The sequence below is a fragment of the Astatotilapia calliptera genome, chromosome 7, assembly GCF_964374335.1.
Source record: "Astatotilapia calliptera chromosome 7, fAstCal68.1, whole genome shotgun sequence".
In the NCBI taxonomy this organism is placed as follows: Eukaryota; Metazoa; Chordata; class Actinopteri; order Cichliformes; family Cichlidae; genus Astatotilapia; species Astatotilapia calliptera.
The window spans coordinates 3,891,864-3,995,957 of NC_137428.1; the positions used below are offsets into that span (position 1 = coordinate 3,891,864).

Here is a 104,094-nt window from a genome sequence, read left to right on the forward strand (position 1 = left end):
GCTCAAAGTGGATGACTAAAGGCATTTCTCTCAGTCAGTCTCCTGCTGGTGTTCAGGGAAAAAAGCACCTAATACATAGTTTCACCTCTCATCCCAGAAGCTTCTTCAGTTCTAAGGTCAAATGGTGGAGAGAGACATGGACCCCCTGATGGTCTGTTTACCTAATCACATGAGCCAAGGTGTGAAAATGTGTGTAGGTCACAATCAGCCAAGGTTTTGGGGGAAACCTTCTGTGTGACCTAGATCCACCCGATCATGTGATTTCCTGAGGTCAAAAGGCTCAGAATGTGAGTGGCACCTGGGAAGGCATCTCAAAACTGGATTGTAGATGGCAGACAGTTGGTGTGGTAAACCACCATCTCTGTCCAAAGATTGTGTTCACAGTGGACATAGATGGCTTCTTTCACTCCTCTTTCATACCATCTGTCTTCTTTGTCCAAATAGGAGTCCCCAATCCCAGTCTACAAGGGCCAGTGTCCCTGCAGGTTTTAGATGTGTCCCACCACAGCTGATTTAAATGGATAAATTACCTTCTCAACATGTCTTGCAGTTCTCCAGAGGCCTGGTAATGAGCTAATCATGTGATTCAGGTGTATTGACCCAGGGTGAGAGCTAAAACCTGCAGGGACATCGGCCCTCGTGGACTGGGATTGGGGACCCCTGCTCTACAACGTGGTCTCTGCAGATAACCACACATCTTAAAACATCTTTATCTTATCTTATGTGTGTAATGAAACTGCATTAAAGGACTCCATTCAAAAGCTCTGCTCATCAAGGTCCTTAGTATTCATTGTTTTTGTCTGTTACATCGGTAAGACAAAGAATGTTTTCAACCCCCGTTATGTGAATCAAGCTGAACCTGTTGTTTACTACAAGCCACACCTCAGTGTGGGGGAAACCCTGGTCCCATTTTTCAGCAAGCAGCCCAAGTCTTTTATAAATATATTTATAAAAACATACTATAACTATAAACTTTAACAATACTCTGGAAAGGGTAGGGCAAAATGCAACTCCATAAAATCAGAACATAATGTCTTTGAAACACAGATGACAATAAGATAAACAATCATCTCGCTGTATTACTACAGTATCGGCAGCAGGGGAGTGTGTGAAGGAATATTTTCAAATATCTCGGTGACTCAAAAGCCCCGAGGCAACACAGGGTTTTAATTCTCATTTGTTTTTACATCAACAAGAAAAAGAATGTGAAGTTTTCACCCCTATTCTGTGAATTAGAGGAACCTCCCTGGATCCTTACAGTTTAAACAGATCTTTCAGGATGTAAGTCATGACTCAGAAGTCAAAAAACAAGGAGTGTGTATTTTTCATGTATCTTCCTTAATTTTCATGTCTTTCCGTAAAGGAAATCATGTCACACACCGAAAAACTTTTGGTCTTTGCAAACAATAGCCCATGTTAGAGAGTGTTCAAAGAGCCAGGAAAGTCATTTTTAAGTTGATGGTATGTGAAACAGAGTCAAATTGTCAAAAAACGGATTAAAAGCATACCACTACTCAGATTTTGAATAAATCCGTGACTTGTTTTGTTTTTGTCTTTTTGGTAGTTATGTTTGGTGCCCGGTACAGCTTTAATAAAAGTATCCATAAGAACATTTTATTCTGCATATGCATACAAATCATTTTTACCAGCCATGAGTAAAATTCATATTTATGTACAATTCAAAGAATCCATTATTAAATGAAACTACATATTCCTCATACACTCAAGTGATATAAAACCTGATGATGACTAGATAGATCTACATTTCTGAAAAGAAAAGAAAAACATCAGGTTGAGTGCAAGATTCTCTGGAGGAAAAAAAAAAAGAAGTAATGTCTTCTGTACCAATGTCTGAGAGCCAGCGGATCTCGACTGGGTTGCCAAAACTCTGGACAAATAGCACTTAAAAAAGTCTGCGGTCCCTTGAATCTCCAGCCCCAGGAACCAACTTTTCAGCGCCACGACGAGACAGACAGCCTGTTGCACACAGCAATTTTGGAGCTTATCAAACTCACCTCCGTTCTAAATGCAATTATCCAATGCACCACCAAGATATTTGCGTAAGGTGTAAAATGAAACATTCATGCCGTTCTCCACTTGAAAAATATTACTTTTTCATAGCTGACAAAAAGACTGGAATGGGTGTTTTTATACCTGCAGCACAGAAGATTCTGCATTTGGAGGGCTTCACCCCAGAGGAGTGGCAGAAGTCTACCTGTTTGAGTTAAAAGACACTGTCAATGTTGAACAAAGTCTTAGAAATTTGCAAGATAGTGTGACCACTGTGAAAGCGCACAAAGTACATAAAGTTGTAGATGACACATACAGACTGTGGTAGGAAAAGTAGAGTTCTCTAATGCAAGTTCATGCACTAACGGGTACGAGAACGCCTGAGGGGTGACTGGGGTGATACGCTTAAGTATCCTTCTTATTTCAAAGATTGAAACTGGTATCGAGCTAAAAATCTAAAAAGATCTTTATTAAATGCAAAACACTCAGGAGTGAACTAAATAAAAGTTTTAAACACGGCTTAAAATATCATTGCTGCTAAATATTTAGAAAGAGTGAGCATTAATAGACATGCTTACTGTTTGAAGGGACTGCAGGTGTCTTGGGTCAGAAAAACACATTACAAATCTTGTGTGCCTGAAGGCCCGGCTTTGACAAACTGCAGGACTGAGCAGCTCCGAGTACATCAACATCCGCGTGACATGAAAAAAAACAAATAACTATTGCTTTTTGTCACTAAAAGTAATACTAAGTTACTTTTTTTTAGTAATTCGTCTGCGAGTCCCGTTATATAACTTATCAAAGGTCAAAATATTTTCTGTATTTAAAAAGGTGCATTTTTTTAAAACTGTCTGTAAATGATGATGAGAACTTTCACCACTAGGTGGGAGCATTTTACCAAAACTTTTAGTGTAGAAGTGCAGCTGAATCAGAATCAGAAAGGCTTTATTTCCAGATGTTTAACAGACTTACAACATTAAGAAATTGCTGCGGTACCTTGTGTGAAACATACTACAAGACAAACACTTAAATAAAAAAAAATGCTAAGCAGATTGATACGTACATGAATGCAGGTGGTGATCAGTGCAAAAATGGAACAGATGCAGAGAACACAGTATAGGGTCATGTGTTTGTGGTGGGAACAGTCTTATGGTTATTGTTCATCAGTCCAACAGCAGAGGGGAAGAAATTGTTCTTATGACGAGAGGTTCTGGTCCGAATGGACTGGACCCTCCTGCCTGAGGGGAGCAGGTCAGACTGTGTCTACGGTGAGAAGGGTCAGCTGTGAAGCTGCACGCCCCAGTGTCCTAGAGGTATACAGGTCCTGCACAGATGGGAGTCTGGAGCCAATCACCTTCTCAGCAGAGCGCACAACATGCTGCAGTCTCTCCATTGTCGTCTGGGCGTTCAACACCAAGTTGTTGTGGCTGCACCAGGACAACAGACGTTATGTCAAATGACGGCATCTACTGCACTCAGCCCGACTGCCATGGTCCTTAAATCTGGGGATTGGGCGATGCGGTCGAGCAGGCTCACCATCCGCTTCATCTCAGCGTTGTACTCCGAGGTGAAAATGTCTGCGGGGGTCCATGTTCTGGTCGCGATCTTCTGTCAACCAAGGCTGGACTGGGACAAAAAATCGGCCCGGGCATTTTGACTAGAGACCGGCCCACCAGGATAAAGATTGAAAATGTGACGTCATTCAGGGATAAAACCGCAAAGGATTCTGGGAACTTGTGGCAAGAGGTACTAGCGCACGCAGGCTTTCAATTGAACTCAGTTACACAGCGATAAAAAGAAACCCAAAAAATGGCAAGAAGTTGTTGTATTATTAACTGCAATAGCCGGTCGCATGACAGCCACAGGAAGCCGACGGCTAAAGAGATCGTTTTTTTTTATCGGATTACGTCGTTGAAGTGAAATTTTTTAAGCCATGTTTCCGAAGTAAGAGCCGATGGATGGTCTGGATATACCAAATATAACGTCCCAGAACACTCCAGCTCACATGTTAGTCTGCTCCAAGCATTCCCACAAAGGTCAGAGTTTTGTAGTAGTTAATACGTCATTTTTCTTAACATAATTGGTGATATAGGTTACAAGCAAGTCTGGCGCTGAACAGAAATTGTCGCGCTATGCTCCTTTGTTTATTGTGCATAAATAGTGAATTGTCCTGACACAATATTGCGTTTCACTCCTGTTATTACCATGGTACACTGACAAAAACATATACTTTTATTCACAGGATAAAACAGTTGTTTTGTATCACTTATTGTCCATTGCGATTACAATATACAATATTATTGTCACTGCTACATTTCTGTAATGCTACTGTAACCGGTTTCTGCTTCATCCCGCTGCAACAGTTCGGCCCAAACAGACTCCTCGACTCTGCGTTGTGTAGTGTTTTTAAAAAGACAAGGAGTCTCTGATCGATCGTTGCCACTTTATTTCCTAAATGGAAACAACTGTGTATTATCAGTGCACAGGCTCGCCATACACCACTCCGCACAGCACACTCTCGTATGGCTACGGCAGACTGGCAGCGATTACTGCAGCAATATTACAATTTCTAATATACAATAAAATAACAGCAACAACAAATGATGTACCTGAATGGAAACAACGGTGTATTATCAGTGCACAGGCTCGCCACACACCACTCCGCACAGCACACTACGGCAGAACATCTCATTAGCATTCCGCTTTAGCATACAGTTTCACACATTAATAAACAAATGAAAAGTACATAAAACTGGTGTTGGACATGTGTCCACTAAGCACTTATTACACTCGGTGCTCGTCAGCTAATCAAACATGTTTTATGTGTCTGTACTACTTAGCTATATTGTGTGCGGAACAATACAACTCACCTCTCGTATAGCTACGGCAGACTGGCAGCGATTACTGCAGCCAGCCACACCGAGAGGGGGGGGCGCTGTTTCCCCATTACACTGATATTTGTGGCAAGTGGAATAATACCACATAAACACTGTTACACTACCAGAAATTATTTCCACTACTAATTAATTACCGTTGAGCTCAAAGGTCCTATTAATAAACGGTTAACGAATGTGTATTTATGAAGACGATTTGTGAGACTGGTAACTTTCACAAGAACCAGACGGTTGGGGTCTCAGTTTGTCCGTTTATTCGGCACATAAGCCAGCGGGTTGTTAACTCAAGGGGAGCGCTCTCGAACTACCCCTCTCTTCAGCCTGGCACACACACAGAACTACCAGGTCCCCCCACCCCTTCCTGTACACCACCCTCACTACTTCCTGCAGCCCAACCAAACATGAATCTTAAAGGAACAACAACAGTGTGCAGAGAAAACCAACATGTCACTGTCCAGTAACACTTAACCATCGTTACACTGCCCCCCCAGCAATAAGTTCCTCGTCCCCGAGTGAACGACACAGTCTCTGAGGCGGGGCGGTAGCCTACGTTCCCTCCTTGACCTCCTGAGCCCCTGAGGAGGACGCGGAGCTTCGGGGCTTTGGGGTGAAGAGTCCGAGGGGGGGGAACGCAGCCCCGGTCGGGGGCCCCTCTGAGCAGGGTCATGGACGCTCTGTACACGTCCCTCTGGAAAGGAGGGGAGGGACTGTCCTCTGTAGGGGGCCATCCGGTCTCTGTGCAGCGCTACTATCCTCCCCCTAGGAGGCAACTGCACCCTGTAAACAACCTCCCCCACTCGCTCTAGGACGCTGCAAGGCCCCACCCAGCTGCTATCCAGTTTAGGACACCGTCCCTTCTTCCTCTTTGGGCTGTAGACCCACACCAGCTCCCCAGCACGGAAGTGCCTCCCTTTAGTGGTGATGTCGTAATTCCTCTTTTGGCGCAGGCCTGCCTTCGCCAGCTGCTCTCGGGCGTAGGAATGTGCAGAATCCAGCCGGTCCTGCAGCTTCCTTGCGTAGTCCCGGCCCGGTGGTGCCTCTGGCGCGTCCGGGGGTTTCCCAAAAGCCAACTCTGCAGGAGTTCTCAGCTCTCTCCCTAACATGAGCAGGGCAGGCGTACATTGGGTGGAGTCCTGCACTGCCGACCTGTAGGCCATGAGGGTAAGGGGAAGATGGTAATCCCAGTCCCGTTGGTGTTCTGAGGTAAGGATGGCTAGCTGCTGGGCCAGCGTCCTGTTAAACCTTTCCACCAGCCCATCGCTTTGGGGGTGAAGTGGGGTGGTGCGGGTCTTCTTAATCCCAAGGCGTTCACACATGGCAGCAAATACCTTGGACTCAAAGTTACGCCCCTGGTCACTGTGGAGGGTCTCTGCTGTCCCAAAGCGGCTGAACATCCCCTCCACTAATACATCAGCGACAGTCTCAGCCTCCTGATCTGGGATGGCGTATGCTTCCGGCCACTTGGTAAAATAGTCCATGGCCACAAGAACATAGCGGTTTCCTCTGTCTGTGCGAGGAAATGGGCCCATGACGTCCACAGCTACTCGCTCCATTGGAGCTCCTGCTGGTTGCTGCTGAAGCTGAGCCCGGGACTGGTCTTGTGGCCCTTTGTGTGAGGAACATGCATCACAGCTGCGGCAAAAGTCCTCCACATCCCTCCGCTGTTGACCCCAGTAATAGCCCTGGCGGAGGCGGCGAAGAGTCTTGGAGACCCCAAAGTGGCCAGAGCCAGTGCTCCCATGGCAGGCTCCCAGCACAGCTGACCTCAGCGACCTTGGCACCACAACCTGCCACCTCTCCTCCCCCGTGGCAGGATCCTTCCAGGCACGCTCCAACACCCCCTCCTTCAGCCTGAGAGCTGCAAACTTGGCCCACAGCCCCCTGGTACAGATGGAAAACCCAGTGACCTCATCCCAAAGGGGTTGCTCCCCCTTCTCCAGCCACTGCAGGACCGGCAGCAGGTCTGTGTCTTGTTCCTGCCGTGCCCTCCACTCCGCTGCATCCACCACCAGAAGAACCCTGCAGGCGAGCTGTGCTGCTCCGTCTATTGTCGTGAGTTCCCGCTCTATTTCCTCTCGCTTCTCACAGTAACGGCAGCCAGCTGCAGCACATGGGCGGCGAGAGAGGGCGTCTGCGTTAGAATGGTGCGTCCCTGCTCTGTGCTCCACAGTGAAATTGAAGGCTTGGAGCTCCTCCAGCCAGCGAGCCACCTGTCCCTCTGGCTCCCTGAAAGACATCAGCCACTGAAGGGCAGCATGATCAGTTCTGACAACAAATGCTGTGCCGCACAGGTAGTATTTAAAGTGTCTCACCCCCGCCACCACAGCCAACAGCTCTCGTCGTGTGACACAGTAGCGCCGCTCGCTCCTGTTCAGGACCCGGCTGAAGTATGCCACCACCTTCTCCCCTTCCGGTCCAACCTGCGACAACACCGCTCCCAGCCCCACATTACTTGCGTCAGTGTCCAGGACAAAAGGCAGGGCGGGGTCAGGGGGGGCAAGGACTGGGGACTCTGTCAGCGATCTGCGGAGGGTGTCGAACGCCTGCTGACAGTCCTGGGTCCAGATGAAGTCACGGTCCTTCTGCAGCAGGTGGAAGAGTGGTGCGGCTATGGAGGAAAAGCCCTTCACAAACCTCCTGTAATAAGACGCCAGTCCTAGGAAGCTTTTGAGCTGTTTCTGGTCTGCTGGTGTGGGCCACTCGGTAATGGTGTGAATTTTTTCCTCCAAAGTGCTGATGCCCTCACGACCCAGCTTGTGGCCCAGAAACTCCACCTCCCTCCTCATGAAGTGGCACTTGTCGGGATGCAGCTTCAGGCCTGCAGCCGCCACCCTCTCCAACACTTGTCTCAGGGCATCCAGGGCAGCATCAAAGGAGCTCCCGTGCACTAGAAGATCATCCAGGTAAACCAGACACCGTTGCCGTGGGACGCCAGCCAGCACACTGTCCATGAGCCTCTCGAAGGTCGCAGGAGCGTTGCAAAGGCCAAAACTCAGGACTTTGAACTGCCATAGTCCCCTGTTAGTGCAGAAGGCTGTCTTCGGTCTGGATTCCGGGGACAGTGGCACCTGCCAGTAGCCACTCCGCAGGTCCAGGGTGGAAAACCAGGAGGACCCCGCTACTAAGTCGAGGGACTCATCAATCCTGGGAAGGGGGTAAGAGTCTTTCTTCGTCACTTTGTTGAGTGGTCTGTAGTCCACACAGAAACGCATCCTAGGACTTTTTTTCTTAGGCACCATCACCACCGCGGAGGCCCACGGGCTATCAGATGGTTCTATGATGCCCGCCTTCATCATTTCACACAGCTCCCTGTCTGCAGCCTCCTGAAGAGCCAGGGGCAGGCGGCGGGGGCGCACTTTAATAGGCTGGGCATCCCCGGTCTCAATGACGTGCTCTACCAAGTGTGTCAAGCCAACATCACTTTCTTTCAGGGCAAAAATGTCACTAAACTCTTTTAGTACCTGCCATAGACTCTCTTGCTGCTGTGGAGTCAGCCCCTCACAGTTCTTTGACCAGATACTCCTCACTGCTGAGAGCCTCTCCTCCTCCTCCTCCTCCGCTCGCTGTTCTGCTGGCGGGTCTGCAGGGGTCTCTGCGGTGGAGGTGGACGCCGCGGCAGATGCTGTGCAGACCGGGGGAGGAATAAGCGGCACCTTCTTCCCATCAGGGAGTACGAGGAGGCCTTTGCCTAAGTCCAGTACACCACCAATGGCTCGTAAAAAATCCAGCCCAAGGATGCAGGCGTCCTGCACGTCAGCCACCCAGGCAGCATAAGACACACCGAGGTCCCCCACCTTGAACTGGAACACTCCCTTCCCTCTCATTGGGGCCAGATCACCGGTCACAGTCTTAAGTTGCACGTTAGTCGGTTGTACAGCAGCTCCGGTTGGGACAATATCGGGTCGGACCAGCGTTGCATTGGATCCCGTGTCCAGCAGGGCCGTACAGGACACCCCCGCAATCGTCACTGGAACATGGCAAAAGCCGCCAACCTGGGTCCAGCCCACAGTGATGGCCGCACCGGGTGGAGGTGGCGGTGGTGTGGGGATGTCGTTCTCCCAGGCCCGTGTACTCCCGCCTACACGGGCCCGTGGGCGTTTCCCTGAACCGCTGCAAGCTTGGGGCACTGCCTGATGAGGTGTCCGACTTGTCCACATCCCCAGCAGCTCTGAGGTCGGCGGTGTGGGCCAGCCCGAGGGGAAGGCGACTGCAGCGAAGCTGTCTGCACCAAACTGCACAGGCCCGCTGGTGTCTCCATCTGTTCCACAGGTGCTGACACAGCCCTCACCACGTGTGCGTCGTCAGCGCCCCCAGAGGATCCTGCAAGCATCTCCCTCTCCAACGCTAGCTCCAGGGCTGCACTGAGTGTGGCCGGCCGAGCAAGCTGAGTTTGCATGCGGAGCTCTTTAGGGCTCAGGGCCTGCAGGAACTGGTCCCGAGCTAACTCCGCCTGCACTGATGGTGGCATGCTGTCATACGCCCTCCGGCAAAGGCACTCGATTTCATGGGCCAAAATGCAGAGGGGCTCACCTGGCAATCTGCGTCTGTTGTGGAACTCCGACCTCAGCAGCACTGGTTGGTTATACTGCCCGAAGCGCCTCTGAAGTGCTCCGACCAGAGCATTATAATCTCCCCTCTGCTCCTCGGTCAGCAGCAGCAGGCATGCAGCTGCATCCTCACACAGGCACAAAGCCAATTGGAGAGCTTTATGTTCCTCAGACCAGCCAGCTGCAACAGCTAACAGCTCGAACTGTGCGATAAACACCTCCCATGGCGTCTTGACGCTGAACTTAGGCGTTTTTATATTCGCTGCAGCTTGCTGGGCGCCGCCATGTTTGTTTACATCACGTGACGGCGCGCCGAGCGAGGTCGACTCCTTCCCGCCGGAATCGCGGCCGCTGTGCGAACAGTTCCCGAGCCTAGTCAAACCTGGAGAAAATCCAGCCTCGGCAGACAGCCACAGCGCCGTTTCCCTCACTCCATGGGCGGGCGAGCGCGGACGAACCTCCCTCTCCTCCCTCTCCTCCGTCTCCTTCTTAATCCTGCCCGGCAACATCCTCGTCTCGTAACGGCAAGCGTCGCCGGCAACAGGGTCTCGGGCGTTCTGGGGTTCTTTTTTCTTTCTTCACTTCTGACACCAATGTAACGTTCACAAGAACCAGACGGTTGGGGTCTCAGTTTGTCCGTTTATTCGGCACATAAGCCAGCGGGTTGTTAACTCAAGGGGAGCGCTCTCGAACTACCCCTCTCTTCAGCCTGGCACACACACAGAACTACCAGGTCCCCCCACCCCTTCCTGTACACCACCCTCACTACTTCCTGCAGCCCAACCAAACATGAATCTTAAAGGAACAACAACAGTGTGCAGAGAAAACCAACATGTCACTGTCCAGTAACACTTAACCATCGTTACATTATGTTACGTACAATAGTCTTTCGTTCTACACGGTGCATTTCAAGGTCCTGTACCCATCCGTCGGTAAACTGTACCTGGGCTTGTTGCAGTGACCTGAAGTTACTAAAGTTCATGAGTGTATGCACTCACTCCAAGAAGCGTATAATTATAAATCTGAGCGTGGTGAAAGTTGGGCAGCACGCTGACGTCTTTTGTCCACTCTTTCACTCCTTTGATTTTTTCCTCGTATCTTTTCTTTGTCTTTTCGTCGAGTCTGTCTTTGTACGGACCGGCATTGTTCTCCTTTTGTTTTGTACATTCCTTTTTTGTGCGGCAAAGAAAAAAACAAAGAAGGTATTGGAACCGGAGAATGAATGTTTTGCGGTGCTGCAAATGTTTGCATTTGATGCGGTACTTGGATTGTTTTGCCACGAGTTCCCGGCATGCAATGCGCGAAAATCACGTGATTGCTAAAGAAGGGGGAGGGTGCAGCCAGCCTCCTCGGCTGTAATTGGTCCAGCCCAGAGTCGATCATGACCAATTGGCCAATCCAACACCTTTCATTATATATACCCTTCCTAAAAAAATAAAATAAAATAAATAAATAAATCCATCCGCCCATAAAAACAAAAAATCGCCAGCGGCCCACCGGGCAAATGCCCGGTATGCCCGATGGCCAGTCCAGCTATGCTGTCAACTGAAGGCTGTGTGCAGGCAGGAGTGGTGGTAAGGAGGACCCAGTGCACAGACACTCAGAGGCAGAAAGTAAACTCAAACTCAGATTTATTGCTACATGGCAAACAGAGAACTAGCAAAACTGAGAATACAAATACTAAACTGAAAATAACAATAACCTAGTGATGGGTCTAGCAACACTGACACACCGACGCTTGTATCAAGCTCACAGAGCAAACCTGTATCGGTGCGCGCGTCACTTTAAGAAAAAGTCACGTGATCGATACAGCTGCTGTATCGCTCATTGCCAACTCGCCAAAATGTGTTTAAAAGGTACCGCATCCGCATCTGCCAACGGAATGAGTCGCCAACAAAAAACCCCACAAAATTACTCTCGCAAGGGTAAAAAACAACAACAACAACAACATATCTCTCCATAAAAAAACGGAGCCCGAAAGAAAAAGAAATGTTTCTGCTGTGTGGGGTCATTTTGATCTTTTAACTGCAAATAACTGTTTGTCTGTCTTTGTTTCAGTGTAATCTATCAGAACAGGAAAAACAGCAATGTGACCTGCAGTGTAAAATATTTACTTCATTTTATGCAGGTTAAATGTCGCATCTGTTCTGCGGAGCTTCTTACACAAACAAAAGCACCTCCTCAATGTTTAGGCATTACAGAGCCAAACATGAAAATGAGGAGACAAACACACCGAGAATGAACACAGGTTGTCCTATATAGACATTGAGCAGCATTATCATCATATATATATATTTTTTAAATATGTGTTTTATTATTTTGAAATCAAGCATCTAGGAAGACTGTTTTTGACCAGGCAGTCCTGAATTTTATTATAAAGGACAGCCAACCCCTTAGTATTGTGGAGAATGTTGGAGAGGAACATTCCAAGATCAGAGGATCCTTTAACGTACTGGGGGACTAGGAGGACATCTTATCTGAACCTTTTCCACCTGGCTTTACAGTTTTTGTGTACCCCAGCTTTATCTGTGCCCTGTGAGCGTGTTTTTCCAAAGCTAGGGAGATGGTGTCCAAAAAACGCAATAGACTGAATGCAAAAACATTGGATAAACTTATTTTTCTGAATAGTCAATTTTCTGAAGAGTCAATTACATTTAAATGGGTAACATTACATTCATAATACTTTCGTTTTAATTTTCGCTTAATGTGATTCACAATATATTTAAAGATGTCTACAATATTTGCAATGTAAAAGATATAAAATGATTCCATGGACAGTGTATACAAATATGACTAGGTCATTGAATCAGTGTCTGTTGTGAGTCTCAAGTAAGTTGCCTGCAATGATATTTAAGGTCCAGCAGGTGTCAGTATGGAGCAAAATAGCAACACTGTGTCGACACAGTATCGATACAGTTTGGGGAATGTGCTGAAACACTTCACAAGGCCTCATCTACCCATCACTACGCTAGCTCGAGCGAGCAGACGGACGGAACACACAGCATGAAACGAGGGTAGATCGCAACCCGGACAAAGAGAAACACAGGGCTTAAATACACAGAGGGAGCAATCAGGGAATGGGAAACAGAAAGGAAACACAGCTGGGGCAAATCAGGCCTAACGAGACAAAGGAAGCAAAACCAGACACATTAACATGAGACACAGACTTTCAAAGTAAAACAGGAAACACAGACTGAACTTACAGACACAGACTCACAAGCAGGCACTGCAACAGAGGGAACAGAGACGTGGGATCAGGGCAGACACAGAGCCTGACTGGACACAGAATAGAGGGAATAAGGAAGCCAAAACTTGAGAACCACATAAACACACACCAAGAAGAACTGGGGAAAAAATAGAAATGCAAAACAAAAACCAAAATTTTCACAAAAATAAACTAAGATGAGAACACTAATAAAAAGGTACAAAACTGAAATCACTGTGTCAACGACCCAGGTACCCTAAAGGTAGAATATAAATACAATTTAGTGGCCCACAAGTTAAAGTCCAGTTTTATTCAAAGCTGCATTTCCTCCCCTGAGGATGAGCCTGGCCAGCAGAAAGGCAGATGAAGAGTTTCATTGGTTCTCTAACTGTGCCACCACACTGCGCAGTCTATCCACCAGTACTACAGAAGACAAAATATTGTTAGAAATTTAGTAAACTGAACCCCGACAGTCACAGAAAGATAACTGAACATACTGATGGAGTCATTATTATTATTATCACCTCCAGCTGAAGGCCTCTGGAAGCTATCGAAGTCTCGGCACTCGTTTATTAGCTGGCCCAGTTCTGGAGGACAGTCATCGGGAAGCGGCTCTTTGCACTTCTCTTCTAACACCTTCCTATAAATTTCTTCATCTGAAAAACCTGGAAAACATGTACAGACAACTTGGTACGGATGCCTGACTGCACAAGTTCTCAGTGATTCAGGTTCATGGTAGTGTTAGGCACTCAAAATGAAGTCGATGGGATTTCATTTTGGTTTGCGAAGACATTTCACTTCTGTATGCATGTGAGTCATTAAACTTCACATGAACCAAGGTATGAATCAAGGCCTGGGCCACTGCTGTCACATGTGCCAAGGTGTGACAGCTCTGTGAGACATTACCATGCCGTGCCATTATTTATTCAATTCGATTCAATTAAATTTTATTTATATAGCTCCAAATTACCACAGCAATCACCTTCACCTTGTATATTTTTAAGTAAAGCCCTTACAGTAATACAGAGACATTAAGATAGTAGCTCAATCAGCTTTTAGAGCAGAATAAGCATCTTGGAATACAGTTCAAATGTCTTCCCAAAAGAAAATGAAGTCCACCTGCCTTATTTGAAGTGTTTAATACCAGGATAATACAAGTTGATTTTCAGCAGATACAAACCTTCAAAGGGTTTCTTACGGGTTGCGACTTCCCACAGGACGATTCCAAAGCTGAAAGACAACAATGAAAATAGGAACGTTTTAGAAGGAACGTTTTCTAAAGCATTTGGGCATGATCAGTTCATGCCCTAAAACTCACCCAGGTTATGCAGCAGGATGATGTTGTAGAAACACACCAGCAGGTCCACCTTGTAAATCAGGGATATTATAGTTTTTCTATTTGGTTTCTATTTAGTTCAGTTTAATTTCATTTAGTTTCCAGAGTGAGTTTGCTTGTTTCAGTTTAGTTTCAAATTTTTATGTTTAGTTTCAGTTTAGTTTCTATCATCCATCCATCCCCTTTCGCTTATCTGAGGCTGGGTTGCAGGGGCAGCAGCCTAAGCAGAGAAGCCCAGACCTCCTTCTCCCCAACCGCTTCCACCAGCTCTTCCAGGGGAACACCAAGCTGTTCCCAGGCCAGCCGAGAGATATAAGCTCTCCAGCTTTTCCTGGGTCTGCCATGGGGCCTCCTCCCCATGAGACATGCCCGGAACACCTCACCGACAAGCAGTGATGGGAATAACGGCGTTACAAGTAACGGCGTTACTTTTTTCAATAACGAGTAATCTAACTAATTACTATTCCTATCGTTACAACGCCGTTACAGTTACTAACAAGAAAATGCGGTCTGTTACTATTTTTCAACAAACAGACGGTTGAAGCTGTGTTCAGCTCACCACATCTTATATCAGTTGCACGGAAGTAGCTGTAAGTAATCTGGGCGCTACAGCTTTAAGCAGCTGCGCGCTCCCGCGGACGGTAATCACGATCACTGTCTAGCACAACAGCTGGACATAAGGGGGCAAAACAATCGCATGAATGCTGCTGTTTGACTGAGGAAGAATAAAGTAGTCGTGGTGAGCCAATCACATGACCACTTAAAGACAAAGCAACAAGGTGATTTATACCAGTTTATAAATTGATCGGCCACGTAAAACCAGAGTCATGATAAACAAGATATACGCGGCGCTTTTTCCTCCATAGTTTCGTCACGTTTACTGTCTAAGGACAGCGCGGCGAGACCTCTCTGCTTATGAGCAAAAATTAAAAAACAAAAAAACGGGAAGTTTTAGGAGTGACGGAGAGAGAGAGAGAGGCAGCAGAAAAAGAGAGAGAGCGAGTTTTGAGATGTGAGAAATCTGTGACGTTTAGCGTGTTTGGGGTGTGTAGTTAATGTGTTGTCTTGTGTAGTTAGTGTGTAGTGTTGTGGATAGTTTTGTGTTGTGTGTCAGAACAATGAGGCGACTGCTGTCTCCAGGTAGAAACAGGAGTGATACACCTGCTGCTGTCAGACCTGCAGGTATCAGGCTGTGATGTTCTCCTTTATAGTGGACACAAATTTTTGGAGTGGCACAAATAATTTGTGGCATCTTATTGAAGAACAGCTGATTGTTCTGTAAATAGTTTGAAATGGTTATTTAAAAAATCAAGGTAAAAGGTAAATGGATGCAAATAACTTTGTTTGCAAAACTTGTGCATAGGATTTTAAAATTGACATTTATGTTTGCATTTAAAGTTATGAAATATGATCATTAAACATGTTTGTGGTTGTAACAGTAAAAATATAACTTTTTCTACTCTGAGTTTATGTTTTTTGTCTGATTTTAGATCAATTGTGTTAATACAGTATGTCACAATGAAAACATAACTGTAAATTCAGACACGTGAGGTTGTGCTGAAAACAATGATACCAAACAAAGTAAAATGTGGAGGGAAAAGTAGTTAAAAATGGCCAATTATACCCTGGGCCCCAGAGGGTTAAACGTTTTTTAAAGTAACGCAATAGTTACTTTTCAAGTAATTAATTACTTTTAGAATATTGCAACTCAGTTACTTTTTTTGAAGAAGTAACTTGTAACTATAATTAATTACTTTTTATGAGTAACTTGCCCAACACTGCCGACGAGCCACACGGGAGGCATCTGTGTCAGATGCCTGAACCACCTCAACTGGCTCTATTTAATGTGGAGGAGCAGCAGCTCCACTCTGAGCCCCTCCCAGATGGCTGAACTTCTCACCCAATCTCTCAGGGAGAGGCCAGACACCCTTCAGAGGAAGCCCATTTCTGCTGCTTGTATCCAGTTACTACAGTTTTTTCGGTCACTACCCACAGCTTGTGACCATAGGTGAGGGAAGGGACGTAGATCAACCGGTAAATTGAGAGCTTCGCTTTTATACTCAGCTCTTTCTTCACCACGACAGACCGGTACAGTGTCTGCCTCACTGCAGCCGTAACACCAAACCGTCTGTCGATCTCCCGCTCCCTTCTTCCGTCATTCGTAACCAAGACCGTGACATACTTAAACACCATTTTGGATTTGCTCAACTTATCTTTGTCTAATATAAAATTTTAAACATGCCATTGTGACAAATATTCCAAAAATAATAAATCAGTAAGTGTGCTAAAACTTTTTCACATCATTTCAGCTGAACAAAAACTCATTTAATGCTGGTGTGAGTGGAAGTATATCCCAGGCTGGTGCTCACCTGTACATCTCACACTCTTTGCTGTAAGGATGGTTGATGTTGTTGAGCCTCTCGGGAGAGTAGTAGCACAGGGACCTGATTGCGTCGTCATTGGTAGATTTCTTCACCTTTTTCAGAGACGTCTCTGTTTTTGCCAGCTCAAAACCTCCGAGCTAAAAAGAACAACAACATAATCAGTGCTGCTGCTGTTCAATTTGGACTGCAAGGAATTCCAGCATGCACTGCCCTCAGTACCTTGACGGTGTAGCCTTCAGCCACCAAGAACTTGCTGCTGTTGATGCACCCGTGCACCTTAGATTTTTCTTCTGTATTGTGTAGTCTAAAATATGACAGTTAAAAACATTAGTGCATAAACTACACATTCTCATCTCAGGCTCAGCGACTCACCTGCTGTTTGGTTTGGACTTTTTTAAATGTGCTTTCTAAGATAAAAAAAAAAGCAATTATAATAATTATTTATAATATAATAATTTGTCAATAAAGCAGAAACACTGACCGATAGAGTCCTTGTGCTGCATCGAAACACATACGAGCTTTCCTGATCCAGGACAGCCTGCAGTCAGAGTCCAGAACCTGACGAAGACTTCCTTTCTCACAGTACTCCATGATGATGAAGAACTGAGGGTTGGGTCCTACAGGTAGTCACAAGGACAAGTTATTACAAGTTCATAGCAAACTTTTCCCCATCTTTTGTTGTAATCTCTAATTTTCACTTCCTTCATAATTTTGAAAAATTGCTTCATTTTACTTCCTGTTTTACTTCCTGTTTTATTTTTACAGAAAGTCTTTATAGGACTGCACAGAGTTCTGTGAAAACTTGTTTTTTAAGGGGACTGTAGCTTCTCATGTGACTTTCTTTGTTTTTACTTCTCTTTTTTGTTCTCCCCCAAAAGGGAGGGGGTATGTAATCAGTCCCATTGGCTTATTTCCTTATTTGTTTGCCTGTCTGTCTATTTGTTTAGATGAAAATCGAGTCAAGGCCACACCAAATGCAAAAATCAGCAAAAACTTTACCTTACCCAGATATCACAACAATATACAGGGACATGAAAACTGACATCAGCATGCTATAATAAAAACATTATAACATAAGATAACTTTAGTATAGCCACTGACCGTCCAATGTCTTAACATGCTACAAGGAACTATGGCATATTAGGAAATTGGACGGTCCAATTGTTCCTTGTCTCTTGTTGTTGTTTTTTTAAACAGACACAGGACCACAAGAACGATTCAGTCTTTATCATATGCTCTGCCAAACAAGCACAATGTCTTGATTGAGTTTACGAATGCCTTGTTATCCCTGTTCCTGTATATAGTCTGCGTCTTCTCCCTGAGTCCTTGTCAGATAGTTGTCTCTTCACCTCAGGTTCCTGCAAACAGTGACCGACTGTGTAAATAAAGTTAATGCTAAAAAGCACGCAAACATCATCGGGTCTGCTGTGGTTTTGTTACAAAGTGCTTGTGCAAGCTCCATGGCACTGTTCCCTGCAGGAGACTCATCAGCTCTGACAGATAGCAATGACATGGGTACCTACTGGCACCAAATGACCTAGAGGATGCCACCAGAATCCTTCAATAAGAACATTTGTATGAGACCATATATTCCCAAACATCAGCTGGGACAAAGTAAAGACTTAGACTCTAAGTTTTACCACCTCTGTCTGTCTGCAACGTTACTGACAGGCTACATTCAACTCACCATTCTCACCCAGGATACTGATACCAAACATTCGCAGGATGTTGGGCGACTCAAATCTCTTCATGGTGTCGACTTCTTTGTTGAAAATGGACTGCACCTTTCTGCAAATGGTAAAAAAAAAACCCTTTATGGTGTCAATGAATACATACTGATGTAAATACACGTAAACAGTATTCTAATGTTTGAGCTCAAATTTAAGTTTAGTTTAAACTCCTTCATATCAAATTATTCTTTAATCCTTGTTTCTAGGAGACAGATTTCTCTTCTAGCCAATGTTTTAATGTATTTCTGAATAAACAAAGTCTGCAAATGAATTTAAGTTCATTGGTGGCTTCTGACTATATAGAACTGCTTATTTTATGTAAAAAAAAAAAAATCATTTTTTTTCTCAGTATGCAGCTGAACTGTGGCACAGACCCTAGGTTGGTGTTCACAGGGTCGATATATCTCTTGATGGCAACTGTGAATCCACGATATTCTCCTTTGTAGACCTCTGAGGTTGCTGTTTCCATGAAGGGCTTTTTGGGATGTTTGTACTTTAGCTCCTGTGGTTTAATCATTCGGATGTCCACACTAGTGATGCTGGGCTTATTCACTGTACAAAGAAGAAAAAAAACTTGTCAGTAAATTATATAAATAATGCATTTTTTTTATTTATGTAGCACCTTTCTAGACAGATTCACAAAGTGCTACACATAACAAATAATAAAAAGGTAAAACAGACAATATAAAACAGGCAAAAAAACCAAAACATAAACCATTCACAGTTCAGCAGTTTGTTTATTTTGTTTATTTTGTTTGCCCAAATTCATGGTGGTATGAGCCTTTTGGGAGTTTCCTCCAGTGATTAAAAATCCAGATTCCCAGTCGTTGTTTTTGTTTCTCTGCATCACAGACATTAAACTGCTGCAGTTTAGTCAGACACTGATAGAGCCCAATGGCCAAAGTTAGTTATGGAAAAATTGTCCTGAATACAGGACAAGTTGTTAATTTGTGACATGGATGTGAAGTTTTTAATCACTCTTTTTAAAAGAGCTTAAATGGCTTTTTCATCTGAATATTTAATTTACTTATGAAGTAAATTAAATACTTCATAAGTATTCGTATTACTAGGAGTAAGGTGAACGGCAACTGCAAGATATTATATCGCAGATCTACATTCGGTCAGTCAGCTTTTTCTATAAAGGCTCGCCATCTGTGGAGCACACTTCCAACCGATATCAAATTGATTACAGACATTAGATCTTTTACATTGAAGGTTAAAGTGTGGTTAAAGGGAAATCAAAGATGTAGTCATTTTAACTAATGATTTTAATTTCATTTAAAATTATTGTCGAGTAACTGTAATTGTATTTATGATGTAATTTGGTTTTATGAAAATGTATGTTTTATTGTAAAATGTATCTATTTAGATTGTAAGCCCAACAAGGGACAATTGTTGAAAATTAGCAGTAGCTATAAACCTGTGCGGCACATCAGTTTCATGGCTTGCACTTGAACTATGTTAAACTGCGCTGTCCCTTTTAAATAAATAAATTCACGTTACCCTATGAGGCTGACCCATCCCTATATACTCTAAGGGTCTGTAGATGTGAAATTCATCTGATTTTGACGGGGTCAGGTGGGCCTTTGTTTTTTCAGATTTAGTTGTTTCTATCTATGTGCTGCACTCACACATCTCCACGACTTTTTCCACGTTGACTTTAAGATGCTCAAACTGTTTCAGCATGGTGTTGGTTTTCTCTTGCTGATCCGTCATGTAGTCCAGGAGCACTGAAGAGCAAACAGAGAAAGCCATACTCTGATTCCCCATCCAAACTCTAGGATCTAATTTGACAACATTACTGATATCGTTACTCCTGCTTTACCTCAAATATTGTGAAAATGTTTTTTCTTGAAAGAAAAAAACAACTTCCTGTTCTCAACATTTTATCTGTGTCTTTGTTGAAAAATGTCTTTCAGGCTAGTGGTCCCTGAGTGCTCACTATAATCAGCACCTCACTGCTCTCTGGCCAAATCCCTCCTTATTTTAAGAATGCTGTCATCCACAGATAAAAAAAAAAACCCCAAAACAAACAAGCTTGGTCCTTCACTTCTTGGCAGATAAAGACCAATCTCAAAATTACAGTTTATTGCTAAGATTTTATAAAAAGGCTGTAGCTAAGCAGCTTACAGCCGTTTTGGACAAATGCAGTATAACTGACACATGCCAATTTGAATTATAACCATCTAAAAGGCTCAACTTTGTTCATATAACTTCTTCTTTACACAGTAAGGTTAATTATAGATGACCTCTAATTTGTTGCCTCTGATTTCAGATAAAACTGAGGTTATTTTACTTGGCCCAGAAAGTCTTAGAAATATGGTATCTAAGCAGATTCTTGCTCTGGATGGCATTACCTTGGCCTCCAGTAACACTGTGAGGAACCTTGGAGTCATTTTTGACCAGGACATGTCCTTCAATGCACATATTAAACAAACATGTAAGACTGCTTTCTTCCATTTGCGCAACATCTCTAAAATGAGAAATATCCTGTCTCAGAGTGACGCTGAAAAACTAGTTCATGCATTTATTACTTCCAGGCTGGACTTTTTAGTCCTGACAGGGACTAGAAAGAGAGAGCAGATTTCCCCTTCATTGGCTCCCTGTTAAATCCAGAATTCAAAATCCTGCTCCTCACTTACAAGGTCTTAAATAATCAGGCCCCATCTTATCTTAATGACCTCGTAGTACCATATCACCCTATTAGAGCACTTCGCTCTCACACTGCAGGCCTACTTGTTGTTCCTAGAGTATTTAAAAGTAGAATGGGAGGCAGAGCCTTCAGTTTTCAGGCCCCTCTTCTGTGGAACCAGCTTCCAGTTTGGATTCGGGAGACAGACACTATCTCTACTTTCAAGATTAGGCTTCAAACTTTCCTTTTTGCTAAAGCATATAGTTAGGGCTGGACCAGGTGACCCTGAATCCTCCCTTAGTTATGCTGCAATAGGTGTGGACTGCTGGGAGATTCCCATGATGCATTGAGTGTTTCTTCTTCAGTCACTTTTTTTCACTCACTAAATGTTTATACACCTCTCTGCATTTAATTATTAGTAATTATAAATCCCCAGCTCTCTTTATAAATCTTTGGTTCACTCTTGTTTATATCATGTAAGAAATATTGCAATGTTAAGTCCCATTATATCACTCTAGAATGGGGAAATGTTAGTAATGCACTTATTTCATCACGTTTGGATTATTGTAATTCACTGTTTACTTGTCTAAGCAAAAGCTCCCTGGATTGTCTGCAGGTTGTTCAGATCTCTGCTGAAAGGCTTCTGACCAAATCTGTTGCTGCTCCAGCTGCACTGGCTCCCAATTCACTCAAGAACTCATTTTAAGATTGTGGGTCTGACTTTCAGTCCTCTTCATAGACACACACTTGTTAGCTGTAAACAAAATTAGGAAACTTTCTGGTAAAGATCCTGCTCTCTTGGTCCACTTATCCCTGCATAACAATGGACAAGTATCACATTTGAGACCAAGTAGTTAATTGTTTCTGCTCAAATCTCTCTACAAAAGCAAATCCATAATCAGTTTCCCCTCACATGTCTTCAGTTCTGCGTCGTCCTCCCTCCCATCCAACTGATCTTCTTTCTCTCTGGTCGTCTGTTTAAATACCTCATACAGCATGTTCCCCTGCTCCACCTGCAAAGCTCCAGACAGCACCTGGAAGGCATCGTTGAGCCGTTCGTTCACACTGTTGAACTCGTCTCCATGGTTGCTGGAGTTTAGGATGCGCTCCACCAAATTGGCTGAGGCATATTTTCTGATAAGTTCCTGTGCTGATTGAAGAGTGACGGACAGTTCTCTCAGAGGTTTCTCTACCCCTGGAGGCGTCCGTTTGATGGACTTCACCAGCTTCTCCAAGGCTTTGACTCGGTTACAAACACGTCGGCAGCGCTTTTTATTGGCCTTCACATTCTCAACCAGGTCATAGATCTGTGAGGCGATGGACAGGATGGGATCTACAAAGTCCATGACAAGCTAAAGAGACAGAGAGGATGGACAGTTTATACAGAATAAACTGAAACTGAAAAAAAAATCTGAGTACAATATTATTTATTTTTAATGAGTTGAAGTAACAAGAAAAAATCAAACAAGTCTAACTTCGATCTAGAATCATAGCTCTTTTCCTTAAGCATTAGTATCGTTTTTGTAGAGAAATGTGATGCATCGATTTCCAGAGTCTGGAATGAATTAAAACTAAATTGAAATGAAGAAACCAACCATCATTTTAAAAATGGCTAATGAAAACTATTAAAGAGCTGAAATAATTTAGACTTTTTCAGACTTAACCACAGATGCGCCTGTAAATATAGTCCCTCTGGATTTCTCTAACTTCTCTGTTTTGACCGCTCTTACACAATACCCAATGATTTTTGTTTACCTGAACCGTGATGTTTATTCTTAAACTGATCCAGTCTCAAACAGAAATCTGAAAGTAACAGGTGTCCAACACTTTGATGTACTCCCCCCTCATTCTTCCTCTGTGAAAGAGTTAAAACTGTGCTGCAGCAGACACTCAGAGAAGATTTCCCTCAAATTCTCACTGAGGGTTCAGTTTAAACAAAATCAAAGAACAAGAAAAAACGACCCTGGAGTACGCACACATCCTGACGTACACACAACAGAATCACTACACAGCAGGAAGTGCAGCTTTTCTGTAAATGTTTAAACTTGTTTCTTCACAGAGTCATCAAATGGGAAAAGACCTGCTGTGAGAGCAAGATAAGAAGAAAGCAGAAAGCTAGTTTACCTGTCTTCCTGTCTTTGTGCAGGTGTGTGCCGAGTTTAAATGCTATAAGAAAATGAAACCGCCTCTATCGCCTTGAACTGTGGCACTGCTCCTCGTTGCTTCCTGTTTCTGTCTGACAGATAAACACGCCTTTCCTGGTCCCCTGTGCTCCTCTGACAGGCCTGGATTACTCTGCTTTATCCTGGAAGCAGAAGTAGAAATCACTGTGGGGGATGGAGGCTTCCTGATTAATAACGATTTCAGTCTCTCAGCAAGTGTAGCAAAAGTGGTCAGCTGTGTTTTAGCCACACACTAAAACAATAAAAGGTCTGTGTCTGTACAAGTATTTCCTTTAAGCTAAATACCGAGGCTTCAGACTGCTCTAAGCACTCAATTTAATATTTAATTTCACATAAAATTAATATGGATTCTAACTGTCTCTTTGTCTCATACACACGCAGACACACCAAGAAAAGGATTTCCATTGAAAGTTTGGCAGTTATTTAGAAAGTCCCTATTGTTTCTGGACACCATCTATGATAGCGAGCAGCTGATACATGTTATGTTTGGTCACACAGGAGGAGGAGACCCCAGAAATGTCCTCAGAAGAGCTACTTTTTAATTTTCTGTACTTACATTACAGAACCTGTACTAAAATTAAAGGATCTGTTTAACACAAGTGTCTGCTAGAGTGAAAAATATCTGTACGTAAGTGCTGGATCGTTTTCATTTAATATCTCAGTGAATTTAAATACGGTCTAAGATATTAGGATACTTAAACACAGACGAATGGTGGTATATTTTAAATGTGTAACACTGACATTTATCATGTTGTGAATGTGTGTGTGAATGGGTGAATGACTGAATGTAGTGTAAAGCGCTTTGGGGTCCTATGGACTAGAAAAGCGCTATACAAATGCAGGCCATTTACCATTTACCATGTTCCGTTTCCGCACTGTGTCTTTATTTGATTATCAGTCTGTTTTACTTCACTTTAGCAACGTTTTTCTCCTTTAAACATAAACCCAAATCTTTGCCTCCTCACTAAATAAAGCATAATAAACTGTTTTTGTTTTACTGTATGAAACAAAGCACATCCTTAATAAACAAACTAGCCTGACTCAGATTTGGCCCATGTAGAGATTTCATCTTTTCCTTTTTCTTCTGAACAACACTGTCATGGCTACCGGACGGACTCGACAGAGTTCTTTGCAAACAAAAGAAGACAGTTTATTTACAACGGGGAACATCTCAGTGCTATAGATATGTACAGTTAGTTGGGTGGGGGTCCAGGGCTCCAGGGAGAGGGGGGAATCAACATACACGCTTTCTCTTCAGCACAATGACCGCCGCAGCTCCTCCGCACAAACGCCACAACACACCGGAAACTCAGGAAAGGACCGTAACCTGGTCAGGAAGGGGGGGTTCAGGGTAATTAAATCAATGCTATTTAATCATTAAATAGCAACTGAGAGAATCAGCCAGATCCAGCAACAGGTGGTGACAATCACACAGGTGCGTGGGCCAAGAGCAAGAGCCTGTAACAAGCTCCGCCCAGGCAGACAGGAGCGAGGGAGAGAGAGAGAGAAAAACCTGTCGCCAGCTTGAGCCAGCCAGAGAGACACGGGGACCATGACAAGCATACTTTGGGGAATTTTCAAAGAGCACTGAAGTTTGTTGAAAATATCAGACTACATTGAATTACACTGACACACACACATGAACATAAATTTACTTTGTCACTATTTACTAATCTATTTGTATATTTAACCCCCGCTTAAAAGTGCTTTACTCCAAACATTGTGTTGCTCATGGATTTTTGTATAAGTAGATGGGTTCTTTGGCCAACTGAATGACCATGAACCTAAAAGTATTTCATGTATTTAATTGTAAACATTGTTTTGTCTTTGTTGCTGTTGTGTCATTTTTCCTTTCACATATTTTCCTATAAAAGCAACGCGGTGGTGATGTCAGGAGGATTGGTTATCCACAGGAACACCACACACTTGACCATCAGTTGATCAAAAGGAAGAAGACGTTCAATGAACGCAAAGGTGTGCCAAAGACTCACAGGATTTATCTGTACAGTGAACTTGAGATGACCACCAACACTGGCATACACATTCACAGTGTGTATCAGTGTTGTTGAAGTGTGAAAATGTGGTTCAAGGGTCAATATTTACCAATTATGTTAGGATGCCTGGGTCGTCGACCCAGGGTTTTTGAGTTAATGTTATTATTTATAAATTCTAGTTTTTGGTTTCTTTGAGTTCTGTCTTATGGCTTATGTCTCTGTCTTCTTTAGTTGCTCTGTCTCCCCTATCACCTGCATCCCCTTGTCTAGTTTGCGTCTCTGTGTATCCTTAGTTCCTATATCCCCGTGTTCAGTCAGTGTTTGTGTCTGCCCTGGTCCCACGTCTCTGTTCCCTCTGTAGTGCCTGCATGTGAGTCTATGTTATGTTTCCTGTTTTACTTTGAAGGTCTCTGTCTTAGTGTGTTCAGTTTACGCTTCCTTTTGTCTCGTCAGTTCTGATTTGCCCCAGCTGTATTTCCCTCCTGTTATTCATTCCCTGATTACTCCCTCTGTGTATTTAAGCCCTGTGTTTCTCTGTGTCCGTGTCGCGATCTACCGTTTTCCTAGCTGTGTGTTCTGTCATTCCTCCGGTGTAAGTTTATTTTGATTTTTCCAGTTATGTTATATTTGAGTTTAACATTAAAGTTGTTTTGAGTTCACATCTGTCTCCGGAGTCTGCACCTTGGGTCCTATTCCTGCCTGCACACAGCCACACCTAACAAATAACCGTAAACAATGAATTTTAATCAAAGAATCAGATTGTCATAAAACCTTGAGATATTTGTAAGGAGAAAGGATTTCTTCATGTTTTGAGGAAGTGCTGAAGACTGAAGTGACACAACTTCAACTTTATGAATGACACTGATTGATTTTATTATTTTGATATGATGTTGCATTTATTAATGATGGCTGCTGCTCCTGTCTCTTCCATCAGGTGAAGAATGCTGCTCATGCTCGTCCGGTGTTCCAGATCTACTGGCGTTTAGATCAACTGGCGTTGGTCGAACAGATGTGTCAGTCTTGCGTTTCAGGAGCTGCTACCGACAAACCAGCAAAAAAACGCCAAATGTGTCATCTGTGACATTTGTGAGGTTGTCTCAAACACACTCCGTCAGTCTTGATGCTGTTGAACAACAAAATGCTTAAAAATGTGGCGAGTTTACCTGGTGATATCCTCATGCGCGACGCGATCGCGAAAACAGCAAACAAGTAACACCACGCCGTTGTTGTTCACAGGACAGCAAGAGTAAACGATCGGGAGACTCTTGTCGTCGTTATCGTTCCCCTCGCACGGTTTATTTCTCCGAATTCAGCGTTTTTGCTTCACAACTACAGCGTGCTGTTTACTTTGTGCACTAACATGGAGTCGAGTCAACCAGCGCCACCTCTGGCCAAGTGCCACAGCCTACAGCCAGATCAACCTGTGACACACATCTGCACCACGTTTGAATTCGTGTCATGCACATTTGTACCTTTCAATTGTGTCTGTTTGTGCGTCATGCAAATAAACCTTTGGAAAGAATGAAATGATGTCATGTATTTATTATCAGCCTACATTTGTACAAAATGCCAAATTATATACACAAAGTCATAGAAATCACCACTCCAATTGGTCATCATGATTTTGATATTCTCTTTTTCCATAACAATGAAATACGCCTTGGACAAATATGACACATCAATATTTCATTAGTGTTGTCACATCACATCCTGTAAGCATCGTCTGTCTGTGTCTTTTCCCTGAAAATGAATATTTCCAGCCAATATAGGCAATTCATCAACATGGCTGGAGTTATATACAGTCTGTATAAGTGTGGTTAATCTAATGAACATTTGTAAGGAGACGGCAGTTACTGTGAATTCACAGCAGTTACACAGTGATTAGTAATAAACAGCCAGTGAGAGTGAGTGGATATGACTGTTCCCACCACTAACACATGACCATAGCCTACTACTAGATTAACTTGTGACACATCTGCACCTGCTGCTATGATCACAGTGAGTAGAGGCTGAGTGGCTGCACTTACCCCTGGTACATCCAAATCTGCCCACAAACATGTTGAAAGATGCAATCCCAGCAATGTGGATTGTCAACACTGAAAACAATCAGTAAGCAAAGACAACAGGGATCATTTGTTTCTGTTTATTTAGCACCCACAACATTTGTAGTCGCCTTCTGCACAAGGGAAGTCCACACACACCGTGTGGTACCACTTTCCACAGAAGGTGCAATCTGCAAGATTGAATGAGATTGTCAGAGTCATTGTCTGACTGTTTATTACTAATCACCTGCTGTACATTCACAGTAACTGCCATCTCCTTACAAATGTTTATTAGATTGACCACACTTATGCAGACTGTATATCACAACCAACTCTAACATGTTTGTTTGCAGAGGGAAGACACAGACAGACTACGCTAACGACATGTGATGTTACAACACTGGTGAAATATTAGTGTGTTCACGACATTTTTCGTATGGGCAAAAGTATTGATATCAGGATGGTGATTCTTATGTGTATGTCATTTGGAATTTTGTACAAATGTAGGCTGATAATAAATATATGATATCATTTCATTCATTTCAAAGGTTTGTTTGCATGACGCACAAACAGACACAATTGAAAGGTACAAATGTGCATGACACGAATTCAAACGTGGTGCAGATGTGTGTCACAGGTTGATCTGGCTGTAGGCTGTGGCACTTGGCCAGAGGTGGCGCTGGTTGACTCGACTCCATGTTAGTGCACAAAGTAAACAGCACGCTGTAGTTGTGAAGCAAAAACGCTGAATTCGGTGAAATAAACCGTGCGAGTGGAACGATAACGACGACAAGTCTCCCGATCGTTTACTCTTGCTGTCCTGTGAACAACATCGGCGTGGTGTTACTTGTTTGCTGTTTTCGCGATCGCGTCGCGCATGAGGATATCACCAGGTAAACTCGCCACATTTTTAAACATTTTGTTGTTCAACAGCATCAAGACTGACGGAGTGTGTTTGAGACAACCTCACAAGTGTCACAGATGACACATTTGGCGTTTTTTTGCTGGTTTGTCGGTAGCAGCTCCTGAAACGCAAGACTGCCACACATCTGTTCGACCAACGCCAGTTGATCTAAACGCCAGTAGATCTGGAACACCGGCAGGTCCTGCTTCTCCGGTCGCTTCTCCAGCCGCTCCTGCTCCTCCTTTAGTTCCTGTTGCTCCCGCAGGGACAGGAAAAACGCGTGGGAGCAGCGCCCTCTCGCTAATGTGCGAAAGGGCGCTGCTCCCACATAAAATCCAGGTGCACAAGATTACCCACTCTGAGCCTCTCCTGCGCGTGCGAGAGGGTTCCACACCCAGCCACCACTCAATCCGGACCACCTCTCGCATGCACACAAGATTACGCCACCCCGAGCCCCTTTACACGCGCGCGAGAAGGCACCACAACCAGCCACCACTCAATCCAGGACACCTCTCGCACGCGCACTCAGGAACGTATGCGCGAAAAGGGCGCTGCTCCCACGCCATGATATACAATTCAAGCTCATCCTCGCAGGCATACGAGATTACCCACTCGGAGCCCCTCCTGCGCGTGCGAGAGGGTGCCACACCCAGCCACCACTCAATCCGGACCACCTCTCGCATGCACACAAGATTACGCCACCCAGAGCCCCTTTACACGCGCGCGAGAGGGTGCCACAACCAGTCACCACTCAATCCGGACCACCTCTCGCACGCGCACCAGATTACCCACTCCGAGCCCCTCCACACTGTGTTTAGAAAAGTTTAACATTAACGTGAACACTGCATGTTCCCTTAATAATTCCACCTTAGCAAATGTCACTTGTCGAGCGGTCCTTACCTTAAAAAATAATCTTTTTTTCTTTCCTCTCTTTTTCTCCTCTGTAATCCAAAGTACATGTACCAGCTCTGCCAGCATTCTTCAAAATGTGTTTGTTTCCATAAATGCTAACATTCATTTGAACAAAACGCATTCTAAATGCGTCTGACGCATTTGCTAAGCTCCACCCCCGGCTACTGTTGAGCAGCAATAATAATAATAATAATAATAATATCCTGGTTTCTATATTTCTCGATGTAGCACAGTGTCTTGTTAATTTATTAGGTTGAGTCATTTAAATGCTATTAAACTGCTGTTTTATTAGGCCCCGAACTCTGACCAATAAGGGAATAACATCAGTCGAGTTATTTGTGTTGGAAATTCCCGGTGAGTCAAATCCTTCCGTTAGCTTCCTGTTAAGCTTATTTTACTAACCGATTAAGCTCAGAAACCTTTGGAAAACAAACAATCGGGAGCTTTGTGTCGTTTTATTTGTCTCGTTGATTATGTAACGGAGCGGAAAGGGAGTGTAATTTACAGAGTGCTGAGTGACACATAAGAGGGTTGGAGCTTGGCGTTCGAGGGAGAACGGACAGTACCAGCGCACAGGGCACCAGCGCACAGGGCACCAGCGCACAGGGCACCAGCGCACAGGGCACCAGCGCACAGGGCACCAGTGCAGAGAGTGACAGTACCAGCGGGGAGAGCGGAGACAGCACCAGCGGAAGGCACGGGACGGCTGTGTGGCTTTGCAGTTTTTAAGAAGCGGCGGGCGGAGTTGAGAGCTCTGCCCACCCGGGGTAAGTCTTTGACTTATCCCCTTTTATTGAATAAAAACTGCCGGAAGAATAGTGACTGCCGCTCCTCCCTTTCTCTAGCATATCAAGACGCGAATGCGGAAAGGAAGGAGAGGACTCCGCTGGGTTTCCCTTTTACTTCGCTGGATTTCTTAACTCCCTGGGACTTTTATGCTGTGGTGGATTCCACTGGACTTTTAATGTTGTGTTTTATTGATTTTTATTGTGTTATCCCTTGGCCAAGGTTGTTTTAATTTATCTTACATTTTTAACTATTTAAATATAATAAATTATATTTTTAATCTTACAGTTTAAATTGTGTGTTTCCCTTGGCGGCTCCACTGCTCTGCCCGTTTTTAGGAAGGTCTCCTTCCTTTTAAAAACACAAAACATCTTGGAAATAAATCAGCCTTTCCGCTCCGTTACATTTATACAGTGTGGTGTAAGTGTTGAACGTTTTAAGCTACTGATGTTACTGCCGATGCTAGGTGTGGTGCTAGCTGCTATTTGCCCCCCAAGCCATATCACAATCAGGGAGGTATTCAACTATAAGTACTTGCTCTGTCTGTATTAAAATGGTTCAGTTTTAATAGAAACAGCACATTTCAAGTGTTTGTACTGTAAATTAAGTTGCATTTGCTTGTTAAGATGTAAGATTGATAAATGTCACTTTCATTGTAAACAGTGGTTATTACTGTTTAAGCTGCTTATGTTCTTTACTGTGACATAATTGTGATAAAATAATTTGTGACTGTAACTGTGGTTACTTGTTAAAGCTAAAAGAAATACCATTTGTTATTAATACATTTGGAATCCAAGTAGATTCTTAAGTATGTGGATAATATTTGATAATATCCTTTTGGAGGAAAAGAGGTTAATGAGCACAAAATGCAATGGAAATTCATTGGCGTGCACTATTTGTGTTGATTGTATTTTTGAACTGCTAGAGAGGATTCTGGAGAACCACTGAGCCCAGTCCAAAAGAGATCCTGGATGTTGGTGAAATGGTGTGACCAGCCATGTGATCGGATTATGGGGATTGCCTGAAGAACTGATTCAAGCCCTACCTTGAATTTCAGATAAGCCGATGCACTGTTAGTCCTTCCTGGGCAGTAGGTAATAGGTTCTGCACAGGGACATTTCCCTTACAGTACACCTGTTTGGGTTTCAACAAACTTTAAAGGACAATTCAGTCAGTCTTTTTGTTTCAGTGTCTTATTTTATTTTGTTTTGATTTCCATCTATTCACCCATAAAAAGCACTATTAGTGTGCAATTTGGTTGACTGTGATTGTATGTGTTTATGAGTTGTACTGAGGCAATGAAGGTGCCAGTTGTTCATTTTCAAGCCAGCTCCTTTTGTGAGTCCCAAATCAAAACCTCTTTCTGAACCTAGTTAGATGTCGAGGGTCTCTATTTGAATTGATATTAAACTGGTCCTGAGTAGAGGTGCCACAATAGCAGGTCCCTGAGGAGAGGACTGCCTTCATGATTGGCTAGTTGTAGGTAACAGCAGCAGATTCCCCAGATGCTCTTTAGAGTCTGCTGACAATTCAGTGCAAATCTGTGAGCGAGTATCTCAGGCATGACACTTAACTCTGAACATCTAAAAGTGTTTTACACAGAAAAATGCAGACATATTTTAGAAAACAGTGGAAGGATATGGCTTCCTCAATCAATATGCAGTAAAATAAAAGTTTCTAATTTTGTCAGTCGCATTGTTTAATGTCCAAATCAGACTGCAGGTGAAGTGTTTGTGCCTTCATAGATCGACCTTGATCTGTAAATTGATTGTGATGTAAAAGTCAGTAGATGTAATAAATGTGGAAAACCTTTCCTGTTATTTTCCTTAAGACATCTTGGGCTGCTCATCTTTTTGTGAATGTGTTGCTCATTAAATGTGGTTGGTTTAACAGATAATTAAATATTATGTTAATATTTACAATAAAAAGGCTCATATTTTTACTTCATATTCAGTTCTACTCACTGTCACAATTCTGCTAGGTTGCTAAAGTACTCAAAGTTTTCCCAAGTATTATGCTGATGATATTTATAAAGTATAAAATAATAAAGATAAATATAATAATCATGAAAAACTTTTACTTAATTAGAATTTTAAATGTCAGCTTCTTACTTGTAATGTATTATCTTAATGTCATATTAATAATTTTACTGAAGTAACTATATTCTCCTGTCATCTTATTAAGAATGTGCAGTCATGCAGGAATAAACAACAAGGTTGTTGTGTGTTGGGAAAGTACAGCTGGAGTGGTGACGGAAACTGCCAAGAAGGTGTTTATTGTATTCTCTGGACAGAGGAGAGAAGGCAAGGAAACTTGGTGGTGGAAGTAAAGTATTTAAAGGAAGAGGCTGAAAAAGAAGGACGTAGACAGCACTACTGGGAGACTTGGCAATGAGAGTGATGGCAAAGGAAAATCCTTATAGTGAATGTGATGTGCATGTGAGGTTGGACAGTAAGGAAGGACATGCATCAACCGGCTATGCAGAAAGCCTGAGTCTGAATGGATGTGCAACAGATTAGAGTCATTAAATACAGAGATATGCTAACTGTTCACTTAGTATATTTGTTCAGTTAGTATATAGTGTTGGAAAGAGTACTTTGTCTTTTTACAAAAAAACAGCTAAACATGAGAGGTTTTTGGACAAAGTTTGTGTTCTCTATTCTTTAAGCACCGGTTCGAGCACCATTTAAGCACCGGCACCGTTTCAAAAGTACCGGTTTGGTACTGGTATCGGATAAAACCTAAACGATACCCATCCCTAGTGACACCGTCTTGTTTGTTTGATTTGATTTTATTGATTAGCATTCAAATATCTCAGTGAAGACAGAACAAAGATCTACCGCAAAGCAAGAAAGCACGAGACAAGGCTAATCAAAAGGTATCGGCTGAAGCATTTGCTTAATACGCCAACCCTTTTAACAAAAGATCTTTTTGCATGGAGCTCCTGTACACAGGGCTCGAAGCAAATAATAAATCAAAGCAAAAACAAACAAGAAAAACAAAAAACTTTCCACCTTAGTTAAGTAACTACATCAAAGCAAAAGAATCAAGAGTTGTTGTTTTTTTGGGGGGGGGGGGGGGGGGGGTTTGGTTTTTTTGCTCTTTTCATTCTTGATTTATATATTTTTCTAATACTCTATTTTTAAACATATTTTTAAACAAGGAAAATGAATTACACCTTTTTAAATCGCTGTCATAACTATTCCACAGGTTAACTCCTCTAACAGAAACACATCTCTGCTTTATATTTGTCCTTATCTTGTTTTTTTAAAAGAAATCTGTTCCCCTTAAGTCATATTGACTCTCTCTGACTTTGAACAGCTTCTGAGTACTCGGGCAAAGCAAGTTATTTTGTGCTTTATACATTATCTGTGCCATTTTATATTCAACTAAATCATAAAATTTCAGGGTATTCAGATTAATAAACAAAATGTTAGTTGGTTCTATATAGTTTGATTGGTTTATAATTCTTATAGCTCTTTTTTGTAACTTGAAAATAGGAAGAGTGTTCGTTTTATATGCATTAGCCCATTACCTTCTGTGTTATACATTTCATTATGTTCTTTGTGCTAACTGTTCTGACCTGTTTCCCCATTGTGATGTTTGTGTATTATATGTATAAAGAGATCTAATTTTGCTGGCAGGCAACTGCAATAAATTCTTCAATCCATCAATCAATTAAAGAAAAAGAAAACTATATTTTATTACTTAATTTGCTTAAGTGATATCAGCAAAATCTGCTTTTCTGATATGGAAAGTGAAACTAGTTTTCTTCACCTGCGTTTGTGATGGACACTAAGAGCTCCCTTGAAGACATGATCTGCAGGCCTCGCAGGCCCATTTAATGCAGGGACATGAAGAGTTATTTGTTGGTCATAGGGCAGTTTTTGGGAGATACCCTCTTGGTGTCTGATGTGAGACTGTCTGTGTCTGATTGTTAGAGCTATATGTGCATTAGGAGGGGGTAATCAGGAGGGGCTGTTTAAATATAGATTACATCGATAAACTTGGAACATTTAAATGTTGAACTAGTATAAAACTAAGCAGGATACGTCACAGTGCTGCATGCACATTTGTACCTTTAAACTCTTTACAGTGAGTTTGTTTTCCGAAAAGAATGCCTTCACGGAAATGATATTTACCTTCGAGCCTAGAAATACCACCCATTTCTCCTAAATGCAAGCATACAGGAAGCATTCATGTTGGGAAATGTCAAAGAGTTTTAAATGACAAGATTGATTTATGAAAATGACAAGTATATGCATAATTATGCCGTCTGTCTTGTCAGAGTCAAATGTGGTGTAAAGACAAAAACATCCATAGTTTTCTTCATTATTCAGGATATATTACACCAGACACATCAGGCATTTCACTGACAGTTTGGTTCACGTAAAGTTCTCAACAGATAATCAAAAAGAGTATTAACTTTAATAACAAATGTTGAAGCAAAAATAATGTATTCTAGCATCCAGTTCACAACAACCTGTAACTCGCTACTGCAGGTGAGGCAATTCAACAAAACAGGTCGACTTACTGTGCAGGAAGTTTCATTTTAAAAAACTGGTTTGGTCTGTCATTAATTTCATTCTTCATGAAACCATGAAACTGGCTGCACATAAAGAAACAGCCTTTTGAGCTGTAGCTGTTTTCTGTAGCCTCCATTCTCTGCTTCTTACTCTGTATTTCTGCTGCTGTCTTTCTGCCACCCTGTTAGCATTTTAACCACTTATGTTGCTGTTATTTTCAGAAGTGACCTTAATTGGATGAGATGTGAGAGGATGTTCAGCTGAAGTGTTCAGATAAAACAGACAGCTTGAAGCTTTTGAGAACGATATGGAGATTTCTTGATTTATTATAGACTCACCAGCAAAACAAGTTGTAAACTACATAAAAATAATAAAGCAAAATATATCTAATGGCAAAACAAATGCATCAGAAAAGAAGAGAAGCTACTTCCATCCACTCACTTATTTACAGCGGGTAGCTCCACATATTTGGTTTGGCAGATTTTTGGCAGCAGATGCCATATGTGACAACGGGGTTTATAATCCTCCCAGGCTTTAATAACGAGTCCTTTGCTTGTCTGGCAAACCTGCAAACTATCCTATGGGGCCACCAGAATAAATGCAACAGAAAAACAAACACTACAAATGTAACAAACATTATTATCAAAAAGAAACTATTGTTAATAGTGAAAAATTTAAAACAAAGAGGCTAGGATGTCACCAGTTGGTGAAACCCAGTCACCAAGCATAACTATGCTACACGCTGAAGACCTTCCAGGAGAGACTACAGAAGTGATTTTTTTTTTCTCCAAAATCCAAGAAGATATTTTCCCCAAAAAGTCAGTAATCTTTGTTTATTATGAAGTTGCTACTAGTCTTCCTGAATATCTCAAAATACATCATAAAAATACACAAGGTCATATAAAATAATCGTATTAAGTTGTAACCATAGACTGTATATAAACGATGGATGTGGACACCATGATGTCAGCTAGAGCCTCAGTGATTGTATTTGGGCTGCTTGTATATTTGTTTTTTGCAGTCAGATGTGACCACTGGATGATCCAGTGAATGAGAGGGTGGAGGGCACAATAATCACCTCATGCTAGCTAGCTTAATTAGCAAGCTGTGTCCAAAGAGCGTGCAGGTTTTCTGTCATATCAAACATGTCCAAACTTTCAAATGTTGATCTGGGTATGTACAAGTAATCCCTGTAAGTCCAAAGCTCAATTAAACACTCAGTTTCACACAGTTTTTTTTCTATTCTTTGCTGCATAGGATACCAGTGAGAGAGAATAACCATAATATAAAAAACATAATATGTTCATGTCAGGCACAGAAGCCCCGGCTGCCAGCTACACAAACTTTGTGTTCACAAGGGCAGCCAACCAGGAAACGTGGTTGATGTGAAGATGAGCAAGATGGTCCTAAGTTGAGCCTGACTGCACTCTTGAAAGCAGTATCTTAACTGTATTCAATGTAAGCAAATTCCATTAGCAAAACGTTTGTCTTGTTTTAATGTAAAAAAGCATTCTTGACCACATAAGCTGACACAATGGGCATGTTTTGGGCTGGAAGAGTGATTGGAGCAAGAGTTCTGATGCCAGTGACTGACCCCTGAGAAATGGCTTGCATGACAGGTCTGGAGGCTATGTTGTTGGTGACGATAAAGCGGGATGTTGTAGTATTGTAGACAGGCTGTCTCACATAAGGTGTAGGCACCGACATAGGGGACATAACGTAGGTGACAGGCATGGCAGCTGTAGGGTTAGACATTGGTATGGATGAAAATATAGGACCTGTAGGGCTAGAAATAGGTGTAGGAGGAAGCTGAGGATGTTGGGGATGTGACACTGGAGCAGGCTGAAACATAGGAACTGAAGGACTTGACATCGGGGCAAAGGGAAGCATAGGAACTGTAGGACTTGACACTTGTGCAGGCTGAGGCATAGGAACTGTAGGACTTGACATCGGGGCAAAGGGAAGCATAGGAACTGTAGGACTTGACACCAGGGCAGGGGGAAACATAGGGGTTGTGAGACTAGTATTAGCCATCATACTGCAAACCTCTTCCTCAGTATTTTGTCTCGAAACAGCTTCATACACCTTTTGCAGCATGGTGGTGTGCTCAATCTGCAGAGCACCAGAAAGGACCTGGAAGTTCTCTGTGAGCCTTTGGTTCACCTCGCTGAACTTTTCCTCAATGCTGCTAGACTTAAAGAAACCCTTAACAGTCTTGGTTTGAGAGAATTTTGCCATCAGATTCTTGGCAGAGTTCAAGATGACGTAGAGTTCCCTCAGAGCTCCATCGACAGTATCAGAGATTTGGCTTGGATCCCTCTGTCTGATGTTTAAAACCAGTCCTTCAACAGCTTTGACTCTGTCTGCAATCCGACTGCAGTACTCCTTATTGGACTTCATAGTGTCAACCATCTTTTTGATGGTTGTGGTAAGCGTCAAGATACGTTCAGCGTAGTCCATGATCAGCTGCACAGAAAGTAAAACAGTTAACGTGATTGTAGTGGTGCTACGGTGAAGTAAACTCAAACAGACTGAGCTAAACTGAGCTGAACCTGAAATTTTCCAAAAGGATAAAGTTTGTATGTGCACACAACAAAAAGGGTTAAAATCTCATTTCAGCACTCATGATAAGCTGGGATGTGCCTATGTTAAGCCAATTAACGCCATAAACCTTCCAGTCAGACGTATTACGGTGTGTTCAGACTGAAAGTGACTGGAAGGATATGTTTTGTTTTTGCCACTGCAACCCTTTCCCCTTTCACCTTCTTGGAAAAATACAATGTGTGAATACAAAATGGGAACTACCAATACAAATAAAAACCTTTTTTTTTTTTTTTTTTTAAGATTTGATTTCTCTTCAAAGTTGTCTCCTTGTGCACCTCCTCCTCCTCCAGAAATCTTTCAGTTGGACGTATGAAGGTGTGTTCAGACTGAATGTGACAGCTTATATGCAAAGTAACTGGAAGGATATGTGACGTTTTCCACTTTTGTCTGGGAAATCCCCCAAATTTCTTAGAAAAATACAATGTGTGGTCATGAAGTGGGAAACTGCCTATACAAACAAAAAATCCTACCTTTTTAAAATTTGATTTATCTTCAAGGTTGTCTCCTTGTGCACTTCTGCACTCCTAGTCTGCTGTTTTTAGATCCCTCTGTAGAAGTCCAAGCCCAGAAACCTGGTGGATCATAAGAAGATAAGTTATTTATTTCCTAACCGCCCAGAGCTCATGAGCAAAGGCAAAGGTCAGAGTTGGTCAGAGATGGAAATACTTTTTTTCCAGTTTCAACCACAGCAGTCTTTCATTTATTTATTTTGTATGTGTGATATAGGCCACATCTATGTGGAGATGCTACTCATCTGCTGGACTTGTGGGCCAAAATCACATTTTGAGCCCGCCTGTATTCTTTGAAAAAAATTAGTTCTTCAGGACAAAGTGTACACAACGTTTCAAGTTATGGGGTGGTTTTGGCTCAGTTGGTAGAGCAGATCATATACTGATCGGAAGGTTGGTGGTTCGATCTTTGTCTTCCCAGTCTGCATGTCAAGTATCCTTGGGCAAGATACTAACCCCAAATTGCCCTCTGATGCGTTCATCGGAGTGTGAATGTAGATTAGTTTGCACTTGTGTTTAGAAGTGCTTGAATGGGTGAATGAGGCATGTTGTATAGAGTGCTTTGAGCACTCTGGGAGAGTAGAAAAGCGCTATATAAGAATCAGTCCATTTACCATTCAAGCATTCTCTTTCTCTTTTCCTTTAAAACCAACAGTTGTCACTCCACCCTTCTACTATATTCTCGCTTTAATTATTATGAGGAACTGGTAAGTTATCCAAGGTATTCAAAGCTCAACCCTGAGTCTGGTTTTGGAGGCATTCCTGGCATCGTATTAATTCTCTTTTGGGTGTCTTCATATTTTGTTTCACATGTTTTCTTGTATTTGTTCTCGCAGTTTTTCTTGCTCATCAGTTTAATCATCTGTCCTTGTTTTTTGATAACAACTTCGTTTGTACGCCTCCAATGTTTTTGCTTCCTTCGTCACTGTTCTTTATGATTGTCTGCAATGCTGTATACAGTCTTAACTCTTTCCTTGTCGGCTCTCAGTTCATCAGTTTGCTTTTTTACCTGTTTTGTTTTAGCCATTTGTACTTTGTGCAACTCAGGTGTTTTCATATTAGCCATTGAAAGTTCACTTTTTGTTCTTTAAGCGCTTCTGTGTGCTGCATTTGCGCAAACTTTCTGCAAATACTCGACTGCCTTTCGAATACTTTTTAAAGTTCTTGTCTGGCAAATGTGTGTTGAATGTTTTTTTGTTCTCAGATCTCTCTTTAAAGAGATTTTTACCTTCCTGCGGTTGCTTCAGCAAAGTCAGATTATATATTTTTTTGTCATTCTTTGGAGCAAATTGAATTCAACAACTGATGGGATTTTTCCCATCTTATGAACAATCAGCATCACAAGCTTTGATCTCAGACACATCATTTAAGTAGTCTTCACCAGAATCGGCTCTTCGGTCTGTCTGTGAGGACTGCCTTTAAGATAAGGTGGGTTTTTTTTAGCATGAAAACCACAACAGCCTCCTGTCAACAGCTTATTTTTCATACTGGGGATAAAACGGTTTTGTTTAGATTAAAAACAGACCCAAACCAGAACCCAAATTTTGAAAAAAGCTAAAACAATAAACCACAGTGTAAGACATCTTATTCCACAACAACAACATGAGATGTCACAGGAAAATTGGGTGCAGTTTCAGTCATAAATTATATTTTTTACTTTCATTTCAGCAGATTACAGAAGTACGAAACGTTTACTTGCACATCCTTTCATAATTGACCAGCACACCTGTTCTTTGTCTTTAGAATTCAAACAGCACATCTAGAGCTAGAGAGAAATTTCCATCCTGTGCAACAGCATCGTGCATTCAAAAAAAGACTTCAAGGCTTAGTTCAAATGAAAAGTGAAACTATGTTGTGAAAGGTTTGCTGGCCTCATACTGTCAATACGTGATCCATTTTCCCCACTTCATGAGTGGACATAAAGAGAGAATTTGGTGGTAAAAAGACAAACTTCAGAAGACACCTTCTCGATTTGTTTCTGTCTCTGATTGTTTAAGTGGGATTAGGACGGGCCTTTTGGATATAGATGGAAAAACTGAGTCAGTCCTTTAACAGTGTAGAAACTCTACCCGTTTCTTTAAAAAATGCAAGCATTAAGAAAGCATTCATGGCAGGACATGATGAAGAGTTTTAAATTACAAGACTGATTTTATTTTATTTTTTTAATGACAGCTACTCGATTATGCTATTTGCCTTGTCAGGGCCAAGACTGGTGTAAGAGTAAAAGGAATACATTAGCGATTATTGAAGCATTAAAGCTTCAAATCTGTGGAAGAAGATGACACAGTAAATAAAAATGTGAAGAATTTAATGGCAAGTTTTAGAAAATAACAGCTAGAATTGGGACTGTAAAGCTGTATCCACAATCAGATAGTTTAAAACGGGGGTGTCACCTTCAGTTTCACTGGGAAATGAGATTCTCATTGAGGTCCAGGCATGTATGCTTTATTGAAATGCTCCGATTTAATGCAAAATGTGTCTCATGCAGCTTTTTCCTCTCACAGTATTTCCCGTGTAATTCCCTGAAACAGTCAACAAACAGTGAGTCTCTACAGCCTCTGATCTCTGCAAAACTCTGCTTTTTGCTGCTGGGTGTATTAAAACAGAAAAAAAAATAAAGACAAAAATATGTTCCCTGAAAAGAAAAATTGTCTCAAGGCAAATACATACACCTTTCTCTTTGCCCATTATAGTCTCATCTCTCAGTCTGCCTAGTGCACTGCCTCAGTACACCCGGCTAGAACCTGGCAGGCCAAAACTGATTAAAAATGGACAATATTAAAGTTACTGAAGGGCAGGATTTAGCTTCTTTAATAAAAATAAATACAATATAAAATCTAATGACATACAGGAGAAGATTAATACCATGCAGAAGATTAAAGATTGTGTTTGGTTCTTTACCGGTCAGTGTGTGTCATCAGCCTTCCTGCTCAGGTGTTGAGGAAAATGAAGCTCAATTTAATTTTTGCAGGTTTTAAAGTGATGTCTCAAACATTTCTGGCATCTGTGTTATGTCTGTCTACAGCGACAAACTTGACTGTAATAAACCTGTTTATCCTGTAAAAACCAACATGCGTAACCTTGTGTTCAGCATTCACAGGTAACGTGAGCAACAGCATTACTGCAAACAAACACAACTTACCAAAGGAGTATGCAGTAAATAGGTTTTGCACTGACTATGAGGTTGAACCATCTGTATTTAAATAATCTCTGCTGGGAGGATGAATTTTATGTGTGCAAGCTGTTAAGTTTGGGAACAGCTGCCACAAACTGTATATAAAAGACAGATCATCATCTAGTGGTTTTAGACACTGTATTAGCAGCCACCTTGTTGGTTTTTTGAATTTGGATGGGGCCATATTTACTTGAAAGGAGATCAAAAAGGTGCTCCATAAAGAAAGGAACAGAAAAAGATCTAGTATGACGCTAACATACTTCAGATATCCAAAATACCAAAGTGCATTACTGCATCACTCATCATGTTTTATGATGTTAGGCTGATATACACAGTAGGAAACACAGGGAGACTTCAAAACACGAGGAACAATGTAACACAGGTCAAAGACACACACACAAACACACACACACACACACACACACACACACACACACACACACACACACACACACACACACACACACACACACACACACACACAATGACAAGACTGGAGGAACAGAATAGGAATATAAAAGGAGATTAACTAAATACTATATAGACGAGACACACAGAGGCCATAGCCAAACATAACCTAAGAAGCAGGACTTGGAAGGCAAAAGACAAACAGAGAGTGGTGGAGGACATAACAAATGACATCAGGATAAATAGAAACAATACAACCTATATTACAAACAAAACGAAGCTTAAACACAAATGATCCTTATAAACAAAAAGAATGACAAACCCACTAAAAAAACAACAACTATACAATGAAAAGAATGGGGAGAGACCAAGGGCACAAATAAACAGCATGGACAGACGGCAGGGGTACACACACACTCACAAAAAAATACACTTTTATGTGTTTGTTACTTTCCAGAGTTGAACCTCGTGCTGACAAAGGCCTGCAAAGTCAACATGCCAGAGTTCTGTCAGTCCATCCTTAACAAGGGGACACTTGAAAGTGAGCTGGAGGGTCAGGTCATCCCTGCCTCAAACTTAAATACGAGCCACGGCTGACTTTGCTTTTCCAGAGTCCCACCTCACGTCCAAGTTTTTCACTTGGCAATCAGGACCAGTTTTACTGAGCATTTCTTGTTATGTTTCATCTGTCAGGTGTAGGTTATACGTTTACAGCTAAAAATATTGGAGTTGGGGTTATTCTGCTCATTTCCAGGTCTGTATTTTTATTAGTCGAATCTACTATAGTAGCTTTGCATGGATAAGAGCTCAAGATCAACTTTTTTCTTATACTGGGCCTTGATGCAGCTGCTCAGTCCATCACCTAGCTGAGCTGACATGTTTTAGCTCCTCCCCTCTTTAAAGCAACATTCTCATTGGTTGCCCATTATAAACAGAGGGTTAAATAACTAGTTGGGGGGGGGGGGGGCTTCTGTGCCTGTGGCATTGTGGATATCACTGATACTGTTTCTCTGTGACATCATTAAGATCCCAGAGAAGACAAAAGACAGACAATGAGAGTTTTTTGACCTGAAATTTGACCTTTTGACTTTTGACTGCTGCACATCCGATGTACAGAAGCTCTCCACTTTCACTGTGACGCACACGCAAACAGTTTTGAGCACATCAATGATTTATTTAGCTGGTTTGTTCGTCCAGTCACAACATCCTAACGCAGGTTTTCTCTTTCTGTCAGAGCAAACGTGTTTCTGTTATGTCAGCAGTTTATTTTGAAACTGGAATCAACTGATTTTCATTTGTTCTTGTGTCCAGCAGGAGGCCCCAGAACTGATCTTAGTGTCTAGGTTTTAACTACCACTTGGTTTTGCTGAAGCAAGAAGTCTTTATTGTTACATTTTGGATGATTTAGAAAGGAGAAAAATGTGACCTCCATTCCCACCTTAAAATATTGTCTCAGATTTCAATAGCCCCTCTATACATCATATATACAGTATATGAAAAAAAAAACACATCTTGATTGCTTAGGTTAGAATCCACTGTGGTGGTGTACAGAAGCAAAGATGGTATACAGATGTCCAAATACTTATACTTACTAACTCCACACTATTTAGAAACAATTACAGTTAATATCCAAACTGAGATGTTATAAGATGTGTGCTTTTTGTGAATCACAGAAAGTATATGTTGATTTGCTTTGACTTTTCAGTCAGGCAACATCGGTGTTTCGAGAACATGGTGTGGGTGTACACTGACGTTTTCGACAGCTGTGAATGACACTGAAAGCTCTTAGCCTCATATCATCACTGACACACCTCATTGTTTTTGCATCATTCACTCTCTGCATGTGCAAACAGGATACCTCCCTCATCTTATAGACGTTTCCTGACTCAACTTTCTATTTCTCTGAAGTTCTTATGCGAAAGAAAAAGAAAGTCCTCTCATCCAGCCTTATGTGATTAAGAAAACAGAGCTTCTCCTTATTTCCTAATAATAAAGCATTTTTATTATTTATTCTTTGATCAGTATATAAATGAGAAATCTAGTTTTACTAGAAAAACTGAATGTTCACATGTCTGAATATTGTGTGTGCGCATGATCCAACTTCAACTTTGGTAGATTAGTGGGTGACAGTGTGAATGTGAGAAGATAACTCAAACCATCAAGCTGCATGATTTGAAAGTAGGGATATTGATGGTTGAACACAGAACCATAATTCCATAATGGTGTCAGTTATTTGTATGTGATTTTGCTGATAGTAAATTGTGTTTAACACTGATCAGAATATCTCATTAACTTTTTGACAGCCAGCCAGGTGAGAGCAAAAATACACTGAAATACCAACAAGTCACATTCTACTTGGCCAAGATGTGTCTGTTAAACACAGTGAGTACCAAATGTTTCAGGAAAATGGTCACCAAAATATGTGTTATCCGCCATGCAGTGATTTTTCTAAAGTAGTAATACCTGTGATGTTTGCAAAACATTGCAATGAAAATCTCACAGCTGTAAGTGGTGTGCATAACCATCATGCAGGTACACTGAATGGAGTAAAAGATTACATTTAGCTTCTAAGAGATGTACTGAAAGATAACTGTAAAATCACTCCATGTAGAACAGAGTGCTTAACGTATTTAGACAGTATTTTTATTTATTGCAAAACTTTCTGTCGCTATAAACTTGAATGAATGATTGAATATAGGTTTGATTCATTCTGAAGCCTCAGTGTTAGTGTTTTAGCAAACTGGAATGTTGCTGTTATTTTGGCAGCAGAAGTGACTGTAACTGGATGAGAGGTGAGAGGATGGCCAGCTGAATCCATAAAGTCTTCAGATAAAACGCTCAGACAGCTTGAATTTGATTGGATGAACGTACAAATGATTTATTATAGGTTCACCAGCAAAAGAAGTTGTAAATTACTTAAGAATAATAAAGCAAAATATATCAAACTGAAAAGAAATGCAACAGAAAGCAACAGAAGCTACTTGCACTAGTTTCTTACACGAAACAATTTTCCAAGACATTACATTCACTATTTCCCAGTCACCAAGCATAACTATTGTACAGGCTGAAGACGTTTCAGGAGAGATTACAGAAGTGATTCCCCCCAATCTAAGAAGATATTTTCCCAAAACAAAGTACTCACAACTCTTTTTATTATTATCTATTAGCTGCTAGCCTTTCTGGATTTTTTAAAATCATAAAATTGCCTTATTAAGTCGTAACCACAGACTGTATATAAAAGATGTAAAGACACACCATGCTGTCACTTAGAGCATCAATATTTGCATTTTAGCTGCTTGTATATTTGTTTTTTTGCAATCAGATGTGACCACTTATATATCGCGTTTCGATGGTGGATGCTCATTTTAAACTTTTAAACCAAAGTTTCAAATGATGATCTGGGTAAGTACAAGTAATCTCTGTGAGCACAAAGCTCAGCCTTCATGATGCTTCACATGGTGTTTTTTCTATTCTTTGCTGCATGTGACACCAGTGAGAGGGTATAACCCTAATAAGGTCATGTCGGGCAGAAGTCCCAGCCACCAGCTGCACCAACTTTGTTCACAATGGCAGCCAATCAGGAGAAACACAGACAAATACAAATGAGTGATAATGGGTCCGCTTTAAAGATTAAAATGACCAAATAGTCACAAAACTCAGCATAACTGTGTAGCTGACATCGAAAAGAAGGCTTCGCTCATGATGTGGTTGATGTGAACCCATTGCAAGATGGTCCCAAATTGACCTTGACTGCAGTCTTATGTTTAGTTTCATTCTTAACTGTAAACAAGTTTAACAAACTTCCTTAGAAAAACCTTTGTGGGTTTTTTTTAGTTTAACATAGCTTCTTGACCACATGAGCTGGTGGGTTTTGAGCGAACAGTTCTGAAGACAGGCATGGTGTTCGCGTTGTCAGTGACTGACCCCTGGGAAATGGCTTGAATGACAGGGGTGGAGGCTATGTTGTTGTTAACGATAAAGTGAGATGTTGTAGTATTGTAGAGAGGCTGGGCTGCAAAAGGTGCAGACACTGGCATGGAGGGAAGTATAAGATTTGTAGGGCTAGACACTGGTGTGGGAGGAAGCTGAGGATATAGAGACCCTGACAACGGAGCAGGCTGACTCATAGAAGCTGTAGGACTGGACAATGGAGCAGGTGGAAGTATAAAACCTATAGGACTGGGCACTGGAAGAGGCGGAAGCACAGAAGCTGTAGGACTGGACACAGGTGTGGGAGGAAGCTCAGGATATAGCGGGCGTGACACTGGAGAAGGGGGAAATATAGAAGCTGTGGGACTTGACACTGGAGAAGAGGGAAGCATCAGGGGTGTGAGACTAGTATTAGCCATCATACTGCAAACCTCTTCCTCAGTACTTTGTTTTGAAACAGCTTCATACACCTTTTGCAGCATGGTGGTGTGCTCAATCTGCAGAGCACCAGAAAGGACCTGGAAGTTCTCTGTGAGCCTTTGGTTCACCTCGCTGAACTTTTCTTCAATGTTTCCAGCCTTGAAGAAGGTCTTAACAGACTTGGTTTGTGAGAATTTTGCTATCAGATCCTTGGCAGAATTCAAGATGACGTAGAGTTCCCTCAGAGCTCCATCAACAGTATCAGATATTTGGCTTGGATCACTCTGTGTGATGTTTAAAACCAGCCTTTCCACAGCTTTGACTCTTTCTGTAATCCTTCTGCAGCGCTCCTTATTGGATTTCATAGTGTCAGCCATCTTTTTGATGGTTGTGGTAAGTGACAAGATACCTTCAGCGTAGTCCATGATCAGCTGCAGAGAAAGTAAAACAGTTAACGTGACTGTAATGGTGCTACGGTGAAGTAAACTCAAACAGACTGAACTAAACTGAGCTGAACCTGATACAAACTTTATCCTTTTGGAAAGTATGTGTGTAAGGGGCTATTAGCCCCGCTATGTAGGGCTGAAGAAGTGCACAGGCTGCCCTGAACGACTAAAGGGTGGTGGGATCTGAGTCCACGACCCCCACCCCAGTACAGTTGACCCCGATACTTACTTCTATAAGAATGGTTTTAGCTGTCTGGCTGCTACAGGCACAGAAGAAGGGCTCCAGGGCCCAAACCTGCGAAACAGCGACTGCCTGGAGTGCACTGTACTGTCGAATATTCTCAATATGTCACTTCCTCTTCGCTTATTCATACAGCCTGCTAAAGGCCCTACATGGCAGTTTTCCACAAGTTATATGTATGTGCCCTCACATGTGCACACAACAAAAAGGTTTAAAATCTCATGTCAGCTCTCGTGACACTACTAGCAGAGGCATGGCTGTGTCAAGCTAGTTAGGCAAACTAAAGTCATAAATCTTCCAGTCAGACGTATGAAAGTGTGTTCAGACTGAATGTGAGAGATATAATGCAAAGTGACTTAAGGATATATTTTACAATATCTTTGGTAACCTTTTCCAACTTCTCCTGCCCAAGACATTCTTAGAAAAAATAGAATGTGTGGTTACAAAGTGGAAAACTGCCCGTACAAGTAAAAAAAATCATACCTATTTTTTAGACTTGATTTCCCTTCAAGGTGGTCTCTTTGTGCACCTCTGCACTGCTTCCAGTCTGCCTCTTTTAGATCGCTCTGTGGAAGTCCAGGTGCAGCAGCCTGGTGGAGTACAAGAGCATCACAGTTATTTCCTTTATTACCACCCAGAGCTCACGAGCAAATGCAAAGGTCAGCTTTAGATAAGGGGGGTCTCGACAATAATAGCAATACAATGCTATAAGTATCCAAGTACTGCATACTTTTATGTATGTATGATATATACTACACTGATGAGGGAGTTCATTTCAATTCAATTCAATTCAATTCAATGTACTTTATATTGTGAGGTAAAGACCCTACAGCAGGGGTAGGGAACGTTGGTCCTTGAGAGCCAGTGTCCTGCAGGTTTTAGATCTCACCCTGGGTCACCACACATGAATCAATTGATTAGTTCGTTACCAGGCCTCTGGAGAACTTCAAGACATGTTGAGGAGGTAGTTTAACATTTAAATCAGCTGTGTTGGATCAAGGATACATCTAACACCTGCAGGACACCGGCTCTCGAGGCCTGGAGTTCCCTACCCCCGCCCTACAGTAACATATAGTGGAGCTTCCACTCGGGCCCTTTGTGATTGTCTGCCCCACCCATTCCACACATGTGTATAGAGTCCTGCGTCCTCCTTGTCAGCTGTCAGTTCATCTGTTTGTTTCTTGTGCTCACCTTTTGTTCTTGCACCTCTGCGTGCTGCATTTCATCATGCTCAGGGGGTTGGATGGGCTTTTCCCCGTCTTGTATACAATCAATTTCATAAGTACTGATCTCAGACATATTCTTTAACTCAAGTATTCACCAGAGCCTTTCATCACTGTGTCTGTGAAGATTACCTTTAAGGCTGTTTTTGCATCATGCAAACAACGAAATCTCGCCTATGAACAGCTGAACATTTTTCATTTTTCAAGTTGTAGATAAAACACAACATTTTTGTCTTTCGTTAAAAGTCAAAACAGACCTAAGTTAAAAAAGCTTAAACAATTATCCACAGTATGAGATGTCTTATGTGTGACGTCAGAAGAACATTTGAAATAAAATAAATTTCCACTGCTTCCATTACAGTTTGCAGATCACAGTGGTTTACTTGTGCAGTATTTTATGACTAACCAGCACCATTATTTGTCTTTAGGATTCAAACAATGTATCAAGAGCTATAAATACGTCTCCATCCTTTGCTATGGCATGCTGCAGGCTAAACTGGAACCACTGGTGGTTCTGGCTCACAGGATGCACATTTATAATCCCTGTGTTAAAAACAAGTCTTCAACACTTAGTTTCACTTTTCATTTAAACTATTTTTCTTCATTAATGTTTGTGATGGACATCAAAAACTCCCCTTGCACTGGAGGATGTGATCTGCCGGCCTCACACTGCTATTTCATGATCTATTTTCCTACTTCATGTGCCGACATTAAGAGAGGAGTTGGTGGTAAAAAGACAAACTTCAGAAGACACCATCTTGATTTGTTTCGGTTGTTCTTTTGTGCTTTAGGAGCAAAATTATTAGGAGAGGCTGCTTGGATATAGATGATCTGGAAAAACTTTGAATCGATCATTTTAATGTTCAGATAGTGTGAAACTAATTAAGATGAGACACAGTGGTTCACTGTGAGTTTCTTTGTCTAAAAGAAGAATGCCTTGTAGGAAATTGTATTTGCTTTTGGGCGTAGACACTCCACTTGTTTCTCATAAACGTGAGCTTTCATGCCAATGACACGTTCTTAATTATGCTGCTTGCCTTTTCAGAACAGAAACTGGTGTAAAAATAAAGTGATATTGAAAAAAAACTCCTCATTTTCTTTCTTATTGCAGTTACTGCAGTACATTATAGACTTTGGAGACATTAGCACTTCAATCTGTGGATGTAGACGGCACAGTAAACAGAAATCTAATGAACTCATTGACAAACTTTAATAAATAACAGCTATGACCAGAACAGTAAAACCTGACATTGTTTACACATTCAGTTTCACTGGTAAATGAGATTCTCATCCAGGGCCAGGCATTTATGCTTTACCGACATGTTCTGATTTAATGTCAAATGTGCATCTCGCACAGCTTTTTCCTCTCGCAGTTGCTCCCATGTAATTCCCTTAAACAGTCAACAAACAGGAGATTTAGCTCAAAGAAACAGCCTGCTTTTAGCTTTGAGATGCAGTAAAGAAGAAAAATAAATAAAATTCTTTAACAAAAGTAAATACAATACAAAATGTAATGTCACACAGGAACACAGGATTAAAGATTGAGTTTGGTTATTTACCAGTCAGTAGATGTCATCAGCCTCCCTGCTGAGGTGTTGAGGAAAATGAAAGTCATTTTCATTCTCGGTTTTAAAGTGATGTCTCTGAAACATCTGTGGCATCTGTGTTATGTCCGTCTACAGCGACACACTTGACTGTAATAAACCTGTTTATCCTGTAAAAACCAACATGCGTAACCTTGTGTTCAGCATTCACAGGTAACGTGAGCAACAGCACTACTGCAAATAAACACAACTTACCAAAGGAGTATGCAGTAAATAGGTTTTGCACTGACTATGAGGTTGAACCATCTGTATTTAAATAATCTCTGCTGGGAGGATGAATTTTATGTGTGCAAGCTGTTAAGTTTGGGAACAGCTGCCACAAACTGTATATAAAAGACAGATCATCATCTAGTGGTTTTAGACACTGTATTAGCAGCCACCTTGTTGGTTTTTTGAATTTGGATGGGGCCATATTTACTTGAAAGGAGATCAAAAAGGTGCTCCATAAAGAAAGGAACAGAAAAAGATCTAGTATGACGCTAACATACTTCAGATATCCAAAATACCAAAGTGCATTACTGCATCACTCATCATGTTTTATGATGTTAGGCTGATATACACAGTAGTAAAATGAAAGTCATTTTCATTCCCGGTTTTAAAGTGATGTCTCTGAAACATCTGTGGTATCTGTGTTTGTCAGTGTACAGCTACAGACTTGACTGTAATAAACCTGTTTATCCTGTAAAAACCTACATGCGTAAACTTGTGTTCAGCATCTAACGCGTTCACGTGAGAGATGTTACTACTGTAAATAACACGGGGCTGGAAACTAGAAGCTGGGAGTCAAATGTTGTGTTTTCATCAGAATGGTGCTTTGGCAATATAACAGAAGTTTAAATTGTCTCGAAGTTTTGACTAACAACACATTCCAACAAAAAAAAGAAAAATCTGAACTAAAACTGAAACTTTGAAAAGCTTAAAATAAACCCTGAATAATTTATTTTATTTCCTTTTTTCCTCAGCTAATAAAAGTTTCCTATGGCCATTAGTTGTAATTTGAATATGACTGAACTGCTGCGTTTTGATGTGTTTAATATTTGACTCGTTTTTAGTGATTTTTCAGCAGTGTTGGGCAAGTTACTTTGAAAAAGTAATTAATTATAGTTACTAGTTACTTCTTCAAGAAAGTAACTGAGTTAGTAACTGATATTCTAAAAGTATGCTTTCTTCCATTTGTGCAACATCTCTAAAATTAGAAATATCCTGTCTCAGAGTGACGCTGAAAAACTAGTTCATGCATTTATTACTTCCAGGCTGGACGACTGTGATTCATTATTATCAGGAAGTCCTAAAAACTCGCTGAAAAGCCTTCAGCTAATCCAAAATGCTGCAGCAAGAGTCCTGACAGGGACTAGAAAGAGAGAGCAGATTTCTCCTGTTTTGGCCTCCCTTCATTGGCTTCCTGTTAAATCCAGAATTGAATTCAAAATCCTGCTCCTCACATACAAGGTCTTAAATAATCAGGCCCCATCTTATCTTAATGACCTTGTAGTACCAGATCACCCTATTAGAGCACTTCGCTCTCGCTCTGCAGGTCTACTTGTTGTTCCTAGAGTATTTAAAAGTAGAATGGGAGGCAGAGCCTTCAGTTTTCAGGCCCCTCTTCTGTGGAACCAGCTTCCAGTTTGGATTCAGGAGACAGACACTATCTCTACTTTTAAGATTAGGCTTCAAACTTTCCTTTTTGCTAAAGCATATAGTCAGGTCTGGACCAGGTGACCCTGAATCCTCCCTTAGTTATGCTGCAATAGACGTAGGCTGCCGGGGGATTCCCATGATGCATTGAGTTTTTCCTTTCCAGTCACCTTTCTCACTCACTATGTGTTAATAGACCTCTCTGCATTGAATCATATCTGTTATTAACCTCTGTCTCTCTTCCACAGCATGTCTTTATCCTGTCTTCCTTCTCTCACCCCAACCGGTCGCAGCAGATGGCCGCCCCTCCCTGAGCCTGGTTCTGCCGGAGGTTTCTTCCTGTTAAAAGGGAGTTTTTCCTTCCCACTGTCGCCAAAGTGCTTGCTCATAGGGGGTCATATGATTGTTGGGTTTTTCTCTGTATCTATGAAGCGCCTTGAGGCGACTTTTGTTGTGATTTGGCGCTATATAAATAAAATTGAATTGAATTGAATTGAAGTAATTAATTACTTGAAAAGTAACTATTGCGTTACTTTAAAAAACGTTTAACCCTCTGGGGTCCAGGGTATAATTGGCCATTTTTAACTACTTTTGATTTTCCCTCCACATTTTACTTTGTTTGGTATCATCCTTTTCAGCACAACCTCACGTGTCTGAATTTACAGTTATGTTTTCATTTTGACATACTGTATTAACACAATTGATCTAAAATCAGACAAAAAACATAAAATCAGAGTAGAAAAAGTTATATTTTTACTGTAACAACCACAAACATGTTTAATGATCATATTTCATAACTTTAAATGCAAATATAAATGTCAATTTTAAAATCCTATGCACAAGTTTTGCAAACAAAGTTATTTGCATCCATTTACCTTTTACCTTGATTTTTTTAATAACCATTTCAAACTATTTACAGAACAATCAGCTGTTCTGCATTCAATAAGATGCACACAAATTATTTGTGCCACTCCAAAAAAATAATTTCTGTCCACTATAAAGAAGAACATCACAGCCTGATACCTGCAGGTCTGACAGCAGCAGGTGTATCACTCCTGTTTCTACCTGGAGACAGCAGTCGCCTCAAATCTCTCACATCTCAAAACTCGCTCTCTCTCTCTTTCTGCTCTCTCTCTCTCTCTCTCTCCGTCACTCCTAAAACTTCCCATTTTTTTGTTTTTTAATTTTTGCTCATAAGCAGAGAGCGCTCGCTGCGCTGTCTTTAGACAGTAAACGTGACGGAACTATTGAGGAAAAAGCGCCGCGTATATCTTGTTTATCATGACTCTGGTTTTACGTGGCCGATCAACACAATTTATAAACTGGTATATGTCACCTTGTTGCTTTTTCTTTAAGTGGTCATGTGATTGGCTCACCACGACTACTTTATTCTTCATTTCTGTGCTGAACAGTCATTTTAAGATTAGCTAGTAAATAACAATTAGCTAATGTTGTTCATGAGACTAAAGTCATCTCACTGTGGTAATGTAAATATAATATGGCCAATATTATAGTTATTATATTAGTCATTATTAGCTATTACAGCAGTGAGTTTGAACTCTGTGTCAAACACTGAGCTTCAGTAAAGATTCAAGTTGCAGTTATTTACATGTCTTATCACCTTAAATCTTCACTCAAAGACAAGTATCTTTGACAGTGTATATATATATGTATCATATATAAGAGACAAATATTTTTCTTTTAATATGTTGGCATTACTAAATTTGGCTCATTGCTTACATATATGTGTAAAAAGCAAATGTACGAGCTGTGATAACTGTGTCTGATAGAATGAAGAGTAGACTGATATATGAAATATTCCTTTATTGGGTGAGAAAATCAGACCATGTCATAACTGCTTTAAGTCATACAGAATAGATATCAGAGCCTTAAACAGGCTGACGTCTGCTAAATGGGTCAAACTGGGCAGAAAGTCTACAAACACATAACATCCTTATAGAATATGATGTAACACTATAGATCAACTTAGCTCAGAATACATAAAGCAAATAAACAGTCACAGCAATATGATGCAACAAACACAGCAGTGCTACTGATCCAAAATACTCAAAGCTTCATAGAACTGAAACAAACATTTATTTTTAGCTCCATTCTGCTGCTGATACAGACTTTAGGTTTCTGAATGTTAAACTTTGATTATGGCAAAGCTGTGAAAACGTGTGACCTTAAATGACTGGATTTACACCTGAGCTTGGAAAATTCTTCCTTTTTTTGTTTTTGTCAGACACTGAATGTGATCATAAGTTTATATTTTACTGAGTAGTAACAGAAGTCTGCTTTTTAAATAAAATTTATGAGAGCTTGTTTGTACACAGTATGTTTTTTCTTTGTTTGTTTTTTTGTCTTTTGTTTTTTGGATTTTGATATTTTTCTCCCACACTGAAAACACTGATATAATTATATTAATATTACTTAATGAGACTGATTCAGCACAGACAGTTCTGTTAAACTTTCCTAGCAGTCCTTCACAAACAGGGAACAGTCTGTCTATTCTCTCCATCTGTCAGCTGCTGCTGGCTCTTCCTCCTCCTCTTCCTCACACACTGCTGAGTTTGTCCTGGTGGATCATCAGGAGTGCAAAGCCTCACAGATGATGTGCAGCAGTGGGTCCCTCAGTCTGTCCTCACTCTGGACACTTGCAGTTGTCACACATGGAAATCAAATGTGTGATAAGCTGCAGGATTCAAACACAAGTGTAACTTATAAACACATGTTCATACTTTTATTCCACAATCAGAGAGAAAGAAACAGAGAGAGAGTGCAGGACAGACAGACAGGTGACAGTCTCAGGTGTACACACTGCTACAAAACAGGACAAGAGAAGCAGGATTTAGTGTTTGTGTTATTACGAGTGTAAACAAGAAGAGTTCCCAGATGGTGCAGTGGACACATGTGTGACTCCTGTGATTAAAGCATCTTTCTTTCAGCTTAACGAGTGAACCGTCAGCTCGTTCAAACACACGTTAAAGTCCGTTTGGCTCGACACCACCGAACAGAGGCAGCAATATAACACAGCTAACGTTAACAGTGCAGTGAATCCTGCTTGTGCCGTGATATTCATGACTGCAAACCGAGCAGCATCACTGACTTTCAGCTTGTTGTATTTGACCTGTATCCTGACCTGTTCCACTGTGACACTGGGAGATGATTGGAGGTGAGGGTGGGTGGGTGGGGGTGGGGTGGGGGGGGGGGGGGTGGGGGGGTTGTGGGCTGGTCAAACCTGTTGAAGAAGTTAACAGTTAGTTTATGTTATATATTTTATGCTTTTTGTTGACTTTTGAGAGCTTAAGTTGATATTTTAAAGCAATCAATTCACTGCATTTCATTTATGACATTATTGTAGAGTCTATAAAGCTATAAAATGCACAGCTCCTTCCGGCATGGCCGAAAGAGAGCTGGCAGCAGTCACACAACACAGCTCATGGTTCTTTGTATTTGTAATATGGTAGACTAATGTGCCTGTGTTAATTCAGCTCCATATTGTTGTGTGAAGTTGCACTGGGTTGGGAGTGGTTGTGTGTGTGTGTCACATTTTTGGTGAGCCAATGGCTGTAATGGGGTTGGACTAATTAGAGGCAGGTGTACTTGACTGCACTGATACACTGGTCTACTTATAGCCCACACTACAAACACTGCTGTGCTTTGTCTCTCTGTGCAGGTATGTAATGTGATGAAATCTGATATGTTTGGGCTGGATGGGTTTTCTGTAGTGAATGTGTCATTTTGTCTCTCTGTGCAGGCCAGGGCCTATTATATGCCACACAGAGGCTGGAGTGACCACTGGCTATATACTTGCAGGGTGGTGGGTCTCAGAAGACAACTTCTAACCCTGTTGAGGTTCAACACGTGGAGTGCAACTGGCAGTGTGGCATAGCTGGCTCTGGCCTTGGGACTGTGCGTTTTACTTGATTCATAAATGGGACACTGGACTGTTTTATCTTTTATCTTTTGATTATTTGTCAATAAATTATCTTTTAGAATTTTATTGACTGTCATCTTTTTGCCCACAGCTAAGACGGTTGGACAAAAGGACCCCCTGATGATCCTCTAATCGCTAAGAGGATCATCAGGTGGTCCTTTTGTCCCTCTGCTTGGGGATACTCCCACTAGGTTTATATCTGGGACTCTCCACCATTTGACCTTAGAACTGAAGAAGCTTCTCGGATGAGAGGTGAAACGTCTTCAAGTAACTTAAAGAAGTCCAGACGCTTTTCTTTGCAAGCTCCTTTGACTTCATCCATGGGCAGCAAAATTCCAAACTAATCAATACACATGCACCTCAGCAAATTGTAAAAGGGCAAAGCAATTTAAAACTTACAGTTTTTTGACTAATGTAGGTTTCCTGCAAATGGAGCCTTAGCTTGATGCTCCGCTCCTTGATAGTTTCTCAATATTTACTTCAAAAGTCCAAACAGGTAAACAGCAACAGAATTCCAAATTATGAAAACTTATAAAGCTCAATTCAAAATGGACAAAGAGAGATTGCCAGGTCCACTCTCCCATAAAACGATTCAGCTGACTTTATTATTGTTTTCTGATTATTATTATTTGATTTTGAGTTTTCTTTGCCCTTACTAAGTTGCTCTAATAAAATATCCTGAAATTAAAGTCTAAATTGTGGACATTGTGGACTTCTGTGAAATAGGACAAGAAATCTGAGTAGTAATCTTTATTTATATAAATAACTCTTACCGATTACACCAGCCTTTTAAGTATAAGAGTCACTTGAGGCCTACTGTCCAGACCCCTCATTAACCCGTTTGATTAGTAAATGCACCGATATATGGAAGAGCTATCGTTAACAGGTGTGACTGGTAAGATTTGACTTGTAAGGATGCACAGGTTTTTGATTATGTTATCAGTGGATCCAAGGAACACACCTAAACACCAAGTTTGTTAAAGCTGGGCTATTCCCTTCACCCACACTGGCTCCATCTGAGCTCTGCATTACCTCAGAGAGCCAAACAGATGTGTATAGGTTGCTGGTCCTGAAGATCGACAGGCTCAGCTGATTTATTCCTCTGTTGTTACACCAACAACAGACTGTACACCCACTTTGTCTTTGCTAAACTCTTACTTTAAATTCTTCCCTATATATTTTCATTTTACCACCAGTATTTTAGAATATACTTTGGCTAGGCCTCTCCAAATCCTTTGTTTGTCTGTTTTTTAATTGTATTTTTTTTTATTAATGTATTTATTTATGTTTTGTTTTGTTGAGGTAATTCAGAAGTGGACTCGAATCATTGCCCTGCTGCATACCTTGAGTGTGTTTGAACTTATATATTATATGTAGTGGCTTGCAAAAGTATTCGGCCCCCTTGAACTTTAACACATTTTGTCACATTACAGCCACAAACATCAATCAATTTTATTGGAATTCCACGTGAAAGACCAACACAAAGTGGTGCACACGTGAGAAGTGGAATGAAAATCATACATGATTCCAAACATTTTTTACAAATACATAACTGCAAAGTGGGGTGAACTTTCTGTTAATGGTACTCATGGCCATTGATCAGTGATTGTTGATCAATGGTCACGAGAATTTGCATAATTAAGATGAAGGAACTGACCTCCCAGCCCATTGTTCCTTCAGTGGGCTGGTTTCAGTCATTATGCAAATGTAGTGTTTATAAGATTTGGGAAACCTGCAGTCAGCTGAGACTGAAGAAGTCACTTGGATGAGTGACGAAATGTTTCTCCCACTGAAAACACTGCGTCCAGATGAACAGAATTATCTTTTGGAGATTTACTTAGCTGTATGATTAAGAATGCATGAAGACGTCTGGCAATGTTCACATTCTGTTTAACTTTAAGTGGCGCAGACTAATGAAGTAGTCTAGTGACAAAAATTACAAATAGTTTTTTGAAATGAAAGTTGTTTATTGAAAACAAAAATTAGTGAAGGAATTATTGTGAATAAGTTTATTATCTAAATAAAGTTGCTGCTAGCCTTTTCTGTCATTGTTTTGTTTAGATGGGGAGTGAAAATATTTCTTTCTGACATGTGGGGAATGATGTAAAAAGTTTGAGAACAATTGATGTGGTCTCGTGTCCAACAGGAGGCACCAGCTGCTTTGTAATAAATTGCTAGTATGGGGTAGTTTAGAATGAATAAGTTGCCCTAACTTAGTCATTTTAAGTAAGCCTTAGTTTTTTTGAGGCAGCGAGTTTGCATAATTTTTTTGAGTTCTGGGAACTAATTCGATTTGACAGCACTGATGCTGGGTTTGTCTTATACCTTTATTGTGAAATGTAACTATATAACATTTGGAAGGTTTTTATTATTGTGAGCTCAAAAATTGAACTTTGCAGGAGTGCTGGACTTTTTTCATAATTAACAAGCTAATTTTTATAAGTTACAAATTCATTAATGTATCTGTTACTAGCAGATTTGTTGTTTTACTGGAATTTGGATTTTTGTTTGGTTTTAAAACCTGTTCCCTTTGAAATGTTCACCTTTACTAAATTTAGTTTGGTTTGTGGTTGTGGCTCACATCTTTGACACAGAGAACAAGAACACATGGATTTAAATGCAGACTCAGACAAGCGACAAAAGTTTCAATGATTTTTATTATAAGTAAAAGATGGCACAGAGCCAGAGGATCCAGTCCAGCACACACACCAGGAAGGAACTGAGAAGGAGACAAGAATCCAAATTAAGGACACTAGGAGAGTTTCCTTCTACAGAGAGGTGATGTAATCCTGATTTACTGCTTCTGGAGTGTAAAACATCGTGCAGGATGGAGGAGAAACCGATGTTTGAGCACACTGCTGGTTGTTGAGAGCAGGTGTGTTGACTGAACTCCACCAGCTGATGGAGCTGTGCTCACTGGACTGGAGAATCCTGCCACTCACTAACACACAAACCAACAGGAGGAGGCAGCAAGACAGAGAACAAAGATGAGATTTTTCTGTTCCAAGCTACAAGATATTGTTACAGTTTATAACTCATCAACCCACCTTTGGTGTGAGCAGCCTCGGCCATTAATGATCAGCGCATCAGCTCTGCTACCTCGTAGGAGTCCTCGTTGAACACCTCCAGTCTCAGCTCCAGATTCATCCACAGATCCACGTGAGCCCCTCGGCACGCTACAGTCACCAGGCTGTTTGCTCTCAGAGTTCAGCTCCCCTGGATTACTGACTACCTGACAGGCGGCAAACTGCAGTCTACGGCTGTTACTCTGGACGTATATAAATATCTATTAAATTATATATCTTATGATATATAATTTAATATTTTTAAAAAAATGTTTTTAATTTTTTTCATTTATTTAGAATAAATGAATATACATTATTTATTATACATCCAATTCTAGATTTATAGATATATAATTTCATAAATTAGAGGGACTATTGTTCCCACAACTATTATGAAATTGGAATTCATGTGTTTTTTCTCTAATGTTTCACTGTCGTTCACCAGTTCACACCAGTCCCTTAAAAGACTGTCTCTACATTCATCTTGGATCATTGGGGGAAATATGAAAGAGAAATTGTGTTTTCTCCACGTTGTAAATGTGTTTCATGTGGACAAAAGGATAATTTTTGCATTATTTTCAGCACAGACACATAAAATTCTTTTAATTATAATTGATTTAGAGTCGTCTCAATCATTGCAGATTCAGAGGGATGTGGCAAAGCTTTAGAGGTCTGTTGTTCCCACAAGAGGACTTAAGATTTTGGTTAATAATTTCAACTAACCCAACATTAAAATTCAGGGTTATTTTTTCTCTCATGTTTGACATGGCATTGTCGTTCACCAGTACTAACCAGTCCCTTAAAAGACTGTCTCTACATGCATCTTGGATCACTGGGGGAAATACGAAAGAATAAATTGTGTTTTCTCCACGTTGTAAATGTGTTTCACGTGAACAAAAGGAATTTTTTGCCAGTGTTTCCAGCACAGACACATAACATTCAATTTTCTTACGGCAGCTGTCTTTTTCTTCTTTTTCACTAAGTTTCCTGATATTTTGGAAGATTTTACTGCTGACTGTGAAAGACTTCAGTTTGAAGTGATCACGCTTACATCTTTGACTGTCTTCATAAAACACACCGCATGGACCTAACATGTTGGTAGATGAGTAGGTGAGAGTTTGGAAACAATTTTGTCCACTTAATCCGTAAAATTGTGTGAATGCTACAGTTGTGGAAAATCCATATTTACAGTGCCAGAGATAAGCTTTTTCGAGAAGTAGAGAAGTACAACCTAAACATGGACTATTGAATGTATAAATCAGAATAGTCTCCACTAAATTTCCATTTTGTTGTAAAAAAGGTTCAAAAGCTTCACATAAACGAGGCTCGCTGTGCTTTCTTTTTCCAGGAATTTCCTTTTTTTCATAATCTGGCTTAAATGCTGGAGAAACAATGATATTTTTACTATGTTTCATGACAACAATAACAAATGCATACTGCTTATGTTTGTGAATCTGAAGGTACTCTTTGAGGAATGGAAAAAATCTGTTTGCATCAACACTTGGAATTTTTTCTGGAATTGTTTTCTGCATTTCTTTGATTGAATGATAAAATTTCTCTTCATTTTTATTCTGTTGACAAATCGATTCACTTTCATCCTTAAACAGCTTCAATTTTTGCTGCTCTTCCGTACTACAAGTATTACATTTGTTGTGGTGTAAATTTGGTAGAATTTTATTTTGATGTTTTGCTTCGGCTGCTGTCAACGTCTCGGAAAAATTGTGTGTATTGAAAATTTCGGATAAAAAAAAAATTTGATTACCAGATATGTGGAGAATCTTTGAACGGAAAGGATTGATAGAGTTTGGATAGGCAGGATTTCTTTTTGGTTTAACAGCAAGATCATCCGGAAATGACAACTTTCTTTTGAGAAAGTGACTATTTTTGGATACAAGAAGATTATTATGGCCATTTTTATCGGTAGAGTTTCCAGCTTCTTTAATTTTGAATTCAAACTTTTTGCCATTTGCAAATGATTTTTGTAAAAGATTTCCAAAATATAATTGTTGCGCTTTTTTGCTAGCAAAGGTGCTGATCTGGGTTGATTTTTTAAATTTATATAACTTGTATTTGAAAGTGAATTTGAACTTATCTTCTATTTTCTGGTGCCAGGGTGCAGATCTCTTCACTAAAGAAAGAGAGGACAAAAAAGGCGTGATGAGAACATTCACAGCTGCTAGAAACTGGAATTCAAAGGTTGATTTGTCCAAATGACAAAAGAGATGTCACAATGCAGCAACGACCACGTTAAGCAACATTTCCCGAAAGGTTAAAACACTTTGGAAATAAATAAAAACACAATCCAATGATATTAAACTGAAAAACAAAATCTATTTTTACTATGTTTGTACTATTACAAAACAAAACAAAGCTTCTCATTGGACAAGAAAAAAACAAGCTGCTTGAGTGCAGACACAATAATTTGCTGGAGTCAAATTCAAAATAAGATTTGGCTTAATTTTCAAAATAATTTGTCTCTCTATGTAATTAAATGTTGCTCACAACTTCAAAATGTAAAAACAAAATGATTCTGGTCCCACAGAGACACTTTCAGTGTCAGGGGTTCGGTTTCTCTGCTCTCTGTGTCTGGTGTTTTGCCCCGGGTCCTTGGGCTCGTCTCTCATCCCGCCTTTGATTGTGCGCACCTGTGAGGCTCCACCTGTTCCTGACCACCTGGCTGATAAGACCACTATTAAGCTGAGGTTGAATCCTGTCTTCGCTGGATCGTTGAACTGCAACCCTGACTATCGTTTCTCTGTGTTTGTGTGACATCGTCCCTCGTTGTGCTTTGCCTGACCTCCCAGTATCTCTGTGCACAGGTTTTGGACCCCACCAGTGGTGTGGTTGAGAGCACTGTAAATATTGGACAGGTTGGACCCCCTTGGACCACTAACTCCCTGGCACATTTGCTCACTCACTGTAAACGAACTGAACTGCCAAACCGAGTCTGCGACTGAGTCGCCTGTCTCTTTCTACGTGACATTCAGAAGCAGTTTGTTAACCAGAACCTGTGATATATATTATATATAAAACTAGGGCTGCATGTAACATGTAAATCATGTAATAATACGCTCCACTAGAACACCCAAACACCCAGAAAAACTTTGACTTTACGGTTGTTTTTTAAAATAGTACACTACATTAGATTTTTCACTTCCAACCCACCTTTGGTGCGAACAGCCTCGCAGCTGTAACGTGCCAGCTTTCTCATCTTTCTCATTTGCCTTTTCGGCCTGAAAAAAGACAAAGATTTGAGATTATTTTCAACTTGATTTGAGGAAATGCAGTCTATGAAAACAGATCAAAAAGTAAGAAAAAACTATGTAATTTTATAACAAAGTGTAAAAAATGACTGCAATTCTGGTTATGCAATACTTCTGTTAAACACCTTAAATTAATGCTAAACGTCTGAACTTCAACCACATCTTGATTGCTTTAATTCACTGTGGTGGTATACAGAGGAAAAACTCTCCCAATACCTATGATCTTATCACCTGAACCAGGAGACAATAATGTACAACACTCTCACTTTCAGTTTTGTTTCTCTGAAATCCCTGACATCATCACGAGAAAAACCTGTGTGGGTGTGCTTTAATGCTTTGCCAGTTATTTGAATAGATAAAGCTAAATGTGTTCCAAAAGGAAGAAGAAGGATATTTTAACTTGAACTGCGAACTGCAGTGTAGAAAAGTGCGAGAACCTCAAATTTGTAATGAGGCACAGCCGAGTACTTGAACAAATCGGTGAGGCTGAATATTTAACCTCAGTTTTAATGGTCTGCTGTAAGTCCATCAAAGTCCATCAAAGAAAGTTTTGCATTCTTCCTGACAGACACCTCAGAGTCTGCCTGACCTTCTCCTCATTCTTCCAGGTAACGACTTCCACAAAGCAGCAGGCTGGAAGAACCATCAGGTTTTGTGTTCTTACAGCCTGGTCAACATGACATGTGAAATTAAATATATTAAAGATGAGCCCACCTGGCTTGTCTTGGGTTTAGCTTCTTGGCAAGTGAAGGAACTTGAGGTTCTTACAGTTAGTTCAATCTAGGAAAAGCCTCTCTGCTCCCTCTGGGTGGATCTATTCCTCCAGAGCCACCGTGAGTAGGTTATAGTCACCCACCCAAAGAGGACTTCATACAATTTTCCATCTTTTTGACAAACATTCAGGCTTTTGTTTTACTATAGATTTTTCATACCCATTCTCTTTGCAATTTTTGCAATACCTATGATCTGCATACTATTTAGAAACAGTTATAGTTAATATCCAAACTGTTATAAGATTCTTGCCTTTTGTGGATCCCAAGGGTACATGCTGAATTGACTTTGAGGTCAAGCAACATCAGTTTCATTAACTTGGTGTTGGTATAGATGGTATACACTGAGATACACAGTTGATTGACTGTGCATTCAGTGGACGCTGATGTGATGACTTCAACCTGAGAAAAAACAATATTACATGTTACAATATTACAGTCTTACAGCACTTTGAATGACGCTGAAAGCTGCTAGCCCCATATCATGACAGACACACCTCGTTGTTTTGCATCATTCACTGTTGTTTGCATGTCCAAGCAGGTTACCGCCCTGCAGTTTTACAGAAGTTTCCTGACTCAACTTCCTGTTCCTCTTAAGGTCTTACACAAAAGAAACTGAATGCCGTGAGATGACTTGTTGGGAATATAAATGACGCAGTCATGTTGTGCCATTCATATTCAAAATGTAATGTAGTTTTACCCAAATACTGAGTAGTCCGTACATCTATATGAGAGAGGGTGTCAGGAGCATCCTGAGCTTATTGCATGTTGCTCTTTGTATCATATTTGTATTGAGATTTTTGGTTTTTCCTTTATTATGATTTATTCCCTGAGGTTTCTCTTGTGTGTTTGTCTCCTCCCCGTGTGTTTGCATTTGTCTCTCGCCCCTCCGTGTGTCTTGTGTCTCCATGTTTTCATCTCTTTTTGCCCGCTCTGTGTCTTAGTCGTGTCACCGTGTTTAGTCTCACCTGTCTTGCCCTGCTCCTCTCCTCGTGTTTCATCTTTTCCCTCCCTGTTCATGCCGGCCGCTGTGTCAAGCCTGTGTGTTTCCTGTTTTATTTTGACAGTCTTGCGTCCCATGTTCAATGTGTTCTGCTTTGCGTCGCTCTGTCTCGTCACCTTTAATTTGTCCCAGCTTTCCCCCCATGTGTTTCCACTTCCCCGATCACCCTCTTGTGTGTATTTATTGTGTCAGTTTTGCCTTGGTCTTCGTCGGTGTGTTGTGTTCCTCCCGGGAGTTGTCTGTGTTTCTTCCAGTGAATCCCTCCTCGTGTTTCCGTGTTGCCTCCAAGATTTTTCTAGTGTTCCAAGTTTTGTGTTTACTTATTTAGTTCTCACAGTTTAGGTGTTTCTCGGTTTAGTTTTTTGTTATTTTGGATTTTTCCTGTCTGAGTTCACATTTTGAAAATCTGCCTAAATAAACAGCACGCCCTTAGTTAACCACTACCTTGTCTCCTGCGGTCTATGTTTGGGTCCTCGTACAAACCTCACACGATCTGCACTCACCAAGAGATCGTGACAGAGGGACAGAGCTCTGTATTCATATAGACATATAGAGAGATTTATAGATGTATGAAAAACTAACACATTTACATTAATAGTTTGGCTTCTTTTTGTCTAATAGCTTTAACCCTGAGTGTTTTGTGCTGATTCAGCCACGGTTTTTTTTTTTTCATCCGACTGTCTGAGCTGCCCCACAAACTCTTATTTGTATCTTTAACCCTTGTGACATTTCTCTAGTAATTATAGTCACAAGAAGGAATAAGTCAGATTATTCCTTCTTGTGACTGGATTATAATTCAAAGAAAAGATTCAAATAAACAAAGAAACTTACCTTCGAGGTAGCAGAGCTGATGCGCTGATCAATTAGGGCAGTTTTGGGAGGTCGGACAGAATTTATGAGGATTCCTGATCATGTGGTCAGCCTAACTCCTCCCCTCCTTCCTGGTTTTTTCACAACTCTCACAGCTTTCTAAACAGCGCTGTGTGTGTTATGTGATCACTTCTGCTAACCACTGAAGGCGTATCTACTATGTAGGACTTCATTTCAGTAAAAAAAAAACAGACATTACATGTTTACAAGCTCTCAGCCCTCAAACCAGGAAACCTTAATGTACAACACTCTGACTTTCAGTTTTGTTTCTCTGAAATCACTGTCGTCATTGCAGGAACACTCTGGACATTCTTAAGTGCTTTGTGGGCAAACTGAAAAGTGTTATATTGCCTTCATAAGGTCTACTTTAGAGCTGGGGTGAGTCAATATTAGTGTACACTCTGCAAAACACCATTGTAATGTTCTGGGTGAACCACAATGAGTCTGAAAAAAAGAGTTTAAATGTTACTTTTAAGCTGCCATCAGCAGGTTTAAACAGAACGCAGCATGACAGTGATGCTCACACACTCTTTGTAGTGTTGTAGTTCTGTATAGATCTCAGAAGCAGTTTGACTGAACGACCAGCAGAATTGAGAGCTACGACTGTCAGTTAAGCAAACGAGCTGCAGCTCATGAATTAATATTTTAAAACAAAATGAGAGCAGCACACTGTGCACACACAATGCACACACAGTGAAGTGCACTAACACCAACACTACATTAAAGCTTTGGAGATGAGGTCGAGGCCTTTTTCAGGTTCAAAAAGTCATCTTTGATTCATCACCTTCTCTTATTCTGTCCAAATGATCACGTTACACAGATTTAATTTAGTGAAGCTGAAACTTTAGTTAATCTTAGCGCTCTGTAACACTTCAACTGCTGAAGAGATTAAAGGGAACAGGTACCTGTGCTTAATTGAAGTAAATGAAACAGTAAAGAAATTTGTCCTTTGTCAATGGAAAATTGTACTTAGTAGTCAGTATAAGCTTTTAATGATATAAGTTTACATGTGATAGAATACTGCATGATGACCTTTTATGACTTAGACTGTTGTCCACTACAAGACTTGTTCTGTTTTATAAACTCTTTCCCACAGCGATAATAGCGGAACAAGCAGTTTCAATCCCTACCAGGAGGAGGAGAGCTGGACACTTTTATCTGCACTCCCTAACAAGAAGAGGGGCCGCGTCCTTCAGAATCACACATACACCTACATATGCACTAACATTCCTGTGTCTATCAATAGACGTATTCACTGTTGTATTGTTTTTGTATATAAATAAAGACAAGTGCAAGAACAGAGCGCACATCGCAGGGCCCCCACTCTGGTGTGAGAGCTCTGTGACCGCCCTTGCAAGTAAAAACTGCAGCGTGTGTGTTTCTACTCTCTGACTCTCAGCTGAAGAAGTGTCTTTAGAATAAATCTCTTGACATCCTTATATACTACAAAGAAGAATCAGCTGCTGAGGAGGATTAATGAATGATGCCAGGGACACGTTGCTGTACTTGGTCTCCATGGTCTCCGGTTCATCAGCTGACAGGAAGTAAAGATGCTCTGTGTGGTGAAGTATCTGGTTCTGTAAAGGTTCTGTAGCACCAGCTGGAAACCTTCGACCAGTCGATATGAGGACAGTGTTGTGCAAAAGTCTTGACCTGCTCCTCATTTCTTTATATATATTTTTTCCCAAACAGCTGTTCTTGTAAATTTTTTAAGTGGTCTTGAGTAATAGTTCATCAGGCTTTCTGAAGGTCTTTCAATTTTTTTTTATTTTTTGGGTCATTGGCTGCTTTTTCACTCATTCTCAATCCAGTCCTTTTTCTATTTTCAGATTAATTTGTTTAAGCCACTCAGCATTAAACTTTGAATCATTTAAGCATTCAAAAACTCACCAAATATTATATCTTGATTAGCCCTCAGTGAACCAGGAAACTATAATGTACAATACTCTCACTTTCAGTTTTGTTTCTCTGAAATCCCTGACATCATCACGAGAAAAATACTGTGTGGGTGTGCTTTAATGCTTTGCCAGTTATTTGAAGATATAAAGCTAAATGTGTTCCAAAATGAAGAAGAAGAATATTTTAACTTGAACTGCAGTGTAGAAAAGTGCAAGAACCTCAAATTTGTAATGAGGCACAGCTGAGTACTTGAACAAATCGGTGAGGCTGAGTATTTAACCTCAGTTTTAATGGTCTGCTGTAAGTCCATCAAAGCAGCAGATGTTGGTGTGCTCCCAGTTTAGAAAATAAAAATGCCTTCAACAGTAGAAACTCATCGAGGTTTAACAAACGGGGCAAACTCCACCATAACAGTGGTGCTCACACACTTTTTGACATCAGGCTGCAAAGATCAGAGAACAGAGCTATGACTGTCATGAATGAATGAACATTTGAAGCTTCGTGATGATGTCGGGCACTCACACTGAACTCCCACTCCTGAAGACCTTCTATGACTCTGTGGTGGCTTCTGCTATCTTTTATGGTGTGGTCTGCTGGGGCGACAGCATCTCTGCCGGGGACAGGAAGAGACTGAACAGGCTGATCCGAATGGCTAGCTCTGTTCTAGGATGCCCTCTGGACCCAGTGGAGGTAAATGGTAAATGGCCTGTATTTATATAGCGCTTCCAAAGCGCTTTACATATCCAGTCATCCACCCATTCACACACTGGTGATGGCAAGCTACAGTGGAGGTGGTGAGTGACAGGAGAACGGCGGCTAAGCTGTCATCCTTGTTGGACAACGTCTCCCACCCCATGCAGCAGACTGTGACAGCACTGAGCAGCTCCTTCAGTGGGAGACTGCGGCACCCACGGTGTGGGACGGAGAGATTTCGCAGGTCTTTCCTCCCCACTGATGTCTGACTCCACAATAAAGACTTTAACTGATCAAACACACACATCCACACATGTGCAATAATACTAAGTGCAATCATCTTTTCTGGCATCGTTGTATTTTTACTCAGTTGTATATAGCATTTGTTTTCTATTTTTATCTTATTGTATATTTTATTCTATTTTATTTTTATTTTTTTGCCTGTCCCATTTGGTTCTTTAGCCATCAGAATTGTTGTCTGAAGACCAACAAGGATACCCAATGGATTTACTTTGCCAAATGGATCATCGTGGCATTGCCGTATTGGTCCATTTGATCGACCTTTGTTTTTATTATTTATTATATTTTATTTTCAGATGTTACAGACGGGACAGACATGAGTGAGGGATAGGAAAGGGAGAGAGAAAGAGGAAGGAAAAGAAAAACAGAAGGGGAGAGGGACAGTGAGAAAGGGGGGGAGGAAAAAAAAATCTCCTGGATCACCTGTTGAGAGAAAAAGAATAGAAAACAAGCAAAAAAAAAAAAAACCAAAGCAACATACTAAACACAACACCATCGCATTAATCTAGCTAAGTGTAAACAGCAGTAAATACTAAATATTCAATGTTGTTGTGCAGCACGCAGGACAGACAGCGCACAATGTGCTTTGAAGTAGCAGCCAAGAAAGGTGTACTTTAAGTCTACGAGCAGTGAACATCCGTGTGCACACCTGTGTGGATCAGCGCGCTTGTATTCAAATGGTTTCCACATGTAATGGTCTGCAAGAGGATGTAGCGAGCCATAGCCCCGTCCCCCAGGGCATGAAGCAGGCATGGAGGAGATCCAGGCCCCAGACATCCAGAGGCCTCAGAGTGCAAGAGCCCAAGGAGGACCACCGGAGGGGCATCCATGCCACCCTCATGGGAAGGGCTGAGGATCCCCAGTTGAGGCGTCACCCAGTAGCCACCGAGCAGAAGCTAGAGGGGGCTGCACCGGCGTGCCCGCCGGCTCTGCCGGCAGCCAGCTGCGCCAGAGTGAATCGAGCTGCAGGCCCAGAGGCCGGAGGCCCTCGAAATAGAATAGAATGTTCTATTTTATTCTACTGTATATAGTAATTTATTTTATTTGTGTAGTTGTGTACTGTATTTATTCTTATTGTATTCTAATTTTTACTTCATAACTTTTGCACTGTCCACTTCCTGCTGCGACAAAACAAATTTCCCATGTGTGGGACTAATAAAGGTCATCTTATCTTATCTTATCTTATCTTAAATGAAAGCTTTGCATTCTTCCTGACAGACACCTCAAAGTCTGCCTGACCTTCTCCTCATTCTTCCAGGTAACGACTTCCACAAAGCTGCAGGCTGGAAGAACCGTGGTCAAAGGTTCAGTGGAAGAATCTGACTCATAGGTGAGAGAGTGCATCAGGTTTTGTGTTCTTACAGCCTGGTCAATATGACATGTGAAATTAAATATATTAAAGATGAGCCCACCTGGCTTGTCTTGGGTTTAGCTTCTTGGCAAGTGAAGGAACTTGAGGTTCTTACAGTTAGTTCAATCTAGGAAAAGCCTCTCTGCTCCCTCTGGGTGGATCTATTCCTCCAGAGCCACCTTGAGTAGGTTATAGTCACCCACCCAAAGAGAACCTCATGCAATTTTCCATCTTTTTGACAAACATTCAGGCTGTTTTTGCAATTTTTGCCTTTATGGACTAAATTTAGTTTGGTTTGTGGTTGTGGCTCACATCTTTGACACAGAGAACAAGAACACATGGATTTAAATGCAGACTCAGACGAGTGACACAAGTTTCAATGATTTTTATTATAAGTAAAAGATGGCACAGAGCCAGAGGATCCAGTCCAGCACACACACCAGGAAGGAACTGAGAAGGAGACAAGAATCCAAATTAAGGACACTTGGAAAGTTTCCTTCTACAGAGAGGTGATGTAATCCTGATTTACTGCTTCTGGAGTGTAAAACATCGTGCAGGATGGAGGAGAAACCGATGTTTGAGCACACTGCTGGTTGTTGAGAGCAGGTCTGTTGACTGAACTCCACCAGCTGATGGAGCTGTGCTCACTGGACTGGAGAATCCTGCCACTCACTAACACACAAACCAACAGGAGGAGGCAGCAAGACAGAGAACAAAGATGAGATTTTTCTGTTCCAAGCTACAAGATATTATTACAGTTTATAACTCATTAACCCACCTTTGGTGTGAGCAGCCTCGGCCATTAATGATCAGCGCATCAGCTCTGCTGCCTCGTAGGAGTCCTCGTTGAACACCTCCAGTCTCAGCTCCAGAGTCAGCCACAGATCCACGTGAGCCCCTCGGCACGCTACAGTCACCAGGCTGTTTGCTCTCAGAGTTCAGCTCCCCTGGATTACTGACTACCTAACAGGCGGCAAACTGCAGTCTACGGCTGTTACTCTGGACGTATATAAATATCTATTAAATTATATATCTTATGATATATAATTTAATATACGTTTTTAAAAAGGGTTTATTATTAATTATTAATTAACTCTAGAACAACGCCGGATGATTTTCACTTGAGCAAATATATTTAAATGATTTTGAATATGTTGCGTTTGTCTGAGTGTCATGGGTCCTTGGGTAGCTTCAGCATTGTCTTTGATGTCTTTGAAGGTACAGCCTGCTTTTTTCTCTTTTCTTTTCTTTTTTGTTCTTTTTTTTTTTTTTTTTTTTTTTTTACAGCCATGTATGATTTTCACCTGGCAATAGTGATAGAGGGTAAAGCAGGTTTTGGGTGAATTTCACTTAGTTTTTACCCACCAATACAACAAAGTACAACTTTTTGTTTCTCTATCCTGCACCTGTGCGCTTGTCGAGGAGACTGTGCCTTCACCAGAGAAGTTTAAAATTTTCCATTAATTATTTTTTTGTTAAAGAATTTTTTGTTCTCAAATTCATAATTTTTCAGTAATGTTGGAGCATTTTTTAGGGTCCCCCATGGCACTTCTTTTTCCATTTTGTTTGACATGGCACAGTTGGAAATAAAAGACGGCCACTCTAATTGATCATGTGTTGTCATATTTTGATATATTTTGATGCCAAGTACTTCTTGTTGGGTATATTATATTGGGTAAAAATCACCCGGCGTTAGTGATGGTGTTACTATTTATAGTGATAGTGTTTTAGGGTTAATTATTATATTATTAATTAATTACTAATAATTGTTTTTCTATTATTAATCAAAAATAATATTAATTTTATTAATTTCAGTTTAATTATGGTTTATTTTGAAGATGGTAAAGATTTAAAGGACTGTTGGTCTCACAAGAGGAGATAGGATTTTGGTAAATAAGTTCAAGTGTGGGATCAGTGCAATTCATGGCCATTTTTTCTCTAATTTTTGCCACAGTAATTTCAAATGCCTTGGGAGTATTTTGACTACAGCATATCATAGACATGGCACTGTCGTTCACCAGTTCACACCAGTCCTCTACAAGACTCTCTCTACATTCATCTTGGATCTCTTGGGGAAATACGAAAGAATAAATTGTGTTTTTACCACGTTGTAAATGTGTTTCACGTGAACAAAAGGAATTTTTTGCCAGTGTTTTCAGCACAGACACATAACATTCAATTTTCTTACGGAAGCTCTCTTTTTCTTCTTTTTCTCTAAGTTTCCTGATATTTTGGAAGATTTTACGTGTGTCTGTGAAAGACTTCAGTTTGAAGCAATCACGCTTACATCTTTGACTGTCTTCATAAAACACACCGCGTGGACCTAACATGTTGGTAGATGAGTAGGTGAGAGTTTGGAAACAATTTTGTTTATAAAATTGTGTGAATGCTACAGTTGTGGAAAATCCATATTTAAAGCGCCAGAGATAAGCTTTTCCAAGAAGTAGACACAAACAACCTAAACAAGGACTATTGAATGTATAAATCAGAATATCCTCCACTAAAATTCCAAACTGTTGCAAAAAAGGTTCCAAAGCTTCACATAAACAAGGTTCACTATGCTTTATTGTTTTCTGGGTTTTTTGGGTTTTAAAATCTGGCCTAAATGCTGGAGAAACAATGATATTTTTACTATGTTTCATGACAACAATAGCAAATACATACTGCTTTTGTTCATTACTTTGAAGGTATTCTTTCAGAAATGGAAAAAAGCTGTTTGGCTCAACACTTGGAATTTTTTTCTGCATTTCTTCAATTATTAAATGATAAAATTTCTCATACTCGTTATTCTGTCGATGAATCGGTTTACATTCATCCTTAAGCTTCAGTTCTTTCTGCTCTTCTATTCTACAAGTATTGAGTTTATCATTTAAATGTTTCACTTCAGCTGCTGTCAATATCTCAGAAAAAATTTGTGCATTGAAACTTTTAACTTCGGATAAAAAAAAAATCTGATTGCCGGGTATGCTGAGAATTTTTGAAGGAAAAAGAATTTCAAAGAATTTCATATATTCATGATTTCTTTTTGATTTCTTAGGAACGGTAAAAACATTTGAAAATGCGTATTTTCTTTTGAGGAGGTTATTAGATTTTGTTTTAGATACAGTATGAACCTGAGTTGATTTATCACACCAATTTTTAAAGACAACACGTCGAAAGATGAAGTCACCTTTATGGAGATAATTAAAACTGAATGATATTTGTGGTATTATTTTAAAAATGTGATTTTCTTTGTTATGGAACAAGGGTGCTGATTTCTTAGCTGTAAAAAGAGTAAAAAAGATGTATGATTAAGGAATTCACAACTGCTTTAACTGCATTATTTAAAGGGTTGGATGATCCAAATTACAAAAAAGATTTTCTATATGGTATCCCAGTTAAAACCACATTAAGCAACTTTCCTCAGAAAGTAAATAAATGAGTCAAAACACAATCCATGAATTTGCAAACTGTTTGAACAAACATTAAACTAATAATATGATACATCAACTTTTTTACCAGTGATATTTTGCATTTTCCTTCCTTTAAAAAAGAAAAGAAAAGAAGAAAACCTGAATTTACTCTCTTTGAATTTGTTGCCAGCAACAAATGTTCTCCAAAAATGAAGCACCAGTAAATACATTTTTTTTTTTTTAAATCATGATTCTCATTGGTGTATGACCAAAAACCTGACAGCATTCCACTTTTTTTGCTCTTAGCTTGGACTTAGTCTAAATAGATGCGCTGATGAGCTTTATCTTCTGACAAAGTGATTTCCATTTCATCATCATAACTGTTTTTAATTGACTTTGTCCTTCATGTGTTGAACAGAGGAATGTTTCTTACATTGCCTTAACCAGGACAGAAGACAAACCACAGGAGGTTATAGGCAAAATGTTTTGCTGGCATCAAATTCAAAATAAGCTGGTATAATTGAAAAAAAAAAAGTCTAATTGAACATTGTATGATTTGTGCCTTAACTTTAACTTAAAAGTGTTTTTTTAATTAAAAAAGACAAGTAAAAATAAGACAAAAAATAAGATAAAAGTAACTACTACTTTCTTTTTTTAACTTCCAAGTTTCAAGAAAATGTAAAGGAAAACATATGGGCTCAAATTGTGGTCATAAATATTTTGTACTTGTAAATCAGGATTTGTATGTGTAAAAACAATTTGTGTGTGCGTAAAGAAAAGATTTGTGTGTAGACTTAGCCAAAAAGTATGTGTGGAGGACCTGAAGCTCCAATAGCCAAACCCACCTGTTCTCTGATTGGATAGTTAAATTTGTGATTGACACACGTATTTTTTGGCTAAGTCCACACACAAACCTTTTTTAAACACACAAATTATTTTTACACATACAAATCCTGATTTACAAGTACAAAATATTTATGACCACAATTTGAGCCCATAAAAACAAGCGTTATTAACCTACCGTTGGTATGTATAGCCATGTACCTGTAACAGATAATTGAGATCATTAACATTTTAACTTAATATGGGGAAACAGAATATACAGTCAGGTTTGCAATTATTTGAACAATGACTGAATGCAAAATTTTAATAAAACACTTTAATTACAGCTAAAGGTCTGAACTTCAACCACATCTTTAATCAAACAAAGGGGAGATTCACAAAAACTGTGTTTCTGTCCAAGTACTTAGGGACCTAATTGTATATGCTACACTTGGAATAAAAACAAAGAAGAAAAGATTTTAGAGACAGTTACAGTTAATATCCAAACTGAGATGATGTAAAATACTTGCTTTCTATGGCTTAAAAACAGATACTTTTCCATGGTAACGGACTGATGAATCGTGGTTGTGGTTGTAGTTGGTTTGAGCTGATTTACGTCACTGGATTCTCACAAAAAGTTGTTACGATTTTTCAACCTAAATAGAAAATATATTACACATATTACCACAGCATGTTAGATACCATACACTGAACCCTCTCTAGTCACATATTAACACAGTCAAATCTAATTTTTATTGCATCATTCACTCTTGTGTCCCTGTGAAACTACATGCAGCAGGTATCTGCCCTACTTTTATAGATGTTTCTTGTTTTTGTCCTCCCAGCTGTTTCAGTTTCTTGTGCAAGGAAAGTGTTGTCTTATCAAGCTTTCTTTTAAAATTGCCCGAGGTGATTAATCTGTGTGCACATGCATGTATACATATAGCTATCTGTAAAGTAAGGAACAGAGAGATCTATATCTGTGTAGACAGATAAGATAACTGCTCTACGGTACTGAACAGGTTTACTTCATCAAGCTATGAGCCAAATAAGCTGATACCAAATCATTGCTTTTCTTTTTGTGTTTTGATAGTAGTAAAGCTGAAACAAACATGCTTTTTTGATCCATAGAGTTTGTTACATTGTTCACTTCACTGCCTAAGCTGCCACAGAAACTCTGATTTGCGTTTTAACCCTTGTGACAAAGTATAAGTATAAAAACAGGATACAAAGAAACTTACCTACGAGGCAGCAGAGGTGGGTCGCTGATCAAAAGGGACGTTTTGGAAGATCTGACAGCATTTTATAACAATTTCTGACCATGTGACCACACTAACTCCTCCCCTTTTCTACCTGATCATTTCACAAGTATATTGAACACAAATTATCTTAAATTTCAACGAGAATAGTAGAGTGTGTTTTGTGATCACATCTTCTAATCACTAAAAGTGTATCCAGTCACACAAGTTTATTTCCATTAAAAATCAGAGATTGTAGCATGACTTGCCCTCAGTAAGCACAATCACCTGAACCAGGAAACAACAATGTAGAACAGGTTTACTTTCAGTTTAGCTTCTATGAAATTACTGTGATCAGAACAGTAATATCACTGTAGATAAAGCCTAAGGGCTTTATTGATTAATTGAAAATTCTTATATATACTGTAAAGTGTAGAAGTAAATTTAAATATAAATTGATATACAAAGAGGTGTTTACAAGGGTTATAGAGCTGGTTACGTAGCTATTTGGTGGTTACATGTTTTGATATTTACATGTTTACACATTTGAATGTTTACACATGCATGTTCAAAGCAGTAATAAGTATGTATTATAGCTACCTACCGGTACTTGTTTTCCGTGCATTGATCTGAGTATAATTCAATTCAATTCAATTCAATTTTATTTATATAGCGCCAAATCACAACAAAAGTCGCCTCAAGGCGCTTCATATAAGATTTCCTAGCTTCTGAGAGGCCAGTGAAGTATTCATGAGAGCGGTACACAGGAAGTGTTGGTTGTTGTTGCTGTGTGCTGAGAGTAAGGAGGCTGCTAAGAAAGTTATCAGTCTCCATCTTGCTGTTCCTAATTATTCAGAGAGATTCCAAACCATCTAGTGAACCCTCACGTTACAATAGACAATGTAAGACTATTTATACTCATATTCTTGCAAAAGCCTGATGTTTTAGGTGAACCCCCTCGAGCCCTGATGTCTGAAACAAGAGTTAAAAAACCTTTTAGTTAGAAAAATGAAACTGCTTTCATCTGTCCATTTCCAAAACCAGGTTCAGCTGCATTATGTGTACAGACAATGTTGTGTACTCACACTAAACACTAAAGGAAATGTTTGCATTCTCCTGGACTGACAAACATTTTGTAATCATCTCTCTGAAAGTTCCTCTGTCAGTTCTCAACTCCAATAAGAGATCTTAAACACCTCCTCAATTACAAACTCAGAAAACTGCCATCACATTTTGATCCAACATGCAAAACTATCTGGAAATTGTCTGACTGGCAATGGCTTCATTAGGGGACCTGATCCTTGGAGTGGACCAATGTTTGGCACGGCATGTTTTGGGGTTTAAAGCCACAGAGACTCTGTGTTTAGAAAAAATGTGTCTTAGCTGTTCTGATACTCCTGACACATATGGGATGACTAACAGTTTTTGGTTAGACAGCAGTTGTCCTTCTTCTCTCCTGGATCACCTCGAGGTTTCTTTAGCAGCCTTCCCAGCTTGGACAAATATCCTGCTGGGATGATCACTTTTACTCAGGGCCTTCTTGATATAATATTCTTTTGTTTTCTCCCAATGAAAATGTTACATCCAGATAGACAGAATCAACTTTTGGGGGTTTCCTTATTTGGATGATTGAGCATGTATCAAAACGATAAAAGAAAACCACACGTCAGCCATGGACTGGCCTCCGAAGACTGTGGACCTCAACATTTTTATATTATTGTAGTAGCATGGGATCATCTTGACATAGAAGAGAAGAAAAGGAAGAAACATCAAAAGAAGAGCTTTGAATGCACTTCAAAAAACCTGGAGAACTACTCCTGAACACTACTTTCACTAAATTCAACGTAGCTTTCCTGAGAGAACATGATGCGTGATAAGCAGATGACCTAACAAGGAAAAAAACGAAACTCACACAATATATATGGAGAAGGGTGATGGGGGAAGTGGAAACACTAGGGGTACGAATTAAGCATGAGGAGACAGGAGGAAGTAAAACTAAACCCGCTGAACACAGGATGCGAGGCTATAAGTTACAAATAAAAATAATAAGGCTTTAAAGTAAAACAGGAAGTACACGAACCCCCAAACCTGACACAGGATTGGGGATAAACCAAGACAAAACACAGAGACATGACATATTTGTTTTTTATGGATTACAGAAGACCTCTTTGGATTTGCTGTGGCTTTGTGGTCAGGCAACACCAAAGATCCAAATGACATGTGGCTTTCTTTTATAGCGTATATCATGATTTACACAGGTGGTAGGATGCAGTGAATTCTCACAACATGCTGTGTTGGTTTTTCAAGCTGAACAGAAAAAAAAAGTCGCATGCATTATGGCAAATGGACGGGTTCTTATACATCAATTTTCTACTTTACCTGAGCACTCAAAACGTTTTACACAACTTGTGCATTCACCCAAGCACTTTCTTCTACACTGTTTCTAATTCCTATCTAACATTCACACACATTCATACTCTGATGGATGCATCGGAGAGCAACATGGGGGTACTATCTTGGCATATAGACTGGAACAGACTGGGATTGAACCCCCAAGCTTCCGGTTAGTTGGTGACCTGATCTACCAACCAATAAGCAAAACACATTTAATGACACACACTGAAAGCTCTCCGGCCCCAGATCCTCACGGTGGCACCTCACTGTTTTTACGTCATTTTCTCTGGTATGCATGTGAAACTGGTTGTAGCAGGTGTCTTGTGACATTTCTCACATTTTCTCCCTGCTGTCATGAATCTGATGTACATAACAAAGGGTTGTCTCTGAACGTTCTTTACCCTTAGAAAATAAAATGCCTGTGGTGACTGTGTGAGACAAAAAAATACATTATATGTGTTTGGTTTCTGTTTAATCTGAAAGTTCTGCTTTTAAAAAGGCAAGTTTATTAAGTTGTCGCCTTAAAATGTGATTTAAATTTGTAATCATTGTGCGAACACTCTAACAACTTTTACCACAAAAAGGAATCTATAAAAATGTAAAGTACCAACTACAGTGAACACAAATTACATTCAAATTGGACAAGTATAGTAAAACATGTTATCTGGTTACTTCTTCTCATCATTGAAAATGTATCCAGTCAGCCAGGAGTTTCATTTCTGTGAAAATAAAAACAAAACAATCCTGACAACATGATTACACCTTTGTATGTTTCAGTTTTGTTTGTCTGAAATTCCTGCCATCAGCCTCTTAAAACGAGTTTGCGTGCTGTCACGACTTCAAGTTGTTACTTAATTGAAAGTTTCCACACAGACTCTATAAAGTCTAGTTTAGAGTCCAGGGTTAAGAGTGTAGACGTAACAGTATCACTACTGCAATAGTTTATAAACTTAAAAAAGGGTTGTTTATAAAAAATGTGAAGAAGATGGTCCTTTGGAAATGAAATGATTAATTGTATAAATGAATGTGTTTGTATGTGACCCGTACACTCAGTGTGTGATGATCTGTGGTTAGTGGCCTTCTCTCTTTTCTTCCATTACACTTCCATTTTGTGTAACAATGAGTGTAAATAACTTCAGGTACAACAAAGACAGTTGGAAGGAGGTAACCCAGAAAGACATTAAAGTATACATGCGTCTTGATTTTGAGTGGTGTGCATACATCTAGTAATGTGTAGTCTAGTGATAAGACTACACACCTTCGGAGCGAGAGTCACAAGTTCGATTTCCACCCGGTATCCAGTAAGCGTCCTGGCTAGACCTGCCATACTAAAACCAAGCCCTGGAATGGTGCAGCAATATCTGCAGCTCGGACACAGGAATTTCGCTACATGTTGTACTCTGTATAATTGTGTATGTGACAAATAAAGGTTTTTGTTCTGTTAATGATTTTACCTGCAGTTTATGTGATACAGAGTCTGCCCAGATGATTTTTTCGACCACCATGTCACTCCAGAAATGTTACATGTTTTTACCGGTGATTCACTTTGACAACCGTGACAAAAAACAAGCCAACAAGACAATCATCTATGTCCCCAATCCAAACATCACAGTGGATGAGCATCTGGTCGCTTTAGGTGACGCTGACCTTTCAAACGGAAATGCCAAGAAAGCAGTTAAATATACCATGAAGATGTTGGCAACGTGTGATGCCAGGACAAATTATGTGTGGAACATGAAACGTGTAGACGGTTCTCCTGTAAAGAACCAATTGAAGTTTGTGGTTCTGGAGATTGATTGGAGGTCTCAAGAGACATAAGACATAATTGTTTTTCATTAATTGTCCTCCTGGTCTGGAGCCGTGCCAGAATCAAGTGTAACTTTCAGATAATTTTCTGCAATCACTTTTGACCAGGAGCACAACAGATGTTACTTTATTTCACAGGTGTCAAACTCCAGGCCTCGGGGGTCGGTGTCCTGCAGGTTTTAGATGTATCCTTGAGCCAACACAGCTGATTTCAACGGCTAAATGACCTCCTCAACATGTCTTGAATTTCTCCAGAGGCCTGGTAATGAACTAATGATTTGACTCAGGTGTGTTGACCCAGGGTGAGATCTAAAACCTGCAGGACACCGGCCTTCGAGGCCTGGAGCTTGACACCTCTGCTTTATTTGATGTATACAAATTTTAAATGGTTTCAAAGCAAATGTTAATGGAAACTTTGACCCAAAGTAGTCTGTGATTAACAGTATACTATGTATGTTTGATGATTATTTCTTATTTTCAAAATAACACAGAAATTATGTTTTTTTGGAATTTGAATTCAAGCTATATAAACTCAGATTAATGAGACTTTCTATATATAATAACCAGAAGTAAAAAAAAAAAACCTGTAATGTTCAAAAGAATTGAAGTTGATAAAAAGATCTAACACAGCAAGCAGTGATACTATATCTGTTACTACAGTTGTTGTGATGAGTCTTGAGGGGGAGGTCATTTTTGGGTGGGAACACAAAACTGTTTAACAAGAAATAAACACATGAGGGTTAATTATCTGAGAAGTGTAAAGATATCTTGTTCAGTGCCTCCTCCTGCCTTACCTGTGCCTTAGGCCTTCAACATTCCTCCTTTTAGAAAAGACTTTTATATCTTTTGTTGATGTGATTTAGCAGCCAAACTAGCTCAACCAGATGAACCTGGGTTGCCACCCAGCTGCTGGAGTTTCATACACTTCTCTGCCACTCCTGACTTTCTCATAGAGTACCACAGTTCCACTCTTGGCACGCCCATTATATGTTTTTTAGATCCACAAAGTCAGCAGAGCTCCTTCTGACATTCACTATACCTCTTCATCAACACTCAAAACAAGCGTCACGTCTTTTCTCTGCATGAAACCCTACCACTGCTCACTGATCATTACCCTTTCCCTTATCTCGGCTTATGGAGAGAGGTGGGGCAGAGAGAGACTGAAGCCCCCTGGCTTTCCCTTGCCTTCCTTATGTGATAAAAAATGATCAGAGTGCTAAAACAGAGTCTGCTTGCAGTAAATCCTCTTTATTTTTAATCAAAGATAAATCAAAAATATTAATTTGATCAATATATAAAAGAGAAATGTAGTTTGAGTAGTGAATATCAATGTTCTGATGTTCTGATTTTGTGTGTGTACATGATCCAACTTTGACCTTGGTGCTCATGGTTTGACTGCACAGATGCAAGAAGATAAAAATTCTGTTACCAATCCATTATTGTACGTGATCTTGAAGAAAGGGGGCATTAATGGTTGAACACAGAACCATAATTGAATTAATTGAATAATTGCATTTGCTGATTGCTAATTACACAGAATACTGATTAGACTAGAATCAGGTTTACTCAACATGACTATATTTAGGTTTAAACCATAAAATTCACCGTGGTGGTGTACAGAGGCAAAACTGCAGTAGTCATAGTACAAACTATCATTGTCCAAATATTTATGGACCTAACTACATATACTATACTTGAAAACAGAATTATTTAGAGACAGTCACAGTAATATTCAAAGTGGAATGTTTCAAACTCTTCGAGGATGTGTGTGCAGTGAATTCTCACAACATGTTGAGCTGGTTTTTCAAGCTGAACAGAAAATATGTTGCAAGTATTATCACAAGTTCAATGACACACACTGAAAGCTCTCCAGCTACAGATCACTGCCACACCACTGTTTTTACGTCATTTGCTCTGGTATGCAGGTGAAACTGGTTGTCCACCCTAATCTTACGACAGTTCTCACATTTTCTTCCTGCTGTTATGAATCTGATGCACAAAACAAAGGATTTTGGACGTTCTTTATCTTTAGAAAATAAAATGCCTAAGGTGACTGTTTGAGCCAAAAAAATAAATCATATGTGTTTAGTTTCTGTTCTTAGAGTCCATTTTTTTTCTTCTACTGTACCATTCTGCTGAGTGACTGTCTTCTGCTCGTCAAATACATTTCATTGCAATGTTGACCCTGTGCTAACTTGCATATGACAAATAAAACTGAAAACTTAAATTTAAATCTGATCTAAAATCATCCTTTTTGGGGCGATTGTGGCTCAAGAGTTGACAGTTCATCTTGTAATCGGAAGTTTGCTGGTTCGAGCTCCGGCTTGGACAGTGTCGGTCGTTGTGTTCTTGGGCAAGACACTTCACCCGTTGCCTACTGGTGGTGGTCAGAGGGCCCGGTGGCGCCAGTGTCCGGCAGCCTCGCCTCTGTCAGTGCGCCCCAGGGTGGCTGTGGCTACAATGTAACTGCCATCACCTGTGTGTGAATGTGTGGATGACTGAATGTAGTGTAAAGCACTTTGGGGTCCTTAGGGACTAAGCAAAGTGCTATACAAATACAGGTCATTTACCTTTTTATTTTCTATCAGAGATCAATTTAAATTAGTTCCATCTATTTATATAAATGAGAAATGTAGTTTGAATAGTGAAAATGTTTTTTCTGATGTCTGAATTTTGTGTGTGTACATGATCCAGACCAGTGGCAGTCCTGTTTGGCGCCCTGGGCGAACACTCTCTCTGAACACCAAGTTAATCAGAGCTGGGCTATTCCCTTCACCCACATCGGCTCCATCTGAACTCTGCATTGCCTGCTGGGTACTGCTCATAGGATCAGACATTTTTTTACAGAGAGCCAAACAGATGTGTAGTGGTGCTGGTGCTGATGATCAACAGGCTCAGCTGATTTATTCCTCTGTTGTTACACCAACAACAGACTGTACACCCACTTTGTCTTTGCTAAACTCTTACTTTAAATTCTTCCTAATAGATCCTCATTTCAACACCAATCTGATTTTAGTATATACTTTGACTAGGCCACTCCAAAGCCTTTGTTTGTCTGCTTTTTCAATTAATGTATTTATTTCTGTTTTGAGGTAATTCGGAGGTAAACTTGAATCATTGCCCTGCTGCATAACTTGAATGTGCTTGAACTTATATATGGCATGAACTGATAACCAGACATTTTTCAGAATCAGACTCAAAATATTTTATTAATCCCTGTAGAATTTCTGTCACATTTGATCCAAGAAAGTACAAACAGTGACTAAATTAAATATTACAATCTATACAAATGGTTCAATTATAAATATCCCAGTATATTACACAAATTAAAATATATGGTTGACATTGAGGTGACCCTCTTTCTGTTAGGATTTTCTGGTACAAAGTAGAATCTGTGTTTCCATTAACTGCAGCAAGTCGTTCAGATCCTAAAGCATCAAATTCCCAGACGATTGTTGGAAGCCTAGCAGTGACTTCTTGTGGTGAAGGAGTTAATTACAATCACATGACTGGCTGCCCTTTGGTGGATGGCAACAAATGTAAAATGTAAATGTAAAAACCATTAAAATGCTAATGTCACACATCCAGATTCTAAGTGTGGACCGGGGGCGGGCAAGATGGCGGACTGAGCAGTCACATCCGTCTGAACTCCTCACTAAAGTCCCGATGTTTTAATCTTGAAGTTATAAAATCCACTCCTTTGAGCTATATTGACGACGTTTCAGCTCGAACATGAAGAAAACCAACAACACGAAACCTCCGGCAGTGAAAAACCTCCCTTTTACAACCCAGAGAAACACCGAGCATGACTACCCAGCTCCGATGGAAACGGCTAATTCCAGCAGCAACAAGAGGGACAGACTGTTAACAACCCCTGATAATACTCCTGAGAAACCACATATGGAGAAAAAAGCAAAAGGTACGGCTAGTGATAATGACTCCAACACATCCACTGACACTATACTGAAAGCTATTGAGAGTCTTGGAAAACGTGTTGATGACCGCATGGACGAAGTTGGCAAACAAATTCAACAACATAGCGCCATGCTGGCTTCCATCGCTAAATCGGTGCAGTTTAATTCAGAGGAGCTGCAAGAATGCAAAAAGAAAATAAAACACCTGGAAAAAGAGATGGAATCAATCAAAAAAGATAATGACGATATTAAGGATCGTGTATTGAGCCAGGAAAGATACAAAAGAAGATGGTGTCTTCGTATCAAAGGGAAAAAGGAGAAAACAAATGAAAATATCAGAGAAGAAGTGGTGGAACTTCTAGGAAGGATTGCTCCGGACCTAAAGATGAAGATGGAAGAAGCAGTTGATGTTGTCCACAGAGTGGGAAGAGCGGTGGAGAATAAGCATCGACAAATCATTATTCTGTTTGTGAGACGTGCCGTGAGTGATGACATCTGGAGGCGAACAAAGACTTCTCCCGTGTGCAAAGAAGAAGGCATCCGCTTTGCTGAAGACCTGACCCCAGAGGACGGGAGATCCAGACAAGCGTTGTGGCCAAAAATCGACCAGGCTCGGTAGGAAGGCAAGGCTGCAGGCTTCAGGGGCCCTTTTGGTTTCATAGAAGGCAAACGTATCAGGGTAGAGACTCCAGGTACGGGCTGACATCTGACTACGAAAGGAATGTACAGTGGAACATTTCGGATGATGGGACTTTTACCTCAAGATTTTCCTACTCCATCTCCTAAACTTCCTCTTTAAAGCTGTTCATGTGTTCCGTGTTCCAACTAAAAACTAATATTTCTTTTTTTTTCCTTTAACACAAGGGGACTTAAAGACTCAATTAAGCGCAAAGCTGTTTTTCTGTTCTGCAAGGGGCAACAGGCAAATTGTTTTTTTCTCCAGGAAACTCATTCTGAGGAATCTGATGTGAAATTTTGGTCACAACAATGGGGAGATAAAAAAATTTTTAGTCATGGTACAAACAGGTCGGCTGGGGTTGCTATTTGTTTCAACAGATGTCCTGGAAGGTTTTTGTGCAACATGGCAGACAAAAATGGACATTGGGTTGCCTGTGTGTTAAATACTGATAATACTCTGATTATTTTTGGTTAATGTTTATGGATACAACAATGATCAAGAGAATAAGAACCTGCTGCATCAAATTTCTACAGTTATAAAGGAACTTTATACCAAATTCCCTACTGATTATATAGTAGTTGGAGGTGATTTCAATGTGACTCCTGATGAATGGTTGGATAGATGGCCTTCAAAGTTTTCAAGAGAACATAAAAACCCAATATTTGAAAAATGTGCTAATGATACTAAATTAATAGATGTATGGAGAGTGTTAAACGAAGATGTAAAACAATTCACCTGGCACAAACCTAATGTTCAAAGCAGGTCACGTATTGATTATTGGTTGGTATCCAACTCAATTTTACAATATGTTAAGGAAACAGTCATCTCTAACAGTCCCTTAAGTGACCATTGCGCCATTATTCTGAGACTACAAAGCAAAGACCAAAACAACACATTTAAGGATTATTGGAAATTTAATTGTCAGATGCTGAGAAATGAGGAGTATTGTAATTCTATTAAAAAATTAATTTTAGATATCCAGAATGATGAAGCCATCAATACACCGATACTCAAATGGGAATATCTTAAATTTAGAATCAGAAAAACCTCAATTGCATTCGGTAAAAAGTTAAACAGACAAAGAAAAGAAGAGGAATCAAATGTAGTAAAAGAACTTATGAATCTGTATGGCAAATTGAATTGGACTGAGGAAGAAAAAGGAAAAATTAATAATTTACAATCTAAATTGGACGAAATGTACCTTTATAGAGCCAAGGCTGCTTATTTGCGATCCAAAGCAAAGTGGATAGAAGAGGGTGAAAAGAACACTGCCTATTTTTGCAATCTAGAAAAACATAGACAAGAATATAACTCAATATGTAACCTAATAATCGACGGAGAGGAATGTACAGACCCTAAACGCATTTCAAATGAAGTATTTACTTTTTACAGTAACCTTTATAAGTCTTCATACTCAGAACAAAATGTCACCTCCTTCTTTGACAAAATAAGATAAGATAAGATAACCTTTATTAGTCCCACACGTGGGAAATTTGTTTTGTCACAGCAGGAAGTGGACAGTGCAAAAGTTATGACGCAAAAATTAGAATACAATAAGAATAAATACAGTACACAGCTGTACAGAATAGAATAAAATAATATACTATATACAGTAGAATAAAATAGAATAAAAATATACAATAAGATAAAAATAGAATACGAATCCTATATACAACTGAGTAAAAATACAACGATGACAGAAAGGATTATTGCACTTAGTGTTATTGCACATGTATGGATGTGTGTGCTTGATCAGTTAAAGTCTTTATTATGGAGTCTGACAGCAGTGGGGAGGAAAGACCTGCGAAATCTCTCCGTCCCACACCGTGGGTGCCGCAGTCTCCCACTGAAGGAGCTGCTCAGTGCTGTCACAGTCTGCTGCATGGGGTGGGAGACGTTGTCCAACAGGGATGACAGCTTAGCCGCCGTTCTCCTGTCACTCACCACCTCCACTGGGTCCAGAGGGCATCCTAGAACAGAGCTGGCCCTTCGGATCACCCTGTTCAGTCTCTTCCTGTCCCCGGCAGAGATGCTGCCGCCCCAGCAGACCACACCATAAAAGATAGCAGAAGCCACCACAGAGTCATAGAAGGTCTTCAGGAGTGGGCCCTCCACTCCAAACGACCTGAGTCTCCGCAGCAGGTACAGTAATCAGTAAATCAGTAATTGGATTCCAGTAATTGATGATAATTTTAGAGAAATTTGTGATGAAGACCTGACTATAGAAGAATTTGATTTTGCTATTAAGAGCATGGCATCTGACTGACCGTTCACCGAGACCAGATGGTATAACAACTAATTTCTATAAGCACGTTTGGGAAGACCGAAAATTACTATTATTCAGTGCGATAAATGAATGTATAAATCAAAAGGAGCTTATGACAACAATGAAACAGGGAGTTATAAAATGAATTCCAAAACCGGAAAGATAAGAAAAAACTAAGTAATCTAAGACCTATAACACTTTTAAATACAGACTACAAAGTTTTTACAAAAGTTTTAGCAACAAGACTAAAAACAGGTATTTCTGAAATAATTAGCCCAACACAATCAGGATTTCTCAAAGGACGGTTGATCCAAAATAATATCCGCTTGGTTTTGGACCTCATTGATTACAATTACCTAATTAAGGATAATGGTTTTATGTTGTTCTTGGACTTCCATAAAGCATTTGATTCTATTGAACACACTTTTATTATTAAGACATTTAAACATTTTGGGTTTGGTGATGCATTTCTGGATATGGTCACTATGTTGTATACTGATATTAATAGTTGTGTTTCTCTTTTAGAAGGCACATGTCCCAGGTTCAGGGTGGAGAGAGGTATCAGGCAGGGCTGCAGCATCTCACCTCTTTTATTCATTGTAGCCACTGAATTACTTGCTACAGTGGGGCAAAAAAGTATTTAGTCAGCCACCGATTGTGCAAGTTCCCCCACCTAAAATGATGACAGAGGTCAGTAATTTGCACCAGAGGTACACGTCAACTGTGAGAGACAGAATGTGGAAAAAAAAAATCCATGAATCCACATGGTAGGATTTGTAAAGAATTTATTCGTAAATCAGGGTGGCAAATAAGTATTTGGTCAATAACAAAAATACAACTCAATACTTTGTAACATAACCTTTGTTGGCAATAACAGAGGTCAAACGTTTACTATAGGTCTTTACCAGGTTTGCACACACAGTAGCTGGTATTTTGGCCCATTCCTCCATGCAGATCTTCTCGAGAGCAGTGATGTTTTGGGGCTGTCGCCGAGCAACACGGACTTTCAACTCCCGCCACAGATTTTCTATGGGGTTGAGGTCTGGAGACTGGCTAGGCCACTCCAGGACTTTCAAATGCTTCTTACGGAGCCACTCCTTTGTTGCCCGGGCGGTGTGTTTTGGATCATTGTCATGTTGGAAGACCCAGCCTCGTTTCATCTTCAAAGTTCTCACTGATGGAAGGAGGTTTTGGCTCAAAATCTCACGATACATGGCCCCATTCATTCTGTCCTTAACACGGATCAGTCGTCCTGTCCCCTTGGCAGAAAAACAGCCCCATAGCATGATGTTCCCACCCCCATGCTTCACAGTAGGTATGGTGTTCTTGGGATGCAACTCAGTATTCTTCGTCCTCCAAACACGACGAGTTGAGTTTATACCAAAAAGTTCTACTTTGGTTTCACCTGACCACATGACATTCTCCCAATCCTCTGCTGTATCATCCATGTGCTCTCTGGCAAACTTCAGACGGGCCTGGACATGCACTGGCTTCAGCAGCGGAACACGTCTGGCACTGCGGGATTTGATTCCCTGCCGTTGTAGTGTGTTACTGATGGTGACCTTTGTTACTTTGGTCCCAGCTCTCTGCAGGTCATTCACCAGGTCCCCCCGTGTGGTTCTGGGATCTTTGCTCACCGTTCTCATGATCATTTTGACCCCAAGGGATGAGATCTTGCGTGGAGCCCCAGATCGAGGGAGATTATCAGTGGTCTTGTATGTCTTCCATTTTCTGATGATTGCTCCCACAGTTGATTTTTTCACACCAAGCTGCTTGCCTATTGTAGATTCACTCTTCCCAGTCTGGTGCAGGTCTACAATACTTTTCCTGGTGTCCTTCGAGAGCTCTTTGGTCTTGGCCATGGCGGAGTTTGGAGTCTGACTGTTTGAGGCTGTGGACAGGTGTCTTTTATACAGATGATGAGTTCAAACAGGTGCCATTCATACAGGTAACGAGTGGGGGACAGAAAAGCTTCTTACAGAAGACGTTACAGGTCTGTGAGAGCCAGAGATTTTCCATGTTTGAGGTGACCAAATACTTATTTGCCACCCTGATTTACGGATAAATTCTTTACAAATCCTACCATGTGAATTCATGGATTTTTTTTTCACATTCTGTCTCTCACAGTTGAAGTGTACCTCTGGTGCAAATTACTGACCTCTGTCATCATTTTAAGTGGGGGAACTTGCACAATCGGTGGCTGACTAAATACTTTTTTGCCCCACTGTGTTACTGTCATAAACTCAAACATCAAAGGATTAGACATAAATAATCACAAATTAATAATAGGTCAGCTTGCCGATGATACAACAGTCTTTCTAAAAAATAAAGAACAAATTCCACTGGCCTTAGATACAATAAAGATCTTTTCTGATGCTTCTGGACTACGCCTGAACCTGGACAAATGTGAACTCATGAGTATCCACAATTGTTCTCACTCTCTTTGTATGATATACCTGTCAAAAATGAAATCAAATATATCTTGGAATCTGGATAACTAAATGCATGGCTGATAGTGAAGAAAAGAATATTCAGAATACAATTGACAAATGCAAAAAAACTCTAAACCATTGGCTACAGAGAGATTTAACGTTGTTCGGCAGGATAATGTTGACCAAGGTTGAATCTTTGTCCAGATTAATCTATCCAGCTTATTCCCTAGCCATCCCACCAAGAATTATAAAAGACATCAATAAGGTGAATTTTAATTTCATATGGAAAAATAAACATCATTATGTTAGTAACAGGGACTTGATAAAAGATTATGAAGAGGGGGGTTTAAAAGCAATCGATTTTGAAATAATGAATGGCATTTTAAAGATTAATTGGCTACGATCTTTCTTGAAAAATGATAATGAGATCTGGTTCTTGATACCATCTCTTATTTTCAACAAAGTTGGGGGGATCCAATTCCTTTTAGTATGTGATTTTGAAATTTCTAAACTACCGTACCCATAAAACTTTCCAAATTTCATCAACAAGTTTTGTTACATTGGAAATTAATGTTTAAACATAACTTCAGTCCCCACAATGTTCCACTGTGGAATAATAGGGTGATATTGAATCGGGGGAAATCTATGTTTGTGGAAGAATGGATGACTAAACAAATTTGGTCTGTGACACATATAATGGATGAAAATGGAGATATACTTGAATTAAACAGGCTTAATGAGAAATATGACATGAGTTGCTCGTTCGAGCTCTATAAAAAGGTTTCACAGAATATCCCAACAGTCCTTGTAAATACGGTAAAGATCAATTTTTCAAATATACAGACTCCAAATTTGCATAAAGTTAAACTAGATGGTCTTGACTTGGTTAATGGAAAATGCAATAATCAGTTTTTGAGGAGGTATTTGGTTAACACCTTATATCCAGGTTGGACAAAACATTCACTCGTCTTTAAAGATTATAACAAATCTGAGATCTCGTTGATCAGAACCAAATATTTAACATTTCCAATTCCCCCCAAATTTAAAGAAGTCCATTTTAGAACTACAAAAAATATTTACCCCTCCAATGAATTTATGAGAGACAGGTTTAAATTTGTGTTAGACAACTGTTATATTTGTAAAACAACTTCGGAAACAACAGAGCACATGTTCTATGGATGTGTGACAATCCAGAATTTATGGAAATCTCTCCATGTCCTAATATTGTCCCAGTATGGATATATTGATTTTTGGTCTTTTCAAAATATTCAAATTGGAGTAATCCTTAAGGACAAAAATAGTGAGTTTTTAGTTAACAATCTCATTATTATAACAAAGTATTACATACATAAATGCCGATATGCTAAATCCCCCCCTTCATGGCCTGCTCTTAAAAACGACCTCTCCCTGTTCCGTAAATCTCTTAAACTAATAAATAAGCCCCAAGCAATCAAATTGCATAGATTTTTAGAAGAGTTTGATTTTTCTTAGCCCCTTATTTAAGTTATGTGTCTTGTTTATGGAACCTCCCTTTTAGAGATTTTATGATCCCCCTTGTCTTCTTTATTTCTGTTCCTTGTTTTTCATTCTTTTTTTATTCTTATTTTTGTATTGGTTATTCATCTTTTTATATTATTATTATGTAGATGTGTGAATATGGATGTGTATGTATGCATGTGTATATGCATATATATGTATATATGTGTGTGTATGTATGTTTACTTTCAGTTATTGTCGATTTCATTGTGGTGTATAGGAGATGTGATTCTGTTCTGATTGATTTAATATGTCGCTTGTCTCTTTGAGATTGTCATTGTTATTGTTCTAAATAAAGTTCATAAAATAAAAAAAATTATTGAACGCGAAAAAAAAAAAAAAAAAAAAAGATTCTAAGTGTGACCGACTGCCTCTGCCGTGGGCAAAAGATGACTTAGACTTAGTTCCTCCTACGCCGGGCGGCGCATCGGGCAGCTAGTGATCTCCGTCGATGTCGGTCAGCAGCGACTGCTTCAGCTTCGTCCCGGGCAATGTCGACAGTTCTCAGATCGTCCATGAATGTTCGACGCCATGTGGTCTTTGGTCGGTGTTGTGGCCATTTTTGTTGAATGTTTATAGAATGCAATTTGTATTCATTTTTTGTTTTTTTCCTTGAAGGTGTAAGAATATACTGACCTTAATTTGTAATTAATTTTATTGGATAAGCATTCGAAAAGTGATTGGTTTATTAGTTTATGGACCCTCCCATTAATTAAGAGATTAAGAGCACCCGGGAGGGGTGTGGTAAAGAGGTTTTTTGTTTTGTTTGCCAAATGTCAGATGGGAAGACGGGAGGGTTAAAAAATGATTTTTTTGAACACTTTTGAAATTGTTAAAACAAATTAAGTTAACTTTCGTTTAAGTTTAAGTTTTAAGAAGTTATTTGGCTGATTTCTGTTTGTATTTTTTTCCCGAAATAAACGGCATATGATTTTTAAACAATGGAGTCAGAAGTGCGTAGCAAAACAAACCTCCCGTTGCCACCCACGGCCTTTCCTCGGATTTTTTTGTTTGGAAAGTAAAAGGCCACGACATTTAAGTCAAAAAAAATCATTTTGACTCGCTTGGATGTCAACTTGGAAGATGGGAAAACTTGCAAGAATTGGACTTGGAATGTTTTGGAGGAAGGAAGGTTCAGGGCTGAAGCAATCAGCTTCATGGGCTCATCCGGTTAGAATAAGAAAAGCAGCCATCTAATGCAGAATTATTTTCAGGGTACTCCTTTTATTCTCAAATAAATAAGGCAAAAAAGGAAGGAAACAAAGACACACATGGACTGCCAATGCTGAAAGAAAACAGAGATTTAAGTTACTCAGTACCTTAAACAATACATAAAATAAAAACCCAAACAGAACCTCACCTCAGCTGCCACCCCGTGTGGAAGTGCGGAAAGAGTGAGCCAAAAGTGAATGCAGTCCTTATATACTGTGTGACATATAATGTGTGACAGGTGAGTGCAATCAAGGACAAGCACCACACCCAATCAAAGGTGAGAGAACTAAACAAGGTGCATCTGGTGAAGTGAGTGGGTGTGCTGGGATGTGCTAAAAGGTGGGTCTCTACAACAGCCGCCCCCATATTTCTAGTGAGAAATATGTTGATATGATCAGGATCAGTCTTCGTCAGGAAGCGAGGGCAGGGGGATCAGACAGGAGACAGGGCGGATATAGGTTTTATCCTGTACTAAGACCTCCACAGTTCTGATGTGGTCATCTGGGCTTTTCAGCAAGCGCGTCACTCTTCCTACAGGCCAAAGGGCTCGTGGAAGGTGTGAATCCATAATCATGACGACAGAGTTCAATGTGAGATCTGGTTTTTCCTTCTGCCATTTGGGTCTTCTTTGGAGGGATGGTAGATAGTCTCTTATGAAGTGTCGCCAGAAGTGATCTGCCAATATTTGTGCATGTCGCCATCGTCGTCGGCCTAGGAGGTCAGAATCAGAATAGGATACCAGGGGGAGTGATGAATCATGTCGGCCCATAAGGAGAAGGTTTGGGGTTACGGGGTCAATGTCCGCAATGTCTGAGGATACATAGCCTAGGGGTTTTGAGTTAAGAATGCCTTCAACCTCAATTAGGACTGTTCTTAAGACCTCTTCAGTGACCAGTTGGGCACCAATGGTTCTCTTCAGAGCATTCTTCACAGAACGTATCTCCCTCTACCAGGCTCCGCCGAAATGGGGTGCATGTGGGGGATTGAATTTGAAATGGATTCTTTTAGTCATTAGGACCGGCTGCAGAGTCGGAGCAAGGTTGTTAAAAGCTGCCTGTAGTTCCTTATCTCCTCCTTTGAAGTTAGTTCCTTGATCACATATAATTTCCAGGGGTGTTCCTCGTCGAGAAATGAATCGTTGGAGGGCCATGAGGAAGGAGTCTGTATCCATACTGTTTAGGAGGTCAAGATGTATACACCGAGTGGTGAGACATTTGAATATTATTCCCCACCTTTTCTCCGATCTGCGGCCTGTCTTGACCTTGTATGGTCCAAAGCAGTCTATTCCTGTGGAGTAGAAAGGTGGTTTGAATAACCTAAGACGAGCAGCAGGCAAGTCTGACATTTTTGGAATGATGGGCTGTGCTCTCCATTTCTGACATGCGACGCAGCTATACCGATGCCTGCGTACGGCTTCCCTTCCTCTGAGAATCCAGAATTTCCGACGTAGTTCAGCAAAAAGTCTTTCTGAACCAGCATGATGCAGTTTGTCATCATAATTTTGTATGATCAGTTTGGTCACTGGATGAGCAGGATCAAGTACTATTGGGTGAATGACATTCAATTCCAAGTCTGGGCTTTGCCGTAATCGGCCTCCTACATGGATAAGTCCAGAATTCCTGCACAACACTGGTGACAAACACAATAGACGGCTGTCGGATGAGAGGGGTTTGTCTGACTGTAAACGGGCTAAGTCTTCACCGAAACTGTCCAGTTGTGCCTGACGAAGGATTTCTTGTTCTGCTGTTTGATAATCAGCTGCAGAAGGAATGTTACCCTTTTGGTTGGAGAGTGAATGAGCCGTGAAATCCAATAGCTCTTGATACGTTCTGAAGCTGGGTGTGTATGTATGGGAGGGTATACTGACAATACCAAAGAAGTAGGATTTCTTTAACTCAGTCTGATCATCATCAGGATGAAGATCTGTAACTGTGGGCCAGTTATTTGGAGGTTCATGCAGAAACGAGGGACCCTCAGTCCACCTGTTTGGGCTAAGGAACTCTTTCAGGGATTTACCTCTCGTAACATCATCAGCAGGATTTGTGGCTGAATTGATGTATCTCCAGTCTTGACTGTTTGTGAGGTTTTGAATTTCTGAGACTCTGGCTCCTACGAATACCTTGAAACGGCAGGAATCTGACTGAAGCCAGTGAAGTACAGTTGTCGAGTCAGACCAAAGGGTGGTAGTCCTGACTGGTAAGGTGAGTTCTGTTTGTATGAGCTCACTGAGGCGTGCGCCTAGTAGGGCTGCGCATAGCTCCAGTCTGGGTATTGTTAAATGCCGTTTAGGAGCAACACGTGAGCGAGCTAACAAGAAACTCAGTTCTACATGGCCTTCAAGATCATCTGATCTCAAATATGCGACAGCACCATATGCTCGCTCTGAAGCGTCACAGAAGATATGAATGTCTCGAACTGTGGTAGAAACATCCATTTCCTTAGAAGTATAGCAACGTGGGATGGCAATTTGTGGGAGATAACAAAGTTCTTCTTCCCAGGACTTCCATGCCTCTAAGAGGTCGTGTGGAAGGGAAGGGTCGTCCCAATCTCTCTCTTTTCTCCATAGCTCTTGCACCAAGGTTTTGGCGCGTGTTGTGAATGGGAGTAAGTAGCCTAATGGGTCATACAGACGAGCAAGTACTGCATAGATACGACGCATTGTGGTGGGGTGTGAGGCTAGAGTTCTGTATTTATAGGCAAACAAATCAGTCTCACAATTCCACAATAATCCTAATGTGCGTTCATGTGGGCCAGATGGCTTGTCTTCAGTCAGGCAAAGTTCATTACTTGCCGTTCTTACCTCAGATGGTAGATGGCTAATCACAACAGGATTATTGCTGGCCCACTGGCGAAGGTCGAAGCCTCCTTCTGATAGATGGTTTCTTAATTTGTCTAGGAGTGTTCGAGCTAACTCTGCTGATGGAAAACTCTGCAAGCAGTTATCAACATAGAAACACTGCATTACTGAAGACTGCACATCTTTGTCAGATTGATATTCCTTCACATGTTTCTGCAGTGCATAGATTGCACAACAAGGGCTGCAGGTCGTGCCAAAGGGGAGTACCTGCCACTCATACACTGAAGGGGGAGCTGCTTTGTTCATGTCACGCCACAGGAATCGGAGGAGTGGTTTATCAGGAGGCAGAAGATGGACTTGGTGAAACATGCCTTTGATGTCGCCACTTATTGCCACTGAATGTTGCCTAAAACGCAACAAAACACCGAGAAGTGTTGGGCCTAGGCTTGGTCCTGGCAATAGGTACTTATTGAGACACTGACCTTGAAATGTGAAAGCAGTCAAAGACTATGCGATCTTTATTGTTGTGACTTGTCATATGATGAGGAATATACCAGGTTTCTTTGCTATTGTGCATCTCCTCCGGGCTAAGTTTGACTACATAGCCTGCTTGCTCCAATTTCAAAATCTGATCCTTGTAAGACCTGGCTTTGTCAGGATCTTTAGCTAACCGAGCCTCAGTGTTGCGGAGTCTAGACATGACTACATTTGGAGGGACATTCAAAGGAGGAAAGTTTGCCATCCGAAGAAGAGGAGTGGCGTAGCGATTAACACCATTGATCTCAACCCTTTTTGTGGCCTGTTCAAGGAGTTCCAGTGCCAGTTGATCTTGCTTTGATCGGATCACAGATTTCTCACTGTATTCAGGTAAAGTGTCTAGTTGCCATAGCTTCTCAACATGATAACGCAGTACATCTGCAGATGAACTGAGAGATGTAAACAAACACTGCACATGCTCTGTACTGCTCTGGGGCTGAAAATCTGTGATCGGACCTTGAAGTGTCCATCCTAATTGGGTTTTAACTCCTGCAGGAGACCCATATGGTCCCTGTCTCAATGGAGCAGTAGGCGTGATGAGGTGAGTATGATCTGAGCCTATGAGCAGGAGTGGCGCTGCTTTATTAATAATGGGTAATGGGATACCTTGAAGATGCTTGTATCTCCGTTGGAGAGATGATACAGGGTAGGTGTGGTCTGAAAGTGCTAGGTGATTTGCAGTGAAGGCATTAGTAATTGTGTAGGTTTTCTCTGGGTGTGCGATGGGTGAGATTTTGAAACTTACGGAAGAACCATGAATAGTTTCAACTTCTTGACGGACCGTTCTAAGTGATAATCTCTCTGCTTCCCCAGTTAGGTTGAGATGCTGTGCAGCTGATGTCAGAAGAATGGTACGCTGGGAGCCATCGTCAAGTACTGCATATGTTTCAAGGGTTCTTTTGCCATTTCGCAGGAGCACTTTCACGACCTTTAAAAGGACACTAGGACAATCACTAGGTCTATCAAAGTATAGCGTCCTCACTACAGGATGAGTGTCAGTTTTAGATCTCTTATTTACATCGCATAGGATCTGGAGATGTAGTCCCATACAGGTGGCACATGCTTTCTTCAGGTCACACTTTGGGGCCTGATGATTCCTAGCACAACGCCAACACCGTTTGTTTACTTTTATCCAGTTTGTTTTCTCATCCTTTGTCTTCTGAATAAACCCAGGACACTTACTAATGTGATGTTCTGGTGAGCAGCAATATGCACATGTAGCCTTAGTTGTCATGATCGGCTGTGTTGCATGTACAGAATCATCAGATGTATTTGCTTCATGTAATATTGTTGTAAGAGGAGAAGCGTACTTACGGGCAGGTCGTGTCTGGTTGAAGGATGGAACAGGACTGGCCTTCTTTGGTTGACACCTGCATTCCATTTGCAACCAGGATGAGAACAAAGGCAAGGTATACGTCATTTCTCCCTGTTCCCTGTAAACATGCCGTTTGAAGCGACTGAAATGCTCTGCAGGCAACTTCACTAACAAGCTATCGACATGGGAGCCACAGTCTAGTTCTGCACGTCCTTGTTCTCCCATAGTGCTAAGCAACCCAACTAAAGCCTGTACTCGAAGAGCAAAATTATCAAGGCTCTGACCATCACCTGCTCTGATAGGAGGCAGTTCCAGTATATTCTTTAGCTCTTTCAATGCCAGCTGTCTTGGTTGCCCATAACGCTCATCAAGGGCTTTGATGGCTTGAGTGTATGGGTCAGGAGCGTAGGAAAAGGCAAGAGCTAATCGTTTAGCTTGGTCTACTTTGAGGTGATCAAGAAGGACATGATATTTGAAGTGCTCTGTCTCATGAGGATCAAGAAGGTTTGTAAGGGCCATCCGTAACATCCTGTATTGCATTTCGTCTTCTCTACTAAGGTCTGGAAATGAAGGACCTTCAAGCTTATATACATGTGTTCTCGTGCTAGAGGAGTGACCCGAGCTAGCAGTACCAGATATCAAAGGTTTCTGTTCATATGAGGTATTGGATGTAGCTGGTTGCTGCTCTAGAGGAGGGCAATGCTTGTGGTCAGATATGCGAATGAGAGGTTGAACAGGGTCTTCAGCTAAAGGAACAGCAGGTTGAACACATGAGATCTGGTCGGGATCCTGCCGTGATAAGGCCAGGAAATCAAAGGGAGTCTCATCTTCTGTAGCAAGGACTGGTCTAGGCAAACCAGTTGAAGGGATAGCAGCATCTAGTATTGTTGAATTAGGTAAAGGAGGGCTGGCAGCTGTAACTAAGCCAGACTGACGGCTAATCTGCGGGGGCTGGAAGGGTGATTGACAGGTTACTGTATCAATCACTGGGAGCTGCTCATGTTGTTGATGTGTTTGAGGACTGGCTCGTAAACTGCATACAGAAGCTTTTATTCCATCAGATGAGACTGTGCGAATTGAAGATCTGGAGCTACGAGAATGGGAAGGAGATGATTGAACCATAAATTGCTTAATCTCCCTCATGGTCGTTAGGAGTTCCCTCATGACCTCATCTTGGGTGGTGGGTAAAGGAACAAGGGATGTCTCTGGTGGTCTTTCTGACTCTCCGACAGGATCCTGCAGCCCATGTGTGTCTTTATCACTGTGCTGGCATTCAGTTTGGCTCTCTGTCTCACATGTAGCTCTTCTAGCTCCAGGGTACTGAACTTCATACTGTTGCAGGTAGGCAGGAGGTCTACTATCACGACTGGATCTTCTAGATGGCTGCTGTGTATCCATGATGCTAATACCTCTCCGGCTCGGAGGACCATGTTTTGGAGGAAGGAAGGTTCAGGGCTGAAGCAATCAGCTTCATGGGCTCATCCGGTTAGAATAAGAAAAGCAGCCATCTAATGCAGAATTATTTTCAGGGTACTCCTTTTATTCTCAAATAAATAAGGCAAAAAAGGAAGGAAACAAAGACACACATGGACTGCCAATGCTGAAAGAAAACAGAGATTTAAGTTACTCAGTACCTTAAACAATACATAAAATAAAAACCCAAACAGAACCTCACCTCAGCTGCCACCCCGTGTGGAAGTGCGGAAAGAGTGAGCCAAAAGTGAATGCAGTCCTTATATACTGTGTGACATATAATGTGTGACAGGTGAGTGCAATCAAGGACAAGCACCACACCCAATCAAAGGTGAGAGAACTAAACAAGGTGCATCTGGTGAAGTGAGTGGGTGTGCTGGGATGTGCTAAAAGGTGGGTCTCTACAACATGGAAGATTGGATCTTCGCAGAATGGACTGAAAAAAAATGACGCAAAGTTCGTGAGTAAATGCGAAACTTTGTTTGGATCAACCGAGATGCTGAGCTGCAACATGAAACATTTGTATTAAACAATTATCTTTTGGACCTTGTGAAACGAATTTTCTGGTTAAAATGGAGGAACAAGAAAGAGAGCTTTTTAATTTAATTAAAAAACGCAGAGCGAAGCTTGGCGTTCTGACAAGAAAACGAAATGACATTAATGCTCTCATTGATGCTGGAGAATCAAAAGCCTCCATAGATGAACACATGAGAACATTTAATGATTATTTGGGAGAGTTTGTGGACTTACAGACTTCAGTTCAAAAATTGCTGAACGATGATGAAAAAGAAACAGATCACAGCGATTGGTATGAACCTAAGCTGATCAGTTTTAAAGACTTTCTGCATGAAATCGACACTTGGATAAATGCAGACCCTGATCCACAAAAGGATGAAGTTGTAGCCTCTAATGTTGGATCAAAGGTAGCATCTCATGACAGTGACATTGCGCCGCATGATAGTGTCTCACAAGTAGCGCAAGAAGCGAGCGACATGATTTCTGAACGAGTTGCTAAACCTGGCAGCAAGGGCTCTAGTAAAGCGCCCAGTAATGTTACTGCAGCCTTAACTTTAAGGAGTAAAAGCTCGCGTGCGGCTTCAATTGCGCTGATGGAAGCGGAAGTGGAAAGAGCCGCTTTAAAAGCGGAGGTGGACGCACTGCAAGAAAAACATGCACTCGAACTGGAAGAAGTTCAATTAAAAGCAATAAAAGAAGCATTGGCTCTAAGAACTAAGTTGATTAAGGCTGATGCAAAAAGGCAAATTCTCACCTCTGCTCAGGATCGGCAGAGCCTTGCATCCAGGGCTGAGGTTGAATCAGAAGGCGGGATTACAGCGCCTTCTGGAACATCTACTGAGTTCATACCTGCTGCTACAGCTCGAAAGGCCACAAGACCAAAGAAAACCCCTTTAGTTCATTCTCCTTTGCCAATGCCCCTAGAGACACATGCGCCTGCTGGGGTCAAACCAGAAGGGGAGAGCCCAAGGCCAATCTCTTCACAGGTTGATATTCACAGCAGTGCCCTAATAGAGATTATGACAAAGCAAAATGAAATTACTCAGATGCTTGTAAACCAACAGAGGTTGTCACTGCTTCCAGCTATGGACATTCCTGTTTTTGGTTGTGATCCTTTACGTTTTAGATCCTTTCTTAAGGCTTTTGAACAAGGAATAGAGACTAAAACTGATAATATGCAGGATAGGCTTTATTATTTAGAACAGTTTATTACAGGACAGCCCAGAATTTTAGTGAGAAGTTGTATGCACATGAGTCCACAGACAGCTTACGTTGAGGCAAAAAGGCAGCTTGAGTGGAACTTTGGTAACAGAGCAAAGATAACGTCTGCATTTATAGACAAGGCTCTTAACTGGTCAGTTTTAAAGTCTGACGATGCTTCAGCATTACGTGCTTACACATTCTTTCTAAGAAGCTGCTTCAACACAATGGATGAAGCTGGGTTTCTTGATGAGCTGGAAAATTCAACCAATATGAGGATTCTTGTTTCAAAGTTGCCTTTTAGACTTCGTGATAAATGGCGACTAATAATCGTTGATATAACAGAAACGTGCGATCGCAGAGCAGGGTTTAAAGATCTTCTTGATTTTCTTGAAAAGCAAACAAGAGCTGCATTAGATCCTGTTTTTGGAGAGAGTCAAAACACAAAAGAAAAGATAGCTTCAAAACCATCAAAGACACCGCTTAAAACTAAAAGCAGTAGCTTTGCTACTTCTGTAGCTGTAGTTTCAGAACAGATCAATGACAAACTCAAACCGGAACGGATTCAGATAAGCCATGAAGATAAAGGGTTAGACCAAACTCGGTGCTTGTTTTGTGACCAAACTCATTTTTTGGACGTATGTGACTTATTCAAACTAAAAGCCAACAAAGAAAAGGTGACATTCCTTAAGAGTAAAGGTTTATGCTTTGGTTGCTTACAGAGAGGCCACATGAGTAAAACTTGTCCACATCGTTTGACGTGCCACACCTGTAACAAAACTCACCCTACTGTTCTCCACATAGACTCAAATGAACGGCAGTGGCAAGCAGCTAAAGCTGAATGCAAGGAATCATCAGTCTCAAATGCTCTTGTTTCTTTGAACTTTGGTAGCCATACTGGGGCCGGGGCTAATGAATGTGCCTTGTCAGTTGTTCCAGTAAAAGTGAAGTTGGAAAATGGGACGAAGGTTGTGGAGACGTACGCCTTTCTTGATCCCGGCAGCTCTGCAACCTTTTGCACTGAGGCGTTGATGATGCAGTTAAATGCATCTGGAAAGAAAGTGGAAATCATGTTAAAGACTATGGGTCAGGAAAGGCCAGTAAGTAGCTATAAACTTTTTGGTATGGAAGTAGCTGCTTTGAAACAGAATGAGTATTTGAGGTTGCCTGATGTGTACACTCAAAAGTTTATTCCTGTCACTAAAGAAAATATCCCTAAAGAAGAAAACTTAAGAAAATGGCCTTACTTAAAGGAGGTTAAGTTGACACCGATAAATGCTGGCATTGGGCTGCTTATTGGTGTAAATTCTCCCAAAGCGCTGGAACCTTGGAGAATCATTAACAGTGAGGGTAATGGACCCTATGCTGTGCTAACTCGTCTCGGTTGGGTTGTCAATGGGCCACTCAATCAGGGTAGTGAAAAGGATGAGCATGATGCTAGTTTTGTCCAGGTAAACCGCATTTCTATAAGTAGTTTAGAGGAAATGCTGGTTAAGCAGTATAATCAAGATTTTGTGGAGAACCAGTGTAATGAGCGTGCAGAAATGTCTGTAGAAGATAAACAGTTCATGAACATAATGTTAGAGTCAGCTGTACTTAAGGATGGCCATTATTACTTGAAATTACCCTTTCGTAAACCTGAAGTAAGAATGCCAAACAACAAACAGGTGGCTCAGCAGAGGGCGCAATATCTGCTAAAACGGTTTCAGAAGGATCAGTTATTCTTTGAAGAATACAAAGAATTCATGCACAATGTTAGTATGGAGGGACATTCAGAAATCATACCACAAGAACAGTTGAAGAATGAGTAAGGAAAGGTGTGGTATATACCTCATCATGGGGTCTACCACCCCCGCAAGAAAACACTGCGTGTTGTGTATGATTGTGCTTCAACATTTTCTGGAACATCACTGAACAAAGAGCTATTACAAGGCCCAGATCTGACTAGCACTTTATTAGGTGTGCTGATTCGCTTTCGGCAGGGTCCAATAGCACTTATGACAGACATTAAAGGGATGTTTCATCAGGTCAGAGTAGCTGAGGAACACGTAAACTTTTTGCGTTTTCTCTGGTGGCCCGATGGTGACATCACAAAACAGCTGGTGGAACATAGAATGCTAGTCCACATTTTTGGTGCAGTATCCTCCCCCAGCTGTGCCACCTATGCACTACTAAAGACTGCTAATGACAACCAACATCTGTACCCAGAGGAGGTTATACATACAATCAGGCATAGTTTTTATGTAGATGACTGTCTTAAATCTGCTCAGTCTGTTGAGCAGGCCATCTCACTTTATCAGCAGCTTACTGAGGTGTGTGCCAAGGGGGGATTTAAGCTCAATAAGTGGGTATGTAGTGATCGCTCTGTCCTCTGTCAGATCCCGGAAGAAAATAGAGCCACAGGTGTAAAGATGCTGGACCTTAGTCGGGATCAGCTACCCACAGAAAGAGCTCTCGGTGTGCAATGGGATATTGAACGTGATGTTTTCACATTCAGTATTGTGAACAAGAACAAACCACTTACAAGACGTGGTATTCTGTCCAATGTCAGCTCCATTTATGACCCTTTGGGTTTCTTAGCTCCAGTCATTCTGCCTGCAAAACAAATTCTGCAACATCTATGTAAACTGAGGTTTGGCTGGGATGAGACAATACCAGCAGAAATGTCACAAACTTGGCAAAAATGGGTTGAGGATTTAGTTCTTCTTAACAAGTTTAGTATTAGTAGATGTGTCACACCCAAAGGATTTGGGGAGATAGAAAGTGCACAGCTGCATCACTTTTGTGATGCCAGTGAAACTGGGTATGGTGCTGTATCATATCTTAGGCTATCTAATGGCAAGCAGGAAGTGTGTGTTTCCTTTATTATTGGTAAAGCAAGGGTGGCGCCGTTAAAACAAGTCACCATCCCACGTCTTGAGCTGGCTGCTGCAGTTTTAGCTGTGCGCTTAGACAAAATGCTATCAGTTGAACTTAATCTTAATCTGAGTGAGTCAGTCTTTTGGTCTGACAGCACAACTGTGCTACAGTACATTGCAAACACAACCACACGGTTCAAAACGTATGTAGCTAATAGAGTTTCCACCATTCATGCTTTGACAAAAGTTGAGCAGTGGAGGTACATCAGTTCAAAGCTGAATCCAGCTGATGCAGCCACAAGAGGAATGACAGTTGGCTGTTTCCTGAAATCAGCCACCTGGATCAGTGGTCCAGAATTTCTCAGTAAACCTGTTGGTCACTGGCCCGTAGGCATGAATTGTGTATCTGTCCATTTGGAAGCTGACCCAGAAATAAAAGGGGAGGGCCTGATGTGTGCGGCTGTGCTGAAAGAAGATGTGTGTCCCACTACTAAGCTGCTGTTGTACTTCTCCAGCTGGACAAAATTAAAAAGGTGTGTGGCATGGATCCTGAAAGTAAAAGAAAAACTTAAACTGCAAACAAGGAAAAGACAGAAGTTGCTGGGCACGCACTGTGGAAGTCAAATATGTGTTAAGCAAGAGGATAAATGGAACACTCTGCTCAAAACTGAGGATTTGTCCAAGGCTGAGGAAGCTATAGTGAGCTTTGTGCAGAGAAAACATTTTGCTGATGAAATGACTGCCCTAAACTCTGGCACTGTAAGGAAGTCAAGTCATCTGTATAAGCTTGATCCTGTAGTTGCTAATGGTGTCTTGAGAGTGGGTGGAAGACTGAGCAAAGCGGATTTACCTGAGGAAACAAAACATCCTGCAATTTTGCCAAAAGAAAGCCATGTTTCAAAGCTTATTCTTCAGCATATTCACAAAAAGATTGGTCACAGAGGAAGAAATCACATGCTTTCAACCCTTCGCCGTCAATACTGGAGCCCTCATGCTAATTCAGCAGCTAGAAAATTAATCAAAGACTGTATAGTGTGTCAAAGACAACGGCAAAAGCCAGGTGAGCAGAAAATGTCGGATCTTCCTATTGACAGAATCTCAGCTGATCTTCCACCATTTACTTATGTTGGTGTTGATTATTTTGGACCAATAGAAGTAAAGAGAGGCAGGAGTCTTGTTAAGAGATATGGAGTTCTCTTCACATGCCTAACCTGTCGTGCAGTCCACCTTGAGGTGGCACATTCTCTTGATACAGGCTCCTGCATTAATGCCATCAGGAGATTCATCTGCCGCAGAGGACAGGTCAAAGAAATCCGGTCAGACAATGGAACCAACTTTGTCAGCTCAAATCGTGAGTTAAAACAAGCTATGTTAGAGCTAAACCAAAGTAAAATCCAAAAAGGTTTAGCACAGGATGGCATAAAGTGGACCTTTAACCCGCCCTATGGGGCCCATCATGGTGGAGTATGGGAGCGCTTGGTGCAAGAAATAAAGAGAATATTATACTCTATCACAAACCAGCAAGTACTAGATGATGAAACCTTGCATACAGTTTTTTGTGAAGTGGAGGCTATACTGAATGACCGCCCAATCACACCTTCTTCTGACGATCCTAATGATGTAGAAGCTCTTACTCCAAATCACTTGCTCCAGTTAAAAGGCAAACCTGTGCTGCCACCAGGTTTATTTAAAAAAGAGGATCTGTATCTGCGAAGACGATGGAAACAAGCCCAGTATATTGCGGATCTATTCTGGAAAAGGTGGGTGAAAGAATACCTTCCTATGTTGCAGGAACGACAGAAATGGAACAAGATTCATAGGAACTTTTGCATTGGTGATGTTGTGCTTGTTGTTGATGGAGCTGCACCAAGAAATTCTTGGCCCATTGGCCGCATCACTGAAACCATGGCCGATGCACACGGAGTAGTTCGCCGTGTTAGAGTTAAGACACGAACAAATGAGCTGGAGAGGCCAATCAACAAAATATGTCTCCTGGTGGAGGCCATCTAGAGGAAACAATGAATGTTTGCCTCCAACTGAGCCAAGTTCTGGAACCTCTGGCTCTACATTTACACTGACACTCACTTTGCCCTACACTCCATTATACAACATACACCTTTTTTGAATACACACAAAGCAAACAACATGAACATCGGCCTTGCTTTCGCTTGCCAGTGCGTGGACGGCACTGGCAAGAACTCTGCCATTGCCGGTGTTGTGCCAAAAAGTGATTCCCTGCCAGAAACTGATTGCCGTCCGCGGGAGCGCGCAGCTGCTTAAAGCTGCAGCGCCCGGATTACTTGCGTTGCCAGCTACTTCCGTGCAACTGATATAACGTGGGGGGAAAAAACCCAAACACATTTATGTCTTTGTTATTAGGCAAAGGTATGCATTTATGGAGCTTTAACGTTTCTTGTAACCGAATTATGAAGCTTATCAGAAGGTTGCTTTCAGTGTGTAGCGCAGTCACGAATGACTACACGCATCACGATGGAATAATTAATGCCTACAGGTTTAGTATGTCTACTCTCGTTGTTCATATTTGTTATAAGACTGTCGAATAGTAGTTAAAACAATAAAGACCTATTGTGCCAGTATCACCATGATTCTTTCTTGTTTGTTCAGAATAACGACTGAGAACATGGCATTTTAGCGCTACCAAAAAGTGATTGTGGCCTATAACTTGTCACTGAAACAATATTTCTGCTTCAAACTTGTTGGATATATTCCAGAAGGGTTACATGTGATATATTATATCCCAAAAACTCTCCAAGAACTGCTGAATAACTTGTACAGGAACAATAAAACTGATAATATGCCATTTTCAAGCTGCCAAAAAGTGATTGTGGACTATAACTTGTCACTGAAACAATATTTCTGCTTCAAACTTGTTGGGTATCATCCAAAAGGATGATATGTGGCACATCATATCCCAAACAGCCTCTAAGAAATGCTGAATAACTTTTAAAGGATCATTAATACCCATAATATGCCATTTTCAGCCTGCCAAAAAGTGATTGCCACCTATATCTTGTCACTGAAACAATGTTTCTGCTTCAAAATTTTTGGATATCATCCAGAAGGGTTACATGTGACATATTATATCCCAAACACTCTCCAAGAACTGCTGAATAACTTTTAAAGGAACATTAACATTGATAATATGCCATTTTCAAGCTGCCAAAAAGTGATTGTGGACTATAACTTGTCACTGAAACAATATTTCTGCTTCAAACTTTTAACAAAATATTCGTGTTACCTTGTTTTGTCTAATTCATACTGGCTGCAAGATTTACCCACGGTGGTACCACAGGAGCTGTGCCAAGAAGCCCCGCAAGACCAAAAAAAACCCCATTTGTTTGTGAAGCATGCTGGTCAGAGGGTCGCTGTCAATGTTTCAATGTTTTTGAAATGTTTCTTGTTTTGTATCGTCGTCTCCTATAATATTTATTGGTTGTTTATTAATTCATTAATTTATGTTCGTGTTGCTGTGTGTGTTTCTCTGTGTTGTTCACAACATTAGAGTTCAGCTTTGATTGCAATTTGTTTGTAGGATGATTCAATTATTTTGTGTTTCCTAACATGTTAGCATAGTTACTGTATGCAAAGAATTAATATATATGTTGTTCCATGGTTTACTGGTGTTGAGCTTCCGCTATACCCCCTATTTCTGGTCTATTTGTTAGTTTATTTTAACTGGTGGTTTCTTCTTTAATTAGATGTAATTATTTGTTTTTGGTTTTCGTTTCAATTAATAAGTGCTGTATTGGAATGACATTTTTATTACCGTTTATTTTCTCTTTCCTATTACTTGGTGTTCCTAATGTGTTTAAGCAGATCTCCTCCCACCTGTTTCCATTTGGCCATTATCCTTTTTTTGTATTATTTTTGAATTACAACATTTTTGAAATTTGACATTTTATGCACAGGTTGAAAATGACATATTATCGGTATTAATGTTCTTTTAAAAGTTATTCAGCAGCTCTTGGAGAGTTTTTGGGATATAATATATCACATGTAACCCTTCTGGATGATATCCAACAAGTTTGAAGCAGTGACAAGTTATAGGCCACAATCACTTTTTGGTAGCGCTAAAATGCCATGTTCTCAGTCGTTATTCTGAATAAACAAGAAAGAATCATGGTGATACTGGCACAATAGGTCTTTATTGTTTTAACTACTATTCGACAGTCTTATAACAAATATGAACAACGAGAGTAGACATACTAAACCTGTAGGCATTAATTATTCCATCGTGATGCGTGTAGTCATT

At 40.7% G+C, this 104,094-nt stretch overlaps 3 protein-coding genes and 6 long non-coding RNA genes across 9 annotated transcripts; 2 read left to right on the plus strand and 7 right to left on the minus strand.

Moving 5' to 3' along the window:
- Positions 1–11,065: 11,065 nt before the first annotated feature.
- LOC113025119 (mixed lineage kinase domain-like protein) lies at positions 11,066–30,433 on the minus strand. Its single transcript, XM_026172561.2, has 12 exons — positions 28,762–30,433; positions 22,863–23,043; positions 21,652–22,090; positions 19,738–19,836; positions 18,481–18,658; positions 18,064–18,164; positions 16,858–16,993; positions 16,596–16,680; positions 16,362–16,513; positions 13,837–13,886; positions 13,181–13,321; positions 11,066–13,079 (listed from the first exon to the last, which is right to left on the minus strand). Exons 3-12 carry the CDS (start codon positions 22,082–22,084, stop codon positions 13,030–13,032), a joined length of 1,425 nt encoding a protein of 474 aa, XP_026028346.2. The 5' UTR covers positions 22,085–22,090; positions 22,863–23,043; positions 28,762–30,433; the 3' UTR covers positions 11,066–13,029.
- LOC145429912 (uncharacterized) lies at positions 24,748–26,442 on the plus strand. The gene is made up of 2 exons (XR_013910250.1): positions 24,748–25,507; positions 25,850–26,442. It is a non-coding gene; the product is annotated as an uncharacterized LOC145429912 (long non-coding RNA).
- LOC145429911 (uncharacterized) lies at positions 27,583–31,389 on the plus strand. Its single transcript, XR_013910249.1, has 2 exons — positions 27,583–29,127; positions 30,485–31,389. It is a non-coding gene; the product is annotated as an uncharacterized LOC145429911 (long non-coding RNA).
- A 1,244-nt stretch (positions 31,390–32,633) lies between these two features.
- LOC113027219 (uncharacterized) lies at positions 32,634–41,252 on the minus strand. The gene is made up of 3 exons (XM_026176839.2): positions 40,100–41,252; positions 37,160–37,261; positions 32,634–36,551 (listed from the first exon to the last, which is right to left on the minus strand). The coding sequence occupies exon 3, from the start codon at positions 36,543–36,545 to the stop codon at positions 35,580–35,582; it is 966 nt and encodes a 321-aa protein (XP_026032624.2). The 5' UTR covers positions 36,546–36,551; positions 37,160–37,261; positions 40,100–41,252; the 3' UTR covers positions 32,634–35,579.
- A 2,381-nt stretch (positions 41,253–43,633) lies between these two features.
- Positions 43,634–46,447, minus strand: LOC113027220 (uncharacterized). Its single transcript, XM_080304009.1, has 2 exons — positions 46,302–46,447; positions 43,634–45,562 (listed from the first exon to the last, which is right to left on the minus strand). Exon 2 carries the CDS (start codon positions 45,554–45,556, stop codon positions 44,612–44,614), a length of 945 nt encoding a protein of 314 aa, XP_080160135.1. The 5' UTR covers positions 45,557–45,562; positions 46,302–46,447; the 3' UTR covers positions 43,634–44,611.
- A 10,413-nt stretch (positions 46,448–56,860) lies between these two features.
- On the minus strand, positions 56,861–58,693 carry LOC145429910 (uncharacterized). The gene is made up of 2 exons (XR_013910247.1): positions 57,268–58,693; positions 56,861–57,161 (listed from the first exon to the last, which is right to left on the minus strand). It is a non-coding gene; the product is annotated as an uncharacterized LOC145429910 (long non-coding RNA).
- Positions 58,694–59,192: 499 nt separating this feature from the next.
- On the minus strand, positions 59,193–63,277 carry LOC113025120 (uncharacterized). Its single transcript, XR_013910248.1, has 4 exons — positions 63,153–63,277; positions 61,572–61,720; positions 60,451–60,518; positions 59,193–59,413 (listed from the first exon to the last, which is right to left on the minus strand). It is a non-coding gene; the product is annotated as an uncharacterized LOC113025120 (long non-coding RNA).
- Positions 63,278–67,804: 4,527 nt separating this feature from the next.
- Positions 67,805–69,600, minus strand: LOC145429913 (uncharacterized). The gene is made up of 2 exons (XR_013910251.1): positions 68,213–69,600; positions 67,805–68,106 (listed from the first exon to the last, which is right to left on the minus strand). It is a non-coding gene; the product is annotated as an uncharacterized LOC145429913 (long non-coding RNA).
- Positions 69,601–70,360: 760 nt separating this feature from the next.
- LOC113025121 (uncharacterized) lies at positions 70,361–72,987 on the minus strand. The gene is made up of 4 exons (XR_013910252.1): positions 72,890–72,987; positions 72,179–72,304; positions 71,848–71,870; positions 70,361–70,696 (listed from the first exon to the last, which is right to left on the minus strand). It is a non-coding gene; the product is annotated as an uncharacterized LOC113025121 (long non-coding RNA).
- Positions 72,988–104,094: the final 31,107 nt, after the last annotated feature.

Excerpts from the sequence above, each read along its gene's own strand:
- LOC113025119 (XM_026172561.2), bottom strand. The coding sequence starts at position 22,084 with ATGGACTTTGTAGATCCCATCCTGTCCATCGCCTCACAGATCTATGAC. Across the intron at positions 16,994-18,063 it reads CAGTATCCTGGGTGAGAATG|GACCCAACCCTCAGTTCTTC; the intron begins GTGAGTTGAATG and ends GACTACCTGTAG. Across the intron at positions 13,080-13,180 it reads CCAGAGGCCTTCAGCTGGAG|TACTGGTGGATAGACTGCGC; the intron begins GTGATAATAATA and ends TGTCTTCTGTAG.
- LOC113027219 (XM_026176839.2), bottom strand. The coding sequence starts at position 36,545 with ATGGACTACGCTGAACGTATCTTGACGCTTACCACAACCATCAAAAAG.
- LOC113027220 (XM_080304009.1), bottom strand. The coding sequence starts at position 45,556 with ATGGACTACGCTGAAGGTATCTTGTCACTTACCACAACCATCAAAAAG.